This window comes from Zosterops lateralis, assembly GCF_965231275.1.
Source record: "Zosterops lateralis genome assembly, chromosome: 4".
NCBI lineage: Eukaryota > Metazoa > Chordata > Aves > Passeriformes > Zosteropidae > Zosterops > Zosterops lateralis.
In genome coordinates, this window is record NC_139765.1 from 28,582,064 (window position 1) to 28,696,284 (window position 114,221).

The following is a 114,221-nucleotide window of genomic DNA, read 5'->3' on the forward strand; positions in this document are numbered from 1 at the left end:
ATACAACTTCAGGGGAAAAAGGAATATCTTTTAGGGGGAGCTAGAAGGGTACAAACCTATTCAGATTTTCTAAACAATAAGAAATTATTGAAAAGCTAGAAAATCCTCTTATAAAGAAACTACCTATAAAATGTTAAAATCCTTAAAAATTAATTTTTAAAACTATTAATGCTTAAATAATTAAAAATAAAATAAAAGTGAAAATTATAAAACATAACAGGAGTCAAATCCTGGTGCGATTAATGAAGTTGTTACATTAACACTAGAACCTAAGTCTAAGTCTGTAGCATTCAGCTAATAACTTAAGTTATTGCAAAATAGCATTTAGTTAAGCAGAGAAATGATCCAATTGAAAAGACTTCCTTCAGTTATTTTGCATCCATTGGCAAGATCAAACATATCTTCCAAATTTGTTATTGATTGCAAAGTAACATCAAATGGGATCTGGGAAAAAAAAAACAGAAAAGAAAAGAAAATACTAATTGAATAACTTTATTAAGCATAGAGGTACCAAAAAGTACATGTATATCAATATACATATATATATATATATATGTATATACCAATATACATACACATATATAGCAATATTTCCATATAAAGCCAGATTTCTGAACTACAACCAATGAGTAAGTTAGAAATATTTATTGCCTTGATATAAAATTTGTGGCTAATGACATCTCTTGCAGGAAACTAGTAAAGCAGGATTCAAGGGAGGAAACCTTTCTGAACAGTCTTGCCCACAGTTTATCATGATCATCTGTAGGTTAAACGAAGAGCAGCAAGAATGGTTAGAAATTTGGAAGGCTTTTCCTAAGATGAGAAATTGAAGAAATTGAGCTAACAGTAAAAGGTGATACAGAGGGCAATGATAAACTGGTTTGAGTGTCCATTGAACATGGAGAACTACTTAAGTGATAACAAAAAACAATTGAAGGAAGAGACACCTGGAACAAGCTACCTAGGGAGGTTAATTTTTAATGTGATTGTTTTATTTATAAATTTACTTCTAACATTTGAGATTGGAGCTTCCAAACACTACAGTTTATCTTCCTCAAGGACATAGCTACTCATTAAATAGTATTAAAACCAAGTAGGCTAATCCTTTCTTATTCTTGAAACATGAAGGGTCAAGTAATTTTAAATGAATAATTCAATGAAAATGCACTTTTTCAATTTATAAATACAATTCAGGGCTGAATCAAAAGCACAGTAAGACACACAGACAGCAAAAACAGAATCAAAGAAGAGAAAGTGGAAATACGATAGGCGTGTGACAGCTCAGACAATGAGAAAACAAGAACCACAAATTAGAATTGACTTTGTCCAATTAATTCACCAGAAGATGAGCGACAGAAAAGTGTTTGGTGGGGGAAAATGATGAAAAACTACATATAAGAAATGTATCTGCAGCCTTCTTCTGCATGCTTTAAAACAAAGGAATGTACTGTTCTATGGTGTACATAGTTGCTCCCTGAGCTTTCTGTCTCTGGCTGAGACAGGGCAATGCACACATACAACTTATATGAAAGTCTGGAAATGCTACTTTGAAATGTGCTATACATAATGAACTGCTAAGCACCCTACAAGTTCTATTAGCTTCAGAGAAGAACAAAGATACTCAGCAGTTGAAGGATTAGGCTTCAGCTGTTAAACCAAAACTACCATATCTCAAAGCATCTTAGTTTGAAGTTTGTATTTGAAACTTCATGATGAAAAACTTTGTGATGTTCCACCTGTTGAAACTTTTTAATTTGTTGTGGAATTTAGAGAGAATAAAATAGTGCAGTAAACATTATATTCTTAATAGAAAAACACCACTAAATCTGCTCCCCTCACTTCCATCCTAGATCCAAAAACAGAAGCAGGCAAAGTGGAAGGAATTCACAAGAATTTAAACAGTTCCAGAAACTTTCCAGGATTCTTTGAAAGTTCGTGTATGTCTTTCCCAAGGAATCTATCAAATATTGCTACCAGAGAAGATACTTAAGTGGGACCCTGAAAAGTACAGCTTTGCAGAAGGGATGGGGGCCCTGATAAAGCCAGATTGAGCGATATGAAGGCCTGGGAGTCATTTGAGAGAGAACTTCAGGATGGATAAGAAAGCATGGCAAGAATGGTGCAATGTGTACCAAAGAGAACCGTGCACTCTCAGGTACCAGACTGCAGGACACACAGGACAGCATGACAGATTCTCTCTGCTATAATGGGCACTGGCCCAACTGCTCCCAGGTAAAACTCAAAGTCTATTCTGGCAGGAAGAGCTCTCTGACTAGAAGGGTACAGTGGATACCTTTTCCATTATCATTCCATTGTGAACAATTACTGGCAAGATATTTGAGGATTAGTTGAAAGAGTGATATGTTACAGTGGATTCCAGAATCTCCCGTGGAGTCCCTTGAGCTCTGGCAGCTGTGGTCCTTTCCTGATGTCCCCAAGGTGGCTTGAGAACACTGAAAAGCACAGGTCGCCACAATCTCCTCTAGGATACTGACTGCACGGGGTAACAGGATGAATAAGATGTTTTGTCCAACAGCATGGACAAAAAAATGGCATGCTATCTCTCAAAACATGTCATGGGCAAGGCAGAGAAAGCTAAAGAAAATTGAATAATCAAGACTGAATAACTGCAAAAATGCAAGAATGGAAAGAAAATACATTTGGCAATTGTATCATGGAAATTCACAGGAGTCTGTGTAAACAATGACCAGAGAGTGGTGGATAATCTCCATCAACCATTGTGAGCAAAAATCCCCTTTTAATACATTTTTGTATGTATGAAAAGTTGATTCTAATGAACAGTGAAGATATTCACAGTTTGTAATCGTGCACATTTTTATTTTATTTGTAAATATGATAAAATAAAACCAAAACAGAATCCAACAATGAGAAAAAAAAAAAGAAGGGAAGATGCTTGGTGGCACAATTCACATTTCAGTTTAATTGAACAATTGTTTTATTTTAGAAAACAGAATTTTACTCTTAATGAGAACAACATACCTCAGTTAATGGAGAGGACACGGCTGGAACAGCAGACAGCAGTGCTTTGACTTCAAAAAAACACCTTTTGGCCATTTCCTAATGTTATAAAACAAGAAAAAACTTGTACTATCTGTGTAGTACAAATATATTCTATACTATCATATTCTATTATATAGAATATAGTATCATATACTATTATATTCTATTATTCATATTCTATTATATAGAATATAATATCATATACTATTATATTCTATACTATTAGCCTCCACCAATAAACTAACAGATGGCTTAGCTTTACAAAATTTTTCAGACTATTCAAGTTTTAGGTAATTCTAATTGAATTCACAGCAAAATAAACCTTAGCTGATGAATATAAATTTTTCTGCAACACATTGTTTCCTGTACAAACACAATGCTCAAATCTTGCAATTTCTACTGAGGCAAAATTGCTCCTGTTCAGGTTTTAAATCCAGTGACTAAGCATACTTTTGCTATGTGTTTACTGAAGATATGATAAACAAACACCGTGACAAGATGATATTTATACATGTATAATGCATGACATGTTAATCTTATTAGTAGTCTAAACATTGTTTTACCAATTACTGACAAATTTTAATGAAAGTTTGAGCAAACACCTTCAGGTAATCAGAAACACCCACTAAAGGACAGCTCTATCTACCCTTCTGAAAATAGTGATTGGCCAAAATATCATTTGCTCTCCAAGCTGGTCAAAATACAGCCTCATAATAATGGCACAGTGCACAATTGTCACTGTTTCACAGCATCCATCAGACAAAATGACAGCCTCCACATCATTAATCATTCCACATAATAGATATAAAGAGAATCCTGTCACATAATAAATGTCTCCCACTTTGAAAATAAACGTCTATTTTGCCTTGGCATTTATCAAGCAGCACTTATGCTGTGGCAACATTCTGTTCCAGTGACATTATCTCAAACAGAGCACATGGAAAACTCTGAAATTACCTTTTGTGTGTGTGTATGTGGGGAGAGTTATTTGCTTGTGGACCACATTCAGTCTTGCCAATAAAAAGAAAAGAGGAAGATGGCATAGAGAAAATGAAAATAAATTCAGTGCCAATTTTAGTCATCTCTCAATAACATTATTAGAAGGTTCTTATTTCAGAAACCACCACTGCCCATTTTACATTGAAGATGTGTAACTGGTGTTTAAAAAGCACTTTTGGCTTGATTGCCATGCTAATTTAACACACTGCCAAGGATTTTCAGATGTAGATTACTATAAATTAGGTATCAGTTTCCAAGTCTATGTAACTAAAGAGGTAGCCTTTATTTTCAAGTAGAAGGTTGAAAATGCCTGGGGTTTTTTTCTGAAGTGGCAAGCAATATATAAGGAAAAGTTAAATATTAAATAGAGAGTGAAAGTATTTCAACTTTTCTTTAAAGAGGTGAGCGAAGCTTAACGTCTGCCTTTATGTCTGCCTTCCAAGTTGCCTGTCATTTATTTCTCCAAACTAGACATGTTAAGTCAAACATATATAAGAGCCGAACTGTTCTCACTTACTTCTGTTTTTTCATCAAGATGCACTTTCACATCACTTATTTTGGATTTATTTGAAGGACTTATTTTCAAAGTTTCATTTTGCTCAAAAAAACTTGTAGGTACTGAAGTTGAAAAGCTCTTAGAACCTTGCATCAATATTTCAACTTGCTCCTTCAGATCAGACAATTTCTTCCTTAAAGAAATAATTCTAAAAGAAGACAAAGTTTTTCATTATTACTGTTATAAAACAACAATATTTGTTGTTTCCAGGTTATAATTAGGCTCACCTAGCTTTTATTACATATTGATTAGGTTCTACGTTTTCTTTCATTTCAGGACTGATCTCATAATTTTACAAAAATAATATTTTCATTTAAGAAAGTGGAGATATAGAATGCATTAGCTTTTTACATTAAAAATGGGAAGTATCATTTTAGGAACGCCTCTTTAAGAAAAGGCTTTTTCATCCAACCAGCACAAGGGTGGCAGAGGCTGCCCATTATTTCTTCCCTTCCAACCATTAAGCACTTCCAATAATTTTAAGAGAGTAGATGAATGACAGGGAAGAAATAATGAAAAATGGCATAGGATGTAAAACTAAGGGCAGAGTCTGGTGCTACAACTGATAAAGATTCTTGCATTCTCAGAGTTGTAATATGGGATGGAGAAAGTAGGTGATCCACTGAGAGAATGGGAATAACTGCTGGGAGTGATTCTTAGATCTGCTACATTGCTATACCAGTGTAATATAATTAGCATATGTTACTTGGTTCTTTAGGAATCCAAACTAAAATGCTAATGAATCTATTGAAAAAGCAACTGTTTGATGGGTTTAACACTGCTTACAACATCTTACAGTTTTTACAGTCAGAAATCCTTGAAAAGCAAAAATGAATGCTTTTAAAGATTTACAGCTCTTTGATATTTTGTACTTTATTTTCTCTCATCCTAAATGTCTGATTGATCTCTAATACAGCATGAAATAACAGGACAGAGTCAGTGGTTATTTACCTAGCCAATGAAATCCACAACTGGCCTGGAAATGCAGTTGCTGGACTAAAAGCCGTGATGTCGCTCATCTTGATAGGGTTCGTATTATAAGCATAAAGCAACAAAACCTATAAAAGAGATGGAATAGCTAAACTAATGCAGTAGACCTGAGCTATTTCAGTGCTACAAGAGTACAATAAATATCAAATACTGATGAAGCCTTAGATAACTGACCTTTAAAAAAGAGAGGTGTGACTTCATATGAATTTGTACTCCACTCAGTTTTTGTAGTTTTTAAATTAATTTAATTGGATATAATTACTATGGATTTGAAAATTAGGTATATACGCCGTGGTGCCACTATGAAAATTCCAGTGTTGTCCTGATGCTTGTCAATGACAGCACAGCTGTCATCACTCTAGGTTTAAATCCATGAAGTGTGCACAACTCACCAATCTAATATAGCCATACCCTTGTAAGAAAATTAAATAGAATGTTCTCATCTTTCATGGCAAGAATTTACTAGTGCAGTTGAAAATATGTTTCCTAATGGTAGCTGAATATTTTGGCCATATGGAAAATGTCAAGAATATGGCATTCATGGACTATTTGGTTTTAAGAGTTGTCCCTGGTCCTCTAGTGATCTATATGACCATGCTAAAGCAACATGCAAAACCATATTAAAAGGTACACTATTTACATTAACTTCACAGGGCTTCTGTCAGTTTCCTAATAAAGATAAATGGGTCTAATAGAAATGTAGAAATGGATCTGCTATGCCAAAAAGTTTGAGATCTTGGATTTTTATTGCTGTAGCAGAAATTTTTCTTACACATTGTTCCCTTGTGTAAAGATAAAACAAATTCCATGTCATAGTCTTTCACATTACTGCAACCCTCCCATCTCTTTCATCTTTCATGTTCAGTCTGATCTTTTAGGAAAATGAGGCTGACAAAATCCCATTTTCCCTGTATATGTATATCCTTGCTTTTCCAAGAGTCTCCCACCAAACTATTATTTGAATGTATCAGTCAGGTCTACGCAAACTTCGAGTGGAGGTCTTTAAGACATCAGGGATTTACAACAGGCGTGAGTACAATACAGCCTGAAAACTCTATATGGGCAAAGAAAAGGTCATTTTTTTGGCTGCCAACAAAAAACCATCAGGGCATTCTGTTTTTCTAAAGAGCAGGTTACAGCAGAGTAAATAAATTCTTCCTATCAGCATAATTTGATTAAAAAGCTGCTAACTCATAACACAAATATTCATTGGAAATGAGACTTAATTTGTTCCACTACCTAAGGAACTTCTTTGCTCTAGTTATACCTTAGTTTCTGTATGGTTTGATAGCTTTGCCACAGAAGGAATATACCACTGAATGTTAATTTCCTTATATGAAGCAGTTGTTGCCCTGCTCTCTGTCCGCTCCTCTTCTTCTGCAGGGACAGAAACGGGAGAATCCACTCTCACATGTGACACTTCTGATATAATTTCACTAACATCAAGAGACACCTGAAAAACAAAATAAAAGTAACAGGAAAAATCTGTTATAATCTAGTGTCTACTGGAATTGGTATGACTTTCATTCCAGCATAGATATATGTTTATTTAGGTAAATGGATAGTTTTTTAAAGTGTTCTTTTTACCAAGTTAAGACTTTTCAAAGCTCATGTGACGACACATTTCAAAAGGTAATACAAAGGATTCGTAGGCTGACTTAGACAGTGGCTGACACTCACAGTCACAATGATTGTTGCCTTTGACTTAAAATCATTATTACATTACAGGTTTGGCTCAAATCTATTATTTGGCACACTGATGACAGAAAACTTAGTGATGAAAAAGTAATTTGTCAAGTATACATATTGATAATTAAAATAGGATTCTGGATGCTAGAATTCTTTGTTTATATTTACCTCTTTTCTCAGCTGTACACCTAACAAAGGGTGACACCTGCTGAAAATTCAATCAATTTTTGAGGATTTGTTGTATTTTTATAATATACATATGGAACATTAGCAGGACATTCATCAAATAGCTACTGTTGGCTGTCATTCACCAGGGAATTAATGCAGGAATACTGTCAGCCAACATTCATTCATGAACAAAACCTTTTCTTTAAATTGCGAAATATTTGATTTAAAGGCTGAACAGTAACACACCATCTCTATTTTTTGAAGTATTACACAGATCTGCAAAGAACATTGGCCAAACAGTGACATTTTCAGGGAATGTGGAAGCTATTTGAAAAGGTCCTAATGTCTCCATCATTGATTCCAAAATGTGGACACGGAAAACAGCTCCCTGGGGAGTTAGTTCTCTTCAAGTTTTGAATGTTCATTGCTGAAAAAATGGAGAACTTGACTTACTTTCTCTACAGAAAATTCAGCGTATGACAACTCCAGAGGAGTAAATCCAAGTGGGCAGAAGATGAATTTTTTTACAATAACCAAATCTTATGCCATTAAGCCCATTACCAGCCTACATGAAACTTTAGTAGAAGTGAAGGTAACCATGAATCCAGTCATGTGGAAGTCAAATTTGAGCACATGGATGTGCCTTCAGTGGCCATAACCCATGGTAAGCTATGGGTGTTCATGGAGGACTCACCTACTACAGCCCTCTTCTGATTCAGTAATGAACCACCCACTATCCTGCTAGCACAGACTGTGAACAAAACTAGGAGACAACATATATGGACATGGGAAGAACCTAATGTGTGCTGTGCCCCTGAACTAGAACTCTTAAAATTCCGTTTTATGCTATATATTTCTTTTTTAAATGTATATTATGGGTTTTTTTCACTGAACTGCATCCTTTGAGTTTCTATTCATATTGAATCTTTTTAAAGAAGGACATTACAATGGCTTTTGTCGAACAGATGGGTTGCTGAATAACAGACATAAATATTTGTCTATTCAACTTTCTTAAAAGCCTGAAAGCAAACTTAGTAAGTATTTCCAGTCCTACTTACTATCATGGAGCAGAGCAAAAAACAAGCATGAAAAATGTAACAGGGCCCAGAATTTTAATTATAGACCTAATATAATTTGGATTCTTTTGTCAGTAGATCTGAAAAAAACCTTCAAGAGTCAAAAATAGAATACAGAGATAGATGTAAGTGAAACAACTTTGTACATAAAAATCATTATTTCAAAAAGAATGTCTGTTTCTACTGTTAAAACTCACAATAATAAATTACAGTTACACTTTTAAAACAACATCCATAACCTTTTGGATAGTTAAAGCTTCTAAAATTGTGATAAAAATTGATGAATCTTAGAATTAGAAAAAGTAAGAGCTTGATGCTTGTTAGCTGTCTACAACAGTGAAGTTAACACATGATTATGCAGCTTGCACCCATCATGAACATGACAGTGAGCTCTGACACTTATTATTCTAGGATACTGTAATACTAATTATGTTTAAAAAAGCAGACAGAATAAAATAATTTTTGATATATGATGGCTGTTATAAATGTCACATAGCATATATTTATAATTTATTCAGTGGCACAGTCAGCTCTTTGTTGGGAAATGAGTAATTATATGCTGTTCAATACTGCAGAAAGTTCACCAACTCTAGACAAGCTACTTTCACAGCAGTATTTTTATTCATTTTTATGACATACCTAGTTCTCTCTCCTCAAGGCTCCCCTGTCTCCATTTAATACTGAACATAATAACTTAAAAATAAGCCACAGAGAGGGATCTGTTGTCACAGCAGACCTTGCATTAGAGATAGAAATGAGACCAGACACACACTCTTCTTCATACAACGTGAAAAGGTCCCAGTTTATTCTTCCTCACAGCTTGGCCATCCTGACTCCAGCAGACTCTGACTACAGCAAGTTCCCACTGTAGGCTTCCCTTGCAGACTGACTTCAGGTTTTTCCTGCTAGACTCTGACTTCAGGCTCTGACTGCTAGGCTCCAACTGCAGATTCAGACTGACCTCACAGCAGCAATTCTCTCTCCCATTTGGTCAGTCACAGTTTGGTCCGTCCTTCCTCTGGATCACACCTTATTTGGTGTCTCTTTCAGTTCCTCCCCTGACCAGCCAACCCACTCTTTTATCACGCTCATCCTTACTTGATATAGCTGTGACTCAGAGGCGAGGTTGCCTGTAATCCCTTCTCCTACAATTACCCCTTTTCTTTTAATTACAAAGACACGTTTAAACAGACACATGCACATGTTCCACTTAGGACTAACAGTTATACAAATGTTTAAATACATATTATGTTACCAGCATAATCAAACTACTCCAACTCCTGGGCCGGTTCACCCTCCTAAGTCAACCTGGTGTCCTGCAGCTGCCCATGGATCACCATGTTGATGATTCCGCCTCTTGGAGCTCTGGCAGCCCTGAGGCGGCAGGTCCAGGCCAGAGCCGTACGTGCCGCTCCCACTCTGGCACTATGGACAGGAACATGAAGGACAACCACGCCACATACCTCGACTGCACTGCCAAGGTTGTGAATCCCACTGGGGATGCCCCAAACATGTGCCTGTGTCCCAGCATTCAGCCCAGAGTTGGTTACTGACAAGCAGAGCTCCAGCACATGGTCTGTGTCCTGCAAATTTTGCTCAGCAAGTTCGTGTGCAATCCCAAAAATCTGTAATGTCAACCCAAAAGCTGTCCAACAACCAAACAACGCAGTAGTTCTGACCCAAACTGCTCCAGCAGGCAACTGTGAGACCTCAGACTGCAAACAAGAAGGGTGAAAAACCTGCCCAGGCTGCAACACCTGCAAAAAAATCTTGAAGCAGAAAGCACCTCTAAACAGAAAATTGAAGAGACTGCCAAGAAGAAAACTGAAGAGACCAAAAAGAAGAGACTAAAAAAAGAGGCAATGGTCTCTTGATGATTTTGAAATTGTTTAGAGAGAAATTGGTCATCTTCTGGGGAAAGGAAAATTTGGGAATGTGTACCTGGCATGTGAAAAACAGAGCAAATTTATTCTTGCACTGAAAGTGCTTTTTAAAACCCACCTTGAGGAAGCTGGTGTAGAACATCAACTACAAAGAGAAGTGGAAATACAGTGTCATCTTAGGCATCCCAACATTCTCAGATTATATGGCTACCTCCATGGCATGCACCTCATGGAGAAGTCTACAAGGAACTTCAGAGGCTCACCAAGTTCTGTCACAGCAGACCTTGCATTAGATAGAAATGAGACCAGACACAGTCTCTTGCTCATGCAACGTGAAAAGATCCCAGTTTTTTCTGCCTCACAGCTAAGCCATCCTTACTCCAATTCCAGCAGACTCTGACTACAGCGAGTTTCCACTGTAGGCTTCCCTTGCAGACTGACTGCAGGCTTTCACCTAGCAAGACTCTAACTGCAGGCTCCAACTTCAGATTTAGGCTGACTTCACAGCAGCAATCCTCTCTCCCATTTTATCCGTCCCTCCACTGGATCATAACTTATATGGTCTTTTCTTCAGTTCCTCCAGCCAACCCACACTTTAATCACACTCATCCTTGTTGGATATAGCTGTGACTCATCAAGGGAGAGGCTGTTTTTGGTAATTAACACAGCTGTGACTCATCAGGGGCAAGGTGCCTCTAATCCCTTCTCCTACAATCTGTCATTTTAATTTTTAGTGTTGGGATAATTATTAATGAGAGAAGTGGGATTGAGAGACTTTGAAGACAATTATTTTTACAGTGGGTCTTCAAAGACAAATTTCATTCAATGTTCAAAACATGTGCCAAGATCAGTGTAGGGTCCAGAATTCTAATTCAAAATTTATCTGAGTAATGCATTCTGAGCTTCCTACATTTGAAAGCCCAAACAGGCTGCTCACAAGCCACAGATCTAAAAAGGTTTATTTTCTAACCAGTTGATAATCAGTGAAAAAAATTGGCATTCAAGACCTTAACATTTTTTTTGAGAAAATATAACTTACATATTTTTTTGAAAATCCTGTGTTTATTATAGACTAAATTAACAATTGACTTGTACATAGAAATTACAAAAACCAACATCAGTTCAGTTTTGATATGAAAGATGAAAATTTACAAGATTTAAAACCTCAGCCCTTAGTGAGTAACAGCCAGCTTTTTAACCAATAAAAACACCTTTTAAAATATCATTCTACTTAATCTTCTAGGGTCTAAATACACTGGCTATGGGATGGAGATTATTTTTGCAGGAATGAATAACAGAAGGATATTTGCATTTGTTAACTACATAATTCACTGCTTGCACCAGATTTTGGTTTTGTACTCATCCTCTGCATAAGAAATCCCATTCTTCTATAGTGTTCCCAGAAATATCACCATTGGAATTACCAAGAATCTCAATGAAATACCAGTATAATGTTTTTGAAACATTAGAAAGAAGATAAGTACCTCTGAAGAATCAGTTGCACTACTGAGTGGCATTTCTACATCATGTAGTTCTTGTGGAAAATTCTCAAGACAACAGATTGAATATTCAAACAAATTCTTTTCAAGGAAAGAATGCATTTCTGCTATGCGCAGAACAATTCCTGTGTCAGAAATCAAACCAAGGTGTCCATCTCTTGCAGAAGGTGATCCAGGTCCTGGGTTAGGGGTAGTTTTTCAAAGAGAGTTTTAAAATTACATCATTATTTGTCATTAAATTGTCAAGTTATTACAGCTACTCTATATTCATAAATTTTGAAAACATAATAAAATGTATAAATAGATTCAATCAAATAAATGCATATCCAACAATTATACTGATTGTCCTTAAATATTACTAGTTTATGCTATTTGTAATTTTTCACCAGTGATCAGATAATGAAACATGCCCTCTCCAGACATTATAAAGTAGCATCAAATGGAAGTGTAATTTTGAGGTGTAGGTACTTAAATTCAGAGTCTGAGCACCAGTATGTTCACTAGATGCCTACACACCCACTAGAATAAACACATATTTATTTAATACAGTCAAAATAAGCTCTAAGAGTTCTTAAAATCCCAGTTTAGACAGCTAGGGGTTGATCAGCTGAGTTTTCCCCTAGGCTCCCCAACAGGTAACTACAGCTGAGATTTACATGCACATTTTGACACCTTTGTAGATACCTTCCTGTCCTTACAGTTCTGTGGTGAGCCAGAATACTTTCATTTGGTGCTGCAAGGAGAAAACCCAGACCTCTCTGGAATTGTTATTTTCAAAGTTGCTAGGTTTCTCTCCTAAACAGCACCTACATTTGCAATATAGTATTGTTATCACCTACTGGGTCATCACTTGTATATCCAAAAGCTGTCCATCACATGTAGGTGCACAGTATTAAGACCTTGCAATTAATGCATTCTTACACCATTTGAAAGGTCCTATCTATCCCCATGTTCTGTTTACAGTGAAATAACCCATGCAAATAACAACTGGGGTTTAGTCAAAACACATTCAACAATGCTCAGCCTTCCCATTTACCCTACACGCAGGTCTCCAAAACAGAACCTCAAATGAACAGATTTATTTATGATGTGACTTAAGCTTGATTTTTTTATAACTTCAAATGTAATAATAATGGTAAAGTTTTGAGAGAGGCCTTCCTAGTATTGTTGAGGCTTATGAATAACTACGAACAAAGGTAGCGATATCTTCACTTGCAGCATTTGTAAAGTGACATAAATCTGGATTTCCAGGAAGATTTTTTTGCATTTATATAATTTAAAGGAATTCAAAATCAGGCTATTTCAGATGATAGCCTTTAAATCTGACACTGTTGGCCCTCAAGAACAGTATCTCATCTATAGCAGTTTTCTGGAAATAAAAGGAAATAAAACTACATACCAGATAGGTTTGTGTTATAAATTCTTTTTAAATGATTGTGGTAGTGAATCATGTGAAGCCATGTTATTGTATCTTTCTTCTGGCTGGCCTTGGTGACAAGACTTTCTGTTCCTTCACTTTCACTCCGAACGTCTTCTGTGATTTGTTTATTTTCAGTAGAAGATACTTCGGGAGTTTCAGAGACACCATTGTACCCATCTGCAACTCCAATGAAGAGTTCAAGAACATACGTGAAGTGGTTGGAATTCAAAAGCTACTTCTGCTTTGTGTTGGAATTGACTAATCTGCAACTAGAAGTATAACTTGTGAAACTGTTTATATTTTTCATACAAGAAAAATTATTTCTATTCTGCTTTAATATGAGTTGAAATAGTAAATAGCCTTAAAATTAGTTGAAAATTGTTTCTCAGATCATGGGCAGGAACCTTACTAATCCTTGCAAGGTATTCAAAAGGAGTAGAGAGTAAGGTGCATTTTCTCTCTCTGAATTTGAATATAAAACTATTATTTCTACACATTGTTCAATAGAAGATATTTACTAAAGGGAAACAACACAAGCAATCATCAATCATAATTTATGTTGACCCAAACTCAGAAGAGTTAGGTACTCTGAAATATCCACTGTTAGTTTTAATCCTTTGGCTCATTTCAATATTAAGCGCATTTTCAATGAAATATACTCTTAACTGTGAAATAAAACAAAAGATAATATTTTCTTTTGTGCTGCTTAAAAGTCATACTTACACAGAAAGAGGAAAAATTTATCAGTACATATATCACTACATCACTGCTTATATTCAATAGTGGTTTTTAATGTATTAGTACATGGCTCTTTCAAAAGTACAATTCTTGAGCTCTTTTTCTCACTCCAAATTGAACAAACATTATTTTATAGTGATTCCTAACAGTAAACTTTCAGCAAATAATTATGAGTGCTTCTACAAAATCTGAATCTATTATTCCTGACATTTCACTGTCAATGCCAAAAGTTTAAATGGCCATATTGTCTTGCAGATGAAAACTTAAATATGTGTTACACTGAGAGTTTTACAGAAAAATATTTAGCGTGCTATGCTGAGATGTTACATTTCAATTTATGTTTTTGTATTTTGGCCAACTATTGCTTTTCTACATTTTCTATTCTTCTTTCTATTGCCTAACAAAACTATCAGGAGAAACACCTGCTGCATTTGCTAAACAAAAAAAAATGATCTGTAATTATAAGCAAATGGAGCTAGTACAAAACAATCAGATGGAAAGTTTTAGCATACAACATTTGTTTTCATAAACCAATCAAAACACATATGTTTAAACATGGTACAGTATGCAGCTATGGCTCAGCTTTGCCAGCACCTATCAAGCAGAGCAATTCAGTCTTTGTCAGTCAGTTGGGATAATTGAAATTAAGTCACTGAACCAAAATTTTATCACTAAATTAATGGTCCCTAGTTTAAAAATAAACATGAATATTTTGCCTTAGTGTTTATATAACATCTAGCAGTCATTATCTCAGAATTCCTAGTTTCACTGCTGGGGATTTTTTTAGATCAAACACTTCCATTTCATCAACTCCCTTAGCTGAAAAATAAATGCAGAATTTAGAAATAAACCAGGCAAAGTTCTACCAAGCTAGTGGAAACATATTTAAATAATAATCCATTGGATTGGAAAGACATCAAAAATTTTCTTATACTGACTTTGACTTTCAGAATACAGTACCCAGGCAGAAAACTTTGCAAGAGTTTTGGTGTTTATTAGTTTTGGTGGGGTTTTATTTTGTGGGTTTGTTTTTATTTTGTTGGTTGGGTTGGGTTTTTTGGGGGATGATGCAGGGAGAGAAGCTATTCAACACCAACATCTCTTTGCAAAATCAAGAGTAAAACTGAAACTTTCCAAGGAAAAGCTAATATACTTAGGGGAAAAAACAGTTATAAGTCAATGTTTGGGGAAAAAAAAAAAAAAAAAAAGGCAGTGATGACTCATAGGGAGGTTAATATCTGCTTTATATGTCTAGGGACGTCCTGTAACAAAGGACCATCTGCTTTTCCAAAACTATGGCAGTATGTGCACTCTGTCTTTCTGAGCCATAGTATGCAAACAACGAATTTTTCTTAACATATTGAACACATGCACAGGCTGATAATTAAAGACCCATGAGGTCTCTACTTAATATTTTGTATTGCTATGCATGATGAGGCCTTTGCTTTTATTTTCCAAAACTGATGTATAATTTTTCATAAATTAAAGTTACATATTAAATGTATTACTAGATTGCATGGCATATATAGCTTATTATTTATCTAATTTTCTGATATTACTAGGTATAAAGGAATACCAGATATGAAATCTCTGTACGAAGAAAAAAGATCCATAGAAGCAAATTCTGGGATTTTTTGTTGCACTTCATCCTTCATGTTCTGTTCTTTAATAGTCTTCATTCCAATTAACAGCTGAGAAGCAAGCACAGCTTCTCTGACCTAAAAATAACATTTATTTTATTCAAGACTTGTTCACTACAGAATTTATATAGATTTTAAAATCTTAGAGTACCAAGTACAAAAAATTAAATATTAAACATACTATATTTTTAAAAGGAAAATATTCTATTTCTTTCTGACATAAGGTACACATTATATCTAAATAAATCATTATTGCTGACAGTTTAATTACTACATAGTGATTTCAAACCAGATATCTTCATCTGGATGCCACTGATGTCTGCCCACATGTCAAATACATGTCCACACATATCGGGTCATGTGCCATTTTATTTGCACTGAATCACAGTTAAGGTAAACAGAGTCAGATCTGTCCAAGAGAGATTAAATGCATTATTCAGTGTCCATTTTAATTTTCTTAAACAAGACCCATGCCAGAAATTTCAGGAAACCCTAACACTCTTGTTTGCATTGCCTTATTTGCTTGTGTAAGTAGAATAAGATGAACTGAAAAAAAAAAAAAAAAAAAAAAAAAAAAAAAAAAAAAAAAAAAAAAAAAAAAAATTACCTCTTTAGAATATTGCACCAACCTGCCTAGCTGCTCTTATTGCAATCCAGGCTTGTACTTTGTTGACTTCTGATTTCATAGCCTCCACAGAAGACATGTCTCCAGAAGAGGTCTAAAAATTATATACGAGTTCATAATCAGGATTCTAAATATTACAGTAAAATATATTCTAAACATAGAAGAAAGTCCTCCTTATTATAAAGTAATTGGCTTTTTTGTAAGTTGTAAAAATTGGAATTGACTGTAAATCCATGGATTAATTGCTAAAAATGAAAAAAAAATTCCAGATCATACTAATTGCCTGCTCCTGGAAAAAGTTTCCTCAGAGCAGCTTATACTCTGGTCACTACTGTATACAGTGTTGCTATGGTATTCCATTTTTTTTAAATCTTAATTATCTATTTTCTCTAATGTTACACATTTTGCTTTCCATCTATGGCTTGTAGGAACTCTAATACGGTTAAAGACATATTTTTCATGCTGTCATTCATACTTGTATAGAAAAATTGAAATCTGATAAAGTTAGCATTTTAAAAAAATACAGGTTTGATTGTTAAGTATATTTTGCAAGGTACAGATTAATCCTATGTAATTGGAAATCAAACCACTATTGGTTCTGTGTTTTCCTATTTTATACAAAAAAATATTTTAAATATTATCATTCAATGCAATATCATGAGAGATAATATCAAACAAGATCAAATTCTATTACATGATTTCTTTGTGTGATTTTTCTAGAACTGTCAGTATCAGTATGATGTATAAGTCACTGCAAGTAATAATATGGCAAGGTGCACAATACATATTTCCTGTTTTGAAGAGGCGACTGCCCAAAGGATAGAAAACATACACTTGATTTGGAAGGCACCAGCTCATCTGTGTCTGATCCATCCTCATTATATTTGGCAAAATACAAATATGATAGTGCTATTTCAAGGTATGACCGTCTTATTAACCTGTAAGAAACAATACACAGAATAATCAGCTTTACTTTTAAAGTAAGCATTACAGTGATAAAATCTGATTCCTGCATAAGACTAGCTAGATACCTCACTAAATAAATCATTCATCCAGCCCCCATCATCTGCTTTAACTTCTCTCAGAAATCCATGGGATCCTGTTCTAAAGTCATGTGTCTAAAACATCCCTATGGTGTGCTTAACAAATAACACCTTGATTTAACAGTACATCAAATACAATTTGCATTATTTGAAAAAAATATTCAATAAATAAATTGCGAATGTTTAGTAAGAAAACCCTAATTCTGCAAGAGAAGTGATCTTTCTGTACCGTTTGTTTTCCTTGCTCAAGGCATTTATCCATTGCCTTGGTTTCCCTGAAACACACGTAACTGAATTTGGATATCAATCAAATTGAGTCCTCAGTCAAACTCTCCGAAGAATCAGCAAAAATACCCACAGTGACCAAAACAGATTTTTCACAGAATGACCAGGTTGGAAGAGACCTCCCAGATCATCGAGTCCAACCCAAGCCCCACCACCTCAACTAGACTATGACATCAAGTGCCACATCCAGTCTTTTTTTAAAGACATCGGGGGATGGTGACTCCACCACCTCCCTGGGCAGACCATTCCAGTATTTTATTATTCTTTCTGTGAAAAACTTTTTTCCTAATACCCAACCTGTATTTCCCTTGGCACAGCTTGAGACTTTGTCCTCTCCTTCTGTCAGTTGTTGCCTGGAGAAAGAGACCAACCCCCACCTGAATACAACGACCTTTCAAGGAGTTACAGAGAGTGATAAGGTCACCTCTGAGTCTCCTTTTCTCCAGGCTAAACACCCACAGGTCCCTCAGTCATTCCTCACAGGGTTTGTGCTCCAAGCCCCTCACCAGCCTTGTTGCCTCCTCTGGGTGTGCTCAGTCATCTCAATGTCCTTCCTAAACTGGGGGCCCAGAACTGGATGCAGCACTCAAGGTGTGGCCTCACCAGTGCTGAGTACAGGGGAAGAATGTCCTCCCTGCTCCTGCTGGCCACACCATTCCTGATCCAGGCCAGGATGCCATTGGCCCTCTTGGCCACCAGGGCACACTGCTGGCTCATGTTCAGCTGCTGTCACCAGAACCCCCAGGTCCCTTTCTGCCTGGGCACTGTCCAGCCACACCATCCACAGCCTATAACATTTTAGAGGGTTATTGTGGACAAAATGCAGGACTTTGTACCTGGACTTATTAAACTTCATCTTATTGGGCTTTGCCCATCCATCCAACCATTCCAGGTCTCTTTGCAGAGCCCTCCTACCCTCCAACAGATCAACACACGGTCCCAGCTTAGTGTTTGAAAATTTACGAAAGAAAGACTCAATGCCCTCATCCATGTCATCAATAAAAATATTGAACAGGGCTGGCCCCAGCACAGACCCCTGAGGGACACCACTGGTGACTGTCCCCAGCTGGATGCAGCACCATTCACCACCACTCTCTGGGCCCGGCCATCCAGCCAGTTCCTAACCCAGCAAGGAGTCTCCTGTGCAAGCCTCGGGCTGCCAGCTTTTCCAGGAGTGTGCTGTGGGAGACAGCATTTTGTTTCCTAATTGGGATCAGATGAGGAACCTTCTTAGTTTTGAGTTCTGTACCAGAATATGTAACATCTTCAGACAATGCTCACCTATTCCCACTCTCCTCCTATGTTTCCTTCTCTTTTCAGTGATTTTTACAGTAGTATTGTAAACTAAGCAAAAATCATAGACTCATAGAATGGTTTGGGTTGGAAGGGGCCTTTAAAGGTCATCTAATTCCATTCTCCTGCAAGGAGCAGGGACATCTTCAACCAGATCAGGTTTCTCAGAGCCCTGTTCAACCTTACCTTGAATGTTTTGAGGTACAGGGCATTTGCTACCTCTCTGAGAAACCTATTCCAGTGAATCATCATTGTAAAAAGTTTCTTTCTTGTATCTAGTCTGAATCTACCCTCTTTTGGTTTAAAACCATTACCCATTGTCCTATCATTACAAGCACTATTAAAAACTCTATCTCCATCCTATAAGCCCCTTTTAAGTACTGAAAGGCTGCCAAAACTTCTCCCTGAAACCTTCTCTTTTCCAGGCTGAAAATTCCAATTCTCTCAGCGTTTTCTCACAGGAGAGCTGTTCAAGCCTCTCATAATTTTTGTGGCACTCCTCTGGACCCACTTCAATAGGTTCATGTCTTTCTTGTGCTGAGAACTCCAGAGCTAGGTGCAGTACTCCAGGAGCGATTTCACTATATTAGAGCAGAGGGGCAGAATTGCACCCCTTGACCTGCTGAAAATCACTATACCTGAAGAATTTAATTTCTCCAACGTTTCTATTTCCTATAGATTTATAAGTCTTTTTATGCAGATTCCTCCTGGCTCTGCAGATTTCTTCAAATCTCATTTATGAATTAACTTCCCAAGCATAGCAACAAACTCCTGCTCATTTAGTTACTATTCTGGACAGATTCATATTGCACAGAGTTGGTTGTTTATATAGTACAATAAATTCCAGCTGTAGTACAATTTGTATAAAGCAAAATACAAAAGTCAGAGTACTGTACAGTTAAAGACTGAGCAAGCTAACTGAGAAGATGGCAAATTCTACACTTGGTTGGCAACAATTTAGTTAAATTTCTAGTCTTGCTAATAAAAAAGGATGTGAGACATCAAGAAACAACTTTAATTAAACAATTCCACAGATATCACAGGGCTTGTATATATGTGAGCAGGATGTTAAGTTCCCTAAAACAAGAAAGCTATGGTCCATTGATGATGCTTTACATTCTTTTAGAAAGATGGTAGCAAATTAAATAAGAGAGTAGCAAATTAAACTTGCAAAACTTCACCACAGTCCATTTCTGCACCATCTTCCATCATGCTGGCTTGCTTGTTGAGGTTTATTACTATGCTACTACTTCTACATTCAGAGTTCTGGTTCATTAACTTAAGTAACAGAATACCCAAACAAGCAAGGTAAATTGCTGCCTTTACACTGTCTCTAACTAGACATGGCACATTATTCATTTAGACTGGTCAAGAAACAAAGAAACTAAAACCCAATGTATCAGAGCTGCTTGACAGAATTTATTGGCTGTCTTGGCTCAGCTCTTCAGGCATCTTCTAGGCTGATAACTAATGCCAAAGTCAGTGTCCTGATATCTGTTACAAACACATTTCCTACACTCTTTCTGCCTCTGCTCTTCTGAATATTTCTGGCTGGTAACCTTTTCAAGCTGGATTTCTGTTATCTGGAAGGGGGCAGACCACAGCTCATCTTTTGAAATATGAATAAACCTTCTGTTTAATTGATAGCTCTGTTCCCAGTGTTGACAGATAGGGTACAAATTTGGAAATAGAACAGAAAGCGGTAACTTTTGTGCATTAAAAAATGCTTTTAAATGTTCTTATCATTTATTTTAAATAAGAAAATAAATATCCACTAGCTCTTCTCTATTAAAATAAAACTCTCTAAAACATAAAAGATACTCTGTAATAGAAGTCCCAGACCAAATCTCAAAAAACCTTTTAAAATTATATTCATGTATGATTTAATTCTTTTCAAAGTTATATAGCTAGATTCTTACTCATATTTTTGATCATGTTGCTGGCTGAGCTTAATAGCTTCCAACAGGGTTTCAATAGCATGAGATGAGTTGTTATGGCCTGTTTCAGCTATCTGGCGTTCTACCCGACCTTAGAAAGAAATACAAGAAGTAGATTTTCAAGATGTTAATAATTTTTCTTCTGCAAGACCCACTCAATCTGTTTTTCCCTCCAGAAAAGTTAAACAACATAGTACGTTATCTGTACCCCTTCTGACCAGCAACATCTTTTCCAGTTTGCTTAAAATGTAATGCACAATTGCTTATATAACAACTCTCTTCATAGAGTAGCTAAAATAACCAAACTTGGGAATCATAATGACTCCTAACACTTCCTGATCCCAACTAGCAGAGCATTGTATATAAGGAGTTAATGAGAGGCACAGGCATGTTCTGTGCTGTGCTGCACATATAGTGTGGCACTCAGGCCCGTGCTGTGCTGGGCACATCCCACAGGATAAATGCAGCCAGGTTGCTATTAACAGAAGAGCCTGTTGGCAGCATCTTCTCAGCAATTTTCTGTAAAAGAGAAGGAAGAGGCTTTTATGTGAACATGCATTTTGTAGAAAATGATGAATAGCATTGTTTTATCTCAAGATTAGCTAAAATACCAAAATGAGGCAACCTTTTCACAAACAGGATTTGCGTATTGTGCTATATCCCGATTGGAAGCACGTACAATACTGCACAACTTAGAGTTCTCAGCCTTTGCAGTAATAGGAGATTATTTACACTATCAAATTTTTCTTTTATAGTGTTAACTCCAAAAAATGGCATTCTAAGAGATACATTACAGAGTCTTCAATATCTTTCTGGCTGGGATTCTCACAAACTAACACCTCCTGGTGCAAAACATAATGTTCTTAATCTTGTTGGCCACACCCTCAGATCCCTGACAACATACAGATGAAAGTAGTTCTAATTCAGTTTTGAAATTTTGTGTAGAATAATGCATCCTGAACTCCTGTGGTGTGGTACTAAACACAGGAGAGAGATCTGCATCTAGAGAGTGAGAAATGTCCAAACTCATTCTAGTTTTAAAGTAAAATATCTCCATTTTAAGAGACACCATAACATTGCCTAGGATGGCACTCAGGATGTAAAAAAAGGGGTTTATTTACCTATCTGAAAAAGAAGTTCAACTTCTATATCTAATTTTTTTGTTGCAGATGCTCTGCAAAGATTCAATGCTGATTCTAAATGCCTGAGAGCATGTCGCCATTGTAAATGATCTCCTGCAGCCGTAGAAGCTACTTTTTCAGCTAATGTGTGTCCTAAAGAAAAAAAAAAAAAGAGTTCTTTACAAATTATGTCATAGACAACCAATTTATGTAAAAATAATTCCTTCGAAGAAATGCTGCTACATATTTACTATTACAATCAATTCCCAAAAATTCAAGTGATTGATCGATATAAATACAAAACTACAATATTGTTTCACTATTGTATGATGCCATTGATGTTCACCTAGGTGTCATAGGTTAACACAGTATGGTTTTTGGTTAATGGAATATTGCCCTGCCATGACTTGAGACGTTGTTTTGGAAAAGATAGGTACCTACCAGGAAGCAGTTCTTTCTATTTTATTGGCAGGTGGTTTGACCACTGAGAGAGTTGAAGATAACTTTTGCTAATACTCATATAAAACTGAGTGTTCCCAAACCAACCCCTTTTTTCTGCTTTGGGCCAGAGAAAGTAACATAGCTCTGGGGGGCAGCCCAGGCTGCCCAGTGTCGCTGTTTCCCCGCTGTGGGGGGAGCCGGCCCTGCTCTGCCCGTGCCCCCGGGCTGCCCGAGCCGCTCCCATCTCTCCATCTCTCGGCTCAGTTTCTCCCCCACTGCCCCATCGGCCCGCACGGCCCTGGAGTCACCCACAGCTGGGAGAGAAGAGGACCTGGGCAAAATTTAACTCTTTCTTGGCACAGATGAAATTTCCAAAGCCCTAACTTTTTCCTTAGTGAGAGAGACAGGCAAATTTGAGACATGTAAAGGGACAATATGGAGATCTCAAAGTCAGTAAAGGAAGAGTGAGCTCTTAGGTGGAAGAGATGACAAGTTGCCTTGGTTCTAGGCTGAAACATCTCCTGTGAGTTATGGTAACAGACTGTAATATAAATATGCTAGAATAATCATTTAAATCGTGGACAATATGAATTGGGGAGATGATTTGTGGATTTGAGCAAAGGTGTCTGTGATGGACTGAGTGAATATTGCAGCGGTAGCTGTGATCTTGTGATCCCATGAGAGGTAGGGACAGAGAGAGATGAGAAGACGACCCCCTGTGCCAGTGAAAGAAGTAAGACATCTCTGTTCCCTGAGTTGAAGAATCCTTTCCTTTGAAGTTGTTTATCTTTAAACATGTCACCCCAATATATCTGTGAGTCTACAGCCCATATGTGGTCACGGGACAGGCTGTGTGATATGGGAGGTTCCACAACTGCAGAAGTTCCCCAGGTGGCCTGCATTGGTGTGAGTTAGAAGCCACAAGCAGACTGTTTCTCTTGCAGAAAGTTACCAAACAACAGGAAAGACTTCTCTCCAAGACTGCATGAATGACGTTTTTACCTGGAGTTCTGAGTTTTGCCTCTTTACATTGTTTGTAGCAAATGAACAGTTTGTGGTGGGAGAAAGAGTTGCTTTAGATATTTCGTTTGTGGTTTTTTTCTTTTCCTTTGCTTCTCTTAGAGTGTGTTAATAAAATCTATCTGTATATCTTAAGCTGGGGCCTGTTTTGCCTTTTTCTTCAAAATCCTATCTCCCAAAAGTAGAAAAAGAGCAGACACTAAATTCGGTGAATGTAAAACCACTACACTAGGCCACTCAAAAGAAGCCCAAGCTCCACCAATCAACCCATTCATGAAACATGAATGAAAATTAACTGAAACTTAAAAATAATAATGAGTTGTGTTTTTCTTACCAATTTTCATTTTGACTTGGGCTAGCACGTTAATCTGTGGCAGGTAGACATTCTTAGTGGGTAAGACCAGGCAAGCCAATGTACTGTCTTCTATTTGCCGTTCAATGGATTCACCACAATCAAAAATCTATGAAAAGAGTATGCTCCGTAAAAGCAAGTTGCAGACAGCAAATTAAACAGCAGTTTGAAAAAATAAGTTATTGCAAAACTGAAGTGTCTTGAAAAGAGCACTAGAAAAGGATTCAATATTCCTGAACTCCTTTACTTTAGTGTGTACTTGTCTTACAGAAGAGTCTTGTGATGCAAAGAACTTCAATGAACTCTTCATTGAATTTAATAATGTTAGGCTTTCATTTTCGAAAGAAAACTCCCAAAAATCAGTCTTTAAGAAATAGTTACTCTCACAAGTAACCAAAACTCTGGAAAGAAACTGTCATTTTTACAAAGAAATCTGACATCCAGCAAAGGCCAGAAAAGAAAAAGAAATTAGCATGTAGGGGCCATCAAATCTTTCATTCATGGAGATAAGACAATGGGGAGACATGGTAAAGTGTCAATTCACTTGAAGGCTAGCAAGTCTCACAGCTGGAAGTTTGAGTCTGAAGTGATTCATCTGATTCTTTATTACTTAGGGAAATAAATATTTCAATGGATTAAACTTGCTTTAGAAAATATGAGGAAAGAGTTTGATCTAAAAACGTTTTTCTATACCCCGTACCAAATTCAGATAAAAAACGTCTATCTGTTTTTGGATCCTAAACCGGTAAATGGTTTAGTACTCTCATGAAGTTCATGTCTTTAGATTTTTTTTATTTCATATTTAAATTTTTACATGAAAATTATTTCTTCAAAGAAATTGTAACAATTCATCAACTTAAAATATCATGCTACTTTAAATAGATTGCCCTGAATCAAATTATTCTAAGACAAAAAGTTAAGTTCTTGGATGCTTAAGAGTTAGGAATATAATGAGATCTACTTTTTCCCTGAGGTGTTGAGTATGAACCTGTCCCTCATTGCAAATGGGAAAAGTAAGGGTTCTGCATCTCTTTTAAAGTTGAACTACCAATTTCTTTTTTCACATCTGAATGTGTATTTTGCAATTAAATATTTTTAAATTCTGTGAAAATACAAGACTACACATGTGAGCATGCATGATGAGTATGGATAAAGAGTTTGGTAAGATTAACTACTTCTTTACACTATTCCAATGTAGTTAAAACTGGAGTGATCAGTTACTAGCAATGGCCCTTTTAAATAACTGATAAAATAGCTTTCAGGAGAAATAATTAAGGCTGTTAGAAGTATTTGGAAATGCACCGACATGTACTCACTGCTTTAATGGTAAGCTCATGTGCCAAAACAAGCAAGTTTAATGGTTCCACTGCAGAAGAGCAATGTTCTGAATCCTCTACTATTTGCAGTGGCAGTATGTCTGCCAGCAGAAGCATACTTTTCACAAGAGTCAAAGAAGCTGGCAGGGAAATAAATATATCCTCTTGGAGTAAACTGATGATATTCTGTTTGGAAATAGACAACATAAACCAGAGTAGTTACTATCTTCTTGTCTATTTATGAGGACAAATCACACAAAGTGAAAAAAAAATCTATTTTAGAGGCACTATTTCAAGCTTATTTAATGCTGCCATCAGCTGTTCTGACTACACAAAAAATGCATCAAAGAAAAGCAAACAGTATTTCCTTTGTGTTCAAACCTGCAAAAGAAGTTTAATGTCTGCCACAGGACGTTTTTCTTGCAGGTCAAGAATAGCAGCTTGCATCATCATTTCAGCCTGAGTCTCAATATCACCAAAGGCTTCTGCCTCTAATATAACTTCTTTTATCACACTTCTGCGCTCAGCCACCTCGTTTCCTAAAAGAAAAGAATATATGAATAGTAAAAGTACAATAGAAAATACTTCATTGTGTGTTCTACCATTCTTAAGCATTTCTAGACTAAAAAGTTGCAGAAAATATGATATTATAAATTCCACATTGCACATGTACCATTTCATCAATTTCGTGCCAAATTTACTTTTAAAAGAAAGAAAATTCACTTAATTTCTAGACTGCTCTAGGTGTAAGTTCATCCAAATGCATGTTTTTTATGCATGCCACCAGCATAAATAAGGTATTTTAGATCTGTTCTACTTATTCAAAAATCTGATTTTAGTTAAAATTGTAAAATAGTAACAGCCTTCAGAGAAATTATTCAGAACTGACTAAGTAAGAGTTTGGCAATGGATTTAGACTGATTTTGATACTTAAGTAATACTTAAGTGAGCATCAGAGTTGTTCATAGAACCAAGGAATGAAAAACATTTTTATTTATAACCAAACTTCAAAAAATGTATTTTGCAATATCTCTTTTAAATATTAAAGAAATAATCTGGAACTTTTTTAGGAGCTATGTAGGGATATTTCACTTACTGGAGATATAGAAAGTGAAAATAATTTTGAGACTTTTAAAACCAGAAGTACTCAGCAACAGCGCTTTTCAAAGCAACCATATTTTCTTAATTACACTAGAACATTTGAAACTTTTAGACAAAATTATCAAAAGACAATGACCATTAAATGAAAATAATACAATACTTTCTGTTTTCATGCTCTAGAAGAGAATGTGCTCATAAATATATTTTCCTTATTGGATTGGATGAATTTAGTACAAATAATTTTTCAGTGATAATACAGCCCCAGAATTAATGTTAATACTTTTAAACTATGAATGAGAACTGTGTCTATAGGCTCAGTTGCCCAATATAATCCCAAAATCTAAAGCAAGAAAGTGTAGTACCTTTCACATCACCGACACCATGTATCTGTGTCATGAGTGCAGCCACTAATGTTGCTCGACACCTCAGCCACAATCGTTCATTCACGTGCCCTTGTGGTGTTCTACGGGGAGGGAGTTCAACACCTTCAGTGGTGGAGTCCTAGTAAGTCCCAAAAGCAAGAAAAATGTTACTTTCTGAGTAACATACTTTACTACAAACAAGGCAACAGGGCAGCATCAGTCTAAAATAAATTAAATTAATACAAATATATTACAAATAATAGTAACATTCTAAACAGAAGTTTATTTGAAGGGTAGATACATATTTTTAATAACAGGAGACCATTTATAATTTAAATTTTAACATATATAAAAATAATTTTAAGCATTGAATATTAAACCACTTTTTATGTGAGACTCCATAAATATATCTGTATACCATGTTTGTTATGAATAATTCTAAGAGTTTGGATTTTATTCCACTCAGACGGGAACACTACACAAAATTCTAAGGCACATAAAAGTCTAATTGTAGAGCAGGATCAGTATCAATTTCTGGTACCTCAATAATGACTAGAAAAAAGTTTTTAGTTTTTGATTTCTAGTTTTTCATGTTTCTGGTGTTTAGAAATGAATATTAGTGCAATGTATTACTACAAGTGTTTGTGAGAATTCTCAGCTCAACTCCTTGCGCTATCTTCATATATTCTAAAAAAGTCTTCCTATTACTAAAATTCTACAGTCTATATTTGTTTCAGCAAGCAGTCACTGGACAATTTACCACCTGCATTTTACTTATACAAAAAATCATCATGACTGACTTGCATTGATACAAATGAAGAAAAAATATCTATAGCTCAGTTACTGGCTACAGGACCATCCTAAGAAAAGAGAGGAGCAAGTGCAGAGAGACAGAATCCCCTGATATACAACACAGACAGAAAATAATTAAATTGCATGCAAGAAAGTCCAGTCTCAAGAGACGTTACAAAATCTCACTGCTCAATTGCTCTGTCCATATGAGTCAGTTTGACTCACTGTGCACTCAAGAGTGATTTTGTGGTGTGTGACCAACAGGCTTTCCAAAGCAGAGGTCAGAATCCCTATGTGTTGGATAACAGAAGTCAGCTGAAATCTTGTTCCATATGGAACACAGCAATGATGTGAAATGGTCCATCTGCCTCTTTGAAAGAGAATTCAGTTTTCAATCAGAAAATATAAAATGCCTCAACTGAATAATACAAGATTTTCAACTGTTCACTTATTTTTTTTTCACTTCCTTTTTGTTTGGGGGGTTTTAAACAAAAGATTTTCAGTGCTGCCATTTGAGAGTAATAGAAATAAAAACTGTAATTCCTAACCTCATACAAATTATAATGATGATTACAGACACACTGAGCACACATTAAGCAAGCAGGTGTCTGAAGCATGTCAAAGATCATTTTTCCCCAGGTTAATGGCAACCACATAACATAAATGACTGCTATGTTCTAATATTATGAAAATCACTCAATACTTAATACAAGAAAGATTCATATCCAAAGAGACATAAGTTTAAAACAAATATCCACACATACCAAACACTCCCTTTCCTCCTTTTCTTCCTGAAAATGTGCCACGTCCACGCTAAAAACTTTTGCATCTTGGAAAAGTCGAATTGCAGAGAAAGCCAAAGCAACACTGTGGTATAGAGCAATATTATTTAAAAATACTAATTATATTTGTCACTTTATGATTTTATTAAAATAGATACTTCATTTTTTACTATGCCAGAGATGTAAATCACCAGTTACCAATTTTTGCTTCAGTAAAACAAGGCTGCACTCAGACTATTTTCTGAATTTGTAGGCACTGCATTATGAAAGTGACAAAACAGCAGTAAGAGAAAATGTTCTGCCAATAACAGATATAACCTGATAATATTTCATTGTTAGTGGGGTCAGGCATTGGAATAGGTTGCCCAGGGAAGTGGTGGAGTCACCATGCCTGGAGGAGTTTAAGAGGCATTTGGATCTGTGTGATACATTTAGTGGTGTATGGGTCACAGTGATGATGCTGGGTTGAAGTTGGATCTCATGAGCTCAAGGTCTCTTCCAGCCGTGGTGTTCTATTATTCTATCAATAGCATATAGGCTAAAATACATCACATTCTATTGGACCAATCAAAACAGAACTCCATTATAATTTCTAGTTACATACAGAATCATAGAATCATTTTGACTGGCAAAGACCTTTAAGATTGTCAAGTCCAAGTTTTAGATCTAGTCAAATCACTAGATCAAGAGACTAACCATGGCATTTCTGTCTTCAGGGATAAGTTCTTAGAAATTAGATGTAAAAATACTGAAAATTACAACATATATTAAGAGAGTTCTATATCACCCACAACTAAGGTTAATAGCTCTCTCCTTAAAATTCTTCTGGGCTATGCATTAATCCTTCTGTTAAATCCACATGGTCAAATACTCAAAGGATCTTAGTAGACATCATCAAGGTGATGAGGTAAAACTTCATCAGTAGGAATGACATTGCATCTACCATACTCCTTGCCCCATATCCTAAATTCTTTTCTGGAGTTCCCTCTGAACAGCACCTTTGAAAGATACAAACATCATTAGGATTGATGCAACATTCAACCCTCTGTATCAAAAAATGATGGGCTTAGATCTCAAAATATAGTCATGTTTCTTGAAATATGAACTACTGTTTTTTTACTCTTTTTTTCTGTCTTCATAAGCACTCAGATACATTCAAATCGTGTTCCATTTTCATTATATGTACAAAAATGTGAATCTACAGCAGCAGATTGTGAATACAATTATTTCATGATATGAAGACTCCTGCAAAGCCATCATAGACAGAAGACCTTTTTCATAACAGGAATTGTTGTCCAGAGAACACACTACTCAAAATATTCTGAGAATTGCCAAAATCAATGTCTCTTTGTATTGGTTTCTCTCAATTGCACATTTTCCTCTATGTCTGTAAATCTTTACTTTCCTATGTCTTCTCTAAAACATTTTTTAATTTGGTCATGGGGGCTGTTTGTTTGGGATTTTTTATAATTCTACATTTTCTCTGCCCACAGAAACATTTTTCTAATAATTCTAAGTTACCAGAAAGTATGCCTAGCTCACCACTTAGAAGATTTTTTCATCAGATTAATTGTTAGAAAAATGTATAACTGAAGTTCTTATCTATACTGGTTTTTTACATAGACTCCCTTTACGTACAGACTGACTGTTATCAAGCATATGAAAAAGAAATAGAAAATAATTATTAACACCTGAAAGTCCTTTTTACACGGCCAGAACAATGCAAAGGGCTTTTAATCCCTTTCTAGACTAATGTTTGCAAAGGCAAAGATCTTGCACAAAGAATTCTGAAGAGCTGAACTACTTGTAAATTACACACATTATTCTGTCAACATGTGTATAACCACAGAATGAATAACCTCCTGTTAAGATAAGAGAGTAGTTAAAGTCTTCCTGTCATTTCTGATTCTATCCTTGCTGTTTTTGTGATGCAGACCTGGATGGATGACACCAATTCAGTACAAATAGACCCCAAAGTAACAATGAGAACCAAAGCTGTTAATATCTTTGCTTTTACCTTTCAGAATTCAATCCTCATGAATCTCCTTCATCATCCCTTTTACCTCAGTTTTATTCAACAAAATGAAAACAGAATAAATCAATGTTGAATTTGATGATAGGTTTCTCTCTAACAACAGAGAAGGTGAAACAGAATTTGCTTATAAAAGCAAACAGAAAAGAAGGATAATGCAATGATGTACCTCAACTGCTTTTAATTTTTCAAGAGATCTCCCCTGAAACCAGGCATCAAAGTTAAAATTACAGCAAAATCTGAGTTTTCTTAAAACATTGCTTGAGATGCTATGGTTCACATCTCAAATACCTTGGAGAAGGTACAGCACCTAAGAGTATATACAGGCTATTAACAAATATTAACCTAAATTCCTCAGGACCACTGCCTCAAGTTAACTGCTCTGGTCAACATTCAGCAATATTGAAAATGAGATAATATTGAATACCATGTATTTTTACCTACATGGTTACACATAGATTTCTACAGAATTTTAGAATATAGATTTTTATTTCTACTCATAGATTTTCTATAATTAAAATGCAGACCACAAGCCCAAAGATTCATATATGCCTTGTTTTAAGTAACAATTTACTCACATAAGCAGACAAGCACACATTTGGGTAATTAAAAAGCTCACATTCATAGGACAGACACCATGTAAGTACTCTCCTTGAGATCAATGGGATTAGTCCTATACATAAAGTTATTCTGAAGCATACATTTTTTTGCAAGAGAGCAGCTTGTAATGCAGAAGCTTCCCTTGATGAAATTTTTGTGACCCTCTTCTGCTGTCAACAAGAGTGATGTGTCTATATATTTCCCTTGACAAAATACACATCCTTTTATCAGCTGAATCAGAAAGTGACAAGATGATCAAAATAGGAAAGTACAGCTGACTGTAACAATTTCACCACTAGGTCATTTTGCCAAAGGAAAAAAAAAGATGAATTTCTGTAATATCATGCAAAGTTTGATTTCTAGGCTGGCAGGCAGGAAACATTCAGCTGTCTGAAGAAATGCTTCATTTGTATTTGAGGCAGACATATCAGCAGTTTCCATGGCAGTGCAATAAAACTGCAAAACAGGTTAAAAAAACCCAAACTCTTACTTTGTTTTGATGGGGTTTTTTCCCTGCTACTGACCACTATCAATATATAAGACCCACTAAAAAAACACCCATCAAAAATTTGAGAGTCACAAAAAGTGCTCTATAAAGTGCTTGATATCCATGGAAATCCTCGATATTCTAAAAAAGTTTCTCCAATCTGAGACAAGTTATAAACCAACAGAGGAACTAGTCCAGAGGATATAAACTGCATGGCAAAATGAAGACACTGAAATGTCTTGCATATACTGGAAACAGTTAAGCAGGGTGAGAATATCTGAGACAGGACTCTGCTAATGCAGGTTTTACCAGGCCTAATATCAAGCTAGGATTACACATATGATATTTCATAGGTGTGCATACTGCTCCCTGGTTACTAGTATAGTGAATTTATAAAATTCACTCAAAAGTATGATGAGGGCACTCAAAAGTATGATGAGGTGACTGTCAGTGAGTCGTGAATTTCTCCTTGACAAGTTATAGCAAATTAATCTAATTCAAAAAGCACTGAAATAGATTTATATTTCATGATATAACTACAAATAACAAGTTCTTACTTTGCATCCTCACTAATGACATTATTGCTAAATTATTACAGTCCTAATATCTGGATTTTTGGGAAACTGCTTTGTTTTAAAATAACATACACAAAACCTGGGGGAAAGACCACAGTGCAGGCTGTTACTGTTTTCAGTTCAGTAGTCTATACAGCACTGTGAAGCTCCTGCCCTTGTTAATTATTTTTATTGCTGTATCATAACAATGCTAAGAGAGCCAAGAGAAGGAAGGTGGCTTGTTTTGTCATAGAATAAACTTCTTTTTCTTTTTTCTTTTTCTTTTTTTTTTTTTTTAATTTGGTAAAAAATCCCACTGAGACTGATTTATCTATTGGCCTGATGAGCCACCTACCACTTCATCAGCAATCAGCAATCTTCACCACTATTTCAACAATAAAGAAAGGGTCAATTTTTTCTTTTTTTTCTTTTTTTTTCTTTTTTTTTCTTTTTTAATTTTTTTTATGCTTACTGTGATACAAGATTTATTGTAGCAATTCTGTGTATTTAGTTAGATTAGACCTAACAAACATTACAAATACTGATTACATTGTACCAAATCTCAATCTTGTCTGGCAGGTGATGGTGCTACACCTGAGTATGCTCTGTCTGTATTTAGCAATTTGTACGCTCAAGAAAATATTCGGTAAAAAGAGCTTCACACTGATAAAATGCATTGTTAAACATCCTTCTAACACAAATTAATGTAAAATTACAGGTATGCTAAACAGAGGAATCCTCCTAGGTAAAAGGCCAAAAGAATGCTTAGAATTTAACATCTACAAAGAGTTAAAATATTTCTGTATGTCCAGTATATTCCAATAACATTAAAATTCATTAAATTCTCCAAAAGAAATCAGAATTGAAAAAAAAATCACAGAATTTGAGAATGTTAATTTAGAGAAAATATCAGGCAGATAGATATGTAGAGATAATTTAGCCATAGACATAATACAACAGTATTTTAGACAACATTACTAACAATATAATTAATGCTGCTAAAATCTGTTCTAATAAGTTAATGTTTACTTCAATGCTTTTTAATTACCGTAATTTAAAAAATAAAATTCTGACATTTTAATTTGAAACCAATAAATACATCAAGAAGGAATGTGTCTTTAGGACAGAAACATGAGGCATTCTAGAACAAAGCAGAATTTGGTAGTTCAGAGATAACATTAGTGCTCTGTTGTATGCTTTAAAATGATAACACACATGATCTAACATATCCAGACTTTAACCAAAACCATGAAGACTTCAACTTTTTCTTTGTTTTTATACAACACTTTATCACAAAAACATCTCACGGAGAAATTGTAACTGATTCTCTGGCCCTATAACTGATCATCTTTTAAAAAGCAAAATAAAGCAATAATACAAAAATCAAATGCCTGTGTATCTTACATTTGTAAATATACTAATGCAGCTGTTACAGATAACTACTAAGATTTACAATACTGATGAAGTAATAAAGAAATTATTCTTTAATCACTAGTGGTCAAGGCTGTACAAGATAAGGTTGTTCATAGTATTACTTACCTGAGAGCTCCTTGATGCCTTTGCTGAGAAATAGAAGCAAGTTCAAGTTTGGCCTCAATAAGAGCCTCTAAGTCTTCCACAGAATACAAAAATATATCCCCATCACATTTTTCCTGTATGTCCTGTACAAGATGGCTAAGACATTCTTCAGCTTCTGTCAATAAAATCCCCTAGAAAAGAACACAGGGTTGTATGATTTCAAAAAGTAAAGAAATAAACATTTTCTTCAGAAATATTTTTCTCTTCGTAGCCTGCTATCACTGCATCTTAATACAAACCAATTTAGAGTGCAATATGTCTTTTTTATAAATAGGGGTGGGGTGGGTAATTCTGCTTTTCTCAGGTTTTTAGAATCATTGTGTTCAAATCAGCAACATCTTAATTGTGCCTGTACTATTGCCATGCATGCTTAACTACATATTTTAAGGCTTAGCAATGTTACTCACTAATTTCCCATTCTTTATTAAATAGCTATCCTTGATAATTTCATACTACTCACTATGCTTAGTAATTTTAAATAATAACCACAATATCAAAAACAACATTACAGATGTCTTTAGTTTACATTCTTTATTAGCCATATTTTGACATCCTTGTGTGCAGTATGTATCCTGAAAGTTCTGCTATAATTTACTGTCTATCTGATCAACAAATCTGTAGGAAGCGGTGAAAACCACATCTAAAAGGAAGTTAATTTTAAATTAAATCTCACTTGTGGAGCTTTCAGCAGAGTTAAAAATTAATTTAAAGGTTTGTATCGTCCAATAAATTACTTGGATCAAAATTCAGAGCTCTACTTAAAAAAAATGACCAAAAAAACTAAGCCATAAAAACCCCTCCAAAAGAATAGAAAAGAAAAATCAAGAGTAAGAAATATATTATGGCTCTTAAATGAGCCCTATTCAATTCAAATGAACATTTTTATTTTAGTTATTTGCAAGTTGCTATTTTCAAGTTATACTAAAACTTTCAAGTTTCTAGTGTATGATACACCAGTTGCTATACAAAATCATCCTCCCTTCTCCAGATGTACTTTCTGCATTACTTTGCTTGTAACAATGTCCAAAAGAAGGGAAAGTGGAAGACCCCTCTGAATGAAGAATATGTCATCCCTTAATTTTGGTCTTTTGGTGACGTGAAACTGTCAAGCATAAAGTTTACAATTAAACAAAACAAAATCCAACAAAACAAATTCCCTGCAAACAAAGAAGCCAATAAGCTGTGGTGTGTTTTCTTCAAAATAAAGTACCAAAAAGAGCAACATGAAAAAACTGAAATATTTCACATATGAGAATGGTAGAGAATGGTTTTTTATTTGGAAAGCATACTGCCCCATCAAAGAGTCTCTGATATGTTCTGCAGATGGCACTCTCTGAGAGGAGATGATTTTATCTAGAAATCACATTCAGTCTTTACCCGTGTGGTGGTTTAACACAGATGAGAGGCTGGAGATGACTCTGGCTGACCAACAGGAGCGTTGTCCACGCCTCCGGAGGACCCGGGCTCAAATCAGAGATGTCAGGTCACTCTGCCCTTTTTTCTCCTTACGGCCAGAGAAGGTAACACAGCTCTGAGGGGCAGCCCAGGCTGCCCAGGCCCCGCTGCTGTGTGATATGGGAGGTTCCACAACTGCAGAAGTTCCCCAGGTGGGCTGCATTTGTGTGAGTTAGAAGCCACAAGCAGACTGTTTCTCTTGTGGAAAGTTACCAAACAACAGGAGAAAGAAAGTCTCCTTCTTTCTCTCAAAGACTGCATGAATGACTATTTTATAAGTAGTACTGACCTGGAGTTCTGAGTTTTGCCTCTTTACATTGTTTGTAGCAAATGAACAGTTGGTGGTGGGAGAAAGAGTTGGTTTAGAAATTAATTTGTGGGTTTTTTTTCTTTTCCTTTGCTTCTTTTAGCGTGTGTTAATAAAATCTATCTGTTTATCTTAAGCTGGGGCCTGTTCTGCCTTTTTCTCCCAAAAAATTCTTTCTCCCAGTTGTCAAACAAAATTCAGCGAATATGAAACCACCACAACCCTTATGCTTAAATAGCCTTCCTGAGATCTGACTGTGGAAACATTTCCCATCATTCAAAAAATGATGCACCAAAAATGAAAAATGATTTTACCAAGTTGTCAACACTTCATGCATAGCTATTAAGACTACAGTAAAATTAGAAACAGAAATTTTTAGTCTCCTTTTTCATACCATCTTCTCATCATAATTTCTCTTATATTGGAGGCATTAGCAATGTTTTTGGATCAATCAGCATTTCTTAAATCTTTTTCTCCTAAAAATCAAAATTACCTTCAGCATGGCCATATTTAATTCATCTTTACAGTCAACAAGATGCACCGTTCTGTCCCTTTGTTCCTGTTGTCTTGAATTCTGATCTGCATCAACTGTCAAATACATTGCGGATAAAATTTCATGTAACAGATGCAGTATGAAAGCATTCTCAGTAATTGGAAGAACATGGTCCTTTTCTCTCTACTTACAACTGGGACTTTTGACATCAAAATGAGTAATAATAGAACAAAATAATAATAATAATAATAATAATAGTAGTAGTAGTAGTAGAGTAGAAAACTAATAGAAGAATAATAAAAAGCATTAACAAGTCTTAATGCTTATTTCAAGAATGACCAATTTTTTCAGCGACATTTAAAATGGATATTGTTCATAATACGACATATTAGTTCTTATGAAGTTTAAAGTGAAAAAAAAAATGCTTGAAACAATATAAATAAACTTTTCTACCATCCTTATAATTACCTTTTACATTTGATGTTGTAGTTTTGTTTGGCTCTGGCAAGCTGTTGTTGTCAACAGAATATACTTTTTTTTCAACTTTTTCAGGTATATTATTTATTGTGGCAGAAAGACAAATGATGAGATGCATTTTGGCTAAGGTTAATTTATTCATCATTTGTTGGTTGCACAGTGGCACCACTGTTAAAGACAGACTACAATTAAATGTATCTTCCAGTACCTATAAGAAGGTTAACAATTGGAATTATTTGAAATGACACATTTTGCATTTTTCTTGTTCAAGACATATTCTGCTTCTATTAATAATGATACAAATTAACATGAATTATATTAGCAATATTCTCATTTATTATGAATGAGTTGTTCTTCTTGTTTTTGCAAACTTCACCCCTTAGTAGCACTTGCTACAGCCTCAACAGATTGGTTTTACAGCAGAAGGTGCATCTATGAAGTTATAGCTATTATCACTGAAAGTTCTAGTTTTCTGCACTGTAGATGAATCTGTAGTTCAAAAACCTCAACTCAGAGAAAATTCTGTTGTTAAGAAAGGAAAAAATTATGGTATCAAATCATTCTATTCAGCCTATTTCATAGATGCTTTTTGTTATTCATTATAACATCCTTTTTTTATCATTAGTTTAAAAGTATTACTTTAGATTAATAAATTCAGAAGTCAAAAGTCTACACAGATTTGCAAGATCATGAGGCCAGTAACTACATACACTGTGAAGTGTTAAAATCAAAAGCTCAAGATAATGCACGACTTCAAAATAAATCAGAAACTAGTGAGATCCAAAGTTGTCAAGATACACTTCTCATTTCTATTCTGTAACACCAACTGTTGCACGAGCAACTTTGCTCTCTTGTAGACAAGAGAGAAAAGTGGAGGGAAAAAAGGTAGGGATTTTAATTTACCAATTTGTTTTAATGGTACAAATTTTTCACTTTCTGCTAACATTTACCCCTACTAGTTAAATGGATCTGTGAGGTTAATAAAAGGAAATTATTAAAACTGGAAACCACAAAAGAAGTTATTGATGAACAGGTGGTTTTAAATAAAATGAGAAAGTGACTGTTTAGACACTGGTTTATAGATTTACCATTTTAATTTTTTTTTCCCCAGAAATGGACTTCAGCCCCCATCTGAATTAGGACAATCTATGAAGACAATTCTGACTGATAGAAATTATAACATTAAAAGCCTGACGCTCTCAATATTTTAGCAGGATAAACACCTGACCTTCCATATCACAACAAAGTCTGAACAATTCCATTTGTGTGTTTTGCACAGAAAAGCCACAGATTTGTACAGATTAGATCACCCATCTGAAAAATGGTGAAAATGGTAGTTGCCCTTCCCTTGAGAGGTCAGTCATAAAATTTTAAATTTAGAAAATAGTAATCCATTGAGAAGAGTATGTCTTCTTTTTATTGGATTTTTTAATAATAACAAGGATATTTTCTGAACTGGATAATTCCTACCTTAAGACAGAGAAATAAATATTTATGTATAGCATAAAACATTTTCCTCTTTCAGGTTGTTTTTTACCTGCAAATTTGTAGCAGTCATGAGAGATTTAGAGGAATCAAATTTCTGTAAGGCCTGTAAAATGGACAAAACCAAAAGAAAGTAATGTGTTACAATATGAGTATAAAACTAATGAGTTAACAGAGGTGGGAGGAGGGAATTTCTCTTCAAATCAGCTCATTAAACTCAATTTGTTCTGCTTCACTGTCTGCAACACAGGGTAAAGGAAGGAAACATGAAGTTTGTCCAATAACAAACATGAAGTTTGACAATGCTGAATTTCACCTGGTGCTTTGTCCAGAAGTCTCTTTGGTAGTCACCTACCCAAGAGCACCACTCAGATAAGGGAGACCTTGACGGCATTCATCCAAGATTAAATCATTAGGTTATTTTGGTATGTGCTTGGGAAACAAGGAGAGGATGGTTATGGGAGAGGCTTACCCGACAACCTGATCTGCCTGCACAGGTATGCTCACAGGTCAGACCAAAGTCCAGGTCAATTGTTAACAGCTTCCAACCTTTGCAGCACATTAGTGACCAGACAGAGGGAAAATCAAACTGACCTGGGGTGATGTGAGTGTCAAGGCTCTATTGGCAGCAACAGCTCTTTTGGCCCAGCATCTCCTGAGGCTGCCTCTACCCTCCCCAGGGCCCAAGACCCACTCTCAGTTTTATCCATACTTTTTATGCCTGCATATGAAACCACACATTGTTTTTTTCTACAGCACTATCTGCAATACTCAGTGTATAAAAGACTTGTTTCAAAACTGATTTCTGTTCTTGCTGTTTAGTGAAAGATTTTATTGTCATTCAAAGCCTTCTATTTGATTCATCTATTGAAAGAAATCTAGGAATTTCTTATGAATGTGTAACAAATTGCAGATATGGAGTATGCGCAGTTTCATGAAGAAAATGGATTGTTACAGTTTGATGTCATATTTTCTGGTGTTTACCTGCATTTGTTCAGTATATCTGTATCCTGCTGGTATTTTCCATGGAATTCTCTCTCCCGAAATAAGCAAAGACAGTTCATGAAAGGCCTCCGTAAAAAATCCTATATCCGTAAGCACTTTAATCTATGAAAAAATAACAAAACATTTGATTTGAATGTTATTCTTTCTGCTCAAAGTAAAATGCATTTAAAGGTAATTGTCAAATAGATTTGACTACCAGAATAGTACATTGATGGAGAATAGTACATTGATGGAGAATGATCTTTAATGGAAAGAAATCTTTTACATATTACAGTGAAAAATTTCAAAGATGAGTCTTTCTCTTTTGAAAACAAATTGTTTAAAAACTTCCTCCTGACAAAGGGAAAGAACTTGCTTCATCTGGTAAGACTTTTGACTGCCTGTCCAAGATCAGCCTCTTATCAAAATCTGTTTCATAGATTTTGCTCATTCTAGTCTCATAGTACTCAGCTACCCTATCTAACCCATATCAGCATTTCCTGAAAATATCTAAAGCCAATATCACTTTGACTCCTCATACTCTTAATAACTCTTGATAGTTAGATGCCTTTAAAAAAAATCCCAAAACTCACAAATTATTTAAATCACAACAACAACAATAAAAGGTGAACATTAGTGAAAAGACAAACATCTGTTCGTAAATTTCATGGAACCTTGTTCTACCATGACAGTAAGAACAAATCCAGAAGTGAACATTTGGGGGAAAAATAGTCATTCATGTTTTGCACTTAAGAAAACATTTAAAAGAAAAGTGGAACAAGATAAAAAATACCAAGTGATAAATCTGGACCAAAGAAGGAAAACCTCTTCATTAAATGGAGAGAAGAAAGAATTTATGGAAGCACTCAATTGTCTATGTAGGAAATTAACAGTAAAACTGTGTAAATAACTCTGCATGCTACTAAAATTGAAAATATAAATAATAATTGCATTTAGAAAGCACCTCTACCATCTGCTGTGCTAAGAAACACAAAGCAACAGCTGAACTTTAAAGCATTACTTTTCATAGTAGAAATATATGAATATTAAATTAACTACATTTAACAAAGAATTGAAAAGGTTAATTGAAGTACAATGGGTTTTGAGAAAGATTATTTGATTACCTTGAGAATTCTTCCTTCAACACATTTAACCGGGTCCTTACAAATCTCAGATACAATATATTGATATAATGTGAATAGAGGTAAAATCTGTAGGAAAATAGTAGGCCATGCAGGAATAAACATCATACGATTATGGAAATATGCACTGCAATTACATATCAAAATATCTAGATAATACAAGATTACAGCTTTGACCATCACACACTACTTCTTTTATACTTTCTGAAAGATTAATGTGTTAAGAAGTTCTTCAGCTCGCTAAAGCTAACCACTGATACTACCTTACATGTGATTCACAATGTAAGAAGTGAAGTTTGTCCAAATTATTCTCTGTGTTAAAGGTGGGGTCTTTTACTACATCATTAGTAAGTAAACCTACCAGAAATAGGTTGATACAAGGGATTTCTGAAACTGTCTGCATTTTGATGCAATATTTTTTTCAATATAACAGAAGAATAGAGTTCTGTAAGCTTTTTAAAATAAACACAGTGAAGTCCTGCAACAGTCTAAGTCAAATTATAACAGTTGTAAAATAAAGTGGATGGTGATGAGACTTATTGACAAATTTATTTATATTAATTTTAAACTGAATTTTTTTTGTAGGGAGAAATGAAAAAAAAAATTAAAATAAATTTAAACTGAGCTCTATTAAAGTATAGAGACACTGTATATCCATCCAGTATCTGAAGGGGGCCTACAGAGAAGCTGGAGAGGGACTCTTCATCAGGAACTCTAGTGATAGGACAAGGAATAATGGATAAAAGTGAAAGAGGGAAAAATTAGGTTAGATATTAGGAGGAAGTTCTTTACTGTGAGGGTGGCGAGACACTGGAGCAGGTTACCCAGTGTATTTGTGGATACCCCAACCATGCAAGTGTTCTAGGCCAGGCTGGATGGCATGTTGAGCAACCTGGTCTAGTGGGAGGCATCCCTGCCTTTGGCATGGGAGGTTGGGACTACATGATCTTTAAATGTCCATTCCAACACTAAACATCCTATGATTCTATGATCTGATGCTATACAATATTTCAGAAAAAGCAGATTCTTTCCTAACAGATTTATGGGTTTATTGAAAATTAAAGACCTTCCAAAATTTAATTGGTGTTCAGCTTTTACATTTTTCTTCACTTTAAAATGTCCCCAAGCTTAGAAAATGCTAACGGCATTGTCACATTTTTGTCAAATTCACTTTAAGTTTTCCTAATGTAGCTTAATAATTCTGAATTTGGATTACAAATGCTTGAGGCAAATGTTTTAGTTGTACCCATATAGTTTCCTACTGATATTTGAAGTAGTTCAACAAAATTAGTCTTTGAAGTTTTATTTTTAATAAAACTTGAATCTTGATGTATTTTGATATAAATGTCAAATCAACTTAGCACCCACCTTCCAAAACATTCCCACATAATAAGCATTCAGGGGAAATGAAGCTCTCATTCAGCTAAAACTGCAATTGCTTTGACCACGATCCATGACCCGGATCTATATTCCACTGGCAAAAGTGCAGAAAGAATCAAAAATGTGCGTGGCCATGTGAAGCAAGAAGTCAAATTAAGTGGCTCTGCCTCCAGGTAGTTGTCTGCCCCTTGATTTTACTATGATCCCACATAGCAAGGACAGTTACACAAAGCTAAATAATGAAGTGAACTCCAGTAACACAGGATGGGAAGAAACAACAATGGGAGTTAGCCTGAAGTTCCAAAAGAAATCAATCCAACAAATGGCTTGCTGACAAAAAAGGTGTAACATCGTTCTGCCTCCTCCTGTCTAACTCTTCTTCCATCTCTACCTCCTAACCTTTGTTACTCCCTGCTGCCAGCCCTGCGATCTTTTCCCCTCCCTGGCACTGGCTCTACCACTTGCAGGACCTTGCCATAAGTGAATTCAACTCATCAAAGCAGAAAAAATCTGCTTTTTCAGATGGAGTGTTTTCTGTCAAGCTTGATTTACAGAAGTATAAAATAATCACCTGACAGGAAATTCTGTTAGTGCATACAAGACCAAACTAGAAAATAGACCTTCTTCAGTACTAGTAATCAATTCAATATATTTATTCTAATGTACCTCACTGCATGTTTGAAGGACACTGGATTAAAGTGGAAATGGTCAGACATTAAATGGAGAAAATAGGAAGATGACCAGCATAGGAGGGGAGTTATAAAAACACTTCATACAGAGGAATAAGAGAACATGAAAAGGAGAAAGGGAGTTTTATCTACTGGAAGTTTAAGTATTGAAAGCAGTCTGGACATACTGCATTTAAAATATTTTTTGTACAGTGTATTTTAAGTAGTATATAACAGAGAATTTCCTCTGTTATGCCTAAGCTGCATGAAAATGCCTAAGCTAAATGAACCAGGTGTTGTCATCTTCCAGAATAAAAAAATTTCCCGTGTTTTCTAAAACTTGTATGCAGCAAGCTATACCTTGTTTTAGGTGCCACAGAACCTAGCCATAGGCGTATTTTCTTGAGGTTCTGAGATATCTCGTAAGTACACCCACACAAAAAAGTAAGACTAGGTATCTTAAAAATAATTTCCAGAGCATAAAAATAATACTTACTATTAAATTTTGTTTCGCACAATGTAGTTCAAACATAATGAAATTCAAACTTGCAACTACAGTAGAGATATCAGCTCTGTAGCGATCAGAGAACAGGTCAATACCAGGAATAAGAAAATTGGTTTCATATTCTACAAAGTCATAGTCAGATGTTGGATGTGGAAGAGAAGCTCTAAACAGGGTCTGAAAGTAATAACAATGAATTAATTGTGAGAAGGTGTACAGGTATTAGTGAGACACTATAAACTCCAACTCATAAATTACTTCATAAACACAACTCCATCGATGCCTTAATTATTCAGCTGTATCCAGACAATATTGAAAAACAATTTTAGAGAAAATGTTTTATGTGTGAAGTTGATGGAGAAATAAACAAGTGGTAAATAGTCTAAGGACAGTATGTCTCCCCCTGTTTCTGGGAGAGTTGCTGACTTTAAGGCCAGTTAAAAGCTAATTTCATTCTGGTTCCACCTTTCCCTAGGTCAGCTAGTGCAGCTTATCAGCTAGTGCAGCTTAAATCATGTAACTAAAAACTAATATGAAATTTGGTAATTTCTGGGAGAGTTTCTGTCTTCAAAGCCAGTTAAAAGCTTGTTTTACTCTAGTTCTACCTTTAACTAAGGTCAGCTAGCACAACTTAAGTCATTTAACTAAACACCAATATGAAAGTCATGGAAATAATTTAAATGTTCTCTCTTAAAAAGGGAAGAATGCTAACATAGTATCTGATGTTGGAAATTCCTTCCCAATTGTGTTTATCTTGGTGTAATTAGCAATGATATGCTAGAGAAATTTGCATTTATACTCAGATCTGAGATATTAACAAGCCTAAAGCTTATACCAGAGGTGGAATTTAAACAAGGTTATAAAAGCTTTCCAATTCAAGGAACAAATTATGGCTTGAACTTCTTGCAGTATAGTGACAGTAATTTATTATATTTTTCAAGACAATCACCCTGCAAGCTGCTTCCATCCCAATTAATATCAGACCCACTTCAGTCAAGTCACAATTATTTCTACTGTTACACAACTGGAACAAATGCTTGCTACCATTTCTGTCAAAAGAAGGAATCACCATTGTTCAGCTTTGTAATTGTTCAGCAATTATAATGCGAGAAGCAAGTCAAAATTCTCCTTTACCTTTGTTTCCTCAACTTGCCCTCCCTCTGGTGAACTTAACAAGTTTTCCACTGTGGCCTAGGATATGTCTCACAGTCACAATCACAACACAAGATATCAGACAGTGTCGTTGCTTGGTTTTGGAAGAAGCAAATAATTTCCAATAATAATTTGGAAATTATTTGGATAATTTCCTGAAGCTGCACTGCGATGATTAATCATTGATCCCAGCAGACTATAACTGGCAGAACACTTGCATTTCTTTTTCCTGCACTGCTTTTGCTACTGGCATCTTAACTTCCATTTAAAAGTAAACTTTTTTTTTTTTCTTTATAGGTCTTTTTAGAGAAAGTCTACAAGCTTAATTTTAATGATCTTACTTTCTTTGTGAAGCTGATCATTTTTAATATCCTCTGGTTTTAGAGCAAATTTCTATAGAGGTGAGATTTTAGTATTACAAACTAGTATTTTACAGTGCTAAAAAAGATTCAAAAATTTCTTTTTTCTAAAGGGTCTGTTCTCTTGGTTGAAAATTTAAGACAATCTGTGAAAACTCGACAGATGTAAAAGAGAGCGCTCTGCTGTGGTGGATGCCATCCAGCTCTTCCTGAGAAGAATACTTCAAGGGAAGAAAAATATATTTGATTACTAAATGTCATCTCCCCTTTTCAGTATTTTTTCTCTGAGACACTCAAGCCTCCTATTGAAGTGATAATTTTTAGGCTACAATACAAAAATAATGTTAAAAAAAAAAAAAGAATAAAAACATTATATCTAATATGCATAAATTGTCAACTACCTCTGATCTCCATTTTTCCTTTACAACCAAAACAAAAAGATAATTATTTTAACAGAGGGCCATTTTAGAAGCAATTTGTTAACTTCATGAATTTGAACTGAAATTGCATTCTTACCTTAAAAAGTATCGCAGAAAAACAGCAGTAGTTTGTTCTTAATTTCATTTGTGATGTTGTTATATACCTAAAGCACAACAAATAATAAGAAATACAAATGAACCCATCAATACAAATTATGGAAATCCGTGTGTTTTTAGTCTAATGTGATAATAATACTAACACAATCTAGATGTTTTTCCTACTGGAAAACAACTGCTTGTTTTTAAATAGGTGCTCAGCCACACCATGCAAACAAGCATTTGACTGACTAAAGACATCTAGACAAAGGGAGTTGTCTAGATTATCATCAAACTTAAAGGAGAGACACAGGCAAGATAAATGCAAACTCCATCTCATACAAAACTAAAAAAGATAAAGCAGATTAAGCAACTCATGCTTTAAGTGTATTTCTTCCCAAAAAAGAAGCCTAAGATAACTAGCACATGGACTTTAATATGGCAAGTGTCTAGATAAATCTAATGATTCCTTCACAGTACCTCATCAGAGCCTTAAACCATCCTGGTAGCATCCAAACCATCCTAAGCAACAATGCTAGAAATCTTTTCTTCAATATTAGAATCCTTTAATCTGCATTTTACAGCCTGTGACTTAGTTGCTGTGGAAAGAGCAGCTCAAGAGAAAGATGTTTAACAGAGCAAGTCAGGCCTAAACACAAAAGAATCACCTGAGGGAGAAGCCAGGAAGACAGCTCCCTCCAAATCCTACCAGGATTTGGAATGGATGTATTAGCAGCAAAGGGATAGTATCCAGTGCAGCAAATAAGTGCCACAAACACCTGTAAAAGCAGCTAGGGGCTTAGTCTTGCCTAATTGGACCCAAGACTGTACCACACTCAGCATAAAAAGAGCTGTAATTTATAATCAAGTTAAACTCACTCCTTTTCCTTTTGGGCGCTAATTCTAAGTGTGGCAATGCCCCTTCATCCTGAAATACCTATGCCAGCACTTGCAAAGCTACCTTGACTTACAGATATTTTACAGGGCTATTAATATGACCTACTTCACAGGTAAGGCAATTTACTTGGATGAAGCTCTGCTCTTTCATGGTTATAGTGTTTCAAAGGTCATTTAATGCTGCCTTGGGTGCTTCTAGATTTAGATGTAGAAATTTTTGTACAATACATTGAGGAACAGCTCAGAATAACATTTCCAATGTTTCCATTCAGCAGTCAAAGAGTACTGGATGGAAATATTTATTGATGGCAATTTTTTATACAGTAATTCAGATTTCATTTAGTTCTAATTCACCAGAAAACAAGTACTTTAGGCAATATATCTGATGTCAAGATACATTAATATTTAATATGTGCAATAACTTGGGAAATGTGATATTTTGATTTAAAATCAATACGACTGTAAAGTCCTTGCACTTATGACTTTTTATCATTTTGTTTCCTTTTAATGATCTCTCCATATAACATACAGCTGCATTTATGATCAAAGATGAGCACTCAAGAAAAGGGAAAAAAACAACGTTCTCCAAAGAAGCAAATTTCTCCCTGAAAGGAAAAATTCCTCTGCTTTTGGTGAGTCCTTTTCATAACAACTCACTATTGGTTTTTAATAATTTGAAGTTACCTCATATCTTGGATGAGCAGTTTGTTTAAAATGCAATACAATACGTATATGGGTAAGATACTTACTGAGCTATCTTAGCCACTAAAACTGCTGCATGTAAACATCCCCAGGCTCCAGCCTGAGAAAGAAATTTCTGACTCATATCAGTTAATCTTCCAACTGCAAAGCAGTCTCTAGCATCTTTTGGAAAACTTAACTCTTGCCAGGTGTTAAGAGCATCAGCAATATTGAGTGTTTCATCAAGGGCTTGACACCAATATTTAAAAGCAGATCTGTAACATAAAAAATACCATCATATTGCTGACATTTTCCAAAGTGGAAGATAAGAACTGCTTCATTTTTCCTTTATTGCCTGAGATTTAACTAATTCTAATTGGGTCAAAAACTGAAATACAGTTACTACAACAACAACAACAAAAAATACCATTCCTAGTCAAGAGACTTAATGGGACTCAAATCATCAAGCCATAGACATTACTTCTTAAAAACACAAAAATGCATCAATTATTTGCTTAATGGCAATTAGTTAGCTAAGAAAAATAAACAATGCCTAGGAAAAAGCCCTCTCAAAATATAGCTAATAGTAAGTTAGATGAAAGAATTTATATGGACTAGTGGACACCACAAGAACTTACAAGACAGTTGAGGGGTACAGGACTGACAATCTAAAAAAATGAAACTGCTCTTTTTTAATCCAGTAACTATGTACCTTTTATTTCCAGCATAAAAGTGAAGATTTCCAAGTTCATGTAGAGCCTGCACCTTGAGGTCTCTCTGGCTACTAGTTTCAAGGATTCCTGTAATTTATTTTTATTCAATTAAAAAAAATATTTTCATATCATTAAACCAGTTACTGAACCTTAAACAAATTTGGCATGAGTAGACATGAATTCACATTCAATTCAATGCACGATATTTTTTTTAAATTTATTGGTCTTGTATATTTTACCATCAAATGTACCATTTCTTATTTCAACTAATTTTGAAAGCAAAAATAAGATACATGAACCTGTCTCCCTAATCTTCTGTGGTTTTTTTTATTCAGACCACTCAAATTTCTTCTTGTTCACAAGATAAACTGGAAAACAGGTCATTGGCCCTGCTAAACAACTCTGCCTGTATATAGCACAGTAGCATTCTCACAGACTCATTTTTAGAACCCATGCTGCAAATAAAACCACTTATAGCATCTGTTGACCTACTACACTAGACCTGTTCAGCCATACAGCATAAACAGGTAGTAGTGAGGAGCTGTGACTGCATGAGTAAAGCCATACCAGAATGTAAGATGGAAGCCAAGTAACTAGTTCACATATTCAAATGCACACAATCTGAAAAGTCTGTTTGCTAGGAAAAAAAACTGATATGGAATTAAAATGAAACTGCTAAACATTACATCAAATTCTGACTTGGGGAATAATCAGCATAACACCACTGAAGTAATGCTTTTTCATAAAATGAGATAATGGTAGAAATTATGAACCAGCTAGTGGCTTGTTTAGGAGTTTAGGATCTAATGCAGATTTCCTCAATTAAGAGGAAGTAGGTTGTACATTCCTGGAAACCAGCCTTCAGACAGTTACAGCTGTCTGACAGAGGAAAATAAGAATGGAATAAACATATATAAACACAGATAGGCAGAATGATGTTACTTCTTAGCTGTAAGCAGAAATTTATGAAAATGAATACCTATTGTTTGTTCATAGGAAGATATAATTACTGAAAGCTGTGACTTTGGTATTGGTCTACTCTCAACCATACTGGAGAAATTTTCCTGCGAAAGGTCACGTGGTGTCGGTAGAAATATCACTTCATCTGCCACGTTAAATTTCAGCTTTCTGCTTGAAGAGATATGACTGCTGATTGCTCTTCCAGCATTTTCTAGATTAGAAAAGTAATTATGTGATCAGTTTGGAAAAGTATTATACCATTTCTAGCACTCCAAATATTTCCACACCATGTTAGTCGAACAAATATAGAATTCCTTTGTATCCTCTATCCATTTGGTTTCCTATGCTATAATTCTGCGCGTCTCCTAATTAAACTCATGGAATATAATTAATTGGTCAGTGTAACCAAAGGATATGTGCTCTGTTAGTGAAAATAAACTTGGGAAGATCTGCCAGTCAGTCCTCTGACAGGTATGGCTGCAGACAGACAGGTGACACAGCTTCATGAAAAAAAAATTATCATCCAACTATCGGACAGATCATAGGAAATAAGGCTTAGAGCTTACAGAACTTCAAATTTAACTTCATATTCTATATTTTTTTCTAGTTGTCAGTAATTAAAACTTGAATTTAGAAAAATCTGTTCCTTTCACTCAGCTATTTTAACTGCATATACGCTTTATTAAGGGAGAAACATTTTGATGTATCACTCACCTTGTGTGTGTGCAAGAAATAATGAAAGTAGTTTTCTGCTATGTCTCAGTGCTCTGCTTTGATATTTAGATTTTTCTAGAGTTTCTCTAAAACATTTCAGTGTATCATTCACATCAAGAGGCACAGAAACTAGGGTTTTTGCTTGATTGTGATCTAAAAGTAATTAATAATTATGGAGAAAAATTTTGTAATATATAAATAAATATTTTAGTAAATCACCCTGTAAAACATATTTGAACATTTTTAAAACTACAAAACTCAAGCATATCAAAACTTTCCCCTTTTTTTTCTGATACTTTATGAATTAAAGTAAATTATTAACCACCAGGAATATTAATTCTGTGAGTAACAGTGCTGATTCACACTAACTTCTGGGTTTATTGCTGGATAAAAAATAACAACAGAAAACTGGACCAAGACCACCACTCTGCCTCACAGGCTGTAGGTCACCTGGCACATGCTTTTCTCTGCTTTCAGACATAGTCTGAATATGTTTTGAAAGATCTTGACAACATTACAATCCATGCAAAATATCATGAACAATAATTTGAGGACAAAGCTCAGTTAATAATAAAAGACACATTGTAGGAGAAGTGAAAGAATTATGATAAGGAGGGGAAACAGCATTAAAAAAAAATCCAGTATGAAACAAAGAAAATACTTTGGGGAGAAGAGAACACACAATACTGAACTGTGCTCTGACCTGTAGAATCATTATTTGTCTCAGGATTGAAAAAGCATCCAGGAAAAACCCCTTCACTGGCAGAACGAGCAACAGGCAGCTGTAATTTGTACCCTATGTAGTTTCTGCAACTCATCTAAAAAGAAGGATTTGTTTAATGAAAACTGAATAATATTAAGAAAAATCACTGTTTGGTTCTTACAGCTAAATATCTATATCTAAATATCTATAAAGGAGGACAAATTAAGAAAGACATCAATGGCCCATAACTAGTACTCTTGTCAGTGAGAGGTGAAACATTCATACCTAAATATTGGATATAAGTGTTTCAAAGTTACTGCACTGAACTTGTCTCTTATTTGGTATTTGCCATAATCATTAGCAACTTCTCGACGTTCTGCAAATATTCCGCTTTTTCTTCTCCAGATGAATGCATGCTTGCACAGAACCTGTCACTGTAAGCATGCCTAAAGGACATGTTGCCTTGGAAACACAATGGAATGGTACATAGGGAGATACAAAATAGCTCTAAGCAAGTAACAACAGCAGCCTAACTCTGGCAGAGAAGCAAACTTCCAGACTTCTATAAAGGACTAATACACAACTGACTTTTTATTTTGCTAATGTAGTTACACCACTTCAGAAGCAGAAGGCCCAACAGAACTAGTTCTAGACTCTCTGAATGGCACTGATTTATGAAATGTAGCCATAAACTCCAAATTTCTTACCTGAAATCCTTATTACTATTACCTAACACTAGTCTTTAACCTGTAAGCTGTCTTTCAAAACTATGATTACTTTTCGACAGCTCAGTTATCAGCATTATGAAGAGGTTTGCTGTGGTGCCCTTCTATAACAAAGGACCATGTTCTGAATGGCTGGGCCAGAGAGAGTCAGCAGGAATCAGAGAATACAGAGCACTTCAGCTGCCCTTGCGAGCCACAAGTGCCTTCAGAATGCCTGCCAGCCCTGGGCATCAGTGTGCTGTCTCTAGGCAAGGCAGTGTCTCCTGAACCCCATGTTCATGTTCATGTTCATGTTCATGTTCATGTTCAGAACAAATCTGTTTGGTAATCCAAATCTCACTTCCCCCTCCTCGCCTTCAAGTCCTCTCTTTCCATTAGTAATAGAAACATCCTAGAAATATCCACAGTGAGACTGACTTCAGCAAAACTTCTTAGAAATAAACCTTATATTTAAAAGAATTGGAAAATTTAAATTTCTAATAGCTAATTCAGTGAAAAATTTCCAATTAAGTACACTGTTAAGTAAATATATAGAGCCATACTTTTAATGAGAGGAAGTTGCTGAGTTGCTATGGGTATTTTTGGTGGTCATCAAGTTTTTATCAGAATTGTCAGTGTTTGGTTTAATTCAATTTTATTAACTTTTGGAGCAGTGTTCCAATGCAGAAACAAAGCAATCTCCAAATAAATGCTTTAAGGTTAAAAGAGTGGCATCAAGAACTAACATGAAATTAGATTTAGGCTTATAATATGGAAGGGTATGCTATGCATGGAAGAAATGTCCTCTGGGTCACCTGCTGCTCTTGGAATCATTTAATACAAGCCTTTTCATGCACTTCAATCAATTATGTTCATTAATTTGCTATAATTTACTACTTGAGAAGACTATGAGAAAGAATATTAATCTAATCAGTGAAAGTGCTTCTCCACATTTAGTTCACATTAAGAGTCAGTTTCCCCAAAAAGAAATCTGTTTCACCTTCTGCACATCATCAGACAGATTTTTTGTGAAATGAGATTCATGGCTGTCTGGACCACTGAACTGCTGTATCCTTTCCAGCAGCTGCCTCTGAGCGTACACCAGCAGTGGACTCACTTGTTCTGTGAACCTCTCACTGGAAGAAAAAACAAAGTGTAGTAATTAAGCAATATAATAGTATATTAAACTATATAAAGTTATTTTTTTTTAGTTTTTATTAGAGCTGGTATAACTTACTGTGTAAATATGTTAAATTGTACAGCTATGTGTACCAGTGCTTCCCATTTCTTCATTTGGTATAATAATTCTATTGTTTTAAGAATCAGATTACATATCCATCTCAGGTCAACCACATTCACATCATCCAGGGGAGGCTGAGGATGAAGATTAGAACCACCAGTCTCATCCGCAATACCTCCTAAACAACTGGGAATGCAAAAGTCTCCTTCAGGATCCACAATCTACAGGGAAGAAACATTATTGTACCTCTTATTTTCAAATGCGTTTTTAGGACAAATCAATTACAGAGATTAGAAAGTACTGTAATTATATAAAAAACTTATTACAGAGAATAACTTGGAAATACCAGAATATAATCAAGAAAGAGAAAACTCTCTCTCTAGTGAAAATGTGCTAATAAAAAGTTGTCTTAATAAAAATAATTCTTACCTTAAGAGAATTGCTTGCTTGTAGGTGAGTTATCATATCAATGATCATGTCCGATGCAAAATAAAATGGCAACCAGATGGTGTTCCAAAAAAAATCCCAGGTGATGGGAAATGCATCCATATGAGAATGTGACTGGTTAGCAATCAATTGAAATTCTTGAGTATAGTTCCAAAGTTCTCGGCAAGCATTTTGAAGCAATGTCCAGTGGCCACCACGGTGAGCAAGAACCTGTGTATACCATTTAAAATATAATTATACCTTGGAAAAGCAGAAATTAAGAGTTTCATTCTTTTATTGTAAAATTTAGGCATAAGTAATCTTTCAAAATTACAGTCTAGGCATTATAGAACCTTAATTTTCATAGAAGCGCTAATTTATAATTGAATTTAATTGTAGGTTTTGGTGTGAGAATAAGAAATAAAAATTAATTCATACCACCTATATGTGTGGTTTTACTTGAGTTTAGAAAGTTTTATGGAAAGAGTACTTAGTCTGCATTTCCCTTCAATCATTGGTTCTGTTTCTAGTGTGATGTTCACTAAGACCTGTAAAGAGAAAGGTGAGTCTACAAGTATTTTCAAAAAAATTTAACAAACATGAGAAGGAAAGTTACAAAGGTGGAATGAAAAATAGAACAATTACATAAATTATTGTATGTTTGATAGATATATATTATGATAGGTGATATGTCTGACATTTCATACATTGTACTTGGATATTTTTCAGAAGATGAGAAAACATTACTTTAAACCAGTGAATCTTTTTTGAGTTTTATGAAGTGTGAGGTCTTTTCACGAAAAAAGTAGTAAGTACTGTAACACAATGCTTAGCAGTATATAGTTTAATAAGAAAACAACCACATCTTACCACTGCTCTTTTCAAATGCAAGAAGATGCTTGTAAAATGCTTCAGTAAAAGGGTATTTGATGGAAACCGGTCCTGTTCTTCACGGGTCTTTGCTATTCGAGACGCTTGACTCTGTTTCTTTCTGTTCTTAGGAGATTTATTTGTAACTGAAAACAAAAAGTTCACTCATTAAAATTGAGTTGAATTTCTCAAAAAAAAGAAAAATATTCAGCTGGGATTTTTCTGTGGCAGCTAAATACTTAAATGTTAGGAAATGTTAAGGTTAAAGCCAATGTTAAGGTTATCATGTTTGTAAGGTTATGATATTTAAAATGTAAGATGCTTTTACTTAGGAATTGGGAGAAGCAGAGATGAAAACAAGTTTGAGCAAAATAGTAATGGGAACCAAATAGTCTTCAGCCTCAAAGACAAAACACAGTCCTAATTTCTAGGAACAAATCACTATGGCAAGAAATCTCTTTGCAAGCTTACAAGAATCTTTCTTAAACAGTAACCTCTTAGGGAGATGTTAGGAAGAAAGGAAGATTTCTGACAAATTCTGTAGTATGTGTAGAATTCCTTCATTATTTTATTCACTATCAAATATCCCCCAAGGGGAAAGGCATGCCAAACCCCCAAGGTTTCATGGTAGTGGAATGTGGTAATATCTGAAACAATAGGTTTGAGGCAGAAGCTAAATTCAAGCTCTATGGGAAACTACACATTTTATGTAATTCTTTTAATTAGAGCTGTTGCAAAGGCTAAGAGATAGTAAGCAGGACTTTCACCATATTTCAGCCAATTTCAGTGGTTCTCAGGGATTGGTAAGCATCGAGGCAATGGTGTTTATGTAAAAGTAGGGTGTTACAAAGAGAAGCAGTGAATTCAAGTGGTAGTTTTTGTCCCACCTCCTTGGAGAAGGCAGAGAGGACAGTTGATTTTACCTAAGGAAGTCCTACATGGAAAGACAGAAGAATTTTGATCTTTACTGCTCTGGCAAGAATGTGTCCCTGTAGAGCTATTGAAAAGACCAGGCCTGTGGTTACTTGTTGAACTTCCAGTACCTATGCAGACTTTGTGTTTACTTGTACACTATCACTAATATCTGAAGAAATCAAAGTCCTGCATTTCACAATTACCCCCAGACAGAAGCCTTTTGGCTCCTGTTGAAACCTCATAGGACTAAAAATAGCTAGAATAATGAATGTCAGATATGAAAGATAGAGAAATTAAATAAACTGGTAGAAAATAAATTGGTCCAGAGGTAGCTTCTGACACAGGGAAACACTGGGGAGAAAGTTAATTAATTTTAATTTACTTAATTAAAGTTAATTAAGTCAATGAAATAAATTAATTTCCTTTCATTTTAAGGAAAATGAAATTTTCCTTAAAATTTGAAAGATAATAATAAACTTCAGTGTATAACTTTAAAAACTACTTACAGAATGACTCAGGAAAATTTTGACCTGCTAAGAAATGTAAAGGAAACTACCAACCAATTACAAACCTCAAAAATTGAAAGAAATTATCAATGCATTCAGAATAATTCAGCATATTATCAATTTAATATGTGTAGGTAGTATGGTATCTGCAAACCTAAAGCTAGTATCATTAATTTTTTTTAAACTTAAAAACTTGTTAATAAAGTAGAGGATAAAGAATAACTAATTGATAAAATGTAAAATGTTTATTAATAGATTAAGCAATGCTCAGAATTATTAGATATGCCACATCACTTACTATGACATCTGTTACACTAGGTATGCCAAAAAAATATAGAGGACAATTGAAACTTAGAAATGTCTTCTGTTAACTTGGCATGACTGACTGTTTTTCCAAAGGTGATGTGGACAACTGATGATGGAATCAAGACACACAGAAATCAAGAGAAACAAAAAGTTAAGCTGAAAATGATTTTCAGTTGTGCACCAATAAAAATTCTTACAGGTTGAGGTTTCGGTCACGTCTGACTTTTCAAGGAGAGAAGGAGTTGTGTTATCCTCTACAGCTTCTCTCGCCAGTACAGTGCCAGAATTGTTTAATGAGAATATCTCAGGATCCAAAATACTGTAACTGCAGAATGGGAGAAAGAGAAGAAAACAAAAAAAAAAAACTCCACATACAATATTGAAAAGAATTTTGATATACCTACACAAAATTCAATTTCTCAAAAGTGATTATTTCCAGCAGCTTTAGGAATAAGAAATAATGAATGATAGCCAAATGTTACAAGGAACCAAAAAATAGTATAGTATATTTCAAAGCTTTCATCTCACCAATGAAGTTAGCAATCAAAACTGTGCCTGATGTCCACAGGATGAAAAGCAAAACTTTTTACATAGTAACAATTAATTTGTATTTGAATGCTGAAGTGTTCACATGAATATATTGTAATTCAGATCTGTCTGCATTAAGAGCGATAACACAATAATCTATATTAATGGCAATCAGTGATAATGCAGTAAGATATACCTGTCCATTTGCTGTGAACCACTTATTCCAATACTGTATTGCTCTTCCAGGTTCTTTATAAATAAGTGGTAGTGTGCAACTGCCAGATAGATATTCATCTGAGACTTCCAGGGCATCTCTTCAAGACACATTTGACAAAACTTACTTCGGGTTACATATTTACTCAGCAGCATCACTAAGGTTTGATAAGCTAGTTTCTTCAACTTATCCATGCCTTTCCTAAACCAAAAGATATGAAGTAGCAAAAAATGAAACTCTGTTTTCTTGAAGTCCTAGAAAAGAAAGTCCTGGTTAAGATGCACAGAAGTATCCCATTGCATATCCCCAGATTTATATGCATAAGCACATAAGCATATGACATATTTCTCACTAAAAGACTTTTACTTTAGTCAAGAAAAACAACTGTGCTTTATCTTTTTAAGTGCACTTTACACACAATAAATCCTATTTTATATTTTACCAACTTCTATAAAATATTTGTCTTAGTACTTTAAAAAGTTTAGCTCAGTTTGAAGTTATTTGTACCTGAATTGTACAAACAGATTATTATATCAAATACAATGGGCTTCAAAGTCAATTCAGGAGGTTCTTCTATTACACTATAAATACAGGTTGGTTTAGTTTGGGGTTTTTTTAATTGCTTTGCTTTGGTAGTTAAGCACCTCCAATACCAACGTGGTATTTCAAATCTGGATACCTGCCTTTAATTTCCAGCCAAAGCTTTTTAAAGTTTCCTTGATATATGAAAAAATTCTCTATTACTTCACGACCATACAGTGCCATATTCAAACCAAATCTCTTTTTTTTCTTTTTTTTTAAATTAGCAGTAAACTGATCCCTTTATTAATCTAAATTATTTTTCTGACTGTTTTCCACCTTTAAAATGTGGGCAGAATAGTATACCACATACAGTTTTGATTATATTATACAGCATTACTATTATGTAAGACACAAAAGAGTAGCTGATAAAAACCCAAGATTTAACATCCCCCCTTCTGCTGAAAGCCATGAAAATCATTTTAAGTAAGGTAGGGTTTCCTCTGTCAAGGTGAAATAATAACATTTTTTGGATGGTTTAGGTGAATATTTAGAAGATTATATGGAAGCTTTTTTAGGTTATTTAAAATACTTCCAGAATCAGTTACATGATTGCTAATATGCAAATATTTGTAGTTTCCTATTTGCTAATTGCTGAAAGCATAAGTGACCAAAGGACCAAGTTATGAATACAACACATTCTTTTAGGTCAGAAGGCAATGTTATTGACAAGTTAGCCAAATATAAACAAATATCTTCCAAAAGAAGAGGTGAATGAATTTTATTTATTTATTTATTTATTCAAATCTAAAACCAGTTTTCTGGAAGCAACAGAACAGATCGTCCAAGAAGACTAGCACAAGGACACAAAAGTCATTCTGAAACTACCTGAACAACAGGAAATATTTTTTTTTTTAAATTTGCTTTGTAGCAGGTAAACTCCCCAACACAGTTTGAAAAGTATTATAATACACAGATAAGCAGAGCTTTTCCACCTTCATGAATCAACATGCTCAAGCTAACACAACCCAAACACAATCTTTGATTATTAATACAAAGACTTGAAATCTTTAAAAGCCATTTTCTTAAACAGAAATGCAACAGATTTTGTTTCCTTGAGTGGAAACCAATTGTGTACTAAACTAAATCAGAAAAGTGAGAGAACTGTGCAGAAATGACTCTCTTTGATACAAGCCAAAAATTAAAATACACACTTAATTGTAAACTAAATTTCAGTCAAAATATTTTTTTCTCTATATGAGCCTGAAAACTGTGTTCACTTACTTTTGTGTTTCTGGAGAATTCATTGCATCTGGATTTTTCATTAAATACTCTCTAAGAGGTCCTTTCTTAGGCATGGCTTTTTTTGTTGATTTCTTCGAAGGTGATGCCTTTGGTTTTTTTGAAGGTGAATTTAAAAAAAAAAAAAAAAGTGTCAAAAATTTAAATATACTTCAAATAATTATTTATACCTAGATTATAAATTACTTGAAGTATAGAGCAGTTTGGCTTATGTAGGAACAAAATAAGGCTGCAAAAGACATACTTAAAAATTCCAGAAAAATTCACAATCTTTTTGGGAAAGTACATGTCAAATGCCTGACATAAAGAAACCAGCCAGATCCCTGAACACTTTCTTTCATATTTCAGTGTTTTCATCACAGAAATAATGATAGTTCTTTTCCTAATATTGTAAACAGTAAAACTTTGCAATGCAAAAACCGAGACAGAAAAACCTTTTTCCTAATCTATCTCAGATGCTAGAAATATTACAACATTACTAGAGAATTATGGGGGAGAAAACTCTTCCTCCAAAACAGTACAAATCCATTAAGATTATTTCTGTCTTCCAGTAAATTAAAAATTTATTTTGAATTCATTCTGAACAAAAAGCCTTCATTGTGCAATTAGAATATCTGCACAAGGTGTTAACCATGAAGAATTACTCACAAAAAAAGTGTAAGTACATATTGTACAAGAAGGCCTGAGCTGATCTCCTTTTCTGAATGTGATGGTACCCAAAACGTTTCCTATTATCACCATGTTATTTTAAAGGGCATAAGGAAAGGCAAGTTTCTTCTGATTTTGGGATGCCTTCTTCTGACTCATCTCAAATTCTCACAATTGTTGGTCTTTCAGATGAATCCCATGCCAAATTTTCTTCCTGGTTTTAGGAGTGCAGAGATTAACTCAGGACTAGAGTTTGTATCCCAAATTTTAGCAACTGTGGATGAGGTTTTTATGAAACAATTTTTAAAAATTTGTTTTGTAAAAACACACAACTCCTTAAAAATAAAACTCACTTTCTGAGCTCCTGCAGCATTTGTGCCTTCAATCGGAGTGAGAGATTCTGCTTGTTTTAAAATTCCATCAGTACCAAGGAAGTTCTCATTCCTCCTGATAAAAAATATTTTTTAAATCACCATCATCATCATCATAGTTATCATGTTAAACTCCTTTTATAGTAAAAGGTTATCTTTGGGAACATATAGAGCACTTCATGCAGTTCCTACTTCATTTGCAGTTTTAAACTCAAAAGATTTTCTTTTCTTCATCCTCATCAGAAAATAGGAAGTCTTAATTTTCTGGGTTTATTATAGAAATACGAATTTGTAAGTAACAATTCTATCACTTTCCTAAAGCCCAGTAAAACAAAACAGTTTTCTTCATTACCCAAATTATACTACAGAATTATGCAAATAATTTCTTCACATCCCATTGTTTTGGTCTCTTGCAACCACAATTCCTGTTCCCTAAAATATAACTCTCATTTTCACTGATTATTTTCCTTTCATATTTTAGAAATACTGATGTGTTTTTTTAAAAATGGGATTTTTTTCAGGTAATTTGAAATTAGCTCCATTTATCTTTTCCCCACAGAATTTTTTTTGACACTATAGTAGTCAGTTTGCTTTTGATTTAACCCATCATACCTTCCCAAGTTATGGCACCACCCCATAATAATATGGGAAATCATCACAGTATTACATCTCCATTTATAGTCAGGTCAAAATACAGTATTTACTGTAGCTGTGTAATCCTCTGTGTTCATGGAACTTCTGCAGATTAGGAGTCATGGAAATTACACTGGATGGGTCTTCTGACATGTAAAACTTACCATTTCTTTTGTAACTGTCACTCTCATGAGCCTAAGCAGTAGTTTTTCACTACTACTGTGTGTACCTTTTCAAGTGAACTTCCACGCCGTTTGCCCACTCCAGAACCCATTGAAACTTCTCTTCATTCACGACTTTGTGCAAAAGTTGAACAAAGAATTCAAGGAAACGTGTTTGCCCTTTGAATTTAAGCACTGCAATAAAGTAACAAATAACACAGGTGTTTATGCTCTAACAGGATTCTGAATTCCCCTAGAATTACAGTCAGGTATGTCTCAAAGCCCTTATTTATGTCATGTTGTATACTCATAGTGACACCACAATCAGGGATACACAATGGCAGTTGCTAAATATGGATGTCTGGGCATCCATAATCACAAGCTCACTATATTTAATACACTCCTAGAATTACAAACATTATAGAAATAGAGATTTCTGTGAATTCCCCTTCTAGTAAAACAATGTGGAAATGGGGTATCTCAATTTTAAAAGAACATTTCATACAAAGAGAATCTTTGAAAACCTGGCAGATCTTTTTTTAAATTTACTTGTTTCTAAGGTTATTAGAAAACAATTATTCAATTTAAAATATTAATATTTTATATACTTAGCATCAACACCCCAAATAATCGGTTTCATTCACTTCTCATTTTATAAACACTCTCCTGTTTATATTGAGAACTTTATATAAGCAATGTTTTGCTTGTTCTTGTATATTTGAGAATCCCACAAGCTTATTCCAAGAAAGAATGAGATTGCTTTACTGGCAACTTTCCGAAGAAAAGGAGCCTTTACCACTAATATAAACACCAGCTATCCCTACCTTCTCGATAAGCACGCTCTGACGTCCAACATGCAATTACAGGGTAGAGAAACAAAGGACATTCCTTTCCTGTAAGCTGTGCTCCAGGACCTGCATCAACAACCAAATGAAAACCATTATGAAAAGCAGTGACAATATGCAATACAAACTCCACCTATAACTGACAGTTAAAAAAAAAAAAATATCTTTCTCTAGCACAGCGTTTGCTTTTAAATCTCTCATTGTCATCCAGAGAGAAATTCAAATGCTTATTCTTTTCTTCAAATGTAAGTAGCTGTACAACTTAAAGAGCTTATAGATGTGACTGATGAACTTACAGCTACTAGGCTAATATGGAGAATATCTAGAGCTCATCAGAGGTCTAACAAAGAGCCATGAAAATCATATGTGGAGAAGAATGTGCAGAAAAAGGACATGTCAAAAAATGTATTTAAGGCTATATAGCAAGAACTGATCACATAATACTGCTATTGTCTAATGCTTACATTCATGCTCTGCATATGGATAACATAATTAGGTAGAGGATTCTTTTTTCTTAAGCTAAATATTTACATGAATATATGTATAGAAATTAATTTATATTCTATAATTAATATATTTTATATAGAATACATAGATACTAATTGTATACAGAATATATAGGACAGTAACTTGGATTCAAGTTTCTGGCAGTTAAACAAAACTGCATTACCAGCTGAAGAGCAATAACAATGTTACATGTACTACTTGTTATTTTTCCTTAATAAAGAAACATAATCTACAAATTTTGTACTTAGACAAGTTCTGTGGTTGAAAAACATCAATGCAGCAAATCCCTGAAAAATGCAAGATTAAAAATGCACTCCGGAACCAGTTATTATTGTGGATCAACAGTTACAAACTCGAGTGACAGCAGTCAGTTTAGGTCTGTTGAATGTAAATTATGTCCAGTTAAGTGGGACAGCCATCAGGAAAAGCAGACTTTTTAAATTTAAATTTTTTTTTAGGATGCCCTTTCTTAGTACTCTCTCCCAAAAGACAAGTTCAAAAATATGTTGCTAAAAATAAGCATTTTCACAAAGAAAAATATGTCCCAAAAATGTTTTGATAGGAAAAGATTTGAAATTTCAGAGTTTAAATTCTACTGCGTGTGAAACATTTTGGGGTTTGCTTCTTTTGAAAGAAGCAGATTCAGCTCTTCTCCATTTTTCTTGCAGACTATCATCAATGGAATGCTGTGTAGATCCAATTATAATGATTTCCTATGAAAAAGCTTTTTGCAAAACATTTTTAATATGCCTACAGATGTGCAGTGCCCTAAACCATTCATACATGGTAAGGACAGCTGTGAGCTTTGTATCACCACACCAAAAGGCTTCTTCTCAATTTGTATCTTGAAACTATTAACAAATATGCTATTTCAACAACAGAGCAGACTTTAGTGATCAATTATTTGCCATCTACTGAAATTATGGGGTTTTTCTAACTGATCGATCCATTAATTTAACTTTCTATTAAGTAATCAACATGATTTTCAATAACTTATGGACTTCTTTCCTTATGTGATGTGTTCTGCAGGAGTGTAGGCGTCAATGTGAGCAAAAATGAAGGATTATTGCACAGATTAATGAAATTTTTGCATCTCCCCTTATCCTATTTTTCACAAGAATGCTTTCTCTTCTGAACAAATGCTTATACAGAGATGATGGATGATAACTAGAACATGAGGGGTGTAGTCTAGTAGCAAAGGCCAGTTGCATACTGGGCTATACCAGAAACAGCATGGCCAGTAGGGCAGGGGATATGACTATTGCCCTCTAGTCAGCACTTGAGAGACCACATCTCGCTTACTGTGCCTGGGTTTGGGCACTGTAGTACAAGACACCGACACAGAGAAGTCAAGTGAAGGACAGCCAAGATGATAAGGAGCTATAGTGCATGACAAAGCAAGAAGAGGCCAAGGGAACTGGGTTTATTCAGTCTTAAGAAGGAAAGGCTAAGAGGAATCTACACCTACCTAATAGGAGGAATACACAATGTGGAGACAGACTGTCCTCACTGATAGCAGAACAGGCGCTTGAAACAAGCCAGAAATCAGAAAATTCCAAACACATATAAAAAAACCTCTCTAACCATAGTAAGAGTGGTTAACTGTTGGAACAGGTTGCCCATAAGGGTTGCGAAATCTCTTTCTTCAGAAAGATTCAAAACTTGACTGGACAAGCCTCGGAGCAACCTGATCTAATTGTACCTATTTTAAGAAGGGGTTGGAATAAATACGTTCTGAAATGCCTTCCAATCTATACTATCCTACAATTCCAACCAGGCTCCAAGGACTACAAGATGCCATGTAAATATAATGGGAAAAAATCAGCAGTGTCTCTGAGTTTAAGTTCTAACCAAATTTCTTTGTAATTCTTACTTAACTCATGTGGGAATACAGAAGACAGAGAGTAAGACAGACTTAATTAGCATGGCTGGTTTGATAACCAAGATGCCATGGCAGGAAGAAACAGAGCTCTGAAGATTACAGAAGATGGGATTAAAGCTGCTTACAGGAAGAGGAGAGATTTGATCAACCCCCTGCAAGCAAGATGTTGTAAAATGTATAAGTTGTTTGTGCAATCTTTTAACCTGATTATTGTAGTGGAAAATTATTAACCTTCTTGAAATAGTATATAAGCTTTTGGACAACCTGAGTAAAATCAAATTCTGATCACTGAATCAGTCTTCCTGTCTCTCTATCGTCAATAAGTTAATCTAACTTTGGCAGGATTATTAGACAGAAAATTCTTGTGCTTGACAATCCAGACTCTAAGATATTTTAAAATTTGTATAATCATTCCTGAGTTAAAAGGTGGTTAAATACTAGCATGCATGCAATTCCCTCACAAGAAGTACAATTTCTTTTAACTTTCTTCAGGGAGAGTTTTCTCCACTAAAATTTCCTGCAGAGGTCATTACTACTAGCATTGACAGGGTATTGAGACAAGCTATAAATGGACAGTGGTCTTTGCCCCTGAATTTTCTGATTTAAGAAGATAAAGCAAGCCTAAATATCATGGAATCCAATTTAAACAGATTGGGAGAACATAAATATTTGCAGATTTGTTCACAAATGAATATTCTTTTGAAAGAAGAAATAAGTGTTTCAGTGGAAATTACAAAAAATATGAATACACACATCACTACCAGGTGATCATTACCAAGATCATTATTGCTTTGGCTGATTCATCATGGAAAATACAAGAAATAAAAGTACTTCTTCAGTAATTTTTGTTTTTAAAAACAAACTGTAGCAAACTCCATAGACAAAGGTAAGTAGTGTTTCCACAGTACACCCACCTGGTTCTGTCAGTTTGAGGAGACTTGATTCAAGAGTACTCAGATTTTCTGCTGCTTTTCCCATTGCAGCTAAATGGCATGCCTTTGAAGAATGGCTCTGAAATATTGAATACTTTGTTAGGAAAGCTTAGCTTTAATTTAACTCAAACTAGCTCATCAATAGTGGAATTTAGCTTAGATCCTAAGTCATCTAAATCTGTATCTTATAATTTCATCAATATTGTATTATTTTTCTTTTCTAATGTAACAAAAATTATGTTCGTGACTTTTTTAGCATAGCATATTTTGTCAAGCATGGCGACTCCCCATATTTGGAGGTGTTCAAGGCCAGGCTGGATGGGGCACTGGGCAACCCTATCCAGTAGAAGGCGTCCCTGCCCAAGGCTAGGGTGGGGAGCTAGATGATCTTTAAGGTCCCTTGCAACCCAAACCACTCTATGATTCTAGAATAAAAAAATTAATAAATCTACTCTTCAAATTAATGGAATACAGAATTTAGAGAAAAGAAAAAGTAAAAACCAGAGAAACTACTTTTACCGGTTTGCCAGTGTGTGTTTCTTCAATTATCACATCTCCTGACAGGCCGGGTGAAACTTCTGGTGAAATCAACAATTTTTTTCCGTAGTTAATGATTACTACTGCAAGTTCATACTCATTCCATGAATGTAGTACCTATGAAAGAATCATCTGTTACACATTTTTTGGTTTACATAATATGCAATATTTCATTACTGTTTACTTATAATTGTCAAAATGCATGAATATTATAAATAGAAATCAATTCCTCAATATGCAAGTTTCTTTTAATAAAAAACCCAGGACTGTAGACATGTAAAATAATTGGAATTTCAGATATGTCATCTATGTGTTCTACTTCTGCTTAGCCTATCCCTCAGAGAATGGAAAAGATTTACCCAGAAGTATCTATTGCTGTGATTGACACTTTCCTTGTTCTCAGGCAGTACTGCTTTCAAAGAACATAAAGGGGAACTAAATGATCCTCATTTACCTCTCTGGTATAAAGTGCACATTTTAAAATCCCAACTGTATTAGTGAAAGGACTGTTGAAATTTATTTTTAAATTACAAAATTTATAAATTAACAGTGTAGCAAATGTTTTTAGATAGCTTTATCTTCTTTAGATAGAACTCTAAATTCCCAAGTGCTTCTCCTATGTGCAAGATAACTTCACATTAGGATCTTTGCCTCTGTGATCCTAAGTGTATGGATTACCTTAGGATAAACACACTACATGACCTGACTGTAAGTTAAAAAGAAAAACATATACCATGTTTTAAGGAGAAGCATTTGCAATTCACTCATTCTCTTTGCTATTCTGTATGCTATCCTGTTGAAATGCTATCTCTAAGGAAAAAAAAAATCAGCAATATAAGGGGTAGTCATTTAGCTGAGGAATCCAATAACAAACAGACACTTAATCAAGGTTTCAAGGCTTCTAATAGGCTTTATTGGCCCAGACAGCATTCACCTGGGGACTGTGGCTAGAGGGCCAGGAGCTCCCTCTCAGCTCAAGTCTCAGCCTACTGTCTCTGCTGGCTCCTATACAGGAGGAATGTTGGTCTCCAGCTTGATCCAAGTCATGCCTGGGTGTGGCAATGGATCCACTAGACTGGGCACCTGGCCCACAGACCAACTTCTAAGCTTGACCTCAGACTGTTCCCACCATGATAGACCAGCCTGCTGGGCTCTGTCTGACCCTAGCCACCTCATCAGGGCTTATCCTGAACTGTGGACTGACTTCCCAGCTTCAAATCTGACCTGCTTCTTCACCACAAATTTACCTGATAATCTGGATGCCTGGCTGAGCCTCAATACCAGGTGCTGCTCTGCCAGCCACAGCATTGCCCTTGGCTCCTGGCCTCACAGCCATGCTGGCCTTGCAGACCATTTCTGGGGTTATTTGATACTTATCTGGTCTTGAGAGGCAAGCATGGACATTCAGTTCCTATAAAGACTAAGCTGAGGATTCACCAGCACAGGGGAATCTCTGAAATCACTAGTCACAGCTCAGTATCAGTATGAGCTCTTAGTTGAGGTGTACCCAAAACTAGAGAAAAGCTGACTTTTTCAGTATCATACATTTATGATAGCAAGTAATTAACTGCAGCATGTCTCTACACATGAGGAAGAAAATCCAGCACCGTGTTTCTCCTTATCTCACTAAATAGATTGAGTATCTGAATCATAAATGTCATCTACAGATATATATTATGGTTGAAAGTCAAGGTGTTTTTATTTCTGCCATCGCGCAAGACTAAACAGTATAAAGTCTCTTGTATCTAATTAGCAACTAACACAGATATGCTAATCTGAATAAAACTACATATATGGCTTATTTGCAATAAATAAACTTTTAAACTTATATATTACATATACATCTTACTGAAAATACTACTACCTTAAATGTAAAAATATACACAATGATATAAAATGTGGCACGGACTAATAGTTACAGACTATTTTCTGAATAAATAGTAAAAAGTCAAAATGTCATTGTTATAAAAATGCACTGATTCAAAGATACCAATAAATATTGGTATGCCTTTACTATTTAAGATTGCTGATTCTCTAAGATATTGTTCTGAAGGCCAGCTTGCCTTCTTTTTTTCTCAAATGACAAGAGCTATATCTCAAATTAAGCTGTAAGCACAAAAATACACACCATACCTTTGCTATATGATAGGAAGTACAAGCTATCATATGCTGGATACTCTCATAACATCCTTCCTGTCTCCTCTGCAAAGTACCACTTGGAATTTCTTGGAGAACAGCCAAACATTTAATGAGGATCTGTAAATACAAGGGTTAAAACAAAGTTTGGAGTTTTAAAAGTTTGGAGCATACTTACAAGCTTGTACCTCTGAACAGCCCATTGCATTTCACGGTGAACTTTTAAAATATTTTGAAATATAATTAATAGGATAAAACATCAGCTGTACAAATGCCAGTAATAACATTCTCATTTAATTGAACTGTGTCAAGATTTCAACCACAGCCCTTTGGAATAAATGACATGTTCACATAAAATCCCTGATATTAATATATAGATACAGGACGGATATTTTTGCTGATTTAATTAATATGGAATCCAAGAGTGTTTAATGCAGTGAGATTACATAATTCTACTGGAGGACTGTTTAAAAATATATTGAGATGGCAAGAATTTCAAATGAAAAAAAAATATTCCCAGTATGCTGTAGAAATAAAATACCTCTTTCCCCAATTTTGTCCATCAGAAATGAAAAGAACATGTGGCTAAATAATTTTTTACTTTAATTAAGAAATCTGAAACAGGAGCCTTTTCCAGTGGCTACTGTACCTTTAGCAGGACACTACAGCCAACAATGTCTAAAGCAAGAAACTATCACATTCATATAGATGATTTTTTTTTTTTTCCTAAGCACTCCTGAAAACTTCTCAGGGCCCTAAGTACCCCCCAGTAGTCCTTCCCTGAGCATCCTCACTTGGGATTTCCCCTCACACGCTCTGCCCAGGGGCCCAAAAGTGCAAATCAAGCTCAGGCACAAGCCTTCAGTCCTTGCTTGAGCTGTGGTACTGCTGTGCTGGTCTTCAGTTCTTTCTCCTGGATGGACCTTGGACCTGTGTTGTAGCCTTGTCTCCAGCCTCTGGCTTCAATTCCTGCATCTCCTGACCTTTTCTCCTGCACAGACTCTGGGCCAGCCCAATAACCTCACGTTCTCTGGACTGTCAGTGGATCCTCTGACCAGCACCCTGCTCTGTCTGCCATATTCAGAGGCTGCCTCACCTGCAGTGCAGTCACCTCACCCTTTCTCACAGAGAGAATATACTCTTATTACTGCTACCTAAAAGGGCTACCTAATTACAGGAAAAAGATTTGCATGTTTCTACTGTATGCTTGCTAAATCTAAAAACCACATCTGCTGCTTCATAAATGGCAGGAGAGGATTCAGGTACTCAGTTTTTGAAGAGAAGGTGCTTGCTTCTGGAAAGAAGCACATGCCTGAAAACTAAAGACTGCATTATCAAAAGACCGAATAGCCTTCTTTTCTTTAAGAAGAAATCAAAACTGTATATGCAGCAAACATTCTGAATTAAAAACAACAACAACAAAACAACAACAACAAAAAAAAAACACACCAAAAACAAAACCAAAAAAAAACCCCACAAACACAGGCAAATGCTGTTTTTCATTTTTCAAAATTGCCATCTGCAAATAACATTCAAGTAGAAATTACATTGTAGATTCTGCTACAGTTTAAACACCAAAAATCACCCTGAAGAAACAATCAATATTCTGCAGTTACTTCACCATATCTGAGAGCAGACTGTGTGCAGCTTACACCGAATTTATATACATTGGGAACATATAAATCTTTAAAAAGCATTTCTGTTAGCTATTAAGAAGGCAAAGCCTAGATATTTAGCTCTCTAGCTGTACTGCCTATTACAAGTTTAATTTGAATCACTACAACTGCAGGACCTGACAGCTGCTTAGTGTTAAAATGTTCTCACCTGAACTACTGGCACTAAAAAAATCTTGTGATAAATAAAGGGGGCGAGAAGGCCATAACATTGTACAACAGCCTGCAGGGTGTAACTTGCATCGTTCAACCAGGTGCTAAGTTCAATTGCCACAGACATTCTTTCACATTCTGCTAACCTAGCCACCTGTAAAAGGAAAACATATTTTGATTTAAATATGCTGTTGTTTAAATCATTTAAAAGTGGAAGAAGACAGATGTTATTGCAGTTTAAAAAGCAGGATAAGCAGCAAGTAAGATTAAAGTTTAAAAATTAATTTACATTGACATCTGTTAGAAGTATATTAAAAAAAAATATTCCTGATACTAAAGCTAACAATTGCTCTTGATCTAACTGTGCCTTCTGTTTGGCCATGTAGTTTACAAATTGAGGCTGATTAGTAACCGCAAACTATGTGGAGTAGAAATTTCACATGTTAACGTCTCAGAGTAGGAAAGCAAAGGATGATTCCTTCCTTTCCCTTCAAATTATCTGTTGCAGTCCTTGCAAGTGAGAGTCGATCTTGCAAAGGCACTGAGTAATCAACTGCTCACATTTTTTACAAGTACTTCAGCAAAGAAAGGAATAGACTAGGAATGCAATAAAACAGGAGGCAAACCTTGGCTATCCAAATAAAAAAGAACGAGAGTTTTTTGTCATTAACATGCCATTATATAATAAAAAACTCTGAAATAAAATATTAGTATATTAAAAACATTAAACTCTGTTTAAGAAGTCACATTTTAATTAAAATACATGTATTAAATAGCATAAATGTTTAAAATTAAAAATTCAAGGTAGATCTTAATAGAACAAAAATAACAATTATTATATTTCTTTCTTATAGTCTACTACCACTGAACTCAAAAATCCTTCCTCAGTAGGAATCAGTGGGCTTTGGATTAGCCAATAACTGATTCAGAAACCATCATTCCAGAACAATATAAATAACCAACAGCTTCTGAAATACTTCAGAAAGAAAACCCATGTAACCCCCAGAAAATGGAGTATCCTGCAAATAGGATTAGTTGATTGCCACGTCTATCTTGCAATGATGAAATAAAGCTGATGAAAAAGTAAAATCAAATCCAGTGTATTATTTTAAACCACACATACTTGCTCCTTATAAAATATCTCATTGGAACAGATGGAATCACAGAAGAGTGCTCCTTCCACGACATTAATGTCAGAAACAGCAAATATACTCCTCAAAAAGTGGTGCAAGGTAATAGGAGAAATCTGAGATACAGCTTCAAAACATAACCTACAAAATACAAAAGCAAAAGAACAGTAAAGGCACGTTAATTATGATTCAGATCTTGCATGTCTGGCACTGCATTATAACAAAATAAACTCTTTAGTTTTAAAATTATGGACAAAAAGGATTAATATAACTTCTTCTGGAAATAAGAGTTACATACAAAACTGAAAAAATTGCTAACAAATTCTAAATTCAAAACCAAATAAATAAAAATGCTACTTCATTTGAAATTGCTATCCACTTATCCTAATCTAAGACAAGTTTTCCTTATTTGTATTATCTAACTAATCCAGTGAAACTAATTTTGGACTGTCTTTGAAAACTTCAGGTGCTACAGTTTATTTATTTTCATTGTCTCGTTTTACACATTGTTCTTCTGTATTTTGATGATACACAGAGTTGTGAAGTCCATTACTAAGTATTACTAACATACTCCTTTTCAACACTTATGTCTTGTATTACAAGTCTCAAAAGAATCTATTTTCTTTTGCCTGCTTTTCTGTCAAGATATTTTCTGGGTGTTTTTTCCTTCCCTGGGGACAGAGGGGCATTTGTGCTCGAATATTTTTAATAGTTTTGTTACAGGAAAAATCCTATGGTTTTGAAATACAAGAAATAAATTTCTTCTTCTCCTCAATTGTATTCCCTGAAAGAGACTGAAACTCGAGAAGGAAGATCAAATAGACACATTCACACACTTGACTTTACCAAGATACCACCACCACGGTTTCTGACTGGAAACACAAGTTGCCTTTCCTTCAGGCTCCCTCTGCTGCCCCTTTAGTGAGTCCAATTCCTTACTTACTGCTCAGTAAAACTGAAATTGCCTGACACCGCAGCTGAGAGGATCTTCCATGTTAATTGAAATTAAAAAAAAAAAAAAAAAAAAAAAAAAAAAAAAAAAAAAAAAAGCAGCTTGGACTTAACCATCAGAAAAGCAAAATTCAAAATTCCTGAAACTGCTTTTCACAGCTGCTTAAAATTTTCTGTCTTCATCTGATTTATCTCAAAATAGACTCATTACAATGTTATCTCCAGGTCTAAATGTGTTTAAAAAATTGCTTATGAAAAAAATAGTAATGACAAAACAAAAGCAGAAAAAAAGCACAATGACTATTCCTGCTTTGTTGCCAAGGCCAGGGATAGATTAAAAAACCCCACATAGTCATGAAACAGGATTATAGCAATTATCTGCCAGTATCACTGCAGTCCATAGGCTGTGTGTAAATCCCAAGTGCTGCTACAGCTATGGCATATGGCATTTAACATCAAAACCCCTGATGCATTTACATGCCTGGTATCAGACACATGGTGGCACTTGAAGGCCAGACATTCTGTTATATTGGATGTTAATTCATTATCAAATCATAAATAGCTGATTTACATATAAAACTATTTTCTTATAATATTTCATGTCTGTTATTCCATAAAAAATTCTTTTATCTGGGAATAAATTCAGTTTTGATGTATTTCCAAAACTGGATCTATTGAATTTCAGTAAAAGTAACCACAGAATTTCTAGCTGGGCAATGAAAAACTTATATAATTATGGTTGACCATTATAGTTGAACATTTTAATTTATTTCATGAAAGATTAATTTTACATATCTCTAAAGCCCTTTAGCATATGCAAAGATTATTGGCACATTATATAGTCACCCCAAAACAAAATTAGCAAGCATGTGCCTATTTTGGTTGGTGTTCTTGACAAAATGTTCACAGTTTCTGAGATCTATTGCTCCCTTAATTGGAAAGTCAAAAACCCAGTGTATACACTACATTTTGCATATGAAAATGCATCACACAAAACTATTACCCACTTTAGAAATGTTTCACAATTATCTTAAGAAAACAGCCATTAAAAAGAATTAGGTTTGCAAATGTTAGCAGTTCCATAAATAACAAAAGTCCTCTGCTAATTATAAACCTTTTTTTTCAGAACATTTTTCATATCACAAGCCTGAACAAAATTCTGCAACTTGGAGCTCTTCTAAATAAAACGTGCACATCTATAATAAGAAAATAATTATAGATAATTAATTAACTATTATTCTAATTTTGTTTCACCAATTACCTTTTTTCAGATATAGTCAAATTACTACTTGCAGAAATAACAGCTGCGTTGGGAGGAAGTGAAGAAGAATCTGAAACAAAGTAATCCCACATTGGTGAAAATGCTGCTCTGGCTAATCTAAAGTTGCCCGTCTGATAGGCTACCTACAAAAGAAACAAACAGTGAGTTGACACGCTCATGAAATAACCAAGCCAGATAAAATTATAGGAAAAATAAGGTTTTAAAACTCCCTCCCCACAGCATGTAAATTTACAATTTCTCTAAGAATATTCCAGCATAGTTGAATAAAATACATGTAGCAACAATCAGATCCTATCAATATTAGTGTAGTTCAGATTCAACATCAGAGAAAACAAAGGAGTTCCTTGACTGCTGACCAATGCTCTAACAGCCCTGTGTGGAAAATTTTACAGGCATTGTGATACAGTTTTTGAAGGCATACAAATCCATCTAGGCTCATTTTCCTTTTGCTAATGCTGCAGAATGCCCTCCTGCTCTGAATAACGGGATGTAAACTAAGCCAAATAAGTAGGCATAAATTCATGTGGATACATCTTACGCTGGAATATTTTAGGAAAGGTTCTAACTGTTCTCCATGATCTATCTATAGGGCCAGACAATTTCACTTTTCTCTGTGTCACAATCTGTTTTAAATATCCTTTAGTAAGAACAAAGAAGATTATAATTATCTGACAACCATTGTGGTCTTTTACAAGATACTACAAAATTAATTTCAATATGAAAATGGTTGGTTTTGATACCTGCTAAGTTCAATAATATTTTTTATTCCATAATGACTAACAGGATGATTTCTAGTACTTAGTCTCTACCACAAAAATGAAAAAAAACCAAACAAATTATTTAAAAAAAAGAAAAATGCAGTTAAGTTAAATGTCTGTTAAACAGATATGGGTAAGAATCTGAGTTCTTTCCACTTAAACCTGACAATTCTGATAATTTCAAATTAAGAATCAAATTACTTAGATACTACTACTATTTTTATAGTAAAATTGTGATTTGTGCTTATCGAGATTTTGGCAAGAAGGTCTCAAGCTGTTACCAGATGCAGTTTTAGAACAACCACTGAAAACAAGTAATTACAACCAAATGAAAGTAGGTGTCCATTACCATATAACCTAATATATGTCCATTAACATATAACCTAACCCTACCTGAGTTAGATATGCTCGAACAGTAGTAGCAGAAAGGGGTGGATAGGCAAGGATTGGCTTGGTCATTTGCCCAATGGCATCCCCAATAAGTTTTCCATCTGAAGAATATGCTGCGACGGCAAATATGTATTTCTCATTGGCATCCAACCCTTGTACTTCTAAGAGAATTTTCCCATCTGCCGGTATCTACCAATAAAAATAATTTTCTAGTTACACGCACTGTACATACCAAAAAAAATCTCAAATTCTAAACTTTTATTATTAAACAAACTATTTAATGGTCTTGGATAAAATCAAAGTACAATCCAGATGAACAGTATGTCATGTACTAGATTCTTGGATTAAATTCTTGAAAACTATGAGAAAACAATGAAATGATAGGTGAAAAAAAGCATCCATTTTCTCTGGAATGCTGATGCATACACCAAACACATAACCTAAGAGAACAGTTAAGTACCAGGACCTGATGTTTTTATAAGATACTTGTGTCCATTTGAACATTCACACAGTGATTGTCCATGCTTGGAGTCACTGAGCTGAAACATTCTGTCCCTGAGCTGTGCCTCCAGACAATGACCATACTGCTCTCCTTTATACATGCCTCCTTCTGTATCAGATGTAGGCAGAGATATCCCTGGACCTCCCAGCACTATTAACAACACTTTGGAGTCTGTGAAACAAACAACATACTTTCAAGATCTTAATTTTTCCTTCAAGTAATTGTATACCTGCACTTTAACATCATGGCTCACCCCTAAGATTTTTCCACCATTCTCTCTGTGTTAACATGACTTGCACAAGGAAGATTTGAAGACTTCAAGTGTCTTGAAACAAGAAACAAGTGCAGTGATGGAAAGATAACATGAGAATTGAGATCATCATAACACAGCATCAAAACAATGCTCTTATTCAAACAGTCTGTCCTTCATAAGGAGACTTCTGAACAAGTGAAACCCCTTCAGATGCTGGGCCTGAATCCTGAACCAGCAGACCAGAAATATGTGTATAGCAGTCTGCAACATCCCTTTATGATGAGTTGATAGATTATGTGATTCCCCAAGAACTCTAAACTTTTTTCTTGGAGTCGGCAGATAGAGATTGTCTGCAGATCAGCATTTTGCAAAAGCACATCCTAATGTAAACAGAAGTTCCACTGCAGAGGCCTATCGTTAACCTCAGGTCTGTGTGTCTCCAGTGCCTGTCAGAGCTAACATGGTCAGTGGCTTAGATGGACTGCAGCAAATTCACAGAAAAAACAGCTGGCAGTGGGGTGAAAGTCACCTGTCAAACACTTAATTCACCTGATGGTGAATTAAGGATGGAATATTGAAACTAATTTGCTAAATGTTACAGGAAGCTTGGTTTTGTGGATTTGATGATCTGAGTATCAGGAATAACATCAAAGCCTCTACTGCCAGTATCTATACACACCTTCTCTTTTCATACATTTTCCTTTAAGGAAAGGAGCCAGGGGAACAGATGCAAAGGGGAAGATTCCCTCTCCATCACCAAACACAAGTCTATCAGTGTTGGTATAGAGCTTGCTTACAAAGCCAGGAAAGACTGAAAGAACAGGCAAAAGAGGTTGAGATCATCCTTCTGCTCACATTCTTCTGTTCACAAAGCACAAGAGACCTGCCCAGAAAAGAACAGAACTCTTCATAAAGATTCCCAGATGTAAAAATTATCACTGAGGTGATCACTGAGGTGTTAAACTACAGAAAAATCAGATTAAGACATGCTGAAGCTTTTGTGCTCCTTTCCTAAATCACAAAATGCACAGTATTTGGATGGTTCATTGTTGTCATATAGGAAGACAATGCAATAGCAGGCATGAGTGAATGAAAACCAGAACTTTCTCAGTTTGTGCAGAAACACCAGAATGTGATTCAAAGAAAAAATCTATCTAAAAATGCAAACCAACCCAATAAGAACAACAGGCTCAAACTGTAATGAACAAATAATGTAGGAGTACCAACACAGTCAATATGATCAGTCACAAGTAATTAAAGATGCGTGGGATGATTCACCATACCACATGTTCACAGAATGAAAGGGAAAGAGCATGAACCTAGAAATAAACTGTATCTCAATGTGAAGGTTATTTAAAAAGTTATATTATCATGCAGCCAGAATTAAGTAAGGCAATGTCTTGTTTAGAAGAAATAGCTGATAGAAGTTACACAATTAAGAAGAATAATGAATTTTTATCTGTTTATAATTTTTATTTTTGACTTCCTGGAAATAGTGTCTAGACTACACTTCAGAAATACTGCATTAAACTTTCTTTTACTTTTGCATTTCTTAGATATTACCCAAAAAACCATAATTATAACAAGGAACAGATTTGTTTAACTTGAACTTTTGAGTAATTTAATTTCTTATTCAGAAAAGACTCCTGGAAGTTTATTGGTGTAAAGATAGAAGAGTTTGCCAAAGGCTTAGCCAGTTACATGATTTTAAAAGGTGTCCGATAGAAAGATATAGAGAATTGGGGTTTTTTAGAGGAAGAGATAATTACCTAAACAAGTTTTACCTCTGTCTTACCTGTTCACCTGTATTTTGAAGTTTATTGCTATTTAACCTTACTTTTGTAGTACTTCCTCCTGCTACACAGCCCAAAATACAGTACCATGAAACCTTTGAAGAAAATGAGAAGAAAATTACTTGATGCACAGTATTATTTCCAATTTTTGCCTAATGTAGAATGTGTGAATTTTGTGAAAACAGTCCCTGCAAAAAACTCAGCCTAGTTATAAAAAAGTATAGTCTAATTTCACTAAAAACATTGATTAATTTATTTAGCTGGAAAACTAGATATACTACTAGCGGCAATAAAAACAAATGATTCTCCATAATCCTAACCCCACCCTGAGTTACCCTATTCCTCAAAGCTATCCCAAAGTACAAACACTAAAAGTTGTAGATTTAAAGTCATCTAGATCCATTATTTGATCCCTGCAATGGTATTCTTCTAAAGTTGGCATTGGGTTCCAATTTAGCAAACTACTTGAGGACAGATCCTTAATATCAGGCAAAATAAATGCAGGTATGACATCCTTTCCTTCTGTTGTGTCAACTGCAGAGCTCAGCTTCCTGTCATCAAACCTGCTGAGGCTGCCCTCAATCTCACTGTCTGTCATCGATGAAGGTACTGAAGAGCATCAGTCCCAAAAGTGAGCTCTGAGGGACTCCACTCATCACCTTCCACTACCTGGACATAGAGCCATGGGCCACAACTCTCTGGCTGTGTCCATCCAGGCAATTCCTCATCCACTGAATGGCTATTCATCCATCAAATCCATGTCTCTTCAATCTGGAGATCAGCATGTCATGTGGGACCATAATAAAGGCCTCAGGGAAGTCTAAATAATGACATTTGTTGTTGTTTCCCTGTTGACTGTTTTTCACAAGGTGTTATTGAATTGAGATTATTTTCAGAAAATGAGCCTTAAGATCTGAAAATTTCACAGGTATTTTGACTCCTAGTACAAGAACTATATATGCCTAATTTAATCCTAGGCACATATTTATCCTAAGAAACTAACTAAATAATAAGTATTCAGTTATTAACTTCTACATTAAAAAAATACCTTTCCTGTCAGCTCGACAGCTACGTGTTAACGTCAGAAAAAAATTTCTAGACTATCTGGGCTCAAGTTACAAGAACAATAATCACACTTCGCCATCTAGTGGCCCAAGATGCTGCATTCACTCTTCTATATCAAACAAAATAAAGTTTGAACACATACTAAAACAAATTAACTACTAAATTTTAACGATTTTTTTAAAAAATTTATTTTAGATTCAGTAAGGACAAAAATGATAATTTTTTCTCTAATTAAACTATCTGAAATTCACTAATAAACCTGCAATTAAACCTGCAGGTTATGAAACAACTGTTCACAGAAACATTCTTACCACTATTAATAAGATTTGAGTTTCTACTGGGTGTATACACATGATTATTTTGAAGAAGCTTGCAAAATCCCTACGAAAATTTCTCTCTCAAGAAAACTGCAAACAGTTTATTTTTCATCCTTCAGCCTGTTTGAATCCTTTCTGGACAAGGGAAGGATAATAAAATGATTTAGAACAGTCAGAAGGGATTTACCAAGGACAAATCAGGGCTGACCCCCATGACTGGCCTCTGTGATAAAATTACTTGATTAGCAGAGGAAGGGAGAGGAGTAGATGCCATTTACTTTTCGCATTAGTGCATGATACGAGAAGGGAAAACAACAGACATAAATTGAAGCAAGGGAGACTCTAACTGTACATGAGGAAAAAAGTTTTCTATGAACACATTGCCCTGTTGGATCACACTTTCCAGAGAAGCTCTCTCCATTCCTGGAAGTTTCCAGAAGTGACTGCATAAAGCTCTGAGCAAACTGGTTTAGTCTCACAGCCAACCCTACTTCAAGCAGAAGGTTGGACAAGAGACCTCTCCCAATACCCCCTATGATCCGCATAGTCCTGTGACTCTGCGTGTCCAACAGAAAGTGGATTATTTCCACATGAACTATGTCACTTCAACACTTCATTAACAGAGACTTCAGTGTGGTACTTTTTGCATCACATTATGCAACAGTCTTGCCTCTCTTCAGAGGGTAACTAGGAGTATGTTAAGCCCTAAGCAAGAAAATTAACTTTTGATAAGTGGAATAAGTAAGTATTAGACAACAGAAACACCAAGGGACAAGACACGTAAGATTAAGAAAGTCTCATGCAAATGTGAAGCTCAAAACAGTGAGTCACAGAGGAAAACTGACTCACAGAGGAAGAAAAAAGAGATACTTAATTAAGTCAGAATAACACGATCCTCTCAGGAACAAAGAAAAATGTTTTGGTATAGCACTACTGAAACAAATTTTGCTCTTGTTTATGGTTTAGTTATTTCTTAGGTAGTCATCATGAAAAACATTACCTGAATATCTGAATCAAACGGGGCTGGTTTAAATGTCATGGAGCAATGTGATCTAGAAAGTAACAGAGGAGGAGGAGGAGTCCTGCTTTTTTTCTTGCAGCTCATAGCTTCCTTGAGACTGCGATACAATGCACTTTGTTCAGCTTCAACTTGCTCAATTAAAGTTAGTGCTTCCTATGATTGAAATAAAAACAAAAGAGAAAACTATTAAAATATAACAATCATACAGATTTAAATTTCATACATTATTTTCCAACTGTCATAGAAAAATTCACTGCTACATAGAAAACTTTCAGTTTCATGCTTTTCATATTATCCTACATCCTAAATGAGGATGAACAGTACTTTGTGTAAGCTTATATACACAGATTAATTTCACAGTTAGAGAATGCAGGATTACCTATGAAAGAAGCATACTAAATTTTGGAAGAACCTATAGAAAAAAAAGAGAGTGTTTACATATAATGTTGATAAGCAATTAGTGCCAGCCAGTGGTTAACTCCAACAAGAAACAAAAAAAGATATCAACTCCTATTTAGGAGAGAGCTGGAAACCTAATCTGTGGAATCTAATCTGTGTCCCTAGTGGGACACATTACAGGAAGGATATAATATAAAGAACAAGATATGGAGTGACTCTTTCCATCACTCAACCAATCAACTTTTGCAATCGGTAGTTTGAAGCTTCACTGCTTCCTTGAAAACTATACTTCTCCATGGTAAGCAGTCCTATGATACAATTTTTATTAAAAGTATCATGGACTCATTGATGAGTCCATGATACTTATAATTAAAAACTGTTAAAAAAAAGTGATGAGAATTACTTTTAATTAAAAGTATCATGGACTCATTCTTGTCTGAGGACATATTTCTGATTAGTGCAAGGGTGGAAATGCTCCCAGGTTGAATAAAGGTGGTGTTATGACTAAGAGTGCTGTGAATGCATGACCTGTACTACAACTAGTAATTGTAGAATTTGCAGGATAATAAATGTGGCAATGTTGCAAGATAAGCAAGACTAATCTTATGGTTAAAGAAGCCAAATGTGACCATAAAAACCCCAGATGACTGACCTGTGATAAAACACATTTTATCCCTGCCTCTTTCACAGACTTGAACCATGGTATTAACTTAATCACATTAATTCAATTTTACAGTTGGCCAATGATGACTACCAGTGTATCCCATTCTGTAAAAACCTGAATGTCCAACCAGGATAGGAAGAAAGAATTAAACAGCTGTGAAAGAAATAATAGAAATGCACAGTAGCTTGTTAAGCAGTTTGATGTAATTGAGTAAACGCATATGACTCAGAAGCTTCCATACCTACTCAGTTGTTTACTGCATGAGAAATGGTTATTTGTATGCTTCTCAAAATAAAATAAACTGCTTCCTATTTTGCTACATAATAAAAACAAATTCATAGCATATTGTGCTGATTGCAGGAGAGAAGACCAGAAAATGCAGCTTATTCTATATAAAGCTCTACCATTAAAAAAAAGCAAAAGCATGAAAATAAAAGTATGGATTTGCTGTTTATTAAGTGAGCACCATCCACCTCAAGCAGGAAAATTAATTGAGCATATAATTTGTTATATGTGTGTATTATAAAATTGGCTTTTCGCAAGATGTGTGCTATATGATTAATAACATAATAAGGATATAAAGATATAAGTTTATTTCTGCTATTGGTAAGACTAGATATAAAGGGAGTAGTTGATGTAGCAGCTGCTTAAACTGTCTGTTTGGTTGGGATAACATCCAGTGAACATGTAAAGAAGACTCTGCTACTGATAACACCAACTATCAGCATCTATCACCCGCAGCAAGCACAGACCAAGGCCCAAGCTGGACGTGATAAGAAGGACACAGCCACGAAACACGCATGCTCTAAAAAGGCGGATCCAAGGAGGGACCATGCAGGGCAGTTCCTGGAATATGGAAACTAGTTTATGGAATTTCATATATCGATATAACAAGAAGGGTATTTAACGAGTGTCTCTGAGAAAGCAAGGTGTGGACTTGGCTGAATGCCAAGTCACCCAGCCGGCCGTTCTTGGTTTTTTTCTTATCTCATAATTGTCTTAATTATTTTATTAAACATATTCCTTAAAATTTACTAAAAAGTGAACCTCGTTTTTCACAATTTGGGGGCTCTTGCCGGGATATACCTCGACCCTGAAACCCCAGGAAATACAGAGCGAGGGAGGCGCCCCGCCTGGGTTTTTGGCGGCCCAAAACTTTGTTTTTCCTGGTGAGAATTGGGGATTGCAGGTAAACATCCAAAGAGACAAGCAAGGAGAAAGAAAAAAGCAAGTAAGGAAAAGGGAAAAGGCTCCCTAAAACTGCAGTATTTTTGCTCCATAAAAACCTCGTGCACGAAGAACCTGAGGAAGAAAATGGTTGTGAGTAATTCTCAGGGGAGCGGGTTAAAAGGGGGGTCTGTGTGCTGTGTGAATGGGACACTGGCTGGATACCCCAGACTGGTGAAGTGAGTGTGGTGTGGCTTCTCATGCTGTTCGTTATCTCACAAGGGAAACGGCTAGCACAGAGGTGAAGCAAAAGATAAAAAGTGTGAATGTGACCCCCGGGTGATTGGGACGGGATCCCAGAGGAAAAAGGGGTTGTAAAAAACCCCGGGTGGCTGGGATGGTCCCAGGGAGGGGTTTGGACCCCTCAAGGGAGCCGATAGTTTTCCTATACAACCCACTGGGAAAACGGGATACTGGGGGGGGGAAACGTTTGAACCCCCTGGTCTGGGACGGGGTCCCAGGAAAAGGGGTTCGACCCCTTAAAGGAAGAGAGCAAAGGACACCTAGACTTGCTGCTGAATTAAAAGGGTTACGTAAGACCCAAGAGCATTTAGGGTTTGGCCAAATATAGGTATTTTGGGGTTTTTGCCAGATTGAGGATAGAAACACAAAAAAGCCTTGCAGGTGTAAGGTCCAAGACACCTGGGCTTTGGAAAAGGCTGCCAGGTTGAGGAATACTAAAGGCTTGAAAAGTGTGATAATCTAAGAACATCTGGGGGTTAGTCAAATACCTATGAGTAAAAACTAACAATTTTTTTTTTAAAAAAAAGGGTACCAATCTTTTTGTGTTGTCTTTGTGTAAGTGGAAGTAAGTGTAGCTGAAGAGGTGTGCTTGTTGTGAAGTTTATTTGTGTTAAAGAAGTGAATTGTTGAAACGGTTAAAATGTCTGAATGGAAAGAGGGGAACTGCAGGCCAGAGTGGAATTCTGAGGAGTTGTGCTCACAAAAAGGGGGAACTGCGAGGGAATTAATGAAGAATTCAGGTTCAAGAAGGTTGTTTGCAATGACAGAAATGCGGGAAGCGGAATGGGAGGGGGAGGAGAAGGATTGGGGTCTCTTTGAAGCGTTGGCCCCTGTGCTGCTGCCTGCCCGCCCCTGCCCCTGCCTCTGCCCCTGCCCGCAACTGGCACTGCCGCATGTGCTCCCGTTCCCCTTGGCCTCTGCACCAGCCCTAAACCCACCGGGAGCTCAGTCTCACCCAGCCTTGGCTGCCCTGACCGCGGCCGCTCCGCCTGCCACGCCAGGGGTCCCACTAGCTCCGACCACTCCACCGCCGTCCACTTTCCCCGCAGCCCTGTCCTCACCTGCTTCTGTTACAACAGAGGTGGTTCACACCCCCTCGTTCTTGGAGGACTTGGCGTGGAGTCCTGTTTTTCTCCCCTCTGCCTTGGAAAAATTAATCCATGAAACAGATTCTGTTCTTACATCTGTAATGAATGACTTTCTCTTTGAGACAAAAAGCCTAGTTAGAATCCAAAATTGTCTCGATTTGAGTTTTGAAGACAGAAAGAAGGGAGAAAACCAAACTCCGACAGAGATACATCTAAAAGAAAAACAAAGAGTTTGGTTTTCAAGGGATGAATATTTTATAAAGCCTTTAGTGACTTTAAAAATAGGTCCTAAAGAGGAAGTATTCCAATTTTTGGTTGATCTTAAAACAGAGAAAACATGTATCATTAAAAGCCCCATAGGATGTAAAGTAAGTAAAGAAATCTCAGAAATGGTGACTGCAGAAGGGAAAAAGTTTGAAGCATCCATTATAAAAACATAGTAATTAAAAGGAATACCAACATATGGATGGGAAATATATTATTAATGCCTGAATTGGGTCTTAATGTGTTGGGAAAAGATCTAAGAATATTATTGGGAATGAAGGCTATAGCAGAAGAATAAAGAAAGTTTGGCAAAAGAAAGAAAAAAAAAAATCCTCTTAGAAAAAGAGAGAAAATGTATTGATAGTTTGTAAGAAAATCTTAAAGAAAAGAATGGGACTAAAAAAAAAAAAAAAAAAAAAAAAAAAAAAAGGTGTAAAATGTTTACTGACTGGGGAATAATGCATACCTGAGAAAGATTGGGAGAAGAAGAGGGCTGTCTAAAAAGAGGATTGGTGCAGTTTTGCAGATTAATGGGGAAATTCATTTTGAAGAGTTTTTATTGTTGTTGTTATTGTTGTTCTTGAGTGAATGTATGTGTAATATAGACTGCTGAAGTAAAATAGGAGTTTTTGTTTTGAAAGATGGAGTATGCAGCACATGGTGCTGTGCTGCTGAGCTGATGAGTTTTCTGTGCCTCGGGGGAAAAAGGGAGGGGGTGGTGTTCGGGCTGTTGGATGGCAGAGATAAGACCAGGCAATGACTGGATGGAATCCTGAAGGTGGGACAGAAGCTTGGAGAGTCTTATGTTAGAGGTCTTGAAAGGTTTTTCGAGAATTTTGGAAATTCTTAGAGGTCTTAGAAGTTGTTTTTGTTTGGTTTGGTTTTTGTTTTTTTGGAGTGCATTGAAATTGCCTAAAGAGATAGCTATAAGACATCAAATGCTGGGGGGTGACCTCAGAAATAGGAAGGAATAGTTTTAATGGAACAGGAGATTGGAGTCAAAAGAGTTGTGAGAGTTCTGGTGTTCGATAAGAAGAAATTAGAAGAAGAAGGAATTATGGATGAAATTAGATCTTTTGTTATTGGGAATTTTTTTTAAACAAAATTAATGCTCAAATGCCATGAGTAAAATGTATGTTGGGAGTCCAGATGCAACCCAGATTGGAACCTGAAAGTAACACCCTATGAGATAATGTTTAAATTATGAAATAAAGAGAAATTAATGTTAAGAGGGTATAGCTTTACAATTGCAAAAATGGGAGAGGAAGTTCTTTAACCCCACAGTGGGAAGATGCTTTTTCAGGTATTGCAGGCAACTGAAGCTGCGGTATGGCTGAAAAACTAAAGCTGCAAGTTTTAAATCAACGTAAGCAAAATCAAGAGACCGGTGTGAGAACCCAAGAATGAACTGTAGCATCTAAACCAGGTGATACAAAGTTGAATTTTAAACAGAGCTGAGTGGTCATGAACTGGAAAAGACTCAAGTAAATTTGGAAGTTTTGGACAAAGGACTTTCTCTGTTTTACTTCTCTGCATAACACCTAAAAATCAGTCCGGTCTGTCAAATGCTACCTCTGTTTCTTCACAGCTACAAAGGAAATGGACTTTCAAGTAATTCTAGTGTGGGGAGTTGAAATTGAAATATGTAATATTGTTTTTTTGAAAGTGTTTATGTCACTCCACTGTATAATATTGCAGGTACATGAAAATCACAAGAAGAAGACGGGCTCCATATCCCTAACATTTTGGCTAATTTATTTTAGGTTTTATATCTTACAGAACAAACAATATGTTTTTGCCTCCTTTATTTTTCCTATTTTTGTGTGTGTTTAAGGTACTTCTTTCATACTAACTTAAAGACATTTTATTACTTATTAATCTGTTTTGTTTAAAGAAGGAGGGCAGAGAAGAGCGCCTATGTGAAATACCAAGAGGATATGTTAGTGCTCACAAAATATAGGGTGAACTACTACCCGGCAGAGTGGGAATTAAGGAAAGAGTTTTCAACTAAACTGGTACTGTGTCAAAGTTAATACAGTAGCTGTGGTTCCTTTGTGTACACACACAACATTTGTAACCAATACAGGACATTCTTCAGTTACGCTGGCAGCGTTGTCCCCACAAAAAAAGGTACAGATAATTACTGATAGAAATCTAGTTCTGTCAGGTTTATTCTCAAGAGCAAATTTTTTCTTCTACTATTTAGAAGTCATGAGAAGGGATATAAAGATTTGCTCTTCAAGTGGGTGGATCAAAAATAATTTAAGGAACTAATTATATAACTTTATAAGGTGGAAAAAATTTGTCATCTGCCTCTTAGACAGAGGTTGAGATGTAGGTATTGGTTGAGAAGTTTTTTTTTTGTTGTTTGTTTGTTTTTTTCTTTTTCTATGGGCAGTTCTTTGTGTGTCTTTGTTAAGAAACTTTTGAAGGTGTTTTGGTTTTCTTTTTTTATATAAGAAGATGTCAGATTTTCTTGTGGAATATAAGGAGAGATAGTATGAATGACAAGATACTTGCTGCTTGGAAATATTATTGTGGTATATGCAAAATTTTTCTAGTAGTTTCATTTATTTCCCTGCTTGATAAGTTACTATGAATTTTGCAGAAACTGTTTTGGAAGGTTTTTTTCTTAGTTTTCCAGCTGGCTGCAGATGAGACCTAGCTCACAAAACTGGTGGTGTTGATTGTCAAAGGGGGTTCTTATCGAAGTTTCTAAGGAGTATCTAATCTTTCAAATCAATGCATGTCAAATTGAGTGAATGTGTTTGCCTTAGATAGAAATAAATCCTATAGTGTATGTACCTTTCTAAGTTCTCCTAAATAGTGAAGGAAAATCTTCTAGAATAGCAAGAATTCATTGTCTTCCTGCCCTAAGAATAGGCTGAGCAGAGGATTGGCCCAACAGAAACCTTCAATATGATAAAACTCTAACATCAGAAGGGGTAAAAGAAGTTTCTGTTGTTTTTTGTTGGTTTTTTTCTCTTCTTTCTTCTTTTCACTCTGTAGTTTAAGTTATTTTTTGTTGAGTAAATTTTTCTCTCTCTTTAAATTTCTTTTTAACCTGTCCCTCAATCCTAGTTACAGTTAAAAGGTGGAAGCTTTCAAAAATTAAATGGTAGCAGAAGTGATTCCTCAGAGAGGGAGATGACACCCTAATTTCAGTAAAATGATCATGAGGAAAAGTCACAGTACATGGAATAGCTGAACTAAAGATGCAGTTTTACTTGAAGTACAGCTCTGGCCAGCATAATTAATTGTCAGTTCTAAAAAGGCTTTGCAGCTGGCCTTTGGATTAAAAGACTTCACTGCCTTTTAGTGATGCATGTGTACATATATCCCAGTAAATGGGGATTACCAGTGCCTGTTGAGTGGGAAATACCTGAGGAACAGTGGAGAGAATTACGGTTTAAAAAAAAAAAAAAAAAAAAAAAAAAAGTCAAAGGCAATTTGTCTGAAAACTAACAAACAAACAAACAAAAAGAATTAACAAGGAAATAGAGGGCAAGACTGGGTTGGCCGCTGTACTTGCCACCAAGAAGATCATATACTCCTGCTGTGGGTAGCAACCCCATAGGCATGGAGGGTGGAGGTATAAGCCATACCAGACCTCTGTTATTCCTTTTTCTGTCACTTCACTCATTCTTTGTCTTTTGCCTTATAGGATATTGGCAAAATCATGCTACAGATACTACTGAAAGTTCTATATGAAAAGACACCGAGGTTCCTTTCTTATTACACATACCCGTATTGACAGTCACTGTTATAACCCATCCAAATTAGATAGTTGTATTCATAATTGGGAAAATATTAAATTGTGGAAAACTTAAGGACCAGTGGTGACTGGTTGGAAAGTAACTGTCTATAAGAGGAAATAATGGAAGCTAGAAAACAAGGAATATGGCTCAAAGCCAAATGAATTATAAAAAAGCAGAGGTGGGGTTTGTTATATGTGTGTATTATAAAATTGGCTTTTCGCAAGATGTGTGCTATATGATTAATAACATTATAAGGATATAAAGATATAAGTTTATTTCTGCTATTGGTAAGACTAGATATAAAGGGAGTAGTTGATGTAGCAGCTGCTTAAACTGTCTGTTTGGTTGGGATAACATCCAGTGAACATGTAAAGAAGACTCTGCTACTGATAACACCAACTATCAGCATCTATCACCCGCAGCAAGCACAGACCAAGGCCCAAGCTGGACGTGATAAGAAGGACACAGCCACGAAACACGCATGCTCTAAAAAGGCGGATCCAAGGAGGGACCATGCAGGGCAGTTCCTGGAATATGGAAACTAGTTTATGGAATTTCATATATCGATATAACGAGAAGGGTATTTAACGAGTGTCTCTGAGAAAGCAAGGTGTGGACTTGGCTGAATGCCAAGTCACCCAGCCAGCCGTTCTTGGTTTTTTTCTTATCTCATAATTGTCTTAATTATTTTATTAAACATATTCCTTAAAATTTACTAAAAAGTGAACCTCATTTTTTACATAACTAAATATTTCATCATAAAACAAATATCAAAAGACATCATGCCAAGTTTGTCCAGACAAAATTAATTCTGATATTTTCTGGCAACTACCTGCAGATACATTATATTGTTTTATCCACATCTATCTTGGTGAAAAGTGCACAGAAACAAAATGTAATGAAGGTCAGTGTAAGAGCATGGTAAAGGTTTGTTTGGGATAACCAGATATTTCTTGGGAATTGCTTGTAAGTCTTCACTGGTGACTACAGTTACAATTTTCATACCATATCACAACATCTGATATGATATTCATAAATAACATATATTTTACAAATATATGAGAGATATTTTTAAGGTATGCATGTTCTGATCCAGTTTTTGCATTCTTCTGATGTAATAAATATGTGTATTAATTATCATGCTTCCAAATTTGTGGCACTTAAAAGAAAAGCAATTTCTAGTAACTTCTTGTTTAAATACCCTTTACATATTATATAGTGAAAATTGCAGATTCTCTTATCTATTGTACAGGCTATAAAGAAATTTCAAGTCCTGTTTATGAGCGGTCAATTTTCATGTGCAGATGCTGACACAAAGGTCAAATACTCTGATTGATTTCAAGAGACTGAAATGAACCCGGGAAGACTCTATTTTTAGCTTGAATAGATTCCAAAACCCCAATATCTGAACTGGTTTTTTCAGAAAGAATGAAATAAAGTCCACATCATCATCACCAGCTAAAGTATTCTAAGAAGACTTGGAGATCTTGGAAATAGAACAATGCTGAAAGTTACAGTAAGGAAACCTAAAGGACATTTTGGCAAGGTATAGGTTCTTAACTGCAAACTCCAGAAGATAAAGTGTAAAAGGAAAGATCTTATCTTCTCTCAGGTTTCTTGAAATTTGCACGTATGCACAAAACCTGGGGATGTGCTCTTTTCTTGTTTTAAGGTCACTTTATTCTTTAAAACTTCTCAGGAAAAAAAATTGAAAATAGAAGTTAAAAACACACAATCACCCTCAAGTTCCTTCCATTTTCCTGGTATTTATAAGTAGTAGTATTATATGTCTTAATTACACAGAACATGAAAATCTATGCTAATGGTAAAGAATTTCTATCCTAAGGTTTTTCTTATTACCTCCAGTAGTTGCCTTTGGGAAGTAGTAGTTAACTCTTCAGGAAACTTCTGTGCAGCCTTTTGCATCAAAAAAATTGCTCTGGATAGCTTATTCCTCTTAATTTTTTTCATTATAAGTTGCTCTATAAAACAGATATTTTAGGACATTTATAAAACAGTGGCAATAATTTATTATACTTCTAAAATCTTAAGCAATAAGTCTTACCTGATAAATATAGGAAATCTTCAACATCCTTCTCATGATACTTACTAGACTTAAGACTTCTGTTAACAACTTGAGCACCTGTGTGGGAAGGTAATACTGAGTTATTTTGATAATGTGATTGCAAAAAATTGAGTGAGAGGTTAATACATGGTTTTATAGTAAACTCTGCTCCATCTCACATTCTTTTCTTTGGTTCAAGTTGCAATTCTTGTACAGATCATGCCACTAAAAATATTCCGCTCTCCTGCCTAACATTTTTAGTAGTTATATTAACACCACAGAAAAAGAGAGGTTTCATTTGATCACAGAGAGCAGGACACCGTGTAGCTCTGCAGTGTCAAACTAATACTAGGTTTTAATTTTAAAAGACCAAAACAACACTAAGAATGAGAGAACAAGCTGAGGTTTTTCAGAAGCCATTTGGCAAGAGTGGAGCATGTGCTGACATGCTTCACAGGAGTAGAAGTCCAAATTACCAAGAGCACTGAATGAAACATTCAAGACATTCTCTAGAGAGAACACTAGCATTACAGAAAAAAAAAAAATTGCAGAACATCCCCCAATTTTTCTTTAGTGGCATTGTAAAAGTTAATATTATAACTAAAATACAACAATCAACTGTCTAGGAATGCATCCATTAGTTGCAGCAAACTTTAACTCCCATTGGTAGAGTAGAGGTTGGAGACTAGTATCATGTAAGTCTAAATTCTGCAAATTCAGTACATTTTTTCGGTCTATATGTGGCATACAAACTGCCCAACATCAGCTCCTCTCCAGAAAGCAGATACTCCTTTATTTCTTAGTAGTACAGAATATATTAGCAAAAAGACAATCAAGTTATGAAGATTATTTAACTTTACTGAAACCTACCTTGTTGAATTTTAAGAAGTTTCACAGCTACTCGATGTTGGGCCTGAATGAGCTCCAAGTGTAAATCTGTTACAAAACCATTATCTGTTCCTGTTTTATCATCACCACATCCCAAAACAGAATTCAAATCCTCATCATTTGAGTCCACCTAATAAACAGGAAGTAGCAATTAAGCAAATACAAACTTCCATTACTTAGTTTACTGCATTTTTCTTGCTATTATTTCAGCAAATTGAAAACACTGAAATTTGTCAAATTTGTGTAATAGGTAGTCAACCAAGAAAGCATGGAAAGAAGGAGAGTGACCAGACAGAGAGAACATGGGTAATGGACAAAGAGAACTAGACAAAATCTGAGAATCAATAGAAAACTCAATCAGTAATAAAGACAAAACTGCAAAAACTATCTTTTACTGTTACCAATCCACAAAACAAATATCATATTGATATAGAATGAAAATATTTAGAAAATCTGAACTTGCATCAAGAACAAAAATTGATTTTAATAATAAACAGTTGCAAGCAATAAATATGAACAGGATTTCTGCTCTTATTTTACACAAAAAATCCATATGTTATAAATATTTAAAAACAAAATGTTAAAGAAACCCTAGAGGAGTTCATAGTTTATTACTGAAAGAAAAAAATGCTCTTTCAACTAATGTTTGCTTTGGCTTAGGCAGAGTTAATTTTATTCATAGTAGCTGGTATGGAGCAGTCTTTTGGATTTGTTCTGGAAATAATGTTGATAATGTCAGGGATGTCCTCATTACTGATAAGCAGTGCGTACACAGCATCAAGGCTGTGACAGCATTGCTTCTTACACCACCCCACCAGAGAGAAGGAGGCTGAGGAGGCACAAGAAGTTGGGAGGAGGCACAACCAGGGCAGGTGATCCCACTGAGGGGGATCCCCCAAAGGGATATTCTACCTCATACCACATCATAGTCAATACATAAACCTTGGGGAAGAAAGAAGGGGCAGATGTTTGAGTAATAGCATTAGCTATTACTAGATAATTACTATTAATTAGCTATTACTATTACTATTACAAGTCACCCATGCTACATCTAATGGGGACTCCTGGAGCTGGCTGTACACCTGCCTGCCTGTGGGAAATGGTGAACTAATTCCTTGTTTTGCTTTGCCTGTGTGCACAGTTGTTGCTTTCCCCATTAAACTGTCCTTATCTCAACCCAAGAGCTTTCTGGCTTTTACCTTTCCCCCAGGACACTGTGAGGGACTGGGTAAGCAGCTGTATGGGCCTCAGTTTCTAGCGGGGGTTAAACCACAACACTAATACCTAGAGATATATTTTTTCTATTCTCTTCTTACATGGACCAGGAAGATGAGGTATATTTGATACTGCTAAGATTTCTAAGTATGAAGAAAACATGACCTTTGTGTCATCAAAATACAATATATTACTGATAGATTTTGTCACAGAGTAGCTTTTTGTAAACTATACCTTTGTACAGCAGTCATCAAATATCGACTTCCCATTTGGTAAAAGGGTCATTAATCGAGCTGTGTTCATGTCATTAATTGCTTTTTCAAGAATTTCATAAGCAATTTGTAATTGCTCTGTAGGTGTTTTCTGAAATAAAAACCCATATAAACATATTTCCATAGATAACATAAAAAACTATAATTTTTATAGATAATAGACCATCAAAAGTAATGTGCTTTTCTTTTTAGCTGTTGAAGTTTAAAACTGTTAGATAATCTTTACATAGACACTGTTCCTCATACGAATATACTAATATGCCAATATACTAATATACAAATATATAATGTATATATTATATAATAATTGATTATACGTAATATCAATGTTTTAATTTCAAGAAGGACTGATTTTCATTCAGCTAAAAAAAAAATTACACATAGTTAGCTTATAGCTGAATGAAACCAAACTTAAAGAATTAAACTGAAAACATAATATTTGCAGTTTTTCAATATTCCATTAAACACTACTATGAAAACAGTTTTTTCAGGAAACGCCACCTTTAACTAGACTGTCACTGAACTAAAACTTGTCCATATATGAAAGCATTAAGGCATAAGACTGACAACATCCCTGAATCCTCAGGCTAACACATATCAATCATCCTTAATGTGCTTTAGTAAATCATTTGATTGGACAATTTTGCAAAGTGCTGCACAAAGCAAGGACACTCAGGACGTTTCACCTATTCCACATGATCTTTACAAAAAGAAGGAAGCAAAAACACAACCCAAAATATTTCCCTAAATTAAGCAAGGACTAAAATTTTTACCTTCTTAATAAAATGTGCCATTACACCATTTAAGGCTGGTACTACAGATTGGCAGAATATGAATACAAATACAAAACCGTATGAAAAGCTTCAAGCAAAAGTATTCTTATTCTATTCAAAATCAACATATCAATGAAGATAAATTGGACATTACCATCAGTATTTCAGGCATATCAAAGGTTTCATCTTGTGAAAGAGAAGCACTTCCTCCTTTTTTATAGGAAGAAAAGCAGAAGTGAAAATCAAATAAATCCAGAAAATTTTAGTACCATTTGATTAACTCTATTACTAATTTTGGAGTCTGGCAATAATTCTCTTCTTCAGTGTTTGACTATGAGAGGTAATGATATTGTTTCTTGAAGAGCTTTCCAGGGCCTAGACACAGAGAGATGTATGTACAGTTGTACTAATACAGGATATTATTATCCAATAATGTTGTATTTTAAAGGTACATATTTCATAGCCACGTCATTTTCAAGCTAATGAAACAAGGACTCATATGTAGTTCCTCATATTTTTGTAGCATTCATATCAATTCTCCATTTTAAAATCAATTCAAACCTATTATTATCTAATTCACAGTTAATTTCACTTATAGGAGGATTTTTAAGAATAGGTCATATTATTATGATAGATACAGTTTCATTTTAATATTTCTTGAAGCAGTATTACCACCCCTTAAAAGCTTGCTTTGACTGTTTAAATTACTTTAATTTATGAAGAATGCATCCAAACTTATGCTTCCCTCTTCAAAACAAGAGAAAACAAATTTTTAGTTCTTGGTTAAACCCTCTAATTTCATTTCTTTGCTGAAATACATTATTTTTTGCCCTTTCAGGGGAAAAACCTAGCCACTCCTTGTGCCACTTTTGCATGCTTGTTTTTTTTCCTGTTCATTGTCTCTTCCTCATAAAAAAGAAAATTTGTATTCACTCAGTATTCATTCAGTAAATAGGCTCTTTTCAGCACCAGCATGTGATTGACTGTCAACCTGTTTTGACCAATGGCTATCTCTTCAGCTTTTTTTTTCCTCCAAAAAGATATATTTAAACTGAATGAAAAAGAAGGGGTGCTACAATGAGGACTCATTTAATCTCTCTGAGAACATTATGATTTTCATAATGCCACCAAAACCAATACCTACTATACCTTAATAACAAACAGTAATTTCCCAATATTCATTTATTTCCAAAAGTGCAAAACTATTATCATTTCTTTCTGTTTCTAGATATGGTCTAATAAGATCCTTAACATTTATTGTCTAGTTACTGTAAGATTTATTTATAATTTATGAGAGTTATGATAAAATTCCAAAATATACAACAGAGAGCTTTTAAAGTATGTCTAAATATTCATATTTTACATCATTAGTAAGGTTTTGGAAAGAAATTTGTTTAGCGTGTTTGTAATAGCATATCCCAATAATGTCAGCCAAGTTCAATTTCAAAAACAATTTAATTACTATACAAAAATAAGAATATGTAGAGGAGAAAACCAAACTGATGATCCAATAAATGCAAAAGCTCCAGTATGACCTCAATATTTTCCCCTTTTGTTTGGCCTGCAACTAATCAACCAGCATTTGAAGACTCCAAATGAGCCACAGCAGGTACTGCCTTTTGCCTAGCCCATATTTAGAGAACATACCAGTGATCCGAGGCCACTCTTGAAGGGATTAAGAGACTTGTAGAAGACACAGGTTACTTATATTACTCTTATCTCTCTTATTACTCACAGGAGTAATAAGAGATATAAGAGTACCTGTGAGTAATAAGAGATGTGATGGGGTTACTTCAGTAGAACTGGAAATGTTCTGAAGGAAACTGTACTGAAGGAAAGAAATCATGAATCCTTGGAAAAACAGGTTTCATTAGCTCCAATAATGGGTGAAATTTAGCACGAAAAACACTGTCCTACTCTCAAGGCTCTCTTTACAATATTTTTGAATATGTATGTTAGTTTTCAGTACAGAAAAGTTCCAATCTTAAAAGTCATTCTAGAAAGAAAACTCATTTTTTCTTGAAAGCTTTACCTTCTTTTTCCTTAGACAGTCTTGTAGAATCAGCTACATTTTCCAGTATTGCAGCTAGACATAAGGTTATCTCTGCAAACATTACATTAGTGTCTGCTATGTTGCTCTTCTCAATTATTTCATTCATTATCCAGAGTACATGAACCCACTAAAAATGAGGGAACAGGGGAGAAAAAGAATCAAGACAGACAAATCAAATTTTTGGAAGACATTTATGTATTACAGAGGTAGACAGTGTTTGACACTCAAAATTGTTTAAAAATATTCACAAGCATGCACACAACTCCTTTCCTGGATCTGGCTTCTTCTTTTTTTAAATGTCAGTAGATTAAGATGCTGAATTCACACTGGTCCATAGCCCCTGTTTCTTCAGATAGCAGACTTTTTTATTATTTATTTTAGAACATTATTACTCCAGCCATTCCTTTTGGAAAGTTTTACGAATTTTCTACAGCCATAACTTTTATACCTTGCTCTAGGGCAGTAAGCCTTCCAGTAGATTACATGCCTCTCATTTATCTCCATATATTCCCACTTAGAATAAGAGACCCAAATGCTACTGTTGTGCATACAGAGGAAAATAACCGTACCCTACCTTCTGGGGAACCTCTGACCAATTTTACTATAAAGGGTCACAAAATAAACTCCTCCAGAAACCGGTTGGTTAGCACCAACTGGCAGCCCAGAGAGCCCATTTCACCAAGAGCCTCTCAGCCACAGCACAGATTCAAGGTAACGCTGTGACTTTGTCCAGTGGGCTGAATCCTATTTTACTATTGACTCCCATCTCCCTTGTCTTAAGTTGTAAGGTTTTTGCCACTTTGTTCAACTGACCTAGGGAGCTTTCTTTAAATACATTGATGTTTTCTGCCACAATATCTCAAAATTTCTCTTCTTACATCCTGCCCAAATGTTTTCATTAATTTAGCTTCTTACCACCATGGCCCACTTGCAGACAGTGGGATACTTTACTGCAAAAAGACTAAGAGAATATTTTGCTACTGGCATATGTGAGCACAATGTTTTCAAAGTGTATATATAATTCATATTTTTAAAAAAGATCTAGGCATTCTGCATTTTACCATAAGAAAAGTTACTTAGACTGGATAGCAGTATTTCACTGCCTTTAACAGACTGCATTTACATTAAGAGAAATAGATTATACTGAAGGAGTACTTGGTAAGCTTGGTGTTTGTGGATATATTCTAAGCAGTCACTTCCACTCCTTTGGATTTGCTGAAGTTCTGTTTTACACTTCTGCCACAAACACATTACTACATCAACAAGTATTTCTTTGTCAGGATGGACATTCTGGAAAGAAAAAACAATATAACTTTGGAAATGGGTAGGCATATAAACACACAAACAACCCAGTACATAAACAGTCTCACCATTTTTCAACACGAGTAAATAAAATATGTCACTTTCTTATAAGGGATGACAACATTTTAAAAGCTTTAGAAATACTTTTTAAAAATAATTTCTGGTAGACCACCCAAGCTTTTCTTCTCTCAACAATATAAGTAGGTTTAGAGGTTTGGGGAGTTTCTTTTTTTTTTTTTTTTTTTTTTTTTTTTTTGACAAGCTCTTAAAAGTAACACAGACAAGGAAATCAGTGAGGTGAAAATTACATGAGAGAGCAAATTAACTGTAATGCTGAAATCACTAGATTCTAGAGAAATTGTATTTTTATTAAAGTATTTAAATATTTGCAGAAGAAAATATAAATTAATAGTTTCATTTTGCTTGACAGAGTACTTCCATGGGCTGTTGGTGCATCTGAGATGATGAAGCAGTGAAAAAAAAAAAACAAATAGAAAAAAAATTTGGACTGAAATATCTAACAAGTGGAAGAAATGTTAAAGCCTATTTATATCTTGTAAAGAGAATAATTAACAAATTCAAAACTCCAGTCAGTTAACCTCCTAATTCACACATTTTAAAAGGCAATTGAGTCCATTTATGTGTTAAACACATTCTGAACAGTGAGTAAGGATCAGTACTCATCTTTATCACTAGTTATGGTAGAATTTAATTAGTATCTCAGGTGCAGTGAAACCTGATATATTCACACTATCTATACTCTCATATGTGTTTGAGCATAAGGTTTATGGGATATTGATAATGAAACTGGGGTGAGAAAAAAATGGAAAAAAAGCAAAGCAAAATTATTTTTGCTACTGGTTTGGTGGCAGGAAGCTGCTAGATTGCCTCAGCTATATATCATGTAAATTCACCATCAGTGAATGCTCTGTTAATCAGGGGCAAATTTGTCTTTCTTCTCTGGACAGAAGATCAAGAAGATGTGCAGGAAAGTGTAGAAGAACCAGTAGAGTTTAAATCCAGGTAACTGCCTCCATACTGAGATCACAATAAAAACTGACAAATCATGCTATCTAAAGGTGTCTGTGGCGTACCTCACAGGCAAGATACTTTCAGTAAATATACTACACCAAAGCTAAAAATGTGTGTGCTCCAGTTAAGATCCAAATTGTGGCAATATTCAAATTATATAAAAAATAAATTTTGCAGTTAAGATATAATTCATGTTATCAGAACAAGTTTTTTCTAAGGAAAATTTTTCATTAGTCTTTAGGATCACAAATTATCTTCCCTTCTCAGTTGCACATTAAGGGGAAATCTCAGTTTGAGCAAGTATAAGTGGTTACTCTGGGAATAAATCATCAGATGCATAATGGGATTAAATACACAGTGGAGACCAGCACAGAGTCCCACTCTCACTGGTTTTGTTGTTGCTGCTGCTTGTTTCAGATTTTTACAGTGAGAATTTATCTTAAATTACAGATATAGTGCTGTTAAAAAGGCATCATCATTCCTTAGGGTAACTGCCCCGATTTCTATAAATATGCAGAAGTTTTTTCCACAGCTGATAATACTTGCCCACCTAAATGTAACATATGTATAGAAATTTGATCTCTGCTTGATTACTTGAAACATGCAATCAGTCCTATGGTCTTCCAAATATATTTTATATCTAACAAACATTTTTAAAGTAACTGATTACATAACATTTTTTTTAATTAAACCATTTTTTTAAAATCACAAACTGATAACATTCACAAATACATTTTTTCACTTTTTATATTCTTGCAGTTTGGTAGTCATGCAACTTATTCCTCTGATCTTCAATTATATGCCTTTATCACAGATTAATTGATACATTGAGAAGAAATGTCTCAAATTCTGTTATTACCTGCTGAGATGTGGAGACACAGGAAAACACTGTTGTTGCCAAAATCATAAGATCATTAAAAGGATCTTCAGGCTTTAACGATTCCTCTACATTCAACACTTCTTAAAAAGGGGAGGAAAAGGAAAGACAAGACATTTTATCTAATTTAAAACCTAGGTTTGAAAATTTCTAACTCAACGGAATTACTAATATAAGCCAGCAGATAACATAGTCTAAGAAACTAAATTCAGCGTGGGACATATAATTCCAAGTTTATTCACTCCTGTGAAAAGTGAGCATTTCCATTTTTCAAGATATAGTCAGGGTTTTGATTGTCATAGAATTAAACTGCAGTTGCTCTAACAAGTTTTTCTTGCTCCTTTGTAAAGAAATTTTGCATAAATTAGGTATAAGAACAGACAAAAAAACCCCTCAAAGATCTGTTTCACTTTTTCCCTGAAGACTTGTCTGAAAACATTCAATCATTTTGCATCTTTGCTTACTTGACACATGCTTAACATACATCATGCATTTCCCAATTAAGGGAAAAGGTATAAAGTCATATTTTGACAAATGAAAAATGGAAAAAATAGGTGGAAATTTCTCAATTACTACTTTTTGTCATGGACTACTGCATGAACTATATTACATAGTTTTTAAGTAATCAACAAAACCTCTTGCTGCAAAAGTATTTGAAATTCAAACACAACTATAACACTCACTTCTAATTGTCTGTGTCTTTGTCTTTTTAGAACCTTGACGGGCACTGGCTTCTTTGCTATTACCATCTCTGATAGGAGAACTGTGTTCAAATTTTCCTGAGAATACTAAAGGTCGCATCAATGTAAGAAGTTTGAGTTCTATTTCAGATTTTTTCCATGTTGGGCCATCTTGAGTCTAATTGAGAGGAATAAACCCATAAAAATTGGTGTTTAAAACATGTTTTTTGAATACCACTTACCCTCATAGGAAAAGACTAAATAAAGAACATCTCAATAACATCCAGTTTACCTGAAGAAAATTATCAACAAATTCAAGAGCAGAATAAAATACGTCCCACTCTTCATAGCTGAAAGCTAATTTTACAAATTTCACAGCAGCATCTCCAGACACCCCTTCTTCTCCTGCAGTGATGACAAAAATATTTTATTTGTTTTATATATATGTATTCAGAAGTTTATTGAAAGATTAATTTAATTTATTTTCATTATTTGTTATTGATAAGTACAAAGATAATTTTCCCTGTGTTTTTGAACAGTCAGCATAATCTTGAAGGATGTTTTAATAACTTCAGAAGAAACAACAGCTTTATCTTTTCACAGTAATGTCTATGCTCACAGATTGCTTTAATGATGGATGTGCAATCATAGAATCATAAAGGTTTGAAAAAACATCCAAGATCATAAAATCCAAACTTTTAACAAATACCACCATGGCCACTTAACTATACCACAGTGTCCTGTTACAATGAAAAGAGGCTCTACAATTATTGACATTAACTTACCTGTATAGAGAATACCAAGGATATAGTCCTTGGTGTTGCAGAAAGAGCTTATCATCCTGTAAAGACCCTTGCTAGCCAAATTTAGTTTAAAAATTGCATAGAAATACATACAATTTCTTTCAAGATAGGTAAACATTTCTCATTACTGTGTCAGAAAATGCTCATATACACACAGGGAGCCTGTTTTATCACTTTTCAAGTTTATCCAGACCACAGTGAGGCAGAAAATAGACTTCCTGGTCCTTGGAACTCTCAGCAAGTGTTTTACTTAATATATTTGGCAGTGTTCTGCAGTCCTGACAATACGCCACAGTCATTGTCATAAGTTGGAAGGGACCCATCCACACCCTTGATCACCAAAGTCCAGCTCCTGGCCCTTCACAGAAGCACTCGAAGAAGACACTATTTTGCAGACTCTTTTATGTATAAAACTGTTATTAACGTGAAAATTAATTCTCCCCACTGAGTGTTTACATCACGGGGTAAAAAAATCCTTTGAAATTCGAAATTAGCTTACCTGTTAGCATCAACTGCAGAAGAGTAGATGAGGGATTAATTACACCAAAATGATAGGTGTCATTGCTCTCTCGACCTTCAACACAGACAACTTATAAAATCAATTTATAATCTATTATATAATCAATCTATGTAAAATCAATTTATGTTCTAATTAGCCAGTAATCATACCAAGAAAAATATCATTTTGAAGTGTACTTGGTCTCTCCATATCCTTTCACTGACAAAATACCCCTATACCCCATGGCCATATTCAGATATTCAGCCCAGACCCCAGCAAAAAAAAAAAAAAGTGTGGAAAGAACCATCAAGTCCAGTGTTTTATTCAAATTTTTACATCTAACTTTGAATGGATTTTTTAAAAAAATAGAATACATCAAACACCATGATATTTTGACGTTGCTTGGCTTCCTGACCCCCATCCAGTTGCTCTCTCACTCATGCCTCACAACATGACAGGGAGAAAAAATATGATGGAAAGCTCATGGTTCAGATAACCCCAATTAAATAAGAAAACAAAGCTGTGGCTACAAACAAAGTGAAAAGGGAATTTATTCACTATTTCCCATAGGTGGGCAGACACCCAGTCACCTTCTGCTAAGCAAGGCTCCAGGATGTGTAGCAGTTTCTTGGGAAATCCCCCCATCCTCTCCCCTGGCCACATGTGTTGCTGCTGAACTGTGGGTTTTGGTGTGGGTAGCTGCTTGGTGAGTTCAGGTCAGCTGTGCCAGCTGCGTCCTCTCCCAGCCTCCTGCCCACCCCCAACCCAGCAGCCTTTGGGAAGAGGAGGGTTGGAGAGACAGCCTTGAGGCAAGAGCTGCTAGCAATAGTGAAAACACTGGTGTTTTAACAACATTGTTTTAGCCATAAATATATGGAACAGTAAAGACTATAAAGGCCGCTGCAAAGAAAGAGAACTCCAGTTTACTTAGAAAAATGATGCATAAACTGCTGCTGATTTTTACTGATTATAATAGACCATGGAGATCAACCCAGATTTTTATCTTCTATTACATGAAGATAAGAAAGACTACCTGCTTTTACAGGTGCTATTGTTATAAATTAAATATAATTTATTTAATTAATAAGCCCTTCAAGCATATTCTTTTTTTTAATGTGAAAAAAGCAAAATAAGATGAAGGTTCTTGCTTCTTTAAGCTGTTACCTGAGAGAATTTCTAGGCCTGCAGAAAAAAGCTCAGAAGTGACATTTCGCATTTCAATTTCATCAGGGACAGGAGGATGAGGGGGCAATAGATTCCTGCTACTATCAGACAGTGCTTCCAGGATGGCAAGGAATTGAGCTGCAGCACCATCAAACATTTCCACCAGCAGCCGCTCAGTAGGGGTGCGAGGCCATGACAGCTAAGTAAGAAAAGGTAATTTAAGCCTTCCGACATCTAAACCAACTTGCAATAAAGCAAGATATTTTTCCAAACATTTCTCCATCAGAAAGTAAGTACATGTTCAAAACAGAAAACAACATACTATAAAATATATTGCTGTTATTAATGTCATGCTTCAAAGGCATAGCAAAGCATCATGCTAAGCAGGTACAGTACTTTGGAAGGCTAATTATTTCATAGCAACCAGACACACTGCTGCATGCTATTTTACTTCAAAAATAGTACAATAGAAACTATGAGGGAGAGTATTAAGGCCATGTCATTTAAAGCCATGCAGAATTCTCCTGATAGTTTCCTAAAGTAATAATTAGCACATCTTCCCTACTTTCAAGCTTGTTCTGAGTTTTATTAATAAATGCTGTTAATTATGAAATTGAAAATATAAAACTTTCTGCTTCTGTATAGCACCATCTGTATTTAGAAGAATTATATCATGGTTTCATCACGTGACAATAGTAAAGGAAGAGAAGGATTATATGAAATGTCAGACTTACATTTACTGCTTTTCTTGGGTTAACTTTTGACTCCTGTCGAACGCTGTTCAACTTTCTTCTAGATTCATAAACTGCTCTCTTGAAAATCATGACTGACATCTGGAACAAAGAAAAAAGTAAGTAAATATCTATGTTATGTGTTCTGTTCACAGAGATCATTACTACACTATCTTTTTATAATGACTTGCAGAATGATACCTTTAGAGTGGCCTCTCTAAAAATCTTTTCTGTCTCTGTATGTTCCAGAGAAGAACTGGTATCTTCTAATTGCTTCAGTTCGTCAATTTTAATCAAACCACGGCGAGCAAATATCTGTTCAAATAATTTAAAAAATATATATATTCTCTGTGTTCATATCCTGTATGTTGTTATCTAATTTTAGATATCATTCCTGAATTTATACAACTGCAAAGAGCTGCAATGACAGTCAGGTCCTGAGCAATTGAAAAGGAAAACAAAACCTTTCCAAAACACCTTTTGTATATATGCATAGGACCTGGCCAGTGTTTAATGCTAGAAGTCTGTGACTGTGAATATATTACTAAGTGCTATTGCATTTGAGTTGATTATGCAATTACATGTAGAAACTCATCTCCAATTTGCAGTAAAATTTTGAAATATGGACAGAACTCTAAATATATATGATCTGATAATAAGTAGGAATATTTAACTAAACATTTCCCATTTGATTGCATTTGAAATGCTACACAAGGTAAATCAGGATACCTCTCCATGAATGCTGGCTTGACAATCAAAATAACACTGAGAAACTGCCGTATATAGAGTGGCTCTCCATGTCAAATAATGCACAGATAAGAGTGGAATGGATGATTCCATACATATACTGGCCCACAGTAAGTATTCCAGGACCTGTATTGAAGAAATCTAATTTCAAAATGAATGCATTTTAACCTACATAAATATGCTTTCTGTTACTAAAGGACAGATAGAAAGACTTAGCCTCTCAAAGGACAAATTGAAACGGGGGAAAAATCACAGAAATCATGTTAAATTTTAATATGTTTTATTGACTAAAAGGCATTCCACCTGCATATTATTGGGTTTTTTCCATCTTAAACTGTGGTCAAGCACTATTTTAACCTCCAAGGTACCTTAACCACTCCAGTTCACTATAGTCTTGTCACCAGGCAAAGACCCTGCTCTTCTCCCTCATCTGCTCTTGAGAGTTACCCCTCCCTTTTCTGGCAGGTCTAGTGATCAGTTTTCAACAGGATCAGCAAGCTTGTCTGGCATGCAATAGAGTCTGTCTTTTGTGGTGAAAACCTGTGCTTAGATTAATTTATACCCATGGAATTCTTGGCTCCTAACTTCCAGAGCAATATAGTCATAGCAGAAGTCTAATTTTAATAATTTGTCCTTTTCAATTGAATGCATAATATCTGTATCTTCCTCTTAGTATTTTCTTTGGGTCAGCTGTTCCCTGAGGTACATAAAATGTGCACAACCTTCGTCCTAAATTAAGCCAATATACAAATTTTCTTTTAGTCTGAATTTCAAGAATCAGAAATACGCATGATCAATTCCTCTATTTCCTGTATAGTGGAAACCTGAGTATGCTAAAGGAGGTGCTAAATCACTTCTGTTTTTAATAGACGTTCAAAGATAAAAAAATCTTTCCTGCTCACTGAAAGATTAATAAAAGAACACAATAAAAGATATGGTATTAAGGCTGATTCAAATTCTGTTCAAGTTTTAGGAGAAAAAGTAAAGCTAAGACAAACAAAACCTACACTCAAAAAGAAAAAAAGAAAAAAAAAAAAAAGGCAGTGGAGAAGGGCCAGGTTGTTTTTAGGAAGTATTCACAACTAAAACCCTCGCCACCAGGTGTCAGCACATTTCCGCATTTTAAGAAACAAAAGACCAATTCTTGAATATATACAGATGTCCAAAACAAAGCACCTGGAATCCTCTGAAACAGCGTAACATATGGCATCTCAATATCCAGCAAGACATTTCACTGGGCTCCATTCCACAGCTGAGGAACGAGCAGATTCAGGAAGGCATGAGGGCTTCAAAATCAACCACTTTGAAACACCCACATTTTATTTCCTTGTGACAAAGTACTACTATTGGCAATGTCAGTGAAATTAAAAGTTAAGGTATGGTGTTATGCAAAACACAGGTGCATTTTCTAAACTTCTGCAAATTTTACAACCTTTTCTATTTATTTTGCCATACCTTAGCAGACTGACCCATCACCATCAAATGTCTGCATATGGTGTAAATTTGGATAGTACCTGCAAAAATAAATTAAAATAAACAAACAGGCAAATTCTATAATCCTACATGAAATTCGTTATGCTAAGTAACTCAATCTTTTTCTTCTTATCTCGATTGTTACTTCCAGAGAAGAACAATTTAATGACTTTTCATTGAACAAATGAAAAACTTATGATTTTTCTGTAACAACTTCTAATTTAGAGACAATGAAACCATTAAATTCTTCTGCAATATTCGTTGCAAAAAAAAAAAAAAAAAAAGTGAAGCAGTATAAGCATGAGATTTCACAAGAATGAAATCTTAAAAATTTACCAAATCAAATTTTTACTCAGTAACTGCTAGAGAGACAAATCTTACTTTCATCCCCAAATGCCAGGCTCTTTAAAACAAAATACTACCTCTCCTCACAGACCTTACCTTATATGATTCTTTTAGTCCATCATAGCACTGTCCTGGCAGACACCAACTCTATTATGTGATATTAAGTATGGTAAGTGACATAAAGATAATTGAAAACGAATGGCATTTCCAAGAGCATCAAAATGACTTAGAAATAAAAACCTGTCAAAAATGTACCTGACTTAAGCATTGTCATAAAATTTGCAAAAATCAGTCTTAGAAGTATAAAAGACACTGCAGTTCTGGGAGACAAAAAAAAAAAGCCTATTCTTTTATCTGTATGAATGTTCAGAAAGGGACACCTGTTGTAGCAGGAGACATCACGATGTCAACTGTCATAGCTAGAAGGGTGTTATTATCCTAATAAGCTCAAATGGAGCAAGTATTAGGAAGATTTCTTCTTATCAGTCAAACGTGTAATGAGGCACAAAAATCCATTGTCTGAAATTTCAGAAAAATGCTCAGGAACTCGGGAAAATCTGAGTTACTGCCTCCTTCTAATTAGAGTAGGTTATTGGCTGGATTGGTACAGAGTCCTGTCCCACATACAGCCAGGGGGTAAGAATGGCAGGTGAGTATATTTTAATTTTAATTCTTCTCCCATAGAAACATAAAATCAAAAAACATACCTCAAAAGTAGGGACTGAGGGCAACAGCAGTCCCAGCAAAGCAAAAGGATAAGAATTTTGACCAATCATAGCTCAGAGAAAGTACATTTTTCAAAATGAAATTAAGAATTTATTATCTCCTCAATTTATATTGCAGTAATTGACCATAGTAGCTCAGTTGGTCAGAGCATGGTGCTAACAATGCCAAGGGTTTGATTTCAATCCCTGTATGGACCATTCACTCAAAAGTTAGATTTGATGATCCTTGTGCAGCCCAATTCAGAATATTCTGTAATTCTGGGAAATTCATACTAGTCTGTTTATTTTTGACTAAATAACACTGCCTTTCAAAGCAAAAATATATTGTTGTTGTACCTGAAATTAAAATCTTGATAAATCATTCTCTCTGTATCTAGTTTGCAGAAGTTCCATTCTTTTCTCAATTTTTCCCTAATACAAGCATTTACAAGCAGCCTCTGAATTCTTACACATGGATCAAAATTTTTAAGTGCCATATGGTATTTTTTAAAATAGTTTTATTATCAATTCTTCCCTTCAAAGTACTTTCAAAAATAAGAAGATATAATGGTAGACAATATTTTTCTGCTCTTAGATCTGCAATCCTCTTTTCAAAAAACCCCAAAACCCAACAACAAACAAGCAGAAAAACTTCCAAACCAAAACCAAAACCAACAAAAAAACAACCACCAACCAAAAAAACCAAGACAAAATGAATTCATCAAAACAAACGTTTTACTGACAGAAAAATCTTGAGAGATTTTGGGGTTTTTTGTTAATCAGGATTTACTCAAAAATCGTCCTTACTTTTGATTTTATCAGTATTCTTAAGAACAGTTATGATTAAAAAGTTGATGCTTTTACAACAGTCCACCTGAAAATGTGTAAATCTTAATTTTAAAATCCCTTCTACTGGAAAAACAAAAAGTTACAAAAAAAAAAAAAAACCACCCTACTGTGATTGAAGCCTAACTAGAGATTTATTCACGACCCTTAGGTTGACCTTAAAGAGTATAAAGAGTATAAAAGTTTCCCATCACAGCTTTGCTTAGCAAAGAAATGTAAATGGAAAGCCTGAGGTACCATTGTAGATAAGCCAACACAAATTCTCCTGAGGTAGAGCCACTTGCATAGTGAGTCGTAATGAGGTCAAGACATTGAGACAAGTCTGCAGGGACTCTGGATTCTGAAGATTTCTGTCTGCACTGCAAACCATCTGATAAATGCACACATTTCTCGCTTGCAAAGCATGGAACTAAAACACATAGAAATATATATAAAGTTAATTAAAATATAAGCATGTGTCAGTTCACATCAGCAAAGTACAACAAAATGGTAAGAAAAGACTAGGCATAACAGCAAAAAAAAAAATCAACATGACATTGAACTGAGCATTAGAATATGGACAAAAGTGCTAAAGCCTCAGGGTTGCTGTACCATTAACCTTAGTCAGTTTCCACTGTGTCACAGGATGAAGATGCACCTACTGCACTAGTGCTGCAAGGGCTGTAGGGAGAATGAGGGATTAAATTGCTATTCAAAGAATCTGGCTTTGACACTTGGCTTCTCTGTAGATGTCTTCTATAAACTAAGGCAAGTTTTAACTTTTCTACACTTCTCCATCTATATCACCAATATCTTATTTCTCATTCTCATCTGTTACTTTTCTCTTCCACAGACAGATTGTTCCATCTCTTCTTTGTAATACTGAACATGATGTGACCTCAGTCATGCCTGGACTACAGCATGAGCTGAACAAATAATGTGAACAAATGGGATAAGTAGGACATGACCAGTCCTACCTATCAGACCTATCAATCTCTCAAAAGCCTCCTAACTTGATAACATTTGAAATTATATTATTTTGTTGCAGTTAATTCAGTGAAGCTGGAAGTTTCTAGCCCTGAAATGCCATTTCTTAGTGTTACATAAAAAAAAAAAAAAAGCTAACCGCGGGAACATGGAAAACAATTACATCTAAAGCCTTTAGACGTAACCATTTGACACATCATTTTCCATTTCTAATTGTAGGGATCATTGTCAAACTAAATTCCATGTATGAAAATGTAGGGATATAGGGATATCTCAGCCTGTACAGGCTAACAGGCTAAGTTACAGAACAGGCATTTTAGTATAGACTTTTTTTTTTTTTTCTTTTTTTTTTTTTTTTTTTTTTTTTTTTTCCCAGATGGATTCGTTCAAGGTCTAGGCAGACATACAGAAAACAGAGGAGAGCATCTTTGGAACTTCAAATTTATTTACAAAACATTTTAAAAATGTATTAGCACAGTCTTTGATCATATTCTTTCTAGGAAGCTGAACCACATTTCAAAAAAAAAAATACAAACCAAGCATCTCTTCTATCATGATATCTACTTCTAGCTTTTAAGCAAACTGTCTGCTTTTTTCTCTTAATGCCTATTTACACTCTAAATCTGACTTGAGGATATGAATTTGATTAGCTTGATACACAGGAGCTGCCTACCATTTCTATTCATTGTTCTTGATCACAGAGTAACTTGAATTAGTTAATTCAAAATACCCACTGTGCATGAAAGTAGAGCTTCTCAGCAAAGAACTGCTTAAAGTAAAATATAACATGTTCTTAGCATTCCCCCTATATCAACTGAAACACTTTCTTCCACACATAACAAAAGGTATACTTTGAGTCCCTACCTTGATAAGCAATTAATACAAAAAGATTCCAACACATTGTTAAGGTCACTCAGCTCCCCAGAGCTTAAAGCACTTAGGAAATTATTCCACATTCTGCTCTTTTTGTTCATAATGAGCAAATAAGCTATAAAAACATAACACTGCTTTTCTAACTGTCATGACCTTTTATGATAAGTAGTATTTTGCATACTTATGGTACAAAATACAGGGGAATGTTTTAATTGTCTTGCGTTCTGCCTGGTCCTTAGATCATACAATACAGAAATTTCCAAAACTGCAGAAGATTTATCAAATTTTGCCCACATCCTGATTCTGACAGTGGATAATAGCAACTATTTCACAGCAAAAACTGCTGTAAGCAGTTACAGAACACCACATTCAGAGGAAACTGCTGTTTTGACACCAAGCTGATGGTGGTTGGTTTCTGCCATAAAAGCATTAGGCACTTATATCCTCTTAAAAATATACACCAGCTCCAGATGTTCATATCATACATATGATCATTAAATCTCAATGCAATTTATACCAACAAACTATTAAAGATTAGTTAATGTTAATATATAATTAACATGAAGTACATTTGTGGAGGATAAAATGGGCTACTTTGAATCTGTGAACTTTTCTTTCTTTGACCAGAAAAATTTTAAAAACCCACAACCTACCGTAAGTGCCGCTTTTTCATCTCTGACATCATTTGGAAAAAAGGTGGATTTAAAGCGGTGCACATCATCCATGACATCATCAAGTTTTATAGAAACGAACTGCTGAAGGTATCTTTCATAGCACTGTAGAAGTGCCAACTTATATTCCTAAAAAAAAAAAAAAAATCACATGTTCTTTTGATAGTTTGTATATTGCATTTCTATCTCTATAAAACATGAGGTTTTTTATAATCTTTATGAAAAAGGTATCAACATGAAAGAACAACAGGAAGTAAAGCACTACAATTTCATACAAATATCCAGAAATGTAGTGTGAATACTCAACATATGAAAGGTTGAAACACTTAAAAGAATGGCTTCTCCTTCGCAAGTGTTAGTGAGTTTTGTTTAATCATAAATACAATATCAGAGAACAATTATACAGCATGGTCCTGGGCTAATGTAATAAACTTAAAGAGTTACTGGAATACTCTGCAGTTTTATAACAGCAATGACAACGATACTACACTTAAGAAAAAAGTGCTTCATAATGTAGAACTTTATAAGCAATATATAGATATAATCACTTCTCTCTTCCTTATTTCCATGTTGTCAAAGGTCATTTTTTCTTTATAAACAGATAGAAAGGGTAAGATGCATTTTAAAAGACTGAAACAAGTGAAAACTGGAATTTACATATGGGCAAGAAATCAGCATTAATAGATCAGAAATTGCCACTGGGTCTTTAAGAATTGTTAGCAAAGAGAATGTTGAGCTTTGTGTCTCATTCCAAATAGAGCTCCCCAGCAGCATGTTGAGCCACTCGAAAATCATGCTGACTCTATGGTTCAGCTCTGACTCAGATCTGGAAGTGACATTTACTGAATCATCACCACCACTTCCTTCAGCAAGGATGACATTTAGGTTTCTCTACCAATTTCACTAATTCTAGCACACTAAAAAAATTCTTGAGGAAAAAGTAACTGATTTCTGCTGGTAAAAATGATCCTTTAATATTTAATGTCACAAAACTCTTATTTCCTTGCACTCCCTTCTTTTGTTCCAATAAAAATTCCTTCCACCACAGTGACACCTTAAATTTTTAATCATCTGAGGAGTCTAACTCACATGACCCTATTGTCCTATTTGCTTTGTGAAAGGAGCAGCCATACGTAGAAACTTTGACTTTCCAAGGACAGCTATGGGCAGTCAGTCACTCGTGAAATCTAACACTACATTCAGGCTGTGATACCATTCAGAATCCAAAGTCATGGATCAGAATACCATTAAGATAGTTATTGACACATAATAGAAAGGTAAATTCTCTCCTAAACAGTTTAAAATATGCATGTATGACCAATGATAACAGGCAGATACAGGCAAAGTGGGAGGCAGGGAAAAAAAAACTCAGTGCTGATCATATGATGACTAATGGATTCAGTAATTTCCAGATATATGACTTAATTAATTTAGTGTGCCCTAAAAACACATAGCAGATGTATTATAGGAAGGAATCTAATGGCACTAAAAAATACAGCAGGAGGACAGAAAGCTAGGAGGGTGCCTGCCTACCCATTGACCATTCATATGCAATAATTATTTTTAAGGACTACACGTCATTAAGCATTATAAAATGTGCAGGTTAAAATTAAAAATATTCAACACTAGTTTTCAACTAGGAGTCAACAGGGATACTTATGTAACAGGCTTTATCCCACCTATCACAGACCATGGTTTTATGCCACATTCATCCTTCCTGTAATGCATTTGAAATTTGCAACATCCATCCCCTATCGTTCCTATTTATTTATTTTCAGAGAAAAAATAGAATGAAAACTAGGTTTTCATTCTAAAATTAAGTTAAAGAAATGCACTTAAAAGTGCAAGCTCCGAAAAAAAAGTTTTAAGTATTAGGCTGACCAGCAAAACAACTTTTTCAACAACACCAATAACTTTACTGTAGAAAAACACATTACACTAGAAGACTGAAGTTGCAAGCAGAAGTCTTCACATAGACACATGGATTATTTTTAGGCAGCCTAGGGTCAGGTCATTAAGCACCTTGAACATAAGGACCAAACTATATTGGAGTGCTGCTTTGGGAAACCAAAGCAGAGTACAGAGAGCAGCATTTGATACTTTTGAAATCACCTTGCTGAGTACTCTGTGAGAGCAGCAGTTCCCAAGCAGTAAAAGCTTCATGTAATGTTTCAAGCAATTCCTAGGGCCCAGAAGCTATGACAACTTTAGGAATATACAAACACGAAGAAAATATGAACAGAATTGTCTACGCAATGCTATTAACAGCTGCTGCTATTCAAGCTTCCTTAAGAATTTGTGTATGTCTAAACCCACACCATGACCCTGCACTTTCAATTGCAATGGCTCCATGGTTACTGATTGTTCTATAGGCCTTCTTCACCCTCCCAGTGAGTACTGAGTGCTGCTGAAACTCAGCTTCAGCTGGCTGTTCTCTATTCAGGAGCAGGCCACTTTTGTGGAATTCTTCAGGGCACATGCAAAGAAGGATAGAGAAGACTTCATAACATCTGCATGATACTTCTGCCTTTGCTGTGGCCTGCGGAAAAGTTCACCAGGCACTCTCCAAAAATGACACAAAGAACATCTCTCCTTGCTGCATTCCATAAGCAAAGGACATAAGTGAAACAACAGTTTCACTGGATATGTCTCAAAAAGAAGGCCCCTCAAATCATCTTGATACATTTCCAGTTATACTCCCTTCTTTTTATTTTCTTTTATTCCCATTATGTTAAAAAATTAAGTAGAAGTTACAGAACTGGCTTTCTAACTTTACCTCTCTGAGCTGCTTCTGAGTGTCGTTCAGTAACTACCCTTAAAAAACCCCAGATTTTATGACATGACCTTCTGACACAAATATCGCTGAGCTTGTAAATGGCTCATCCTTGGATTTTCCTCACAGGAAGTGCAAAGGACAAATAGTATATAAAAATACATTTGCCTTGTTGAGTCAGATCAACAGTTATTAGCCTGGCATCCCATCTTCAATAGTAGTCAGTAACATATGACTAAGTAAAAACATAAAAATAGAGTGAAACATCCAACAAATACTCTGTCTTCAGAGTATTTACAATCTAGCTCCTGAATCCCTTTTAGTTGTGATCTACCCTTTTTGAGGAGACCAGAAATGCACATGGAATTCAGGATGCAGAAGCATCACTGATACATATAGCTGTACAATGTGCAATTGTATCCTGGTTCTTGTTCTCTGTTCCTCTCCTGGCAATTCTTTTTATTCACATTTGGTTAACTGAGCATTGAGTCGAGTCAGTGGAACTGCTCTATCATTGTCAATTTGTACTTTAACAGCATTAAAGGCACAGTCAGGTATTGTACTCTATCATGCTGAAACATCAAACAAATATTAAAGAAAGATTTGGGGGTGTTTGAAAAGGCAATAGGTGCATAGAAAATACAGATATAGAAAATATATTTAAAAATCAGGGCAATTCTACAATAAGGAAGCAAGAAATACAAACAACCAACTGTCACTGGAATTATTTTGTAAAAGTTTTTGCTACTTTTTAAATAGCTTTCAGTAAAATATGATTAAAAATTAAAGTAGCATAGAAACATAATGAAACAAAGGGAATGATTGAACATTTTCTGATATCAAATTACTTACTTTGATCTGAGCAAGGGCATCACCAACTTTCACAAGTCTTTCATTGTAATACCACTCCGGTAGTCGTGCCTTATACTTGATCCAAATGTTAAACAAAGTATTTGCTCTGAAAAAAAAATTTAAAAAAACTAAAAATCTATAATAATAATAAAATAGATATATAGGAGAAAAGGTTTCAGATTAAACTGGCAGTAGACCTGTCATAACAAGTAAACAAATCAGGAAGACTTCAAATTGTGAAAACTTCTTTCTTCCAAATCTATTTGAACTTCTACACATTTCAAATCAAGTCATCATTAAAACTAGATTTAACAGGCAGACAAGGACATTTCTGGGTTTCATTTCTGTCAGGTTTTATCATACATTTTATCATACATTTCAAATAGGATGAATTTTCTCCCACGTAAATTCTAATTAAAATGTCCTAGTAATAATCCACTTGGGTTGTTCAAGCACAGTCTCAGGCAGAAAATCTATCCCACCTTTCAGCTAGTATTTGAGAAGTCCTGTTTGAAGAAACAATTTGATATCTTAGACTCAATGAATTACAGTTCACAGCAATTACTGGACTGGAAAGTAACTAGCTGCAACCTTGGGAACTGGTAGCCATGGAATAAACCATAAAGCTATAGAGTATATAGAGCTATGGTATACAGAGCTCAAGGTATACAGAGCTACACCATGAGTCATGAAGGAAGAGATGTTCAGGAATTTTAAATTGTAAGGGTAGGATTCAGAGAGAACCAAATGTCACACTTGCTAAAACAGAGAGGATTTTATGGCAATAGTTGCGATGCTCTTCTGTTGCCTCTGTCTATTATTCTAGCCACAGTTATCCTCAAGGATGTCTTTGTGTAACAAATGGCCTATTTTGCTGAACCAGCAAGCCTGCCACAAATGGTAACTGATTCTATGCAGTTTCCCTCTGCTACAGAGATACTGACTGCATTGTGCCAGTACTACAATCCCTACCAACCATGGTTTGATGCCTCGTGCCCTCACGTGTACAACGTCCCCACACTACACTTCTTTAGGAAAACTACATTCTAGCTGGAAACAATAACTGTTCAGACAGACTGCGAATAAACACTGGGACTTTTTCATAAAAGAATCTCATTAGCAAATCATTGTCACCAGTATTGACAGTGTTCACAGTGCCAAGCATCTCTTACATTAATTCTCTTAACAAATCACTTGTACAGAAATGTCAGCAGAGTGCCTTGTGACACTGCTACAGCCAGATTATTTATAGGTAACAGTTTATGAGGAAAGAAAACAACTGTAGAAATATAAATTAACATTTAAAGAAATTTATATCTGAAGAATACCCTTCTAGCTGAATTGGCATGCATAAACCATATGCTTACTAGTGTGAGGTGACTGGAACTTTTCAACTTCTCTTAAGGCTGAGATGGTAGGTTAGAACACAAGACACTTTTTTAAACTGTTCTCTGACAGTCAAGCACTTGGAATGCATTCTCACAGTTTCTCATATAACTCTTCATCTCAGCTTATAAGAACACTCCCAATTAAAAAAAAAAAAAAAAAAAAAAAAGGCACAATAAATATCATTCTTTCTACACAGAAAGCTGTGAGCCACCTTCACATTTCAAGGTGAAACAGATGGCTTTATGAGAAATCAGTCAAAATGATCTTTACAACAAAGAAATGATACAATCATACTCCTTTTTTTTTCCCTAAAAGTATCATCTCAGCACAATTCTCAGTTCTTGAAAGTAAGCAGCAAGGAAATAAGTAGGACATCCTAGAGGTGTATCCTAAAGGAAGAATGCAGTAACAGCACAAACTAGGCTAAAAGCAAAAATCAGAACATAATGTTTTAAGTAATTTTTAAGGAGAATTTTTTTAAGGAAACCATAGCCCTAAATGAAGGACACTTTCCAAATGGATGGCAATGAGTCCCTCCTGGTTCATCCTTAACAATTAACAACCTGGGTGGGTACTGAGTTCTTACATTGAGAAAAATATTCTGCACCAGTTAGTATCTGCAAAGAGGCTTCAAAGCAAAGGAATCTGTCAGGCAGCTGAGCAAAGTTCCCTTGAACTAATAAAGAAGTAATTTAGGAAAATACTTTCAGAGACTGAGAGATTTGATGGATATTAGGGGGAAAGGGGGGAAAAAGAGGGAAAAGAGATAGCAATAATAACCCTGGATGAAGGTCTGGAATAGTACAACTAGTACATTTCTTTAAGACTGATCAGCTCAAAACCCTGTCATCTTCATTTTTTGTTTTGAATGTTCATGTTAACACATGAGATCCTCCGATATAATAAACAAGTAACAAATCTGTTAAAAAACTAGTTTAGCAAAGTACTGACAAACCTGACCGGACTTTCAGCTTCAGTGAGAAGATCAAGGTAAAGTGATTCTGCTACAACGCCATGACTAACTACAAGTGAGTTCATGACACAGGAATGTTTATTTGACTTAGACAAAAGAGGAGAGTGAGACACTTCCCAACAGCTCCTCAGCCTTTCCTTTAAACAGCCTGTAGGACACCAGAGTAACAAGTTAAGCAAGTGAATTCTTTAAAAAAATAGTGGACTGTTGGAGCTCAGAGGTGAAATTTCTTTACTTCCATCCATAATAGAAAAAATTTCCCTAAGGTCAACCCATAATAGTCTGCACAGGCTAAGGCCCACGTGGCTAAAATCTTTACTACAAGTACAAAGAATTCTCTGATACTGATCAAAAGCCATCTTATTAAATAAGGGTGGCTAAGCCTCACAACATGAGATAAAATCAGTAGTTTAAGGTAAAGCTTTGATGGCCCTGCTGCCATGAGAAATGGGGCAAAACAACTTCTTGTTTAGTTGAGGAAAAATTACTTTTGATTGCTATTTCCAACTGAAAAGATTTGAGATACCAGGGCAAGTCTTCAGTAATTTTTGTTTCCTACATTAGAACATTTAAGTGTCTAAATTATGGCCTTTCTGTTGACCTGTAAACCCCAAAGGTTGAAAGAGTTGGAGGAATGAAGCTGATAATTTTATTTTTCTAAATTGAACATACTTGCCACGTGGAAGCTGGTTTTCTTGTTGCTCAGAGAACAAGAACACTTTGATCTCAATCCATGCCACAAAAGATAGCTTAAAAAATGACATAGCAAGAAGAGTTTAGAGCATTTAGGAAAGCATCTGTAATAGCCATTACCTTCAGAAATTCACAGGACCAGCCAGACTACAGATGGTTCTGCAAGCAGCACATGCTCCAATTTTGAATTATCAAACAATGAACCAGTAGGGAGAAAAAACCCTGAAATTTCACAATCACAAATAAATAGTTTTGACTTTGCTAACTACCTGAACATATGCTAATAATCAGAATTTCAATCTTCTACCTCTCTATTATACAAATGAAGAATGCTGAGGATGCAGAGCTACTGGGAGCTCTATGTTACTCAATATTCCTAATGCCCTGGAATTTTGGTAGGGATTATTACCACCAGAGACTCCTGGGATCAAGCCTTGATGGAGTCAGTTCTCATCTCCATGATGAACACTGCAGATTTCTTCAGATGTGAAAATGCTCTCACGCCAACCAAGGTATGCATGGCCATGGGTCACATACACAAAATACCAGTTTGAGTAAGACAGAACTTACTTAGGTTTGAGAGGTAAAGCAAAAAAAGGCTTGGAGACATGGTTCACAAAAACTGGTAACTTAGCGCTATATTGCAAACATTAGATTCAGCATGGCCCCCTCCCAACCAGAAGACACAAAAAACACATAGAAGAATCACTGTTGCCAATTTTGGTAGTGTCTGAAGCAGCCAAGTAGTGCTATTTCTAAGTGAGCCTGGGGAGAATAGCTTTCAATATAAAAATACCTATCAGCTAAAGCTGGAAAAAAAAAATACCTGAAACTACAAAAAGACTTCAAAATAGCAAACCACTGAAACCAGCTGCTGAAACAATATAAAAAGCCAACATACTGACATTCAAACCACTAGAATCCAAAACCTGGAGACTGATACCTCTAGGCCTAGCCCTGATGATGAACATGCCCCACAAACAAATTAGGAAGCTAAATAGCATAGAAAAGGAAAGCTCTCCAGCTCAAAGGCCAGGCTGCTCTTATATCACAATGTGCCTAAATGCATCAGGGAGAGCTACATGAGAAATGCACAGTCTGTAAAAGACATATGCATGCACTATGAATACACCAATTCCAGTCGCTCTATCTTAACTGCATTACAAAATCTGTACGTATGCATGCCCACAGATATGCACGTAAGCGAGCAAACAAATATGCACTATTATACTGGCCATATGCTCCGCCTGCATCTATGTGTATAAAAATATAGCAGCGCAGACAGAGACATATGCCCAAGCAGAGCTGTGTGATGTTATCCCCGTGCAGCCCCACTTCTGAAGGCACGAACGTGCCCACCAGTGCTCGCCCTCGCAGGCAGCCGCACACACTGCTGGGCTGCCAGTCCCTGCAGCACCGGCAAGGGATTTTCCCATCAGGAAGCTCAGGCAGCTCTGACAGAACCAACAGTGGTGTTCTGCCAACTCCCATAGCCCCTCGTTCTTTTTCCCTACGGCGCTGAGTTGTAGGAAGTACTGGAAAAAAAAAAAAAAAAAAAAAAAAAAAAAAAAAAAAAAAAAAAAAAAAAAAAAAAAGGTGTTCAGATTTCTGAGGGGTTTTCGTTACAATGAAAATAATTAAAAAAAAAAAAAAAAAACAAGGGGGAATGACTTGCCGGTGCTTTGGCACACTGCTGGGGAGTTCGTTTAACGAGCAAACTCCCGGCCATGTCCCAGTGCAGGGCCCGGCACCCCCAGCGCAGCCGCGGCCTGAGGAGGCGCCGGGCGGGACGGGCAGGGCGGGGCCGTGGCGCTGCCCGAGGGCCGGGAAGCGCAGCCCGGGAGCGGCGGGGCGGCGGCTCGAGGAGCCCGCGGGGCTGCTGAGGAACAGAGCGAAGGAGGAGGGGTGCGGCCGGGAAAGGGAGCCGAGGCAGGGGCAGAGGGAGCGGCGAGCGGCTCCCGGAGCGGGCGGCGGGGCGGGAACCAGGGGCGGCGGCGCAGCCCTACCCTTGGCGGTGCAGGTCGTGCTGAGGCGGCTCGGCGTTCCCCGCGCCTCGCAGCCGCCGCAGGGAGCCCAGGACGCGGCGCAGCTCGGCCTCGAAGCTGTCCACCACCGGGTTGCCCCGCGCCGCGGGCCCGAAGAAAGAGGCGTGCGGGGCCCGCGGCCCGGCGAGGGGCGGCCCGGGGCGCTCCGCCATGCTCGGCCCGGCTCGGCACGGCCCGGGCGCGTCGCGGTCTCCGGGCAACGGCGGCGGGCCCGCCCCGGACAGGCCGGAGGAGCCGCCCGGGACGGTGTTCCCGGCCTTTTGCACCAGGGAGGGCACTTGGCGCTCACCGATTGTGTCCCCGTGCCCACTGCACGGCTACATGTGAAAGAAGAAAGTGTGCTTATCCTTTAAGTGGTTATGTTTGTCTATTAAAAACAACAACAACAACAAAAACCCACAGGAAAACACAACAATG

The 114,221-nt window shown here is 35.5% G+C and overlaps 1 protein-coding gene and 1 pseudogene across 2 annotated transcripts; one reads left to right on the forward strand and one right to left on the reverse strand.

Annotated features, from left to right (window-relative positions):
* Positions 1-260: 260 nt before the first annotated feature.
* Positions 261-114,020, reverse strand: CFAP54 (cilia and flagella associated protein 54). The gene is made up of 68 exons (XM_083859805.1): positions 113,766-114,020; positions 108,705-108,810; positions 105,062-105,208; positions 102,807-102,978; positions 100,657-100,715; positions 99,184-99,327; positions 98,656-98,769; positions 98,458-98,556; positions 97,724-97,922; positions 95,550-95,662; positions 95,261-95,435; positions 94,560-94,645; positions 92,522-92,656; positions 91,346-91,493; positions 89,468-89,523; positions 88,503-88,631; positions 87,036-87,183; positions 86,166-86,243; positions 85,961-86,082; positions 76,437-76,610; positions 74,057-74,149; positions 71,510-71,695; positions 70,338-70,480; positions 68,119-68,266; positions 66,994-67,149; positions 65,167-65,289; positions 63,010-63,150; positions 62,479-62,575; positions 59,155-59,244; positions 58,399-58,525; positions 57,519-57,612; positions 56,500-56,639; positions 54,679-54,897; positions 54,152-54,279; positions 52,228-52,373; positions 51,361-51,588; positions 50,929-51,152; positions 50,692-50,827; positions 48,988-49,102; positions 48,285-48,437; positions 47,590-47,781; positions 46,610-46,697; positions 45,966-46,172; positions 44,321-44,387; positions 42,288-42,470; positions 39,726-39,812; positions 38,602-38,724; positions 37,670-37,723; positions 36,124-36,340; positions 35,656-35,750; positions 33,362-33,531; positions 28,132-28,234; positions 26,576-26,714; positions 25,494-25,651; positions 25,113-25,298; positions 23,779-23,905; positions 21,984-22,136; positions 20,845-20,953; positions 17,137-17,242; positions 16,309-16,398; positions 15,616-15,757; positions 13,281-13,478; positions 11,867-12,060; positions 6,834-7,019; positions 5,528-5,634; positions 4,538-4,724; positions 3,001-3,078; positions 261-444 (listed from the first exon to the last, which is right to left on the reverse strand). The coding sequence occupies exons 1-68, from the start codon at positions 113,954-113,956 to the stop codon at positions 325-327; spliced, it is 9,348 nt and encodes a 3,115-aa protein (XP_083715931.1). The 5' UTR covers positions 113,957-114,020; the 3' UTR covers positions 261-324.
* On the forward strand, positions 9,828-10,679 carry LOC310908746 (aurora kinase A-like; annotated as a pseudogene). Its single transcript has one exon. The product of its transcript is annotated as an aurora kinase A-like (transcript).
* Positions 114,021-114,221: the final 201 nt, after the last annotated feature.

Bases quoted from the DNA above. Each gene is read 5' to 3' on its own strand.
- CFAP54 (XM_083859805.1), bottom strand. From the start codon at position 113,956: ATGGCGGAGCGCCCCGGGCCGCCCCTCGCCGGGCCGCGGGCCCCGCAC. The intron at 92,657-94,559 runs GTAATAACAGAA...TTTTCTTTCCAG, and splicing joins GTGTCTCCACATCTCAGCAG to AATGTCCATCCTGACAAAGA. The intron at 68,267-70,337 runs GTAATTGGTGAA...TGTATTTTGTAG, and splicing joins TTGACTATATCTGAAAAAAG to GTTATGTTTTGAAGCTGTAT.